Raw genomic sequence first — 121,896 nt, 5'->3', positions numbered from 1 at the left:
TTTGGTGGTGTTCGTTGGGAAATCATTGAAGAAACGTTCTTCAAAGATAATTTTTCCCCTGTGTTTTTCCTTCTTTGCAAATTGATTTTGTTTCCCAAATATCACGAACAACGGTTCACTTCCGCTCCGAGATTCACATCCCTTCAAGAGGTATACAAAAACACCCTATTCTCTACACTCGACTACTCTGAAGCATCGGAGCCCGTATTTGTCTAGATCCCAGGAGGTCAAATTTCTGCATCTAACATCATGCAACATTATGTTAATCGGAACCTAATTCAATTGGCTAAGACTTTTAGTAATTTCACTTAAAAATTATAAATTCAAATCTCCAAAATCAGGTAGCATTTACCTTACTTTTAAGAAAAAAAAATAAAAAAAAGTGTAGCAAGATTGTACTAATCGACTCTTTTTATACACGAGGGGTCGAGTTATAAAGGGAAAATTGAATACAAAACAGTAATTACAATTTAATAACGTAATTAAATGGGGAGGGGGGTTATACTTGATTTTTTTCTTTTTCAAATTTATAATAAAAAATTTAATTATAATAATAACATATATGTTATTATTATAATTAAATTTATACTTGTTTCTCAACCACAACAAGTATTTTATGTCCATGATCTCCAGTTGGGTAATGGATGGAAAGTAGTTCAGAGAATTCAACATAGACATTTATGGGATGTGCATGAAGTAGGAGAGATTGATTTATGCGAAGTCAATATTAATCCATGTGTAGTGGATGAAGTGGATCTTGAAACACAAACATTTCATAGAGCAGATGTAGACCCAAGTGTAATATCTGACAATAACGGTACGTTTGAGATAGTATTAGATTTTAATGAAGTTGAAAACGAAATTGAGGATGAGGATGAAGATGAAGATGAATATGAAAATACAACATCGTCGGATGAAATTGATGACTCTGATATTGACGAGTACTCCGATATGGTATATTATATTTTTTGTATGCTTATAATTTATGATTCATACTAATCCTAAAAATTTGTTTTGTTTCTTGTTCTATCTTTGCAGTCATAATGTCATCGGACAGTGAAGGTGATGAAATCATTGCCAGACTCACGCGAGGTCGTGCGGAAACTCGTGATATAGTTCTTAACAAGAGTTGTCGAGCGCGCTGGAAAAATCAAACTCGAATGGACAAAAGAACATGGGAGACCTGTTGCAATTGGATCAGCTTTATTCAATAGTGAAATTGGTTACCTAACCCATAACATGATCGATGTAAAATACATAAAAAAGAAAGATATACCGAGGAATGATTTTCACATGATCATTGAAACATTATTGGTAACTATTTTTTCTTATTTTATATTTGTTGTGTTTCATTAATCGAATATGATGTTAATTAGTATTATTTGATATGTTTGCATAATCATTTTAATATTGATATATCTCAGCACCATGTTTATCAATATATCGTATATGAGATTGGAACTCGATTTAAAGACTATCGAGCAAGGTTACATCAATATTATATGAAATTTAGGGATCCAGCACGTTTTTGCTAAAAACCCTATCGAGACATTAAACCCAAGGACTGGAATGTTTTATGCGATAGATGGGAATCTCCAGCATGGAAGATAATTACAATATGATGTTGATTCGAAGTTACAATTTTTATAAATAAAATTTTGAAACTAAATATTCATCTTTGTAGGAGAAGTCTACAAAAAATAAATTAGCACGTAGTAAATTGAGATTCAACCATCGAGGTGGACCGAAGCCATTTCAGTGTCATCGAGAAGATAAGGTATGAACATATCATTTATTTGAATTATCATGGTTCTATATTTCAAGTTCTTATTTTTCTTACCATGATTTAATAATCTCTTGGAATAGAAAAGAAAAGATGGGACATATTTAAGTCTCATTGAAATATTTTACGAGACACATTATTCCCTGACGACACCATTGTTTTTTCAGGAAGCGTTTGGGAGGGGGGTGTAGTATGGTTTAAAGGGTGTTCTCCGTGTTCTTTCTTATGATTTATGTATGTCATGATTAACTTATGTCTTCTCAATTATGCGTATGTGGAGTTATATCATGATGAAGAACGAGAGGTAGTTCATGACCGGGGGAGTAAGCGCATGAGTTCTTGAATAGTTCTTGATAGATTTTGTGATAGTTGCTTAATGTCATTTGTTTTTTATTATTCTCGGGTTTGAATGAGGAAAACATAAATATTTTTGTGGTTCAATTTTATGAAATTAGTTGAATTTTTTAGTTTTTATTCTATATATGTTTATTTGACAAATGAGGTGTGTTTGTGAAATTGGTTTAGTATATTGGTTTAATTTTGTCTAGTAGTGTAGGCTTTAAGTACAAGATTGATGCAACGATATATGGTGGAAACATATTTTGTAACCTTGGCTCGATTGGAGGGAGAATGTTATTTTTAAATTTAGGTAGAGATTTTGTTGTTTTAATTTTCAAAAATTTCATTCTATAGGTAGGTACTCTAATTGAATTGTTTTTATTTGCAAAAATTTGTATATGTTTTCAATGACATATATTGTTTAATAAAATTCGTATTATTATCTAAGTAATTTTGCAAGTTGAATATTTTAAATTTAGGGACGAATTTTAATGTCGACTAAACATTTGTGTTTACTTTGCATAATAAGGAGAATTAAAATGAAAAAACAAGGAAAACTTGCAAATAAGAAAAACTGTAATGAAAATATGGTCAGAAACAAAATTTTATTATTTTCGTCGCAGAAGGGCAAATGCGACGCAAAAATTTACGTCGCATATGCAACGAAAAGTACATTTTCGTCGCCAATATGCGACGAACACGCATTTTTGTCGCTTTACCTCTTCAGCAACTCAGTTTTGGCGACGAAAAACTTTTCGACGCTGAAACCCCTCATTGTTGTAGTGATATTACAAATTTGATCAATAAACCATGTCGCTTTACCTCTTCAGCGACTCGGTTTTGGCGACGAAAAACTTTTCGTCGTTGAAACCCCTCATTGTTGTAGTGATATTACAAATTTGATCAATAAACCATGTCGCTTTACGTCTTCAGCGACTCGGTTTTGGCGACGAAAAACTTTTCGACGCTGAAACCCCTCATGTAGTGATATTACAAATTTGATCAATAAACCATGTCGCTTTACCTCTTCAACGACTCGATTTTGGCGACGAAAAACTTTTCGTCGTTGAAACCCCTCACTGTTGTAGTGATATTACAAATTTGATCAATAAACCAACCTAAACATCATAGTTAAAGTAACTTTTCTGGTAGGTTAAAGATTCAAATTTTCATCCGCGTGGACAAATTCAAGGAAACGAAGACGCTAAACCTAAATTTTTTTTTATCATTGTTCCCGTAGATTGCTTGGGCCGAAGCTTGTCATCAGGGATATAAAAATCCCAGTAACAATACGTACTATAATAATTTTTCTTTATCCCCATGAAAGTTTTGCGTGGGGAAAATATTTAATTTTTCCAACATTTTTCTACGTCGGCAAAAAAGTTATTTATCTTTTATATAATTCTTTATATAATTATTAATATACAAGATTATATAATATAGAATATATTATATTTTACATGTTTTAATTTTAACAAACATAAAATGGGTTTATAATATGAAATAATATATTTATCAAAGTTCTTATTTTTTTAATGTAATTTTGCGGTTAAAAATTTCAAATTCTGAATATAAAAACACTGAATTTCTACTGTTTTGATCCCGGAATCCGAAAATAGTTTTAAAAAAATCTTCAAAATCCTCCCAAACGCGTATTTTATTTAGTGAATTTGAAAACAAAAAACAGAATCCGAGTTTCCGATCAAATAGCCCATAAATCTTCAAATCAATTCAATTTTAACTAAACCTAAGGTTTATGTTAAACGTGAATTACATTAAGATTAAATCTATCGGAACAAATAGAAAGTTACTTAGCTCAAAAGTCAAACACTCTACGAAAGATCGAATGATAGAGAGTAAAATGTTCTTAACATATATGCAACTCAAATCATGACAAAAATTCAAGAAGGAAGTTTTCACGACACATCCAATATTGATTATAGATTATGAATTTAAAATTACATAAAAGTTCATAATAATCTTGAGATATTGTTTTTTGGTAGGAGATTAATGGGATTTTAAATATTAGAGACTATTATAAAAATTTTAATGCTAACTCTAAGCTGGTGGGACAATAACCTGAAAGTCTATTATATTGATTAACAACATCTATGTCAATTGGTCACCTAACCTAAAACATAAAATACCATAGCAACTAATAATATTATAAGTCCTTTTTGTCTTGTGGAGTGAAAACAATCAAGGATTATTCAATGCAAATTGTCCCTACATAATAACTGTGTACATATACACATTATTAATATTTCACCAATAAATTAATGAAAAGTGTCTTACCTAAATTAGGTTAAGGTTATATATGATGAAAGATTAATTAACAAATTAAAAATATTTTTAATACACTTAATTCAAACTACAAATAACTCCCAATATCTAAAAGATTACCTTTTATCAATTGGTCCTCATAGTTTGAGCTTAATTTTAATTTGATCTCGATGATTTGAACTATTTTTTCAATTTGATTCGTATGATAGTTTTAAGATTTTTAATTTTGTCTTCATGATCCCAAATAGTCAATAAATTCTTCTTTTACCTATCCAAAACCACATTCTTTTACTATTTCTTACTAAATCGTAAAATTCTATTATAGTAAGAAAAAACGAAAATATCAACTCGATATTATTAAATAAAAGAACATGTCACGTATATATACATATGTATAGTAATAATTTGTAGCCATTTGGATGATTTGTGAGAGATTTAATTATGTAGAGTAAAGGTATTTTAAGGTTAAAAGTGAATTTTCTCTATGAAATGTATGATTTTATTTCCCAAACTTTTTACAGAGGAAATTATTGTGTCATGTAATAATTTCATATTATACTGTGGTGGAGTAAGCTTGTTACCAGGGCTGGCTTAAGCTATAGGCAAGCAAGGCGACCCCCTAAACTCCCGTTCTAGGAAGATCTCATATTTTTTCTATAATATATAATATTTGTATTTATTTAATTTAATTTTTAATTATAAATTAATTTTAATATATAAAATAATTTATTAATTACTTTTCATAATTTTTTTTCGGAGGAATTCATAATTTTTTTTATAATATTGAAAATACACCCTACCAAAAAAAATACACAATTAATAGGCTCATAAATTTCTTTCGAGTTTTATTAGCTTACATTTCAAATTTGTGAATCCTAATCTTTTTATTCATCTTCATTTCATATTTCCTTAAAAATCTCAACCTATTAAAATAAGCTCCTCAAAATTTTCCCAAGTTGGAAATGTGGTGACGTTGCATATTTTTTCATCTTTTTATTTATTTTTTTAACCAAAACTTTTCAAATACTATAAAAAAAACTTCATAAATGTATTACTTAGGCTACACTAATTTTTGGATGAATTCTCTCCTGGTCAGTACTCTCCCCCTCTCACTCTCAATTTCTCTCAAATATCAAATTTTCATCTTCATATGGTCTTATAATATTATCAATTGCTAGAGTAGAAATCGAAACTTCTTATCTCCTCAACTCAACCTAGCGGCTTCAAAGTTTCAAGTTTTTTGTTCAAAATTTTTTACATTTTTTTTTATAAATTATTCATATCGTTGATTGCTCAAAACTTAATATAAGAGATTTACTTACTTATAATATCAAAGATATGAAAATATAAAAGAAAAGTAGAAAAACTTTTAATCTTAAAAAGGTGCTCTCGATAAATTTGTTATTGGAAGTAAAAGTAATAAAAATGATGAAATTATAGAATAAATGATAAATATAGACAAATCAAAAGATGAAATAAAAATAGTAAATAATGATATGGTTGTTGAATAAATGAAACATCTAATCATGAAAAACAAACTAGAGCGAAAAAGTATAGAGAAAAAGGATTGCTTTGAAAATTGCAAATGATAAGAAAATACAACCAATATTTCACGAAAAAATAACGATTTGAAAAATAAATAACAATTGGATGAAAATGTTGATATTTAAGAAACATGATCACCGCGAGATTCAATTTCATGTATATAGAAATATCCTTTAACTTCTTATTTGATATGAAATTTTTTAAGTCATTAGAGGATGATAATCTAAAAAGATATTGTAGTAATTTTGAAAATATATTAAAACATGACACATTTACTTAAATTAGCTGTTTAGATTAATTTTTTTAATTAAAAATATTAAGAGAAGTCTTGTAAAATTAAGTTGACTGCTCTATTAAAATATTAAATTATATAAAAAAGGTAAATGCATATATTGCTTATAAAATATTATTAACAATAGCAGTAATAGTTGTTTCTGCTGAAAGAAGCTTTTTAAAATTAAAATTAATCATATTTAAGGTCAACTATATCACAAGAAATTAAATGGATTGGTCATATTATTCATTCGAATGAACTTAGATTATCAAAATTTGATACATAATTTTGCATCTAAATTTTAGATTATATTTTCTATATTAAGGCCTTTAAATCAAAGTTTTGCCTAAACTCCTATATCATCTTGAGCAGCCCCTGTTAATCAGTAATTTTCAATTTTACATAAAGAAAAAGAATGAAAATCAACCTTTAGAAAGATTTCTTGCTTTATGCATAATTTATCAAGAGATCCAAGGGCATGTTTTATATATGCATGCTCTGCAAATTCATGGATGAAGACAGTGTTTGGTTGATAAAAAAAAAAAAAAGAAATTAGAATTTGAAGATTAAGAATACATGAATAGCATAATTATTTTACATGTTTTTACTATTTTAAAATGGGTTTAGTAACAGACTTAGAATTTGAAAACATATAAAATCTACACTGCTTTAAAAAATTTCCCTTTCTGGATCGTAAAATCGCTGCTATAGAACCTTATTTTTGTACTGAAGGTTCAACTAACATCGACAATATATTGTCAACTTAAATATAGTTCAATTGATTAAAATATATCCTCGATTAAAAAGTCAGAAGTTTGAATCTTTATCCAATTCAAAATAAAAAATTTTGTACTCGATAGGAAATAGTGAAGCATGGATGAACATGCAGTGCACAAGCAAAACTTTGAAATGTATTTTGAATGCTTTACTCATGAAGCAATTTCTTGTAACAAATGAAGAATTATCTAATATAAGAGTCATGATAGCGAACGTGTTACATTTAGCTGATCAAAACTACTTTGTCGAGCCAAAAAGGTTATCGATTGTAAAGTCCAAAACATGCTTCCACGTTAGGATTAAGGAGAGTACACAATTTAAGATATATACTAAATAGAGGGTGTGGTGTGGCCAGGTTACCTATTAAATTTTTGTCAACATGTTGGTATTTCCATCAATATTTTGATATGTTTATGAGTTTGACATCAACATAAAGGAACGAATTGTCATTTCTATATCTTAAGTGATAAATTTCGACTCATCACACATTATTATTTTAATTGAATGACAAAATTATACTTAAGATTTTGATATATGTTCATTTAATTAAATTAAAAGACATAAAATTTAGTCAATCAAATAATTCACTTTAACTGATTTAACCGCCATATAAAATGGTCTACCTGATCCAAGTTCACTAAAATAAATTTGGGTCAATCCAAATAAAGTCCAAATCTATTAAAGAAATAATTAGATAGATCCAAGCCTAAGGTGAACCGCAGGTTTAAGTTAACACAAGTTTAAGAGTTAAGGCCAAGCCCCATATCAGGCCCATAAAAGATTCTATTAAGTCAGCCTTCATCGGAGGGGAAGAAGATTTCCAGAAAGTTATGGCCAAAGTTCAAAATGCATGGACATATCGATGTCGATGGATATTTCCAGAAAAATCATGAAAGTTGTAGATATTAATGCAAATTTTATGAATTAGTAAATAAAACTTTACTTGGAACTTAATTAGCCCATAATTGATCACTTTTAACCATCATTTTTAAATATATAAGTAATATACGTTAAAACAAAATCATATATACCTACATGAAAATTATTTGAATTAGTAAATTAAAGTTCATTGTTGTTTGATTATATTTTATTGATAGTTTCTAATCTAATCTAATTTTAGTTAGATAATCGAACAAAATATATATATATATAATTTTTAATGAATGAAGTAGAATAAGTAACTTAATTGTTAGTAAAAAGATGATATTGTATGGGAGAAATAAAAGTAGATGATAAAAAAAAATACTTAATATAATTAAAATAAATTATAAAAATAAAACAAATATCAGTAAGAAAGTGAGAATAATAATAATAAGAAATCTTTATAATATCTATCATATATTAAAGAAAAATATTTTTTTTTAGTAAAATACACTTTTGATCCCTAAGTTTGAGGACAGGTTTTTAAATCCCTAAATTTCAAAAAGTGATAGTTTTTTCTCCGACCTTTAGAAAATAGTTCTAGAAGGTCCCTAACGTCAATTCCGTTAGTGTCACTGACGGAATGCTGACGTGGCATGAGTTGGATATTTTATATTATTTTTAATTATATGTAATTATTTTATTCATTTCCTCCACCCTCTCTCTTCCTTCCTTCTTTCTCTCCCTTCCCCTCTTTCTCCCCTTCCTTTTCCCTCCCCTGTCCCTCCCCTATCCCTCCTTATATGGTGAGGAGAGAAACAGGGGAGAGGGAAAAAATATTAGCAGAAAGATCCCATGTGGTCAACTAAGAAGCCAAAATCGCAAATAAAAAAGAAAGAAAAATGATTTAAGAAAAAAAAAGGAAAAAATTGGTTCAGTAAGAACCCAAAAGTTCCTCCAAATTCCCTGTGTCTAAATCTTACAAAACCGCCACATTTTGGATCTTCACATGGCAATAACCAGAAGTCATGGAAAGATTTTTTCATACATAGAGAAAGAAAGATAGAGGGAAGGGAAACGAAACGGAGGCGAGAGGGGAAGAGGGAAAGAAGAGAGATGATGAAAATATAAAAGATTACACAATTAAAAATAATATAAAATTTCCAACTTACTATTTTCAACGGAAAGTTTAACTTTAGAGACCTTTTAAAACTATTTTCTAAAAGTCGAGATCAAACTATCACTTTTTAAAACTTAAAAACGTACCTTCGTACTCCCCTCCTGCATTCAACACCCCACCACGCACTAAAAGCTGAGACCCCATCAATATTTGGGCTTGGCTGGGCCAATTTAAGGGCTAAGCCTTACTGAGTCAAAAAAATTATTTTTAATAGTCTCAATGTTTTCGACAGGAGGTTGAAAATTTTCTGATATTTCTGTTAAATTTTGACATGCGTCGATAAATGGGAAAAAAACGATTTTTCTCTCTTATTTACATGTCGAAGGAGTCGACATATCAACATATCGACCGACATATTGATGTGTTGATCGAAATTTACGACACTGGTATGTCAGAAAATTGACAAAGACTTATGTTGAAACTTGATTAAAGGAGAATTCAATAGAGACTTTTTGTTGAAACTTATCCAAGCTTCAGAGAGAAATAATAAGAGAATACATTTCGAAGAATGTATTTTTTATGCGAAATTAATACGAATCATATTTAGTCTACAAATTATGATATATTAAAAAATTGTGCACCTATTGTAAAAAAAGGGTAAAATATAAAAAATATTAATAAAATGTCACTAATATATAGACCTATTAATAATAATGTTTAACTTATCTAAAATATAAACTATTTTATTGATCTTTCTATCTATAAAATTGACATCTCAATATTTCTATCCGTATCAATAATTTAAGTTTTTAAGTGTGACCCAAAAAAATAATACTAACGATTTTTCTATTTTTTTAATTCAATATGTGGAGATAAAGATTTAAACTCACATCATTTTAGTTCAAACATATGTAGTTTAATTAGTTGAATAATACTTAAGTTGATATATATAAAAATAAACGATTAAGTACTTAAGCACGTGTGATTTAAACTCACATCATTTTGGTCAAACATACGTAGCACGTGTATTTCGTCCCTATATAGTAAGTGAATATTTTTGTCTACCATCGACCCAAAGAAAATTTCCTTTAATATGTTGCGGATTGTCAACATTGGACACCTTTTGTTCCTTTTCTTTTTGTTTTTTTGTTCTTTTTATTTTCAAGATGCCGTTTGTTCCTTAAATATGAATTTCTTGCCCAAATTTTCCACGTTTTCTATATTTTTCTCATGACACAGATAAGATTTTAATAGCCCTAACAATAATTGTAGTTTTGAAAGTTTTGGTCAAAGTATTAATATCATTTTTTAGAGTTTTAGAAGTATTATTGAAACAATTAATAAAATTAAATCCTTCATTTTTATTATAACCATGTTTTTTCATTAGAAGATAGCTCAATTATTTTCTATTTTCCTTGATGCCTGAGTTTCAATCCCAATATTAAGAAAATAACATTTCTTTTTTTTCCTCCTAATAATTTATTATTTTTCGTATGATATCGTGAGAAATTCTAAAATCTCTGAGATTTGAATTTGGGACAAATAATTGAAATAAAAATGAAGTAAGGATTTCAAAAGGAAAAAAAAAATAACATTAGCGCAAAAATTTAATCTGTGAGGCAAATTTACTTTTTTTTTTTTTTTTATCAAGGCAAATTTACAATTAATTAATTATAGAGAGGTCAAAGATATGTTTCATGTGAGCTAAATTTAATTAATAATCTCATTCTTCCGATAGCATGGACGGTACAGGTACGTTGAATCCTGTCCAGTTTCCCTCCGCTTCCACACATCACAAATAAATGCCTTTAGACCGCATAAATTTTCCATCTCGTCCGATTTTTCACAGTGATGCTCCGGTGCCGGAGGGATCACTGGGAGGGTGATGTTCCGGCGAATATTGATTCAGCGGTCAGATTAGTCTAGATACTGTTTAATTCTTAGCTGCGATTAACGTCTTCCGTAGGTAGCTTTGTTGATTTAATATTCCCATTCCAGTAATTAGATCGTGGTTTTGGTCATTGCATTTTCTACTTACTTTGTTGAATAATTTGACTGTGATTGGTACTGCTGCTCAATTTCTGTTGGTCTTATCTTCGCTTACACGGTTGATTATTTGATTTAAGTAATTTTCCTTCCCCTTGATTTTTCATCTGGTTGTCGAAGATCTTTTCGCTTTGTTCTGATGGGCTTCGCAACACGACAAGTTATGTTGCTTTGCTTGAGAACCAGATAGAACAACTTCTCACTGTTGGTTTGTTCTATGATTAGAATTACTACTTGTTACTTAGAATGTGTTTGGGAATGATGGTTGGATGAGTGATTCTCGAAAAAGAGATATAAGTATAATTGTTTTTCAAAATCACCCTCTAAGTGGTACCTTAAAAATCAATTAAAAGTAACTTAAGACTTTTCTAAAATCAATTTTTTAATTTGCCAAACATGATCAATGGAGAGAGAAGTGTCAAAATCACTCCCAAACACACCCTTAATATCTGTCAATATGAGTTGATTAGTTGTTATTTGGTGTAATTGCTGTTATTCATTTGTTATTTCTGTTCTAAATATTACTAAGTCTTTAAATAAACTCGTTCTGTTCATAATTATAATAATGAGAAGAATACTCCCAATATAATTTCTGAGAGAATATTACACTACTTTCCAATTTTTACTTCTTCTAAACTATTATTATATCTTTCCAATTTTAAATGATGCAGTTCTGTACATAAGAACGATGTCATGTATAAATTTTTAGTTACCTGTACGAATGGGACAGTTGTTGGACTCAGGAAAAAGAAAAATGACCGGATTGTTTCTTATTAGGGGAAAAGAACTTCAACTGATCATTTTTCTTCATACAATTGACACTATTAAAGTCATTTATATGTATATATTTTTTTCAAGAGACAACGTTTCTTGTGACCTGTAAATTTATTTTACAGGCCCTCGCTACCGGTGTTTTACAATGTCATCAAAGAGAACTAGGAAAAACTTTACAAAGACAGCGAAAAAATTTGTGGTTCAACATTAACTATAATGTAGCTACTAGCTAGAGCATGTGTGAGCTCGGATGGTACGACAAGAAACTTGAGTTGGAAAAGTAGTCTTCCGTGTGTCATTTTTGGTTTCAAAAACCTCATGGAACCTAAACTTGAGAACTAACTTGGAAAAAATGGTTGATCCATTGAGCTCATCAACCAATTCATCTATTACTGGTATGTTACACTTGTCTGGAATTGTTAAGGTCATGGTGATCTTCTACATAAAAAGACTGAACTTTCTGCATTGATTGAAAAATGGGCAATTACTTGGGAATGTTATTTCAGTAGCCAACATTTTTCCCTCTAGGTGTTTGATTTAATTTTCTAGGCATCTGGATATGATTTGCTTATGCTAGGTGAAAGTTGCGTGAGCTAAGTCATGTGAATAGTTTTCGTGAGGTGTGAGTTAATTCAGGAGTCTACAAATCACACGTGTTGGTTCATCTTCGTAAGGGCTTTAGCATGATAGGTGGGGCACTCTTCTGTAGTACTGTCAGTATTAAACTTTAAAGTACATGGGTATGTAAGTGAAAGGCGATGAAGTTATGTGTACTATGGGGAGAGACTAAAGCCTCTCAAAGGCTTGAAAAATTATTTGGTTCATCTCTTTACTTCTATACTATTGGTATATTAAAACTGTGTTATTATCAATTAATATCTTAGCACTGTTCAAAGCATGTTAATAGGGAAGAACATGGGCAACTGTTTGGGAATCACAAATCAGTAAAGTAATGATTGGGGTAGACGAGTGTTTCAAGATGAGCTTGCTTGACATAGAGCAAGATGTTACAATTACAAGTGAGCTCGACTGGGCTGGGAGCCCAGCACACCTTTGAGTGTAGGGCTTGGATGTCTAACTGTTGGTTATTTTAGCACTAAATTATAATAGTTCATGCATTGAACGTCTTCCAAGTAAACAAATAAAATTTGAAATATTGTGGGACACATCACATAGTTTTAGACAGAAGGAAGTTTTTTAAAGGTTTTGACATTCCTGAGGCTGTTATAGACTTTAGTAAATGGTTTTTTCTTAATTAATGTTGCATTCTTTTGTTTAATGTTTAAAAGGAGTGTTGAATTATGGTCACATTACATGAAAGGTCTTTATAGTAATTTACGTCCTCATTGATGTCTTACAAGAAAAATTAGTCTGTTGATCACAATCTTGACTAGCAATTTCTATTCTCTTGGTTTAATTTGTGGTCTTTTTACATGAAAGGATGCTACTCTTTTCTTATCAGGCCCATTGATGTTCTGCAAGAAAAATCGATCCCCCTTGATTGGACTTGTGACTCAAAGTTGATTAAAATGGCATCATTAGCTAAAGAAAGTGGACAACAAATTTCTAGTAGTATTGAGATCGGCAAATGTGAGAGCTACTTAGTTTTTAGTGGCGAAACTTCCCTTGGGGAGTCATTTCGGATATTCCTATATTTTATGGGCCTTGCTTATTGTTTCATTGGATTGTCTGCTATTACTGCTCGATTTTTCCGGTCCATGGAGAATGTTGTGAAGCACTCAAGGAAGGTGGTAGAGATAGATCCATACACCAATACTGAAATTATTCGATATGAGAAGGTCTGGAATTTTACCATTGCAGATATCAGCTTACTGGCATTTGGCACTAGCTTTCCTCAAATATCATTAGCTACTATTGATGCTATTCGAAATATTGGCAACCTGTATGCTGGAGGTTTTTTCACTTTCTTCCTTTCCTCGCATAAGTTCTGAAATAGGTCTTTCAATTGAATGGACTTGCTGAACTCTGTTTTTCGTTTATTTAAAATTTAAAACTTACTTCATTCATCAATGATATCTGGTTATTCAGTTCAGGTCCATAAGCTTGTGCACGCTTCTGGCTAACACATGAAATTAACTTTGTAGTACAATTCATCAGTTTTTCCTTTTTTGCCAGGAAGGGCAAAAGGCATTGGATTATGACTAAAAACTATGAACTTTTTTCCCCTTCTAGAATACTGGTTGTGTGTGATGGTAGATTATTTCCATACAATAATTTTCTTTTTATTGTTTGATATCATGTAATTTAGGTCTGGGACCTGGAACACTAGTTGGTTCTGCTGCTTTCGACCTTTTTCCCATTCATGCTGTTTGCGTTGTTGTGCCCAAGGCAGGAGAGTTGAAAAAGATATCTGACCTAGGAGTTTGGCTAGTTGAGCTCCTTTGGTCATTCTGGGCCTATATTTGGTTATACATTATTTTGGAGGTAATACTTTGCATTTTCTCTTTGGCAGAATGTTCTAATTCCTTTCTTGTCCTTTAGTATTTCATCAAGTGTATTTTATTTTCTCTTTAATCTCAACTTTTACTGTTGAAATAACTCTAACTACATTATATCAACGTATCATTGCTGACATATATTGAACTCTTAGGTATGGACTCCAAATGTAATAACTCTTTGGGAAGCTTTGTTGACTGTGCTACAGTATGGATTACTGCTGACACATGCTTATGCTCAAGATAAGCGGTGGCCCTACTTGTCTCTTCCCTTGTATGCTTGCTCTCTTTCTTTTTTATTTCCTTTCCATGGTGGAGGTTCTTTTGGATGAACCACCAGACAGTGAACTTGCTTCTTGACTTCCAATAGAATTTTGGAAATATGCCTCTAATGTACATTCTGACTTGCTAGTGCAAGAACTGAGAGGCCAGAGGAGTGGGTACCACCTGAGACTGCTACATGCAGACGGGAGAATATCTATGGAGAGATATTTCAAGCCCATGAGAATGAGATTATTGACATTTTCTCTGTTCATGATAAAAATGAAAGAGGTAATACCGTAATAGTTTAAATTGATTCATTTTTCAATATGTTGTTGGTCTTGTCCTAATGAAAGCTTATGATGGTGAGAATGCAACTTTTTGTTAGTTTCTAGGGACCAGAAATTTCTCACTCCTATCTGTAGACTTTGCTAGGATGTGGACATGAGCATTATGGAAGTTCTGTTGGTACAGATTTATAGAATAACCAAAATGCGAGGGAAAGTGAAAATGTACCATCCCTGAATTATGCTTGGTTGGTCAAGAAATAGTATGACGATGACATTAAGATATAAACATGTATTTTAATGATCCACCTACATTATACAGATGGTTTTTGTTGTTCTACCAACTGCAAAATGCTCATGAGTGGGATTGATGGGAGATTAATTCATTCATGTTAGGATTCAGGAAGATGATGAAACTTTTTCAGTTCAAAGAACGTTTCTCAGTTTTCTTATTGACGTATTGGAAGTTATACACTTTTGTTATGCAATGATAAGGTTTCAAATTGTTATAGTCTGTTTATTCATCTCAACCAAAAAGTTTAAGCTGATGGGTTGGGTAAATTTAATTCATTTATGGATATCTAATACTTCCACTCACTTGTGGGCTTGGATAATTGCACAAAGGTCCAACAAGTGGAAATCATAATAAATAAGGAGGAAACAACAATGTAGGGGTTCGAACACAGGACTTCCCGCTCTGATACCATGTTAAGGATGAATAAACTACCACTCAATCCAAAAGTTTAAGTTGATGGGTTGGGTAAATTTAATTCATTTATGGATATCTAACATAGTCCATGCCTATTTCTAGATGTTCATACACATCATGTATTATACCTTACTTTTCCTTTATGAAACGTTAGTTTCTTATGAAAATAAGTTGTACCATTCAAGTTTATTGCAATCTGTAATAAACTCGCCTATTAATACCTCTAATTTCTAGTGTATCATGAAGTTCCTGGACATGATGTTGCTGAATCCTCCTGTAGTAAATTTCCGGAGGAGACGGATGAGAATATAGACCACCCACATGTGCTTACAGTTTGGAAACAACAATTTGCGGATGCACTCTCGGTAATTATGAAACTTAGTTTCTTCAATGTCATTGTTATCTTCTCTTTCACATGTAACAACACGGGTTCTGATTGCCTGTGAATACCTTTCCTTTACTCAGCTGTTAATATAAAAACTTGAGGAAGTTAAAATGTTATAATTACATTAGTCAGCCTGAAAACAAAGTTAAAATACTACTGGTCGTGCATGTGTGGCATCACATTGATTCTTGTAAGCTGAACTAATGTGACGAATGTACATTTCATGATTGATTGTCGGATAACCACTATGGTCGGCCTTATAGTCAAAGTTGCAAGTAGTAAACCTTGATGCCTGCCATGGGTTTAAATTTTAGTTGCCATCTACATAAAATATTAGCATATTCTATGAGTTTCTCTTGTACCAAGTTTCATAGGATGGCAATTATCTCGTGAGTTGAGTCGAACTGTGTAAGCAATACAAACACTAATTGTTATTTAGAAGAAATTGTCGAAATGTTCTGCAGACTTATTTATTTCTTACTCGTCCATGTTATAGGTGAATGGGCACTGTTCTTCCCCTACAGCTTAACAATTGGTAACCAGTTTTTATATTCTATTTGGTGATTCCTTTTGGCAGTTGGAAACTTTGGAATCAAGAAAGCTGAACAACATCCACTTACGACTTGCGAGAATATGCTGGCAGCTGCTTCTCGCTCCGTGGAGACTTCTGTTTGCAATTGTGCCTCCTTATCACATTGCTCATGGATGGCTTGCCTTTATTTGCTCTCTTATTTTCATCAGTGGGATAGCTTACATCGTCACTAAGCTCACAGATCTGATAAGCTGTGTCTCAGGTTCTCCTTATTGCCAAATATAAATGTCAAATTTCCTCTACTTTCAGTGAATGTTATTATGTCCTCAATAGTGTTGGAAATAATACCCACCTCTCGCTTGTGTCAAATTGTTTTTCTTAGTACTCTTATTTTGGTTTTGTTTTCTGTATGTTACGCAGGAATAAATCCTTATGTCATAGCATTTACGGCCTTGGCAAGTGGAACTTCATGGCCAGATTTAGTGGCTAGTAAGATTGCTGCTGAGCGTCAGACAACTGCAGACTCGGCCATTGCAAACATTACATGCAGGTAGGTTCTCTCTGGTCTGAACGCCATTACATAACCTTGTCTTCTTTTATATATCTAAGAGACATACAGACAGCGAAATTCTATAGGTTATAAGATTTTAGGTTAAATACCACTATGATCTTTGTACTTTTGGCCATATTCTATTTTAGTTCTTATGCTTTCAAAGGTTCAAATTTAGTCCCTAAACTTCCTATACAACTTTAAAATAGTCTCTATCGTTAATTTAAGATTAATTTTATTTTAAGTCCCGTAGGCGGAAACATATTCACTTTGTGCCCTTTTTTGAACGGAGGTTATTGTGTTTCTTTTTGCCAAATCAAATGAAAATTAACCTCAAAGTTCAAACTAATCATACAAAAGCTAAAATAGAATTAAGTTCCAAGGTACTGAACCAAAACGGTGCTCCTTCCAGTTTGTTGACTATTTCTCTCAAGACCTTAAACATAGAAAAACCCAACCTGTTGAAGATGCAATGAACAAATACTGGCTGCACACCTCTCTGCAAATCCTCATCTTATTTTCAAGGGAAAATGGAAGATTAGAAAGCAGTTTCCGGATTAAACTTTAATTCCATTCTATCCTTTGACGATTTTGCAGCAACTCAGTGAACATATACGTGGGAATTGGAGTTCCATGGCTGATTAGCACTGCCTACAATTTCGCAGCGTATCGAGAGCCCCTGAGGATAAAGGATGCAGCAGGCCTCAGCTTTTCTCTGCTGGTATTTTTCTCAACTTCTGTGGGTTGCATTGCTGTTCTTGTATTCAGGCGTGTGACATTAGGTGCAGAACTTGGAGGGCCAAGGCTGTGGGCTTGGGTTACGTGCATATTCTTCATGTTGCTTTGGCTTATTTTCATTGTGCTGTCTTCCCTCAAGGTTTCTCACATCATATGAAACTCATTACTTAATACTTATAGTTACACCTCTCCCACCCCTCTCTTTTCACATCCTAGTTCAAGTTAGTCTTAAGTTTAAGTTTTACGATCCTATTTATTTATGGTGCGATTGGTTGGTGTTTTAGAGAAACAGAAATATGGAAACAAGTGATTTAATGAAAAACATAGTTATATTTTATGTTTCTATCTTAGAATATGTGTTTGGTAGCAAATTTAAAAATTAAATCTCTATTTAAAATTGTTCGAGTGTGTTTAGTAGTATATTTATAAACTAGTGTAGTTATCAACTAAATATTCCGTTCACTCTAGAATATTATATATCATAAAGTTTTTATAGGGTAAATTGCACAAACAATTATGGTATTTATAATTATACTTCTGGTAAAAATTAAACCCTTAAACATTTATAAGTGAAAAAATTGAACCTCGAACATTCAATAGTCAAATTTAAACCCTAAAACTAATGTCAGATCAATTTTCAACTCTTTCAGTTTGAATCTCTAAGAATTGGTAATGAACACACAAAGAAAAAACCCTTAGCATTATACAATGCGGCTAACTTACAAGAATGGCAGAATCTGGAAAGTCTTTGGCTGTAAATTACCAAAAAAGATGATGCAGTAGTCCTAAATAACACGAACCCCAATGGAAAGCCCACATCAGAAATGAATCGCAGCCAGGGGAAAGCATGAACAAATTGCAGATCAAACGAACCCAAATCGATGGCTAGAGAAAATAGACAAGGAGATGTGGAGAGAAATAGTTAATAGATCTAATTTTTTAAAACTTTGAGGTTTGATTTTTACACATGTTGCAATTTGAGAGTTTAATTCCACGTACGTGCAATTTATTCTATTTTATAATTATTATTTTGTAATATTATATTATTTATATTATATTATAAAATTTAATCCATACTGTTAAAATATTTAATTTGTACACGTAGACAAGTCACATCATACCTCTATTAAATTTAACATAATTTTTAATTGTAGGAACTAAATTGTAACCAATTTTCAAGTACGTGGATTAAATTGTTACTAGGAACCAAATCTATTTTTTAACCTTTAATTTTTTACAAAAATGAAATGAGTTTATTAACATAAAACAATATATTTATCTAAGTTTTTATCTTCTTTAATGTTTCTACATTTTTAAATTCAAATTAAAAATTTGTAAACATTGAAAACATTAAAAAAAAATGTTGTTTTTCAGAATTTCCGATATTTGAATTACAAAATCCAAAATCAATTTTTTAAAATAAATTTGTCAAATATATATTTGTTGCATATTAACATACCCTTGGACTTTGAACTTAGCTTAAACTGCATTTTTTAATTTCGATTCTTGTAATTTATTGATATTACATGATGCAACACATTTTTGACATAATATCATGTAACACATTTTTTTTTATACAATAATTTAGGAGTATCAAAAATGGATTTGACCTAAAGTTTCAGGGTATGTCCGGATTGACAGCTTGCATCAGTGTTTAAGCTTGTTCCCTGGAGTTTGATCCCCAAGAAAGAGGGAAAGTTCTAGAATCATCTTTGGACCTTAATCAAGAAAATGGAGTATCGAATTTTAAGGGAGAAGTATATACAAATTATCACTAAACTAACTTGATGCAGCATATTCATTGCTGACTGGACAAATAGATAATAGATAATAATTTGATTTGACCCATGGCTAGTAGAATAAAATAAAGGTAAGCGGATGAATTTTTTTTATTTCAAATGTATTTAATCCATTTGCTTCCAAATTTTTGTTGGCAATCTCGTAATCAAAATTGTCATTAATAATTTAATTAATGTGTCACTTACAAGAAAAAAAAAATGTAGGAATAATACTACAGTTCAAGATTGAATAAATATTAAATGACTAAATTTTATCATTTAACATTTTTTTAATATTAGATTAACCCAATACAACATTTTTGTGTAATTACTCTTTAAACCACACTGTATAAAGTATTTTTTATTTTTTATTTTTTATTTTACCTCTAACCTCAAAACAAGTAGATATCAATATGAGGACTTGCGGACTTGTTGTAGCAACATATGTAAGTAAATCTTCATCCTCGATGTCTTACTTATAGGAGATTCTTTTGTCTCGCACATAGGCTGTTCTCCCCCGATCTTAATATTTTCTGTTTCTTATTAATATATACATATATATGAGCTTAATATTGTCGAAGAATATAGATGTTTTCCATGGTTGAACGTGTAAAAATATATCAAATTATAAATTACAAGAGAAAAATTTCCATCTCCATTTAAAACCCCATTCCCTACAAATTTTGTATTGAAAATACTCACTCCCATTTCCAATTTCATCAACAGAGATGTTCCAAAAAAAAAAAGAGAGAGAGAGAGAAAGTGATTCGAACTCACCTAGCAAGATTAATTTTACAGAAATGAGCATTTGAGAACATCAGAATTGCAAGAGAAGCAGTGGTGCTATTGTTGATTTAGGACTGGGAGAGCTGCCGGACGAGCTCTGACAACGTTTAGCACCCCTCTTGCAGTCGCCTGTTTGTAAAATAAACATTCAACAAAACACTATTAAAGTTTTCAAGTACCTTTTTCTTTTAATATATAAGGTATTGGAGGCCCATTTCTCGAGCTTTCGAGTTTTCAAGGCTAAATTACAAATTTAGTCTTAAATCTTCAAAGTTATGTCTGATATACATTGGGTCTAATAAGTCATAAACTTTCGTTAGTGTGTTTACTAGATCCCTAAATTCTGAAAAATATTCAACAAGTCTCTCATCTTTGAATTTTGTGTCTAATAGAACAATGACATATTAAGCAAAACATTCTAAGGTCATGACCCTATTAGACATAATATTGAAAATTTTTAAATTTATGTAATTTAGACACTTTTGTAGTTTAAAGGCTTGTTAGACACTTTTTAAAGTTCGACCGATTAGATAACCTCAAAAGTTTAGGTACAAACTCGTAATTTAATCAAGTTTTAGATTATTAAGATCTCGTTTGATAACTATTTTGTTTTTAGTTTTCTGTTTTTAAAAACTACACTTGATTTACCACAATTTCTTTGGTATTTTTTTTCATCTTCCTTAAAAACACATTTGAATTCTCGGTCAAATTCCAAAAACAAAACAAGTTTAAAAAAAAAAAATATATATATATATAATTTCAGTTTTCAAAATTTGGCTTAGAGTTCGAAAACATCTTTAAAAAGTATATAACAAAACAATGAAACACATAGTGGAAGTAGTATTTCTAAGTTTAATTTTTAAAAATAAAAAACGTAAAACGAATGGGTTATCAAACGGAAGCAAACTCGACACTTGAATCCAATAGCTAGGGGAAAGGATATCTCCAAACATCTCTAAGTTGTTGCTACTGAAGCACTCTTTGGGGTTATAAAAAATGCATCCACAAGATTTTACCTCAAAAAAGGAATTGAAGTTCAAACGCATCAAGAACCGTCTCAAGAATGGGGCCCTCTGACTCCCAACCAGCCTGCTACTTCGCAATATTGTGTATAAGGAGTTGGATTTCTTATTGAATTCCTAAAATCAAGTGTAATAATGTCACACAATCAGACCCCCATACCATTTTAATAATTGATCAACAGCTATGAACTATTAACTTTTTCTGAGATATGTAAACCATGTGTTACCTCAGTTAGGTGCTCCAGTTCAGAAGGGTTTGAACTACTGTCTTGATTTTCTATACTCCAACAAAACTGCAGGCAAAGCTTCATTATGCCATCCAGTATCCTCGATACAGAACCGATATCCAAGAATGACTGTGAAATTAAAGCAGATAAATACCTGCACCAGATTCTTAAATGCATTAGCACAAGTTTTCGATTTATTATTATTCTTTATTTCTGTGAGTGTCCGGGTAGTTTAACACCATGACTAATCTCACAGGAGGACTGCCGGACCCTACTAAATTAATTGCCAAAGAAACTGATAGGATATTAAATCTTAAACAGGTGCCCGTCATCATGATTTGAACTCATTCCTTTTGAACCTTTTTACTTTTTCCTATGGGATCTAATAACTATTAGGCAAATCAGTTATTAGTTTTCAATTTATAGTTTATCTTGAAGCTAGCAAAGATCAACTTCTCAAAACCGAACTGGATCAAAAGGAAAAAATAGGAAATATGCATGCTACATTAATCACTAATGGTACATAGTCATTGTGAAGACGAGTTGTTAGAGAAGAATTATTGAGAAAATCCATGTGATTTACGCCAAAACTATATCAAGTTAGTTAACAATACGTACTCTTGATGATACCCCACGAGATCGGTAAAATCATGAGAATCTTGGATATGGTCTTGCAAAATATTCCATTGAGATTCAATTACATCAACCTAGTGGATAAAAAACAAATTTAATTAAGAAGCATTAACGATGGGTGATATTTGAAGTATATTATATTGGTCAATATAAGGTATTGAATCTGACCTGGATATAAAACTGAAGATTTCTGATCAAGAATGCCATATGTTCTCTAACACGCCACATCCGTCTAAATCGCTGCCTTTGATGTGAAGATACTGATCCATCACGTTGAGCTCTGCGGTTTTGGGCAAAATCAGCATGATCTTGGTGCATTAGAGACGCCCACGACTTCTCCAATTCCATTTGTGTTCGTTTCAGCCGCAGTAAATACTGGAAGACCCTGCAATACCTGGAGCATTCATATAGTTAATAGTTGAAGGGTGCAGAAGTCTATGTGGATAAAAATTTATCCAGTCTATGCTTTTTGTTTAAAGGAAAATGGGACAGCTAACAAGAGTCATGATTAATAACTTAAAACCATGGTCTCACGAAGCTGGCTTAGAGTGGGCAAAGTCACTAGGATTAGTGAGAGTGGGCCATATGTTCACAATGTAAGGAGTGAGGCCCCGACACGGTATTACCAGGAAAAAGTAACAGCCAATGCTTACTTAGAGAGCACTTCTTGAGTAAAGAATAACTGCAGGGGCCAATCAATATAGTATTCAAGTGCAACACCATCCCAGCCATCAAGAGACATATCAGAAGATAAATTTGATAGTGCGGCACCAGGGTTTCCATCAGTGTAAGTTTTTTCCTGGGTAGACTTCACTCTGACTCCGAATGAAGGCATCCTAGTAGAAGCAAAAAGGATTACCAAGGACGTGTTAGAACTTAAAATGACGTAATAAGCAATATGAAACCAACCTAGGAAGCACAAACACGGATATGAAAGGACATAGACAGTAAACACAGACACAATGACACATCAATATCTAAAAAGTAGGAATATTAAAAGAAAAACTGTACATATTGATATATTGAGTACTTCAAAATAGATAAAACGTGTATATTTAATATTAAAGAAAAAAACAAAATGTGATTGTAGCAGATCAGTGAGCAGCGTGGACCTCCCCTCAAGAGTTTTTTCTTCTTTCAGATGGGATTTCAGGGTTGGGTTAAATTTCACCTTCCAGTCAAACATCATCCTAGTATTAACTTCATTCGACTTAAATGAAAGCTGGTTCTCCATTAAAAATATTATAAAAGAAAAAAGAAACAAACTATCAATGTGACAACAACTAACCGCAATGATACTCTTGAAAAGTATTTGTCTTCCTCACTTGTAGTCTTTGTCGCAGCCTGCATGGTATGTAAATTGTGTTGACAAATTTATTCAATCACATAAATTTAATAATAAAATTTGCATGCCAAATACATAATTTAGAATCAGAGAAGAAATCATTGTGTACAAAAAAGAATAATAAAATAGAGTACCAACTGAAATGGGATCATAAGATCGGCTTCAGCGGTCGACTGGCGAGGGGGCAAACGCATCAAATGGCGACTTTCCTCGAGAAAACACTAGCATAACAAATCATGGTATTAGCAGAATATGGAGTAATAATAATGAATGCTCTAACCAGTAAGTTCATGGCAACAAAATATTTTGATCTTCTAGAATATTGTATAAAGCTAGAATTATGAGGTGCATAAGAATGGAAGCAAGATAATATCATCCCAGATTCCATTTCAAAGCAAAATTTTGAAAATGCAATAGTAAGAAAGCTTCACAGTTACCAAATTCTAACACCCAGAACAGAATTCCCACGAGAAGAATTGGATTCACAGAGCTCAAACAAATGGTAGAAGTTGGTTGTGAAAATTTAGCATATCATGTGCTGAAAGAAACTTTAAATTCTCATAAAATGAACTTAATAACATTCCATATAACTGATGGCAGAAAATGAATAATTCCACATTAGAAAGCATCAACTTAGTGCCCAAAGAACTTTACATTAATTTTTCTCTGAAGACTACAAAGATTCCTCTTCTAGGAAGCACCATCAAAAGATTTCGACACATCAAGATAACTAAGCCTTGGAAACAAATTTGAAGTACAGTGCATTTTAGTAAAAGTTTCTTCTTGAGGACCACAGAAACTGGGAAGCAGTCTTCCTCAACAAACAGACGAACAATTAGATTTTTATGTCGCATGTAAAAAATCCTCAGTTAAAATATATACAAAAGAAGAAAGTAGATTCAGATTAGTCCTTTTACCTGGAAGAAATCACCTTTTGCTAAAAGGAAGTAGTCTTTTAGGGCCTTGAGGTGTCCATTGAGGTCAGCGCGTACAACTACAAGCTGCAGAGATATGTATTAGATTATAATACATGGATGAGATAAAACGTAGAACTCAATGTTCAACAATCAAAACCTGCCAAAGGTGACTAGCTGCGATAGCCCTAATTGAATCAACAGCAGACTCAAATGATCTCTTGTGAAACTCAGATGCCTCCTGCACATAATTAAAGCACATTTTCTCTAAAGAAGTCATTGGGTTGTTTTAGAGAAGAGGAAAATGAACTATTTTTAAGGATGTTATCATAAGCAGAAACAGCAAACAAATTTAAGTTAAGCCATGTTCCAGTGGTAATCTAATCGATGCTATTGTATAGACCTTGAGATCTAAGAGCATGGCTTCTATCTTATCTGCTTCAGACTGTAGAAGCAATTCTTCTCCAGTTAGCTTTGTGGCAATAAAAGGTTCCTTTTGAAGGGGAAAGTTTCTTGTATTTCCTTTAATATTTAGAGGTACTCTAGATATATTTGAATGTGATTGATATCCAGCACCCTGACACCAAAAGGCATTGCTTGGATTCCGAAGAACCCTAATGGCTTTACCAGCAAAAAGAATTGACTCTGCAACCCACATATGGATATAATCAGGAAGCATATCCTGAAAGCAAAGTAGCAATTAAGTTCAGAACAGACTTCCAGCTCACATGATAAATTATATGCAAACAAATTCATATATACTACATAGATCTTGCTATCATGTTTGCTCGTCAGTCTACTTTGAAAATCTGGAACCCAATTTATGGGGGTGAAAATTGCAAGAAAGGGCTCCAACCAAATAAGTTTTTAAGTCTAAGAATCTGGAACCCAATTTGTGGGGGGAAAATTGCAAATCTATTTTGGAAAAGTAAATGCATGAGAAACCGATGAGTATCAACAACCAACAGTACAATTGAAGAGAATTTAGAAGCGCCAAACAGAAGCATTTAAGAAATACACCATAATATGGTTTATGTTTCATATAGAATGAAAACAAAATTCATTAAAAAGGTAACAAGGGAGTAGATCCTCTGACCAAAACGTGGAAGCAACCACAAGACCACAAAGGAGTATTGTCATCTCTTAAAAAGGGGAGAGAAACCACCTTGGCTGTGTGGCAATAAAACGTGACAAAAGTAAAGAAATTGTGGGGGTAATGATTTCAAGCCCCATGGTGACCCCCTACTTTGGATAATGAAATCCTATGAATTTTCTAACAATTAAATGTTCTAGGGTCCAATAGTTGCCTTATGAAATTAGTCAAGATGAGCAAAATAGCTTTTGGACGCCCACAGATATAATAAAAAAATTAAAAAAGAAAAAAAAAGAGAGAGAGAGAGAGAAGAAACAACAAATAGAATAGCTATTACGAGAAAAATGGAGATATAAAAACAAGACAAGATGGGCAAGTCCGAAACGACACCAAAAATCTGTGTCAACAGAAGAACTAAAGCAGTGATCATTCAAAATAGAATGGCAATATTGGTAGAGGACATGGTAATGAACATACCAGGTAAATGTGAAATCCCAAATGCCAATCAGTCAAAGAATCATCAGTTGATAAGCGTCCTAACTTCTCTGACATGTCTTGTACAGATGAGCCTTGTTCTGTCTCCCTGTCATCCTGCCTGAGCAATTTGATAGTCATAAAATGACTCGTGCATTCCCATGTTGTAAAAATCATCAAATGCATACAAACGAATATAAACAAGAAAAATTAAACCCCACAGAGTTACTTCAAGATTAACTATATGGTATCTATCATTCCTGTTTTCTACACAACCTTTTCTTTGTTTCCTTTCTTTCTAGGCTCTCTCTACTTATCTTGCTTGTTATATTTTATTCTTATATTTATGGAACTTGTTATATACTATTTTGACTCAAATGCAAATGTATATTTTTTTATATGTGTGTATATATGTATATATAATTGCTACCATAGTCAGGACAAAAGACAAAGATATGTGTCAGAGACAAGATACATCTTTCCTGAAAAATAGTACAACATATGAAAGAGGACAAGATCTAAGATCTTGCATGATGGCCCATGGAAACAATAGCAAACAAAAACCCCATTTGGTTCGTGATTCGAGAACAAATGTTTTCCCTCATGGGATACAATAGATAACAAGATTTTATTTATTGTATTTCCTAAATTAGCAAATGTGTTTGGCTCCCTTTTGTTGGGCTATTTTTTGTCTGCTCTCTGTTTTTTGTTTCATTATTCTCAATGAAAGTTCGGTTTTCTCTTAAACGAAAGAAGTTAGCAAATGTGATAGCGGAATTTGAAAATTCCTCCAAATCAACTTCACAGCTTTATCACTTAACAAGATTTCAATTACTTATCATAGTTTATCCATTCAGAAAATTATTTTTAAAGCAAAATACATCTGTAACGCCACCAAAGAACTTTTCTGCATGATTGAGACCTTAAACAATTTTCTCAAACACAAAGTGGGTCAAACTATAATCAACCAACAGTCTAACACAAGATATTTAAAATCCTACCGATATTTGCTATAAGATATAATAGTTGTTACCTTCTGATGAAAAATTCTCCATGATTATCTTGAAGGATCCCGTAAACCATCCATGATGCGAGTTGATTGTACATTACTTGATGACCATGCCAAAGCAGCCTATTTGGCAGAGGTTAAAAAGGGAGAGGCAGGTGGGGTGGCAGGGGGAGGACGTAAAGTAAGAGTTAGTGGATTGTGTGAAAATCGAAAAACAAGTAGACCAATTTATTTTAAACCAAAGATGAACAGTGCAATTCCCAAACAATGCACATAGGATACGTTTGGTAAAGTATGAGAACATGAACCCAATTCAAAAAAAAAAAAAAAAACTTCACAACTAAATACAACAAATGATCATATGATACATTTAGCAAGGCCATAAAAACTGAAATTCCTTTCTTCCCTATTCTTCTTCTCATTTTACTATTCTCGTTAAATATGTTAGGTACTTGTTAGTCTTAGATTCAAACATCTTCAACTATGATATGCTATACTAATGGGAAAGCTCATTACTTGTAGGAGTGTATAGCCCAGTACCATCTTAATTATGTTTATACCCTTAAGGGAGATCACTGGCATCAAGTTTTTTGTGTGCGCTTTTTTTTTTCATACAAGAAACAGTTGCACACAGAGTAGGAAGGGACTTAAATACCTTTGAATACAAGTCTGCAATTCAGGCACACCACAGTGACAGCGTTTGTGCAGAAGATTAAGTAGTTGACCGCCACGAATATCGTCGCGCTCAATCTCTAAGACCAGTTGATGCAGAGGTGGGAAAAGAACAAAGAACTAGAAAAGACAATCAACAAACAAGTGAGATTCATGGCATAAACTTTACAGTAAAAAACCATTCACCTATACAGTAAAAGCCAGGACAACAAAATTACCTACAGAGCAAAGGGCATCATCTTAGAACCAACCTTATCGAGGCCCTGCGTGACAATTGCCAGAATCGGCACGGTTTCAGACAACAGTTTCTGCTCGACATGGAGAACAGCAGATCTATAAATGGACAGTATCTCTACAATGCCATTAGCTATGGCCCTCCTATACACACTCGGGTTTTCTGTTTTAGCTTTAGACGACTCCGCAGACTTGGCTAACGAAGACCCATTACCAGAACGAATCCAACTCAAGTTCCGAGACTTAGTAGCAAAGCGGTCGAGCTCTCTATAGTAAAATCCTAATACAATGATCCTCTGAATAAGATCCCTGAATCCGAAAGTAGAAAACCCATCATCGACGTTACATAGAAAGAAATTTCTGTAAATGGGTTTTGGCCGTACCTTTCGCTCGGCTCGAGAAAGGAGATGTCGGATGCGAGCTTGAAGGTGGATTCGCCGGAAATGGGGGCATCGGGAGGTAAGTGGTTTAAGCCTAGAGAGTTGTAGTGCTCTCTTTCGTCGATTATCAGGTCGCCGGTGTAACCCAGTAGAGCCAGTAGAAGCTCATGTAACATTTTTTTCTGTTTCTCTTAGTGATTACGGAATTCTGAGAGACAAGAACTGAATTAGGAAAAGGGAATGGCGAGAGTATCAGAGAGAGGCGTAGGAAGAGGTCGGAAAGATTCTTGATGGGTAATGGAATGTCAAATTGGGGTGTTCTTGGAGGTGGGTAATGGAGGAGACGGGAGAAAGTTTATTGGAATTTCAGTAAGCGTTCGAACATGGTGAAATTTCAGAATGGAATTGAGGAGTAGCGGAGGTTCTAGGAAAAATTGTTCTAAATGCCTTTGCAAAAAAAATAAATAAATAAATAATTTGTTCTAAATGTCCCTAACCCCCGTTTATCATTTCCAGTGTTTGAATATTAAAAAAACAAAAATTTTAAATTTCAAACGATTCCAAATCATAATTTTAAAAAATGGTTTTAAATGAATTTAAAATGAATGGTACATTATTTTTCATTCCAAATAGTTGAGAAAGGTGAGAATTTAGTTTTAAATGTAACGAATCTCTATTTTTCATTCCAAATAGTTGAGAAAGGTGAGAATTTAGTTTTAAATATAACGAATCTCTATTTTTCATTCCAAATAGTTGAGAAATGTGAGAATTTAGTTTTAAATGTAACGAATCGCTATAGTAGTAGCCTTCCACTCCCCATCTGACCGTCATAGCAAAATTGTTGAAAAGTGGTGGATTTTACATTTATATTTTTATTTATTTAGTTATTTATTTATTTATATCTAATTTAATAAATAAATTAAAATAATTAAAATCTAATTTAATTTAATTAAATCACATTTAATTATTAATATTTGAATGATATTCAAATATACATATCCCTCCTAACCTAGTATTTAATATGAATCTAATTCACATTAAACTTTAACCTAAAGTATTTAATATGAATCTAATTCACATCAAACTTTAGCCTAAAGTATTTATTATGAATCTAATTCACATCAAACTTTAGCCTAAAGTATTTAATATGAATCTAATTCACATCAAACTTTAGCCTAAAGTATTTAATATGAATCTAATTCACATTAAACTTTAGCCTATAGTTTTAATATGAATCCAATTCATATTATTCTCTCATAATATATATTTTTATAATGTATCATCATACATTATATTAAATTGTGTCATACACAATTAACTACAAAAAATTCCTTTTAATTAAATTTGAACAATTCAAATTCCTCCAAAAAATTAATGTCCTTAATTACCCGAGCTAGCAAAGGGACCTAATGGACCTATATATCAGAAGCTCCAACATAACGAAATTAACTGGTTAAACTCATTAACCATATTAATCAACATACGTTAACTGCAGGTCACTCCACTAGAAACTTGCAGCTGTACTCTTCTCACTATAGAATATTTTTGTGTCCACGAATATCGACCATTAACAACCAGTCATTCCTTCACGAGTGTTCGTAACCACAGATGGATCAAATTACCGTGTTACCCCTGTGTTACATCTTGTACCTTAAGTACCATTGATCTTTTAAGGAACAACCCGGTTATGGTCCGACCAATAACCGGAAGTCCCTCTCGAGCCAGTGAAAGGGTGGGACCCCTTGTTCAAATCTCGGAGTCAGCATTAAAAGGAACACTCATCTACTCCCCTAAATTTTTACTCAACCCGTGAACCGAACTGAATTTTCGATTCTTTCGTAAATCAACCCAACCCAACTCTTGGGGTTGGGTTCTTCGAGTTGTCGATCTTTTTTAACACACTTATTCAAAACTATTGACAAAAATAGGTTAGGTCAAAGTGGAAGTCGTACAATGCCTACGATTTCCATGCAAACATATATTTGACATGGCAGGTGACTAAGCGAATGTACGCGACTATGGCCTGTATGGAAGTTACGTACGCACCTTTTTTATTTTTTTTATTATCAACTACAACCTTTTTATTTTTTTTATTTCTATTTTAAATTTTTTATATTGTTATTTTATTAATATGTGATTAAATTTTTTATTTTTTGTTATTTGTTTTAAATTTTGATTAAAATGTCATTTAAGGTATGAAAGTTTAAAATTAGATTAAAACCAATTTGATGATTAAAATGTCATTCAGCTTCTTGTGCTTCATCTTGATATGTTATATAAAACAACATTTAAATCTAATATAAACTAAATTGATAAAAAATTATTAAATTAATTAAAACATAAAAGTCAAGGTATAAATTACATGAATATACATAATAATTTTGTTAAGAACAAATATATAATTTTCGAGCATCGTACAAAGTCAATAACATATCTATTTAAATATTCCTCAACATCATTATAAATTTACCTACAAAACAAACATGATTATTATCTAAACCTGTCGAACATCACAACTAAAATTTCAGACATCTAACCAATATTAACTTTCACGTACCCTAAATTATTTCACTAGAAGAGTATTCTAATGAAAAAGAACATTATTTTTCTATGGTAGAAAACTCTGCCTTAATTAAATATTAAAGCTAGAAGAAGGAAAATCCCAATTTAACTTTGACTAATGCATGACATATTTTCCAAATACGGAGAAAATTAAAATTAAACAATTGAGTATTTTTCTTAAATTCGGGTTTTTTAAAATAAAATAAAAAGAAAAGAGAACAAAAGGAGTTTAGTGGAATGATTGCAACTTCCATCCGATATGCTGTATGCAAAGATGGAATGGCTGCGACTCCGTTAGCAGAGACGTGGCTCCAGGTAGGGCCACGTCAAGGAAGAGTCGTGACTTCCATTAGCAATGACCGCGATTTCGACATGAATCGAGAGTGATGACTATAATTTACTATGAAATTGTAGTCCACGCTTGTGACTTTGGTCAAATCACAGTCCACCCCACGATTTATCTACCCTATTTTTTATAATTACTTTTAAAAATACACTCGTTTTGTCATTTGTTTTTTTTTAAATCCCTTTTACGACTTTTTTTTCTATTTTTATATATTTTCCTAAAATATCTATCAATATTTAAAGCCCTGCTTGGCTCCACAATGGCCCTGCAATCCTGTTTTACAAGAAACTGAAACACTTGGGGCCGTTGATATCTACGTTTGACACGTGGTCGTCCTACCTGCATTGCAAAGCCGACGGAAACTGTAGAGAACCTCGAAAATCACGACGCCGGCCATTGACATCGAATCCATCCTCAGCAACAATGATAAACTCGCAGTTGCAGAGATTATCGTGAGAGAGAACGAGAGAAGCTGCCATGGACGCGATTGAGCACACCACCGTCAACACCAATGGCATCAAAATGCACATCGCCTCCATCGGCACAGGCCCCGTCGTCCTTCTCCTCCACGGCTTCCCGGAGCTCTGGTACTCATGGCGCCACCAGCTTCTGTACCTTTCCTCCGTCGGATACCGCGCCATCGCGCCCGATCTCCGCGGCTACGGCGACACGGACTCGCCGGAATCGCATACGTCATACTCTGCGCTCCACATCGTCGGCGATTTGGTTGGGGCTCTGGACGGGCTCGGGATCGACAAGGTGTTCCTGGTAGGGCACGATTGGGGGGCGATAATCGCCTGGTACTTCTGCTTGTTCAGGCCAGATCGGATCAAGGCGCTGGTGAATCTCAGCGTCCATTTCTTACCTAGGAACCCTGCGATTTCGTTTGTCGAGGGTTTCAGAGCTGCGTATGGCGATGACTTCTACATTTGCAGGTTTCAGGTGAATTTGTGAATTTTGTTGTGCTTTTCTTCAATTCGTAAGAAGTAATTGAAATTTGAGCTGCTAATTAAACTGTGGTATTCTGCTGTCCTGCTCTTTCTTGGTAAGTAGATTGAAAAGTTTCCTGAGTTAGGAGTTGCGCGTTAGAAGTTGCAAATGAGTGTAGCAACGTTGCTAATTAGAGTCCTATTTGGCTGATTCTCAAAGTCTTTGCAATGAACTGAAAGTTTCATATAAACACAGAAAACAAAAATGAATTGATTGTGACATAATAGATGGCTCATTGGTCTAGGGAAGAGAAAATGAGTTTAAATTCTATGATGTTCACTTAATTGACGAATTGTCACGGATTTCAAAAAAAAAATCTATATGGGATTAATTTTCAAGTTTCTAACAGGCTCCAGGAGAGGCAGAGCAACATTTTACCTCGGTTGACACAGCTCTGGTTTTGAAGGCATTGTTAAGTAATAGAAGTACAGATCCTCCAAAGTTGCCTAAAGAAGTTGGATTCCGTGGGAGACCACCTCCAGAAAACCTTCCTTCTTGGCTGACAGAAGAAGACATCAACTATTTTGCTGCCAAATTTAAGCACACAGGCTTTACTGGAGGATTGAACTACTATCGAGCTTTCGACCTGTAAGCCGTAGTTGCATCTGATTGACTCTGATCGAACACGTCCCGCATTTGAAGTTAGAAAAAAAATGGCTCCATATTTTCAAACTCAGAACATGTTTTGTTGATTCAAATGGTTGTTTGTATATATGAAAGTGAGTTGACGTTTGTTTCAGAACTTGGGAGCTGACCGCGCCATGGACGGGAGCACAGATCCAGGTGCCGGTGAAGTTCGTCGTCGGGGATTTGGATATGACCTATCATTTTGCAGGAGCCAAGGAATACATCCACAACGGCGGATTCAAAAAGGATGTGCCGTTTCTGGAGGAAGTGGTGGTAATGAAAGATACTGCTCACTTCATCAACCAAGAAAGGCCACAGGAAATCAGTACTCACATCCATGACTTCATCAAGAAATTCTGAACTCCATTCTCCATTCACAGACTTTGAATTCAATAAAGTAAAATCCTTCTTTGCATATTTGAACAGTCATTGATTACGATGTCTGTTGCCACTTTTCCTTTGGGATACAAAAAACAGGAATTTGTTTATCGCAATTTGCACATCTTCTTTCAATTTTTGTTTTGTTTCAACAGGTTATGTTTGATAACCATTTCTGGTTTGGTTTTGTTTTTAAAAAACAGAAAGTCAATTATGATTGATAACTTTTATTGGTTTTCTATTTTTAAAAAGTTAGAAAATTAGAAATATATATTAGAGATAAAATTCTATTTAGAGTCGAGATGACAATATTGTTGGGTGAGACTGAAGATGCGCTCCCCTATTCTCGTGCTCGTGAAAGTTTTTAGTCTACCATTTTAACCTCGTTATTTGGTTCGAGAGTCCAGAACCATGTTAAATAATCGTTATTTTGGAACGTCGATATGCGCAAAAAAATTATTGATTTTGTAATTAATTTTGATTATTCTTAGGATTTTATAGAAAGTGTAATAGATATATATATGAATTGTTTTTAGAATTATTATTTACTATTATAAATAATTATTTTTAAAAAATATTTAATGTTTTATTCACAATTTAGTAAATATGTTAATAAAAAATATATTACTTATTTAAAAAATAGAATCGGGACGGGTTTGGGACATTCATTATTAGGGACTCGACCCTAGGGAATTTTTGTATCCCTAATGTAGAAACACAAATATAATTTTAGAAGGATGGAAATAAATTTTTTAAAGAGAAATTTTGGAGAGAAAAAAATTAGTGAAAGAAAATTTAAAGACAAAAAGATACCAATTTTAAAGAAAAAATTAAAGTTGAGAAGAAAATATATATTAAAGAAAAAAATGAATAAGAAAGAAAAAAAAACTGTAGTGAGAAAAAATTTAAAGATAAAAACAATATTCAAAATATAATTTTTAGAAAAAATAAATAAATAAAAATTATAGTGAAAAATAATTGAACGAAAAAATAAGATATAATTTTTTAGAGAAAAGATAGATTAAGAAGAAAAAAAATGTTTTAAAAAACAAAATTATATAGAGACAAAATTCAAGAAAATATTAACTTTTTAGAGAGAAATGAGAGTGATCTAAAACTAACACTAAATATTTAAAATATAAATATTTTAGTGAGAGAAAAATAACTTTTGTAGAGAGAAAGGTAGGATGGAAAAAATTTTAGAGTGAGAAAATTTTTTGTTAGAAATAAATATGAGAAAGAAAAAACAAGTTGAGCAAGAAAAAAATTAGATTTTGAAAAACGTAAATAAAGAAAACTACTCCTTTTTGTTTTTTAAATTTACCTACGATTTCAAAATTGCTTTTGAAAAATCAAAACAAATAACTGGATTGGTTACCAAACAAACCTATTTTCTAAAAACTAAAAACCAAAACTAGAAAACGAAATAGTTATTAAACGGACCTTTCGTTTTTAGTATATAAAACAATTATGGACTCTGGAGTCCGTGAACAAAATAAATGTTCACTCCAAAATTTTCATCTCTATGTATTTTTTTCTAACAGATGAGTTTTTAAAAAATTAATATTTTGACGAATTTTTTTTCTTTCTAAAATTTTGTCTTTTATAACCATTTTTTTCAATTCCTAATTTATTTTTCCTCTGAAAATTATATATTATTTTCTCGTTCAAGTTTGTAACTTTTATTTATCTTTGTATTTATTTATTTTCTCTAAAAATTATATTTTGAATTTGGTTTTTATTTATAAATTTTCCACTATAATTTTTCTCTTTATTTCTAATTTCTTTTTTTTAATATATATTTTCCTGTTCGACTTTACTTTTTTTCTCTAAAATTTTTTCTCTTTTTTATTTAACTTTACTTTCACTAATTTTTTTTCTAAATCTTTTTATTACCTCTCTAAAATTTATCTTCCAAAATATTATTTACATCTCTCTAAACTTTGTATTTTCATATTTCTACATAATGGATGACAAAAATTAGGGTCGGGCCCTAAAAATAGGAAATGCATATCCCAACCTCGTTCTCGTTCTATTTTTTAATTACATTTTTTATTTTTTAAATTCTAAAATAATTATAAAATCGATAATTTTTCTCAAGAACATCTCTTAAACCGAAGAACGAGGTAGAGATGGGGATTAAAAATTTTCATGAGCATGAGAATGGGGGAGAGCATCTTCACTCGCACCAACACTAGTGTCATCCCTACTTTACATAAAATTTTCTCTCTCTAATATGTATTTTCAATTTTCTAATATGTATTTTCAATTTTCTAACTTTTTAAAAGCATAAAACTAAAAATGGTTATCAAACATGTTTGGTTTTCTGTTCTTTAAAAACAAAAAAACAAAAAACGGTTATCAAACTGGTTTTTAGAAAAACTAAACACCAAAGATTATCAAATGGGCCCTAAATTTATAGAATCTCATATCTATTACGTCTCAATTTGCTCTATACTTCCAAATCCCTTGGATTTTATGTTGGAATTTCAAATGGGGAAATATGGAAATTTCAAGGCCTTAACAAAGGTAATACATATCAAATGGTGAGATAAATTCTAGTATGACCACCTTCAGGAAGAAAACATGAAGGTATAGTTCGAGGCAAACGTCCACCTTCAAGACATGAAGAGAAAAGAGCATGAAGAACACGCTCTTTTGAGAAACGATATCATTTTTGTCCTTGCAGGAATTAGTTCAACGGCAGAGTTCACCTCTCTCATACAGCGCGTGGCGAATCGTTTTCAGATGATGATGCAAGCGAACGCATCACCATTTCATCTTCATCTTCATCAGTCGGCGATGTACCTGATCCTCTCGTCGATATAGATGTCAACGACCCTTTCCTAGATACACAACCTTACTAAGGTGTGATCTTCGGGTCAATATTAAAAAATAAAGTGTGTTTTTCAACGACCACTTGGTAGATGTTTTTACTTATGTATTATCTCGTTGATTATGTGAATCATCGATAAGGTGGGGGCATGACAGAGATAACTTCGAACAGGGCAGTAGTTGACCAAGATTGCAGATTTCGCAGTGCTTTCACAAATAGTCACGACTGTCAAGATAAGTCTAGAGAAACTCCGATGGATGCTTCGGCGGTGGGATGTATGCCGGTAGCCTTAGGCGTGGATAGCCGTTTGTAAGTTTGCAGTTATTCATCCTTAATCTCGGAGGAGTGACTCCTAGAAATTCTTGTCTCACGACTATGCGAAATACCTGAAAGAAGTTGGGTGATGTCATCAAACTGTTTTATCGAAGATGAGTCAGAAAGATGCTTGAAGATGATTCAGAATCTATCTTTACTTTGCTTTTGTAAAATCGTTTGTAATTATTTTCGCTGCTTTTCTAGCTTTAGCTTCACTTTATTTCTTTTCCTACTTTTTCAAAGATAAGATTTCTTGTCGGCCACGCTTGTGAGCTAATCTTATCTTTACTTTTCAAAAAATAGATTCCAAAGAGATAAGATCTAATTAGAGACATGTCCTGTCGGCCATAATTCTTATCATCTTTGTTTGTATTCATTTGTCTCGTAAATATTTTCGACATTGATTCATATGCATGTAGTGTTTGCCAAAAATATTTCAACGAGATTATCACATATATATATATATATATATATATATATATACAAGCATCTTATGCAAGGCATGGTCTTGAGTTGGACAACGCCACGTGCTTTGACTTTTAACAAAGTCAAATCGTATCCCGCACTCTTGGTAGTAATCCAGTGCGGCAACATGCTTCAACGCACAACAACGTTAAAGCGTTGGTTGGGGCAGTGCCCAAATACAGATGGTAGCACGTGGCACGTACTGATTGGATCGTATGATCAGCTCATAGTTTTTTTTGTTTGCAGACAATAATTACTCCATTTCCGAACGTAACGAATAAAACAGCTTTTTCAATGTCTTGCTCCACAAGCCATAGACCTTTTCCCGCCACTTCAATTTCTTCCTTCATTTTCTTCAATTCCCACATCCTTAAAAGTTAAAACCCCCCTCTCTCTCTCACAAATTCATCTCAAACAAATTCAAAAACCCCCCTCAAGAAACCACTTTAGTAATTCTCTTAAAAGCCTTTTTTTTTCTCTTTCAAAAATCATTTCAAACTCATCTTTATGTCGTCCAACGGGTCTGAAGAGAGTCAAATGAGGACGGCGAAGGGTGCATCGACTAGCCGGAAGCACGGTCGAAGGGGCTCAACGGTTGGCGGGACTGATTCTGCAAAGAAAATGAAAAGAATAGAAGAGAAACCTATTGGGTAGGAAGAGAAATTTGAAGAAGATAAACTTTTATTTTTATCTTTTATTTTAACCTTCATTAACAAATGGACAACTTAGCTTCGATTATATATACCCACTTACCAACGTGGAGGTGTATTGGGAACTACATAGGTTAGCTAAATTTCGTATTGGGAGCAAAACAATAACAAATATATTAAATTTGTTAATTTTGATTTTGAGATGGAAACTTATGGATATTAATATAAACTAATTTGGTTAATTAAAAGAGTACTTCAAAATAATAATTTAATTTATGATTGAATAATGTGCCAATGAACTTTTGTTGGGTAATGTGTTATATTGTTACTCTTGATTTTAGCCCTTCAAACTTGCATCATAAAACTTTTAAGTTTTTCATACTCATTTTGTCAACAACTTAGAGTTGGATCGATTCTATTTTCCGATGCAGGACGAAGAGTTTTACGATGCCACTTTGAATCAAACCAATGTTGGAGACAACAATAACAAATTCTACATAATCCAAGTTCTTGGTACAAATTTGTGATTCTCTTTAGCAACTTCTTAGCTTCTAAGTTCATTGCATTGAACATCTCTCTCTATGGTAGAATCAAAGTGATGGAGGGAACTTCATGGTTTACAATAGATGGGGAAGAGTTGGAATCAAAGGCCAAGACAAATTACAAGGTCCTTACAGTTCAAAGGAGAGTTCTATCAAATTAAGAGTTCACCACAAAGCTTTTCACAAAGACCAAGAACCATTGGACAACCGCAAAGAATTTGTCACTCGTCCAAAGTTCTATACCTGGTTGGAAATGGATTACAGCAGAACCAAAGACCCGAAATCAGTAAGTTTTCTGCCATCACGACTTTTCTTCACCGCAAAAGATTCGAACATGAGACCTCTTACTTTCGTACCATGTTTAAATGCACCACTGAATCCAGAAGTTTAAGTTGTTATCTATGGTTGTTTCCAGGTTCAAGATGGATCTTGTTCTGCTACAGAGGATCAACTAAAGCTCACTGAATCCAGAAGTTTAAGTTGTTATCTATGGTTGTTTCCAGGTTCAAGATGGATCTTGTTCTGCTACAGAGGATCAACTAAAGCTCATGAAGCTCGATCCTCGAATTGCCAAGTTTATCTCGCTCATTTGCAATACCCAGATGATGGAACAACGAATGATGGCCTTGGGTATTCTTTTTTTTCTCTCTCTCTTTTCATCAAACAAAACTTTATCAGAGTTTTTTACGGTCGAAAAATGTTAAAGTATACTATATAGTAAAATGATAAACAGGGTGTGGAACGATCTAAAAGTTTGATCATTTTGCTCCCAGGCTATAATGCTAAGAAGTTGCCCCTTGACAAGCTTAGTAAATCCACAGTTTCAAAGGTCAATGCTCTTAGTCAACTCTGATATTGCTAGTGTTCTAGAATTACTTGTTTCTTTAACTAAAACCAAATTTCACAACATATTTAGGTGTATGATGCATTGAGGAGGATTGCTAACGCTATTGACCAATCTGATAAGAAAATGCTAGAGCAACTAACCGGGTACGTGCTCGTCTTTCTTCGATTCAACTCGAGCCTTCCTCATGTCACTTTGTGAGCATATAAGGGGGCGTGTCGTGTGCAAAGCAACAATGAAATTGCACATTTCAATGGTTTCATGGATCTCCTTCCACATGCAGAGAATTTTACAACATTCTTCCTCATGACTTTGGCTTTAAAAGGATGTGTAAGTTCCCTTTTATCTCTCAATGAAACCATGTAGCTCTGGTTGAGAAAATAAATATACTTGTTCAAATAATGACAGGCAATTGCGTTATTGACAATCCGTACGAGTTAAGGAGCAAACTCGAAATGGTAACCCGGTATTGGTTCTTCTCTTCTATTTTGCCTTTTCTTCTCCATTTGTATGCATATGATTTCTCTCTATTTTGGATGTCTAGTTCAGCTTGGTTTATGTTTTCAATAGGTTGAATCTCTTGGTGAAATAGAGATAGCATCTTCACTTTTCAATGATGGCATCTACAGGAAATTGGCATTCTTAAAATTTCCCTCCAATTGCCTCCAAATTTTGAACTATTCGAGTCTTTTGACACTAAGAGCGATAACACAAATGAACTTTGAACTACACGGAACGTGAACGAAGGACTCTAAGAGTGATAACACAAATCTCTAATCAGGAAAAGAGTAGAAAAGTTTCTAGAGGCCCAAACCTATATTTAAAGTTTTCAAATTCTTTTCATTCATCAACTTCAAGGGGAGGTTTTTCTATTCTTTTGATTCAACAAATCTATGAAACAAAACACAAGTCATAGGAGCTAACAAGAGCTTTGCAAATCACCACCTTGTTTTGTATTTTAATTTGTTCTACTCTGAAATATTTTGACTTGAAATAATGTTTTAGGATGATCCACTTCTGTCCAAGTATCAATGCCTTCAATGTGAATTGACACCTCTTGAAGTTGATTCTGCAGACTTTTATATGGTATTCTCCACTGTCATATTCTTAAATTGATCCAAATCAACAATTTTAATCTCTCTCTAACTTTTATCCATGTCTACCAGATCAAGCAGTACATACAGAACACCGCAACAGCTCACAAGGTGGATATCGTTGAGATATTCAAGACTTCTAGAGAAGGTGAAAGTAAACGCTTCAAAGAGGTGAAGCTTTGTTCTATCTCAAACAAAGATTGAGTTTAGAATGACTTTTAGTTGTTTAAGAAAGTGAATGATTTGAAGTTCGAATTATTTCATCCGGTCGAGCTGCTTGAGGTCGATGGTGCATTCGATAAGATCTTTTAGTATTCATCTCCAGGTTGTAGTCGGTTCAGAATGCCTCTGTTCTATACTAAAATACTACTGGGGTCTTTGCAAAGCTTCGTCTGTGACGACTCCTGAGATATAGTGGAAACATTAATCTCCCCGCTTTTTCTCTTAAATGAAATACTGAATGAGTGCTTTACTTAAAAAAGTATTCTTCTCAAAAGTCATTCCAAACTCAATATTAACTCCGAGCTTCAACATCCCACCCCATGCTAATAATAGATCTTATTAGTTTACGCAGACGAAAAACAGAATGCTACTGTGGCATGGATCTCCATTGACAAACTGGGCTGGAATACTATCCCAAGGTTTGAAGTTTGAACTCACGCTCTTGTAATAATTGGTTAAGTTTGTTGAGTTGTTCTGAATCTTCTTTGATCAGGTTTGAGAATTGTGCCTCCAGAAGCACCTGCACATGCCTACAATTTTGGGAATTTTGGGACAAGTCTTTATTTTGCAGACATGTTTGCCAAAAGCGCTTTCTACTGTAGGCCAAGTCGTGAAGCCACAGATGGAGTATTAGTTCCATGTGAGGTAAAGTTTTGATTTTTTTTTATTTTCTCTCAATTCACCAATTTGCTTTCTTTGAATGATCCTCCTACTTTTTTCACTTGTAATAATTGTAGGTTGCATTGGGTGACATTTACGACAATATATGTTGGGATCGGGCTAATAAGTTGCCAACTAGGAAATTAAGGTGATAATCTAGCTTCAACCTCCTTTTTTTTCTTTCTCTAAGTCTCGTGTTTGACTCACCGATCAAATTGAATCTTAAACTTGAATTATTGGTAAAATTGATACTCCGAATCAAAGTCCTTTGAATTTTATAAAAAAATTCTAATAGATCTCTAACTTTTCGATGCTGTGTTTAATAGGATATGAACTTAAAAAGTGTCGAATGGGTATTGAATTACTAACCACCTATTTGATAGATCAACTATTAGACACTTTTTGAAGTTTAAAGATTTATCAGATAAAAAATTAAAAATTCAATAATCTATACCTATTAGACATAAAATAAAAAATTTAAGAATCTATTAGATATTTTTTAAGATTAAATTTAAGAATCTATTAGAAGCTTTTTAAGGTTAAAAGGCGTATTAGATGCAACCCTAGAAGAACAAAACTGTGGTTTAACATTCCTTAATAGATTGGTTGCTTGCTATGAATACATTTTGCACCTGGAGGAAACTAATTATGTGAGTGTTTGATTTGAACATTTATGTACGTTGATATTAAGAACTTTATTGATTGAATCTTGTGTTCATTTGTTGATTCATGAAATTTCACCACTCATGAAATTGAAATTTTAAGATTAAGCAAAATATAGGGTTAAATATAAATTATTTAGCTGATCTTAAACTTGGTATCCCTTCACTTCACTAGACACTTAATTCATACTCCAATGTCCAAAATGTTTGCTTTTAAAAACACAGTTATAAAGTTGTTGGTAGAATGGCACCAAATCCCCTTGAAGCTCAGGTTCTTGAAGATGGTGTAGTTGTTCCGCTAGGGAAGCCCCAAGAACAGCCTCCGCTACGTTTTTTGAACTATTGTTCAAACTCATGACATCAAAACTAACTAATTGGAAACAATTTTTTTTTCCTCCAGCCAACCCGTGGTCTCGGATATAACGAATATATAATCTACAACATCAACCAGACTCGAATTTGCTACGTTGTACAAGTAAAATTCTGCTACACCTAATGACAAAATTCAGTTCAATAATTTAAGCTCTGTACTTACTGGATATCTCCATGAGACACTTCAGCTGCAGCTCCTTTTGCTGTGGAATTGTTGTATCCTGTAGAACTTGCTGTCCAGTGAAATAGAGTTTCAAGCAAATTAGATTTCAACATCATAAGCTCTTAAATATCTTATAAAAGCTTTTAGTCTATTTTTATAGTATAACTAGTAGGAAATACTTCTATGAAAATGAGAACAAAATGTAACGATGAAAATCAAACTTTACTACGACTATGAGAGTTCGAGGCAAATCATAGCAACCGCTGCGTGGATCTGAGATCAGTGATATGATTATAACAATTAGGATACGCAGGGTAAAATTTCTGTCTAGTATGAGATGACAGTATTTTACAAACAATCTCCTGTACTGAGCATCGAATGACAGCAGGTGGCATTCCAAGATCTGTTTTTCTATTTCTTCGCATAGGTTATCAACATCGAATTTTGCGGGTTCATCTTAAAACCTTGTAGTGCTTGCATGGCAACTGTTGATTGTACCTCATCGCTGTACTCGACAAATGCGATGCCTGGCTTTGCTTCAACCATTCGAACCTCCTTAAAACCAGGATACTGACAGAAAAGCATCTGTAGCATCATCGGAGTCGTCTCGTGAGGAAGATTCTGTACAAACAAAATGCTATTTGGTGGGGCAGGAGCCTCTGGCACCATAACTCCGCCTGTATAAGATACTTGAGAGTGCTGCACCATTTTCAGAAGAGGGAAAGGAAAGAGTGTTCTTTAGGTAACATATAATTTTAAGAATTCAGTACAAAAGTTACTAATATGATAACAGCCGACCAAGTTTTGATGCCTTAAAATCCTATATTCAATTGGTAACAGCATACAAGAGTACATACACTCGACAAAAAGCTACCCACTAAGTCCGACCAATTAGAGCATTGAATCAATTGGCAAAGGGTTTGTTAACAATCACGATGTATGAAATGCCAAAGCAATAAATGGAAATAAACACCCAATATATATTCCTTCATTTCTATCGCACTCTGGGTATAAGGAAATAAAAGGTGGATAAAGTTCAAAACAATAACGAAAACTGAAAATCGACTCTCCCAACTCAGCAGGGAGTAAAAGAATGAAATGCTTCCTATTTTCATGGTATAACAAACAAATTATGTATCGTTCTTCTTGCAATGAAAAGAGTGGGAAATGAAATAGGATGAGAAAGCACTATTTTTAAAAAGTAAAATTCTGACTCTAAAAGTGAAATTCTACCTCTTATTTCTTTATGATCTTATATTTTGCCATCATGCCAACCAAGCCCTTAGAATACATTTATTAGTGGCAGATGAAAAATATGATACTTAATTGACCACGTTGGAGAATCTAAATATGGTATCCCAAAGAAGCATGAACACTCTGTTTTGTGGACACGCATCAAACACAGATTCATTCAGACACGTGTATGATACGCCAAACAAATTTCGAATTTCGAATACACCTGCGAGGCCTCCAATAATTAATACTTATGTTATGTTAGGTAGGGTAAAGAAGAAAATTCACCCCCTTAAAGTTAGTTAGCTGGTCCTTATATACTTTAAGATCTTGTTGTGTAAGTTTATGTTTTGTTTGTTTTGGGAAGTCCTGGATAGAGAGAGAACCAACACTCTCTAAGCGGCTGGAGGAGACTTCCGTTAAGCCACTCTTTCTCTGAATATCAGTATTTAGTAGGAGTTATATTACAATGCCTCAGACATGTCTAATGTATCAGATGCTTTTTAGGGAGTCGGAGCTTTGCTTTCCTAAACTGCGTTTTTTTCTTTCTTTTTTTTTTCCCCCTTTTAATACAACAATTGGAGATGTGGAGATTCAAACTCATGACCTCACGACCTCTTGATTACCGCTGAGTTAAGCTCATGTTGGTAGAAAATGCGTTTTTGTCTTAAAACAAAAAAGTACTTTCTAGCTTTCTATTAGACAAAGCAAAAACTTGAACTTCCAGAGAGAGAGACCCAAACTTACTAAGAAATAACCAATTAAGGAAGAAAGAAGGTACTTGTCTTCTTCGGTTGAAGGAGTTCTCTTGTCCAAATTGTTTGAAATCAATTAGGTTTATAATAGAGAAGCCCTCCTTTTAAACGGGATTGCATCCATATTGAGAAAGTGGCAGGTCGCCAAATCGCACTACAGAAAGCACCTTCAGGTTTTTGTTTTTGTTTTTTTTAATATTTTTCTAAACAAAGGCATAACAAAACAAGCTACAAGTTACAACTAACAGATATTTTTTCTTTTCCTTCAGCAGAATTCTTTTATTCCTGATTATTTGATATTTACTTAACTTGTGTTCTAAGTGAAGTACATTTTACCTAACTTTTTGAGTCTTAATTGACCCTTCTATTTTTTTTTATATCCTTGACAGTCCGGGCCAGTTTACGCACACCTCGGACTAATCTCCCAGGACAACTGTCTGACCTTACAACATTTGGTACCAGAAAATACGTAGAAATTACTAATTCCAAAGGTAGGTAGCCATCATAGAGTTTGAACCCATTCCCTCTTAATTAACCCTAGCCCTTTGGACTAATGGGCCACCCATGATGGTTCTTAATTGACCCTTCTATTTATTTTTAATTATTAAATATAACAGTATACATACATTTTAAAATATACAGAATGTGTCCTCAACGTGTCTGTTTCATATTTTTTAAGAAATTATCATGTTAACATGTCTGTGTTGTGTCTTATCCATGTCTCATGTCTGTGTCTGTGCTTTTTAGATTGTATCTAAGGCTCAAGACTGAAGTTAGAAAGGGATATATTGTGAAAAACCATTATGCAATGAAAAATAAAAAATAAATGAATTTATATAAAACTAAAGTTTAGAGATTAAATAGAGATACTAACCGCAGTTGCACCATATGCTCCAGAAAAGGCAGGATTGAGACCCATCCCAGCTTGATTAGCATCATGCTGCTCTTTTTTCTTCCTCCCTAAGATAAAGTAAAGATCTTGATCAAAACACTGCTACATAAAATAATAGGGCAACATTTTCCTCCATTTTCTGAAAAAGTTACTTTCCCCAAGACCTGGATCTTGCTCAAATAGCTTTGAATAAAATACATGCATTACATTACAACTGCTTATTATTCCACATAACTAGTAGATTTCTTGCGCAAGTATGCTGTTTTTTAACGTTTTCCTTTACTGTAATTGAACATTAGTCATATGCGGTATCCAAAGTACAAATAGAAATAAGAGAATAATATAGCAGAGCATTTCGCATTGACAAAGATAACACAAAATGAAATAAGTATAAAAGTTGCAACGACACTCAAATATAGTATCAGATGCTCAAGTAAATCTTCATACACCAAGCTATTCAAACCTGTTTGAATTTAAATTTGTAAAATATAAAATAAAGAAAATAGTACCCTTCTCTTCATGTCTCTTTCGTTTCTCCCGGGGAACAAATGTACCATCAGACTTTGCTACTACATCTGACTTCGTCTTTGCATATTGTATCCTCTACATGATTGCAAAGCAACAACATTTAGCTTAGTATTGCACTATACCCCCAAAAACTTTGTCAAGGTAACAAAAGACGAATAGTTGACCAGAGCAACAAATGATATGAAAAATTGCTGGCACTTAATACTAACTGTAAAAGATATAAAACCTAGGTAGACAAACAAGACATACAGAGCTTTCAATAGATATGCAGAAGACAAGTTTGACAACTATCTGATTTGTGTCAAAATATTATCAATGTCATAAAGCTCAGGTGAAGAAAATATAAACGTCTGCAATGTGATATATTTAGGAAGTAAGCACTTCAGGATTGCCTGGTAAGGGCATATTGTGTTTCATGCTTGATCATCCAAGCAATGAATTGTCCTTTAACCTTACCGACATGAAATCAGCAAAGAATTATCAACAAAACCACATTATTTACCAGCCATGTTTGAGTACGTCTCAACTGTCTAAGACGCAATATGATCCAAACACAATTCCCATTTCGTTTCTCAGAAGAATGTATCAGTACTCTATTATTCACAACCATGACTCGAATTAGTGCTCATACGAACGAAGCGATAACCATCTTTTTACAGCGAGACCTAATAACTCTAATCTTCATCTCAAGTGCTTAACCTGCAATTCAACGAACAAAATTAAATTCTCGCGATCGGAAAGGCTAGTAAGCACATTACCATAGGCTTATCATAGAAAGGAAAGCCCTGCATTTGTCTAAGCGCATTAGTGGCGGAAGAGACTTCGTCGAACACAACCCAAGCCTGTCCTTTGTGCTTCAAGGTCTTGAAAGCCAATACTTCCAGAATCTTCCCGAACTGTGAGAAAACCGCGTTCAGCGACTTCTTCAATTCTGCTCTCACCAAGGAGTAAAACAATAAAAAATCACATCACATTTCAAACCATTAAAGAAGCTACTCCCCTAAGAATACCTTCCAGCTTGATTTTCTCGTTGAGATTGTTAATGTAGATGGTCATGTTCGGAGGAATTTCATTGACAGTGTTGTTGACCTCCGCCATTTCTTTTACCTCCGTCGGCCGAAAAGAATGGCTCCAATGGCAAGGAAACGAAGGCAGAAACGAAGGAACGGCGGTCGATTTCGGATAACGACGGCTCGGTCCGGTACATGCAACGCCACTCCGCTCGCAGAGGTCTGGTCGGTCCGGCAGTGACTGGAAACGGAAGCCCTAACTGCGGAAGAAGAAGAAGCAATGGGCTGCCAATGATTGTGGGCTTGGTCCCTTCAAGCTTGCCCTTCTTGGGCTCTACAGTAAATCTGCCCACCCGATTTCAAGATATCTGCTAATAAGTAATAGGGGTAACTACGGGAATAATATTGTTTGAAAAATGACATTCAATTTTGTCGAGGCACCTCCTTTTCGATAACTCAAATTTTAGGGACTAAATAGACGGATTTTTTTAAATAATATTTTTATTTAAATTTATTTTTAAAATAATACGACATTAAATCAAATTAGATAAAAAATGTGTACGTAAATTTTAAAAATTTGGAATGGGTTGTTGCTAAGGAGAGACCTATTTAACACAAAATTAAAAGTTCAGGAATTTATTAAACATTTTCTAAAGTTCATGAATCTATTAGTCATAAAATTGAAGATAATTTTTAATTTATAAATTTGATTCATAAATTTGTAAGTTCGTGTTTAATAAGATTATAAACTTTCAATTTTGTCGATCACATTAATAAAATCATAAATTTTTTAATTTTGTGTCTAACACGTTTATGAATTTTAAAAATTATAAATAGGTCGATAAATTACTAAATACAAAATTGGAAGTTAAAAAATTTATTTAACATAAGATTTAAATATTTTATAAAATTTATTATTAACCTATTAATTATAAAGTTGAAAATCACACTCCCCTCTAGAAGGAAAAGTTTGACCCGTTTGACTTGTCTCCACTGTTTTCCGCCACCTACGACCCGTTCGCCGCCTCCCAATTATAAGGAAACCTCCGCCGTCAATTTCTTCAACACGTGGCCCGCTTTGATTAGACCTCTATTTAATAATTTCATTTGTGTTAAATTGTAAATTTACTTACTCAATTTAATATATATAATTTTTTTTCACCCTTATTAAAACTGACTAAATTAGATGGATTCAATTAAAATTTTTAAAATTATAAATACCAAATTAAAATTATATCTAAATTAAAAGACTAAATTTGTTATTTAACTTTTTTTTATTTAAATCAAAATTGAACTCCAAATTCTAGAATCTATTTATTCATCATTTTATTGTTGTTACAAGATTATATACAATCAGGGGCGTACACGTGTACGTTCGAACCCGCCTCCAGTCCGCTTTGACTGCTTCCACTTTCCACGTCACTTCCTATTTCCTACTTCTCTCTGGTTTCTTAATTCTTCCTCTCTATATAAATAAAATCCCCACGGTTTCTTCCCTTCCACAACACAGCACTTTCCATTTTCCTTCTCTTTCTCTTTCGAAAATTTTCCCGAGAAACAAACGGAAAATAAGAAATTGGTATTCTATGGCTCCCTCTTTCTCCATCCTCAAGAACATGTCCGCTCTCCTCTCCAACGCTCTCTTCAGGTATTTCAAAATTATAAAAACTCCTTTTTTTTTCTATATTTCAATAGAGTCTTTAGAATTGTCATATTGAAAAATTGATAGTATATTTTAATTTTATATTATTTTTTCCAGTGATAATCAAGAAAAGATATATAGGTTCTCACTTATCAAGATTTAAGATTTCTACCCTATAATACAATATCTCCGTTTGGAGTAATCTTTTTAACCAAATATGCGTTTAAGTTACATAGACTCTTCCTTTCCATTAAAATAGTTTTATTCAAATTATTTTGCAAAAAATTAAAAACGTTTCCTTACATTTGGAGGAGGAATTTACCAAAATTATTGAGTTTGTGAAAGGAATTAAAATTTTCTCTTTCCAATAAATACCATATCATGCGGATTCCAAATTATAGATTTGGACTACTCTATGATTTTAAAATTTTAATTTGTATTAATAAAAAGATTTGTGAATCTTTTTATAATTCTACAAAATTGAAACTATACCCCGAAAATAGGAACTAAATTAAGCCAAATTTATATTTTATTTTTAAAAATTGTAAAATATAATTATTCTAGAAGGATTTTTGTGAATCAGCTTATTAATTCCGAGTTTCTAACGCCGTGTGGGGATTGGCAGGCGTGAATATTCAGCGGCGGCGGCGGCGTCACAAGGAGTGGCGTCCAGCGCGGCGGCGGGAAGATTTCCGGCAAGAGGCGGCGGCGTGATGAAGAAGGAAGAAGCAGTAAGAAGTAGTAGAGAGAAGGTGGCGTGGGTCCCTGACCCGGTCACCGGCTTCTACCGGCCGGAGAACTGCTCCGACGAGATAGATGCCGCCGACCTCCGGGCTTTGCTCCTCAAGCCCAGAAGAAACATAATCAATTGAAGAAAGGAGAAAAAAAAAACAAAACGAAAAGAAGTTAGAGAATTTGGCTATGGCGGCTGCTGCTGATTATATGATTCTTTCAGTCTTCGATGTAATACTGTATGAAACGAAACGATTAAACTGGAATCTTTTATGATTTTTTGTTTTATACTTTAATGAAGATTATTGGTTTTTAGATTTCAATTTCTCAATTTGTTTAGCTAAACTTTCAACCATTTTCCGTTTACTAATATCTGATGAGGGCAAAAAATCCCATGAGGCGATGTGCATGAGTTGTACTCGTAGTTGTGGAGTAAGCATATAAACTATAAAGAGGTGCTTTTTTTTTAGTCGGAATTTTGTGATTTTTGTCCATAGTTTACAATCAGCTCTCTAAATAGAGCTTGAGTGAAGATTGGGACAAGTGGAACCAAACCAATTTTGACAATTTTGGGAGAAGCTTTAAGAGAAGTTGTTCACACGCTCTCTCTACTCGAACACTTAGTAGTTTGATTGAACCAAATTTATTATTGGTAGCTAGTAATTAGATGAAGGACAAAAATTCTATTCATTGAGCACATGAAAGAAGGATTTTCTTAACAAATGTAGGTTTGTCAAAGGTTGGTCGGATATGATAAAATTTGTTAAAGCATAATTTAACGTAGACAATAATGTAGTGGATTCTTGAGAGGTGGAACTTATGTTGGATTCTTGGTAAAATAGAAGAGGAAAAATCTCACATTTAAAAGGTTAAATGATGTGGTGTGATAAGTGCCATAAGGGATAGTTACTTGATTGACATAAAATTTTGAAATAGTGTTTTATTTTCTTTGAGTCGTGATTTGTGTTTTTTTTATTGTTGTTATTTTAAAATAATTTCTCAGTTATCTTTTACTGAGTTTTTTTTTAATTTTTTATATATATTATCTTAAAGAAGTAATAAATTATTAACAAAAGTCAGAGTATTATGCAAAAAAATTGTAAAAAAAAGTATTATGCAAATTTTAATTATATATATATTTTTTGTAAAACAAAATAGAGTGGGAGAATTAAACTTATGACCCTCGATCAGAGTATGGTATCGAGCTAAGTTGATGTTGGCAATAATCACAATAATTTAATTTTAATTTGTTAAATAGGGGAGGGAAAATATCACCTAATAAATTTAATTTATTAAAGTAATAAATTTTAAGCCACATCATTCGAATAATACATATCCGAAAGCTTAGTCAGAAAATTACCACACCAATTTTCTTTTCAAAGTTGTTTAATGTTAATTTCTGAATCTCACCAAAATTGTCATTTGCCTAAAAAACAATACGATCTTTAGATTTCAGAAATATAAGGAACAAAATAAGAACAGTACAAAATATAAGTGGCAAAATGATACTTGAAATTTATCAATAGCAACATTATCAAAACGATAATTATTTACTATTAAAAAAATAAATAAACCAAAAAAAACTAAAATGAGTAAATAGAAAGTTTCAATTATAATAAATGAATTGAAAAAAAGGACAAAATGAGTGTAGTAAATTTATTTTTCCTCATCGGTTCAGTTCGAGAGGGAGTTCCAATCTCTATTAAAAAGAAAAAAAATCTCTAATAACTCTTTTATCCCTTTTATATTATAGTTTTTGTTTTTATTATTAAAAAAACAAAATATTCTTAGAAATCCTCCTTTTTTTTTTTAAATAATAAACTGTGATGTTATTCATTTAAAAATCGTTAAGAATTTTATCAACTAATTTTTTGAATGACAGAATTATCAACAAATTCGCTCTTCATTTTCTCTCATGTTTAACTGATCACCGGGGATTGTGGACAATTTCTTTAAAGAAGATAAAAGTAAAATTTAAGAATGAAACTAAAAATTTCAAAAGTAAATTTTTTATTAAAACAAAACCTAAATTTACCTTACGCTTGCGGAAAATTCGGAACCAAACCTAAAATAAACTCTAAACCTTGAATCTTAAATCCTTAACGAAAATTTAAACTTAAAAATCCTATACCTAGTTAATTTCTAAAAGCACTCCATTAATTAGGGTTAAATACTATTTTAGCATGTCAACTTTCTTTTGGTTTCCTTATCTTGAAAATGTTCATTTTGATCCCTTTAAACTTTGGTTGATTTTAGTTTCTGTAATTTGAAAATATTTATTTTGATCCCTGTATTCTAAAAAATTACCATTTTGGAAAATTTTAACACAATTTTTACACATAATGAAAACTCTTTAGTATAAAGTAATGTTTACATTTAAAATATATTGATTTTAGTGTCGTTTTGAAATTATGATAAAAATGAGATTAAAAATAAAATTAAGGAACCAAATTGAACATTTTGAATGTAACAGGGACGAAAATGAACATTTTTAAAGTATAGGGACCAAAATGAACCAAGTATTTTAATCATTAATTAACTTTAAATTTTAAACAAAACCTTAGGTCCATTAAATAATCATTTTGTATTTCTTTGTTATCTATCCTTTGAAAATATTTTCAAAAACCATGGACTTCTGTATTCTAAAGAAATGTTGAAATAAAAGAAGTTGACTGGTTTTGTAGATTCAGACTATGCAGCTGATTGTGACAGGAGGAGGTCAGTAACCGGTTTGGTTTTCATGCTATTTGAAAACACCATAATCTGAAAATCCTCGTTACAAACAGTTGTAGCCTTATCAACAACTGAGTCCGAATATATGACAGTGACAGAAGTTGGAGTATATATCATATGTTTAATGTAGCTATCAAGGTGGAGAAATGTTAAAATTGATAGCTCATTGATGGTCAAAGCAGGGTTGACTTGCTGACATGGCTCATCAAACATGGCTCTCTCATCAGCTTTCATTTCTCAATATTGTTTTATATTACCCAGTGTTATTGGGAAATAGAACCTAGGCAGAAGAAAAATGAGGTGGTTGAGAGAAAATTCCAGAAGAGTGATTACTCTGTTTTCGGACGAAGAGGAATTTTGCATATAGCCGTGATAGCTGGGTTTCTTGTTTGCTCTGCCTTGTAGAGATTTTGTTCTCTGATTATTGATTTTTGATACCGTTTAATGAATGGCCTGAGTGGATGTACATCTAATTTTTGATCCAACCACTATAAGTATTAGTGCTCATCTTCCTGTTCATCTTATTCTTTAATCTATTTCCAGATTGCTTTGTTGGTTAATTTCTGATTAATTGATTATAAGATATTGAGTTAGTTCCGTGTTTATAGCTCAATTGTTACAACATAACCCATATAATAATTAGATCAACTTTATTTATTTTTAGTTCAACGTGAAAATTTGAACCAACAACTTTAAAATGACATAATATATGCGGTCTCTTTGCCTATCATGAAAATAATTTGAATCAAAAAAATTTATCAATAAATCAACGTATAAAAATTGAGTTTCACTGCTGAAAAGAAGATCGAGATTTATTCGGATAACCGGATAAAGAAATAATATAAAAAATAAATTAAAAAGGCAAAATTCAATCCCCTAAATCCTAATCATATTCAAACTAAACTAGGAGTCCAGGAACGATTAGGAAAAAAAGAAAAGTAGAAAAAAAATAAAAATAAATATTTGGAAATATTTTTTAATTCCTACTTCCTTCTGGTTTCTACTCTCTTGGTCGTCTACATAAAATCCTCGCGGGTTCTTATTCGAACAACCAAAGCTTTCCTTTTAATTTTCTCTTCCCTCTTCGATTCTCTGGAAGATTTTCTCGAGAAACAAACAGAAAATTATTTAATTAATTTCTGTGCAAAAGCGAGATTCTACAAATATATACAATGGCTCGCTCTTTCTCCGCCGTCAAGATCATGTCCGCCCTCGTCTCCGATGGATTCCGTAACGCTCTCTTCATCAGGTATTTGAATATCTCGCTTTAGATTTATTTATTTATACTTTTGAAATTATATTTTTATAATAATTATTTATGAACTTTCAAAAAAAGTTTCTTTTGAAATCAGCCAAAAGGTAAGACTTAATTTAGATTAATTGTTTAACTTATATAGCTCATCCACTAAAAAAACATGAATTCGAATTTTCTACCACAATTGGTAAGAATTTTGTCCCTAAAAGAAGCTACAATTTAGTTTGAAGGTATGTTTAAAATTTGTAATATCCCTGCCATTGAAAAATTATGACAGAACTAAATAGATTGCAAATTGCCAATTCAGAGTTTAGCCATTGTCATTCTAAAAGATATTTAAATTCTCGCATGTGCCAATTTATGAGTCAATTATCGAGTTAGCCAATTTGTTGAAAAAAATTTAATAAAATTTTTAACGCTCCATGTGGACCGGGTAGGCGAGGATATGCGGCGGTGGCGGCGGATAGAGTTGTGGCAAAAAGTGGCAGCAAAACGAAGAAGGAAGAAGCAGAAAGAAGTACAGAAGAGAAGATGGCGTGGGTCCCTGATCCGGTGACCGGTTACTACCGGCCGGAGAACTGCGCCGACGAGATCGATCCCGTCGACCTCCGTGCTATGCTTCTGAAGCCGAGAAGAAAAATAGTCAATTAAAGAAAGGATTAAAAATGAAAAAAAAAAAGTTGGATTTTGAAACCCTAGATCCTGTTTGCTGAATTGATGCTTTATTTTCATTTTCTCTAGGACTGAATGGAGAAACCCTACAATACTGTCAAACAATTGAAATTGAATTATTTTGAATTTTTATTTTGTTTGATACTTCATAATTTTAATAACATTACCCGTTTTTGAGTTCAATTTCTCTCTCTCTGCTGCCTAACTGCATTCATTTTAAAACATTTTGCCGGTTTGATAATCTTTTTTTTAGTTCAAATAGTTTTATTCTTTTTTTAATACTAGTGTATTACCACATGCATAATTCTTTTTTTCACGGACACAAGATTAAAAAAAAATATCACAATTCATAAAAAATTATCGTAATAAAAAATGACTATAAATCAATAGATACGTAATTCAATTACGTCGGTGAAATTAGAAAGTTACAAAAATTTTTGAAATTTAATTTTAAATAAAGCTTTATAATTAATAATATAAGTAAAAATAAAATATTATAAATTTCAAACTTTTATATCGATTTGGTGCATTTAAAATTTTATTGGTCAAGGTTAAGTTTCCAAAAACATTTTACTTAATAAAAATTTCATTGCCTTTTTTTCTCTCTCTAATTTTTAGCATTTTGAAATCATAACTTTTTTAAAAATAAAATACTCATAATTTTACTTTTTAAAATTTAGTTTTACTTATTTGAATCATATTTATTCTTGTAATTAATTAATAAAATATAATAATTATTATAAATAAAATAATATATTATACTGCTTCTATAATATTTATTTGTAATCCACTTTTTATTTATTATATTAATTTTAACGAGTTATAAAAATTTATAATTGATGAGAAAAAACAGACATTATTAGACTTCAAATTAAACATGTTATTATCTAATTATTAGTAATATTTGAAATAGTTAGCTCAAGTGGTTTTTTTATTATTTTAAACAAAATATTTCTATAGAGATAAAAAAAATCTTTTTAGCTAGCTATTTTAAAATATGTCATTTTATTAAAAAATAAACTCAAAAAATAAAGAGTGCATTATTTCTCAATGTTAGTAGAGAATAATATTTATGTATAATTCATATTACATATATATAAATTTAAAAACTTAGTAATAATTTAATTTCAAAATTATAACCATTTATAAACTTCTATAATAAAAATAATAACAATACTTATTGTAAAATAAGTTCTAGACGTTTATAGAGAAGATTCATACTTGTTTTTCAAAAGATAGTTCTCAAAGATTGGTCTACCTTTGATTAATGTATGAGACCAAACTATAAACAACATTACCTTCAAACTCCTATAAATTGAGATATCCAAGGTGTTAGGTCAATGTGGATCTTACTAAATCTGTAAAATTTCGAAGAAATCAAGAAATGAAAAGAAGCAAATTAAGAGAGAGTTAAATTGTCGTATAAAAAAATAGATATTAACTTCATATATATATACATGCAGGAGCTTGGAAAATTTTTGAAATTTCAGCACCTTTCTAATTATATTATTAATTCCAATTAAAGTAAAATCATAAATGGTTTGAAATAAATAAACAAAACTTTTTGTATTCAAACTCTTCACATTCATAACCTTCATATTTTTATTAATTAAAATTATTAAAATAAAAAATGGTATGCTTAGTAAATATAAAATTTGATAAAGAATAAAATGGTCTAAAAATGTTTTTCTACGATCCTCCCTTTTTAATATAGTATAGATATAGATTAAAAAAATTATTAAAATATAAATATTAAATCAATCAAATAATAATAAAATAAATTAGAAATTATTATTGTTTCAATTTAAAATAATGTTAACGTTCGCACATTAATCAAATATAATTCTAGTCGGTAGACACAAGAAAATGATGCATTCTAGTAATAGTAATTGTTTTATGTTTGATATTCTTATTTCAATTCTTTAGCAAATGCTGTCATGTATTTGAGTCTTTTTAGTTTGATTTTTCTTAATTTGGGCCTAATTGGGCTTTTCTGTAATTTGGCCCACTTTTATTATTATTATTATTTTGAGAAAATCTCTCTCCTGGTTTGCCTTTTGGCTGTTTGTGATCAAATAGACGATGGAGCGATGGATGTAGAGGCGTGGGTTTGAGAGGTAGACTGGAAAAGTAACGAGACACTTAATTGTGAGTCTCTGCTGGAAGTTGATCAATGGATAAGGCAACCAGAGCTGTGTGAATTTTGGATGTTGGTGTTGGGACTCGTGGACCTAATTGAATTTGACGTCGAAACGAGTTAGGGGCAAGTCGAGACGCGTCGAGATGAAGAAGGATGAAAAACAGGTGGAGGGACACTTGTAGGACCATTCTGGCCGAGAGCATGGCGCCACAGTGTTGCAATGAAAACTCAAAAAAAAAAAAAAGGAGTGCGCGATTTTTGTTGGGACACTGCTATGTCGGTAGCGTCTCAACGCTACGCCTAACATCTCAACGATACGTCGTTTTATAAAAGGGGCGCCTTTCTTCTCTAGGTTGAGCCTTATATTTAATTTACAAATCAAAAGGCCAGCCGTGGGTATTATCTTTAGCCGTTTTGGGAGTATTCTTGTGGCGTTTTAGAGGCAGCGGTTCGAGTATTGGCAGTACAAAAACGGTCAAATCGAGATCGTTGAAGTTATGAGACTTCTGTTGAAAACTCTAGAGAGTGAATATCTGTGGGGAGATATATTTGAGTGTTTGTATCCAATCTCATTTTAACGTAACTCACATTTGAGTAGAAGACTAGACGTAACCCATAAACTATGGGAGTGAACCAGTATAAAATTATTCTGTCCTTATTGCTTTCCTTGTTGTGTGATTGACTTAGATAACTGGATAGAGGAAATTGTTTTGAGCACTTAATTTTCCAACAGTTGGAATGAACCCTCCGTCGAGTGGAAATAGTTGTTGGAACTGGTTTTCCAATTCGATCTAGAACCGGGAGTTCTCATCTTCAATGGAGGCCAATTTACGAGCGAGGAATTTCAGATCCCCACCCATTCCACCAAGAAAAGTATATCTATTGCACGACTCATGTCCTCTGGCTCGTGCACTGGAATCTTTCTAGTCCGCACAAGTTGGATCTCTCTTTTCTCATTTTGACCCTGCGGTCGAACTCCTCCAAGATTCCCTCTGTGACGCAAAATTGTCTCGAGGTCATGAGATCGCGCTCTTCCTCTCTTTGTTTCGAGTCTATGTCTCGAGAGGCGATGAAAAGATGAATATTAGAATAAGGATATTTCTTCCATTTACAGCATGTCACTATCTTATCTAAAAATAATATGAGATCTACCTATATTAAAAAGAAATTATTTATAAAGATAAAATAATAGGGGAAATTTGAGGGAATAGGCATTCTGTCGAGCCTTTTAAGTTTTCTAGTTCCTCTTTCAAAACATAAGTTTTCTAAGCATTTGATGATGTAAAATTATGTATTTACCCTTCTTTCACTTTTCTCTTTTTATGTCCTTTTTCCCACTCTATTTCCCTCCCTCTCTTTACTGTATTTTTTTTTTCTTCTATCATTTTTCATTAACCCATTCTTTCTCTCTTCAGCTGTGGGTTTTTTTCTCTCATCCTCTCTCAAATTTTCTTTGGGTTTCTCGTTCCCTTCTTCTTTACTCTAAAAGAACCCTAAATCTCTCAACCTTCTCTCTTTTTTTCTTTTCTTTTTAACGAGCAGCCTCCATGATTCCGGTGACGCCAGCGACGGGTGCATCAAAATCGACGAAGGAGGTCGTTTGTCGAAGAAGAAAGCTCCGGAAGAAGAAAGTTTAGCTTAACTTTGGGGATGTGGATGGGGAAGGAGATAAAGAGAGAGAGAAAGTTGAGCGAGAGAGAGCGAGAGAGAGAAAGTTGAGCGAGAGAGAGGGAGAAAAGTGAGGGAGAGAGAGAAAGTTGAGCGAGAGAGAGCTAGAAAAGTGAGGGAGTGAGAGAAAGTTGAGCTAGAGAGAGCGAGAAAAGTGAGGGAGTGAGAGAAAGTTGAGATAAAACGTTATCTAAATTGGAATCTCAATCTCCTTAATTTTACTAATTTGGTATTCAAATTTAAAATTTAATCTAAATTTGTTTCCTTCAATTTCTCCTCAATCTTTTCTTAAATCTCATTTATTTTATCGTAATTTAAGTTTTATTTCATTTTCAAATTTCAAATTTAATTATTTTCTCCCCATCATTAGGTGGGTTTTTTTATTTTCTCTTCCTACCTGATGTGGTTAATCAAATTGAGGGAAATTAATTAAAATTGAAGATTGTGCGATAGTGAAATTTTTGAAATTTAGAAAATTTAATTATTAAACGTAATTTTAAGATGTGATGTTAGTTTTGATTTTGAGTTTGCTTGAGTTTTATTAATTTAGAAGATTAAAGGAGAGATTTTAAGGAAGAAAAAAAAATATTAAACAAATTTGATTTAAATTTCAAATTTGAATATCAATACACTAATCTCATTGAGATTCTATTTTCTTTAATTCTAATTTTCAAATTTTTAATTAAAAAATCTTTAATCTCTTAAATTATTTGATAATAATTTTGAATTTGAATTTTACCCAACATTTTATTTATTTACATTTAATTTTGTTTATGATTTCATTTAAATTAACCAAATTTTATTAATAATTATTTAGATTAATAATTAATTCAATAATTTATGAAATTTATTCCATAATTATTCATTCTATAAATATATTTTTAAGTAATTAAATTAAATTAGAAATTCAATTCTCTCTCTTCCCTCTCCCCTGTTCTTCTCTCTCTCGTTCTCCCTCGTTCTCGTTCTTCCCTCTCTCCCTCATCTCTCGCTCTCCCTCGTTCTTCCCTCACTCCCTCATCTCTCGCTCTCTCTCGTTCTTTCCTCTCCCCCTCCAGGCGTTTTCCGGTGATATTCTTCTTTGACGGTGGGTCTCACGTTTGTGCCAGCAACATCTCCTCCCTCGTCATCGTCTTCTATGAGATTTGCTAAATATTTTGAAAAATCTAAACTTCCCTTAGCTTTTCTCAACTGGGATTTTGAGAAAAAGATAACAGAAAAAAATCAAGGAAGTGGGAGGGAAGAAGAAAATTATGGAAAAAGAGGGAGGGAACAAGAAAGTGGCAGTTTCTGTATAACTTTAGAAAAATAAAAGAGATGATGGAGAGAAAAAATGGGAAAGAAAGAAAGATAGGTAGAGAAGAAGTTGAACAATGAGAAAGAGAAATAATAATGAAAAGAGAGAAAATTGAAAAAGAAGATAGAGAAATAGTGAATGAAGGGTAAATATGTAATTTCATATTATGAAATGACTAGAAAACTTTTGTTTTCAAGAGAGTGCTTAAAAAACAAAAAAAGTCCTACAGAATGTCTATTGAGTCAAATTTCACAAATAGTGAACAAAGGGAGCATAGTACTCTCAAATAAAAATGGATGACTAGAGATCCTAATTATTAAAAATATGTTGACAATTCCTTTTCTTTCTCCCACAGGACCAACACGAATAACTCGATAACCCAACATTCTAACCCAAATATTTTAGGTTGAGTTTGGTTTGGTTTTACCCCAACCCAGGAAAAAAAACCTAACTCAACTCTGACTCGTAAAGTGATTAGTATTTAATGACAAATATCCATTTGATCTTTTCCAACCGTTTTGTAATTTTTCCTTACCGTTTTACCCTTTTTAGTAAGTTATCATTTCAAAATTAAAATAATTTTTTTCTCCACTCTCTCCCATCATGATACTAACAAAATTTGAATTTGGTTATCAACCGTAATTTTGGTGACACACAACCATACCTGTATATATCTTCAATCAAGAGACACTGTGAGTTGGATTTCGACTCCTAAAAAAGAAACTCCCCTCTTTTATTGTTTATTAAGAATTAGATTTTTTTTAGTTCTTTCCTCCTTTTAATTTAGAAAAATGGCATTATTTTCCATTTCTCTCTCTCCTAATATTGCCTATTTTAACTTTTGTACCGTAGTCAATGGGATGAAAAGAACGTTTACACTAATTTCAAAGATATTGATATTTCTATGAATTCTTTCAATCGCTCACTTTAGTGCATTTCACAACAACTTCGTTTTGGTCCCAGGCAAAAATAGTGGAATTTCTTTGAAGAATCCTATGCTTTGCTAGCCGAATTTCGAAGAATCTAGGTGCTCTATAATTTGTTTAACATTGATATTGTAATTTATTTGCAAAAATACAATACGTTTTAGAAACATATATTGATGATTTGATCAACACTATGAAATTACATAACTTAATATTAACAGAAATCAGAGTTCATAGCAAGCGGAGGAACAAATAAAGAGAAATCAGAACTTCTTAATAAAGTCATAGATGAGGGAGCTTATTTCATCTGGCTTTTCTTGGTTGATAAAGTGAGCTGCTCCCTCAATCACCACCACTTCTTCCAGAAGCGGCACGTCCTCCTTGAATCCGCCGCCGTGAATATACTCCTTCGCATCTGGCAAATGGTACACCATATCCAGATCCCCCACTATGAATTTCGCCGGAACTTTGATTTTCGATCCAGTCCATGGTGCCGTGAGTTCCCAGGTTCTGCACCACAACACAAACAAGAACAGAGATTGGTTTTTAGGAAGCAGAATCGTCAGAAATTAAGCTTCGATTCAGTAGAAATCCACACCGGCCAATAGCGCGGTAGTAGTTGAAGCCACCGGTGAAGCCAGTTTTGGCGAATTTCGCGGCGAAATAATCGATGTCCTCCTCCGTTAACCACGGAGGCAGGGCTTGTGGAGTCTCCAGCGATCGGAATCCGTTCGGAATGATCGGAGGGCGTGGATCTCTCATTGTGAGGAATTTCTTCATCATCGTAGCCGTATCAACAGATCCGAAATCGGCTTCAGCCGCTCCCGGTTCCTGTGCGGAAAATCCACAATCCGACAATCAGAGATTCAGTTAACCTAACGCAAGCGAACAATTTCGATTCTCTGAGATTTTAGGGCTGAAATTGAATGCGACTTCACCTGAAATCTACACACGTAGAAATCATCGCCGAGCAATAACCGCATTCCATCGAGAGGCGACATCGCCGGATTCCGAGGCATAAAATGTACACTCAAATTGACCAAAGCCTTGACTCGATCGGGCCTGAGCAAGCAGAAGTGCCAGGCCATCATCGCGCCCCAATCGTGGCCTACCAAGAAAACTAGATCGATTCCGAGATGGTCGAGGAGGGCGACGAGGTCGCCGACGATGTGGAGAGGAGTATAGGAGGAGGGAGACGGCGGCGCGTCGGAGTCGCCGAAGCCGCGGAGATCGGGGGCGATGGCGCGGTAGCCCTTGGAGGCGAGGAAGAGGAGCTGGTGGCGCCATGAGTACCATAGCTCCGGGAAACCGTGGAGAAGGAGAACCGCCGGGCCGGAGCCGACGGAAGCGACGTGGATGGTAATGCCATTGGCGGCGATGGTGGAGTGCTCGATCTTCTCCATTGAAGATTTATCGTTTATCTCTTCAGCGCCTCCTCTCTCCGTCTCTGCTTTCGGTCATATAGGGCTTTACCATTTTTCTTTTATTTTTCCAAATTTTTTTATAAATCTAAGTATTTTGCAATCAACTTATATTTTATTTCTCAAAAAACATTTTTCGTTTCCATCTTCAATTTGTTTCAAAACATAAATAAAAAGATTATTTTATCACTCTTGAATGAATATTGGAGTCATGCAAAACGAGTCCATAGTAAAAAGCTTTTTGGTTCGTACCGTCCATAGATCTACTTTAATCCTTTAGTTTGAATTTTTTAGTAAAACATGAAACTCTCAACTTCATAGTTGTATACATATACCTTAATTTAACTTGTTGAGCTATGTTCTGATTGACGTCATTGAATTTAATTAATGTTCATATTTCTAGTGCTTGAAATTTTAAAAAAATTACATAAAATTATTACATTTTTCAATCATTTTCCTCCTTATTTTTCTCTCTTTTTTTCTTCTCTATCTTTCCCTTTTCGTTTTCCCTCCTCAAATCTCTCCTTCTCTCCTTACAAAATATCTTTCCATGAAAACAACTTATAAGAGATGTGTATTGCTTGAAAACGAACTTCTTTTCTTTCTTCTCCAGTCTCTATACGACCTCTAAATATTCAATAATCAAACTATACTCGGAAACTTCTCTTTCATTCAACTTACTCATAATTTTTTTATGGCCTAGGAAGGGATGGGTTATCTTGGAAAGGATTTTAGGGTAGATGACAATAAATTAGTAATGAATCATTTTGTCATTTTCTAAGTTATTATATGCAAGTGAATCAATACGAATTGAAATCAACTTAAAATTTACATGAGGGAAACAATAGGGGAGAAGGAGGGGGAAGAGAGAGAAAGAGGAAAAGAAGAGAGAGAGGGGAGGAAATTACTCAATAAAAAAAATTTATATAAATAAAAGTAATATAAAATTTATAAAATATCCAACTAATAGTTGCCACGTCAATATTTCGTTAGTTCACTGACGAAATTTAACCACATGGACCTTTTAGAACTATTTTCTAAAAGTCATTGACCAAATTGTCACTTTTTGAAATTTAGGGACCAAATTGAAACCTATCATCAAACCCAGGAACCAAAAGTGTATTTTGCCCCAAAAAAAATATGTTTAACAGACATTGAATCCATTTAATTACTAAACCTGAATAAACAAAATCAAGATTGCATATAAAATAGGTCGTAACTTATTCCCAAGGCATTATTTAGGATGAAATTTCCTACTTTATGGTATTGATAAGCTCCACCTATCAATGCAATAGCATTAGAGTTAGCTATGTGCTTGCACACCAGAAAAAAAAAAAAGGTTTTTAAACGTTTGGTTGCTACTAGAAATGAAGTAGTAGTCGCTAAACGGCCAACCTATTTGATTTTTCTTTGATGGCTCCTAAAGTACTAGTAAGAGTTAATAGCAAAAGCAAAGTAAGTTAGGCAACCACTCTTATCTATTTTTATATAGCACGGCTTCCAAATTGCGAACTATAAAACTTCCACCTTCCCTACACTAAATCAAGCAAAAGAGCTACTAGAAGAGCTAAGGTAAAAAAGTTTCTTGACCGGTGATTCGTTAAGAGATTTAGAGAGATATTATGAGTCTAATTTCTATCCACCTTACGTAGTTCAAAAGAGCTACTTTAAGTTTCTATTAATATTATTTTCAAGCATATGTAACCCAGCAAACTTCAAATCCAACAATCTTTTGGCTTCTATTAATATTATTTTCAAGCATATATAATCCAACAAACTTCAAACAAAATGATTCCTCATAAATATTTAAAATATGTTTTATTTTGTCAATCAAACCTAGCTCAATCTAAAAAATATTTATTAACATTGCTAAAAATTAATAGTCGGATATTCCCAAGATCAAATTTTTTAACTTTAGAAAAATTATGTTGATTCATTTTGATATGATTTGACAATTAAAAAAACGAAAACCCCTTTATTTAGGAAAAGACATGTGATGTGCCCCGAATTTTTGGAGACACCTTTGTTTTGTCTTATCTTTTTTTTTTCGAAAGGTGTTTTGTCTTATCTTTTGTTCGACTCAATTGGACCATTGTTTTGTTTCGTCTATTGATTTTGTTTATTATTTTGTTTATTTTCCTTTTTTTTTTCTTTTTCTAATACAACACTGCGTCAGATAATTCAAACTCACCATAACACAAATACTTTATACTTTTAATCTGTTGAATTATATTAAACTTGATTTTTTTTCTCTTTTATTTCTTTCTTGAGAAAATTAAACCACAATTAATTGGGTGTAACTTGTAAGGGAATGGTTCTAAGAATACAAGAATTAAAGTAGAGAACTAGAATAGGTCTAAAAAGTATAATGAAAAAAGTAAAGTTCCATCTTAATACTAAAAAGTCAACAGCTGACAGCTTGAGTCTGTGGTAACGTTTCCGTTTTATCTAAGTTTTTATTTATATTTTAGAATAAATTAGAAAGAAAATCCTTGTGATGAACGAATTAATTTCTACAATTCTTTGGGTTTCCGACATCAAATGTTCAACTAGAAACGATAAATTAAAACAATCTGGAACATGCATAAATCGCAGTGGTTATCAAAAGAAAGCCATCACACAGAAACGAAAAGATACATGGAAATCAACATCCATTTCCAACAGATCAATGCTCTTAAAGATTTCTTTAGAAACAAAAAAAACAAAAACAAAAAAATGCTCTTAAAGATGCCGCCATGAAAAGATAAAAGAAATTTGGAAGGAGCAGAGGAGGAGGATTCAGAACTTGTTGATGAAGTCATAGATATGGGAGTTTATTTCGTCTGCCCTTTCCTGGTTGATGAAGTGAGCTGCTCCTTCAATCACCACCACTTCTTCCAGCAGCGGCACGTCTTTCTTGAACCCGCCGCCGTGGATGTACTCCTTCGCGCCGGGGAAATGGTACACCAGATCAAGATCCCCAACTATCAATTTTGCAGGAACTTTGATCTGCGCTCCACTCCATGGCGCTGTCAATTCCCAAGATCTGCACAAACCAAAAAGATTAAAACCCAAGTTTGTCGTACTAATGTTGAAAAAGGCAAAGGGTGGTTCTAGGAGTGAGTTCATACAAATTAAAAGCTCGATAGTAGTTGAATCCTCCGGTGAAGCCTGTTCTCGCGAATTTGGATGCGTAATAATCGATATCCTCCTCCGTTAACCAATCGGGCAGAGGATCTGGAGTTTCCAGCGATCTGAATCCCTTCTCCTTTGGGATGATCGGAGGCCGAGGATCTGTCATTGTGAGAAATTTCTTCATCATTGTCGCTGTATCAACAGAACCGAAATCCGCTTCCGCAACGCCCGGTTCCTGCGCCAAATTTCAATCTCAATCAGTTAAATCCGAAGTTCTAAAGTAACTAATCGCAGCAAAATTCTTCCGATTCCTTCTCGGTTTTGCTTAATTTCATCTAATTCGAAGGGGATTTGTGAAATTGGACCTGAAATTGACAGAAGTAGAAATCATCGCCGAGAACAGCCCTAAATCCGTCGACGAATTTGATGGATGGATGGCGGTGAAGATAATGCACGCTCAAGTTCACTAAAGCCCTGACTCTGTCGGGTCTGAACAAGCAGAAGTACCAGGCCATCATCGCGCCCCAATCGTGCCCTACCAAGAAAACTTGATCGATTCCGAGGTGGTCGAGGAGGCCGACCAGGTCGCCGACGATGTGGTGGGCGGAGTAGGAGGAGGGAGACGGCGGCGCGTCGGTGTCGCCGAAGCCGCGGAGATCGGGGGCTATGGCGCGGTAGCCCTTGGAGGCGAGGAAGAGGAGCTGGTGGCGCCATGAGTACCACAGCTCCGGGAAACCGTGGAGGAGGAGAACCGCCGGTCCGGCGCCGATCGAAGCAAAATGCATGTTGATGCCATTAGTGGAAACTGTTGAGTGCTCAATCTTCTCCATTGCTCTGTTTTTCTCTTCTGAATGTTGTTCTTCGATTCTGCCGGGTGATTTATAAAAGATTAAATTATAAATTTGTTCATTTATTTTTTAATTTAGTCGCAGAAGCTGTTGGAATAGGAATGCGAATGAAACGAAATAAAAATCAATCTTAGAATACCATTGGAATCGGAGCATTACTATGCTAATTTCTTAATTACAATAATAATAATAAATTTGAATTTATTTTATTAGTACGATCGACAGTAAATATTTTTTTATTATAGCAATTTATTTAACATTAATAATAATGAATAATTAAAATAAAATTACATAAACTAAAATACTTTTTTTATTAAAACAATTATCATTTAATATTAAATTTTGTTAAATTTCATTATTCTAATATTTAATAACAATAAATTCTATTTTAAAAATTTTATTTATATTAATTAATAATAACAAAGTAAAAAAAAAATAAATACTTAAATATAAATTTATAATATTTTATAACAAAATCATACCAACCAATAATAGTTGTATAAATTTTTATTAAAAGAAAAATATTAGTAATAGAAATTAAAAAGAAATAATTTATAAATAATAATTAAGAAAAGTTATGAATCTCGTTAATAAAGATAGAGAAAGGGTAAAAGTAGTAAAATAATTGGTGGGGCACAAAATAAGGAATGAGAATAAGATTGATGAGTGTGTACAAGAGAAATGAATCTGCGTTGGGAATGAGATTCCCAAATTTGAGGCGGGTCCTATAAATTTCATTCCTTGAAGTAAATATGACGTTAAAAGTTTCAATTTAATTTTTATTATTTAGACTTAAATCTGATTTAAAATTACTAATTGCGTAACATTATTTGGTTAAATCTCACAATATCGTGATTTATGTATGAGCAGGAAAAAAAAAGAAAAAAAAAGTAAAAATGAGCAAAAATGAGCAGATTTTTTATTTGGTAAAAATAAATAAATATATAAATACACAAACCATTTATATACTAAATTAAAAATTTTAAAACTAAATAACTAAATTAAAATTAACCTCAGGGACTAGATTAGTAATTTAATTTTTTATAAACATGCTTACACTCTAATTTACAACTTAACAAGAGGAGTCTATTTTTATCCAATGGTTTCAATTTTATACATCTTAAATTTACGTAAGCCAGTTTACTTAACTGCAATCGTAATGGAGAGCAGTCGTAATGAAAATCAATCCTAATGAAATCAATCGGAATCGTAATGTTATTCTATTAATGTTGTTTACTAGAAATTTTCTGGAATCGTAATCAGAATTCGTTTGATGTTGTTTACTAAAACTGTCTGGAATCAGAATCGGAATCAAATATATGACAATTACTAATATACCCTTTTTTCTTTTTACAAATATATTATTGTAATCTTCTCTAAATTACAATAATAATAAATTTTAATTTAATTTATTACTATATTATTGATAGTAAATATTTCTTATTATAACAATTTATCTAATATTAATACATATGAATAATTAAAATAAAAGTAAATTAATCAGACAAATTTTTTCTGTCCACGGAAAATTGGAAGAACTTTACAAGTGATTTCTAATTGACATTTTGGGGGGAAAGACAACGCGAGGAAATCACATACAATGTATGCGGTCTTTATATAAAATCGCATACAATTATGTGTGATTTCTATGTGCTGACTCAACTTCCACTCCACGTATGATTTTACGTGCCAATAGCCCTACCTTATTTTTGTCATTAGTTATGATGCTGACCTTAATTTCAATATTTCTTATTTATTTAATATTTCTTTTGATATTATCTTCAAATCAACATTATTTTTATAATTTGTTTTTAAAATTAGTCCCATGAAAATCCCACTTGAATAACATTTGACATATAAAAACTCAATCTATTCTCTAAAAAATCCAACTCGTTAAATAACAAAATAGATTTTTTTTTGAGTGACATGTTTGTGAATAAAACAATGATTGAATGACACGTTAATTTTATCTCAACAAATTTTTTTAGTTAAAGAATTTAATTAAAAATTTTAAAAAATTAAATACTATTAGTAAATTATAAAAATTAGGATGATTTCATATACTTGACCTAAACCCAAATAATCCCCCACGATTATTTGCACCAATTTGAGCAAACAGTTAGCACCATGGAAATATCGAGAAGCAGTTACCACTTACCAATTTTGTTTTTGTTCCGTTTTTTTGTTTTTCTTGATTTTTTTTTTTGTCGCAAATGATAAAATTACTTTTCTATTTAATTAATCTTGTCTAGTTTTTGTCTTAAATGAAAAAATCATGATAATAAAAATCTTGTCTAGTTTTTCATTTCCAACTACATTTTTTCGCCAAACCGAGCGTAGCTCAAGTAGTTAAAGTACATATTATGACTAAAAGGTCATGAGTTTGAATCCCTATCCCATATTTAATAGCTCTACTAATTTTTAAAAATGTGAATAGGTCAAGAATTTATTAAATATAAAATTAAAGATTTAAAAATTTATTAGACATTTTTTTTTAATTCTAAGACTTATTAAACATAAATTTTAAATGCATGTACTAAAATATAATTCAACCTAAAGGTCAATAAAAATAGGCTTCCTCTTTTACATTTTGTCGTATATAATAGTTGGATTTTTCAAAGTCAGAAAAATAAACATATTTTAGGGTAATTGGAAATAATGGATTTTAAAAAAAAATTACTTGAGTTAAGTTGGTTGATTTTCACTTTTCACTTTTAACTTTACTAAATTAAAATTTAAACATAAGTATATAAAAATAATAATAAACTTTTTAAAATTTATTAATTTTAATGTCTTTTAACCATGCACAAAATTGATCATTGAAAATATTTACGTGGGAAGTAGATTTCAGCTCACACTTGGTACATCTTGATTGGATAATGAAACTTACATGTGGTTGTGATTGATAAACCCCAAATCTTGCTACTTCGGTCTCGTCTTCTTCGACCGAGTCGATCTCTTGTGTGGCTGAGCCGACCAAGCTTACTTAGAATCTCATTCCCATTTATTGGTTGAATCGATTGGCTTCACTTCGACTCAGCCCCAGTCTTTAATAAACTCCACGACAACACGCTGCAATACACGATTACCTTAAAAGAGTTGTTGAGGTCCTGTCGGGAAAATTGTCGAAGGAGTCGCCTATAAATAGAATCCATTCACCTCATTTTCAGGTACGTGAACATCCTTTTTCTCTCTTATCCGAGCCGAGATTCACAGCTTGGTCAAATTCGTGATCAAACAATTTATAAATTTATCATTTAAAAAGATCAACTATAATGTCATTTTCTTTTTAAAATCTTTTTAATTTTGTATTAGGTCACTTTTTATTCTCTTGGAAGCATGTCTTCTAGTACAACATGTGGGATGGGGATGAAGATTCAAACTCAAGACATGTGTATTGATTTATTAGTAGGACTTATTCGAGAGATTGTTACTCTATTTCTATTTTGTTGAAGTTAATGGGTGATTTTTTTTTCAAAAATCAAATGGTAAAAATTGTTGACATTTATTAAGTCGCCTATAATTCAATAATGATAAATTAAAAGTGTGGGTCAAAATCCAATAAAACTTGTCATAGTTCATTATTTTAGTTAAAAAAATAGTAAGGAGATATGATAAATCTTGTCTATAATACATCATGATTAAAAAAACAGTTAAATTGAGTCTAATTCAACTAATTAAAATATATATTATTAACTAAAATTCTAAAGGTTTATATTTCGAGTTTAACATATTGAACTAAAAGAATTAGAAAATCAAAAGTTTTGAAAACAACAAAACGAGCCAATATTATTGACTATGTTTTCTTTTTTTTTTCCTCTTGAGATAAATGAACTATGATCATTAGATTATGATACAATACAAAATTTCAATTATAGTATACGTTAACAAGTCATAATAAATTCTTCCTGCAGAAAAGAAAAGTAATATAAACACCAGGAAATCATGACAATATTTTTTTTTCCTATGGGAGAAGTCAAAAAATCATCATGCATAATAAAATTAGGTTGCATAATCTAATTACTATCAATGATATAGTAATAAAATTAAATGTCAAAACGAGCCTAACTCAACAATAATTGGCATATAACTCGAATCCAACATGTTATACAAAAAGAATAAATTAAATAAAAAAAAACAACCATTGGAATGGGAGATCAATAAAATTAAAAAATCTATTTTTAAAAGATGCATGTAGCTTGGGTAACCTAACTACCAATTAACTTTATTTTTTTTAATACAACATGTTGGGGAGGGGATTCGAACTCATAATCTTTTGGTTTGAGGTATATGTTAATTACCACCGAGCTATACTCACTTTGGCCTAACTACCAATTAACTTACTGACAAAAAAGTTATATATATGTCCAATCAATAAGAACGACATCAAACTAAGGGAAAAGTTGAATTGATCTTTTTTCTTTTTTGTCAAAGCGAGTCTAACTCAACGATAATTGACATATATCTCAAATCAAGAAGTTGTGAGTTGGATGTCTGACCTTGACATGTTGATCTCAATTAAACTTTAGATTTATATAAATGTCCAAAAAAAAAAATTAATAAAGATGTTCTGAAATCTACTAATTTTTAACATAAATAAGTCTTAGCGATTTTGCTACAATATTAACAATTAATTAAATATTTCAAAACACATCAATTTCAAAAAGGAAAAAATAATATCAACCATAATGTTCTTTTTCTTTTAAATGGTGGTAAGACTACACTTTTGAATTTGATAATAATTGAATCTTTCCTTGTATTTAATTAGCCATAATGAAATGTTTTAGAATTAAACCACACAACATGACAAGGCCGATGGATCAAACTCCCGAGATCAAACAAGAAATTAAGTGAAAAATATATTTGTACTAATATTTTTAGACATTTATTTGGAAGTAGATTTGGAAAATAAATTTCATTTGAAAATTGTAAATAAGTGTATGAAGTGAATAAAGTGACAAGTGGTGATGGTTCAAATCTTATATTTACATTGGCAGTGGCTGCATTGCAACCTTGTTGAAAAGCCACATAACTCTTATATATGAATGTTCGAGAGTCGGGAAATCCAACGACATTAAAAAAATATCCAAGGTACAGAGATTTTAATCTCTGATTTTATTTTTTTTAAATATATATTTCAAATTTGATATGTATTTCCAAAAACGTAGCTTGAGATTTTACATTTGAATTCAAATTTGACTTTTAAGTTATACTATTTTTTTTTATTTCAAATATCTTTTTTCTTTTGAAAAATTAAATTTTAAATTTCTCACTCTATTTCAAAATACATATTTATTTTATAATTTTAAATTTCTCACTCTATTTCAAAATACATATTTATTTTATAATCTATATATGTCCAACCTCAAAAGAAACTGCAAATTTCATTTGCCATGAAAATAATGATAAATGTCTCAATTTCTAATGTCTTGACAAACAAGTATTCATTAATATATATTTTAATTAATACAACCAAATACAAGAGTTTTTTAATACAACAAAAATACGAAAGTGGTATTCGAACCCGCGATATTTTAATTAATATATATCAAGCAAATTTGGGCCGAAGTACTTTATTCCCTTTCTCGATCCTTATTGTAGAAAAGTTGGAGAGAATCCATCACCAATGAAAACACACAAAAACAGAGACGCATGATATGATTTAACAAAATTTCTTGAAGAAATTATGGATGTGGGAGTTGATTTCATGGGGCTTTTCTTGGTTAATGAAGTGGGAAGCGTCTTCAATTACAACCACTTCTTCCAAACCAGGGACGTCGTTTTTGAAGGCGGCGCCATTGATGTACTCCCGAGCTCCTGGAAAATGGTAGGTCAGATCCAAATCCCCCACTATGAACTTCACCGGAACGCGAATCTTCGCCGCCGTCCACGGCGCCGTCAGCTCCCAAGTTCTGCACCAAATTACCATATCCACTTTCAACCATTAACCAACTGCATTAAAATTTTTAAACCATTTGGAGTAACTGTAAGTAAACTGAGAGGGTTGTCGTTAGAAGTTAGAGTTACCGACCGGTCAAAAGCTCGGTAGTAATTGAGGCCGCCGGTGAAGCCAGTCTGGGCGAACTTGGCGGCGTAAACGTCGATATCCTCCGGCGTTAGCCACGGGGCAAGCGACGGCGGCGGGACCCCTTCGAACAAGACCTCATTGGGCAAATATGGAGCACGTGGGTCCCTATTGGAGAGGACGTTCTTAAAAAACTCTCTTATGTCCACCGTCGCAAACTCTGCCTCTGCCTTTCCAGGTTCCTATGAAACAACACGCCCACCACCATGAATTTTACGATGGAATTGATTTCAAATTAACTCTGATTTTGAAATTCCCTACCAATCCGAGATTCCAAACGGAGGGTTAACGTTGATTTACCTGAAATCTGACCATATATAACTGATCCCCAAGAGCAGCTTTGAAGCCTTGAATAAACGGCGTGGTGGGATCTCTGGGGAAGAACTGGACGCTCAAATTCACCAGCGCCTTGATCCGATCGGGTCTGAAGAGACAAAAATACCATGCAATTAAAGCCCCCCAATCGTGGCCCACCAACAGCACCTTCTCGATGCCCAGGTCGTCCAGAACCCCGATCAAATCGCCCACTATGTGCAGCGCCGTGTACGCGCCGGCCGACGGCGGCGCGTCCGAGTCCCCGTACCCGCGGAGGTCCGGGGCGATCGCGCGGTACCCGGCGGAGGCCAGGTACACCATCTGGTGCCGCCACGAGTACCACAGCTCCGGGAACCCGTGGAGGAGGAGCACCGGCGGCCCGCTTCCCACGGCGGCCACGTGGATCTTCACGCCGTTGGTTTTGACGGTGGTGTGCTCGATGGTCTCCATTCTGTTCTGGTTGTGGATTCGATTTAACGATGAGTTTAAACTTTAAATAGAAGGGGAAGCTGATTTTGAAACGGTGGCGGTGGGGTAGTTAAAATTACCCGGTGTCCGCGGCCGCCGACAAGATCAAATCGCCGCGGACAAGATCTGATTACTGTTCACGCCCATACGCAAGAATTATTGAATAAGACAACCCATCACATGATAAAATATTGGCGTTTTCGAGAGGACAAAAATTTGGATATTTTTTGCGTGGCGAAATAATATGTAGACACGTGTCTGTTCTTTTAATTCTGTTATTGCTTTCTTCAAATTGAATGTAATTTGGAATACTTTTGTTAGGTGGAAACAGATATAGGAAAATTAAACTTCTTACCATAGACATCAATTATTACTTCTACGGGCGTTTTCTTTGTCCTCTATTGTTGAGGAAAGAAGTATTTTCTTCATTGTTGAGAGGGCGGGTAAGTCTTTTCCTTTTTCGTGGGTTCACGAATTTTGTATCATATTCTTCTCTTTCTTCTTTTCAATTATTTACTTTATTTCATTATAATTAATAATTTAGAATAATTTACTTTATATATTTTTTAATTAAATTAATTGTTATGTTTTTTGACAGCTAATTTATTTTATTTAGTGCAAGTGTTGCAGAGTCGGCAAGCCTTTATTCTTTTCCTTCTTATTTTTATTCATTTGTCACGAGTTCAAACTATTGGATCGGGTCATATGCTCTTGGGCCACCCAAGAGTTAGTTACTGCTGTAACAGTTTGTTACAAATAAATTGGTGAGGAAAGCAGAAATACATGATACTGAGGCTGCAAGGAGAGAAAGTCAATTGTGAGAGAGAAGTTCTTATTCCTTCTCTCGGGTTATTCTGATTATTAAGAATGGGGGAGTTTTGAGTGTTAGGGCAAAAATAGTTTGGGTTTTGTTATTAAACCGTAACGATCGTGGGTCTTTTGTTTTTCGTGAGAAGAGTTTGGATCGTCGATGAGCTGTTGTATTCCTTTACTGATTGATTAGTTGATGGCTTGAAAAGTAGATGTAGATCGTATTTGATCGAACCATTATATCTTTGTGTGTGATAACACACTTTATGAACTATATTTCATGAGATTTGTATTGAAATTATTTGTTAGTTTTCGTTTCTTCAGGACAAATTTAAGCACATAAGATATATTTTGGAGGAATAAAGCATCGGGAGGAAACGAGACATATTTGGATCAAAATGAGAGAAATCGGAATCAAAGTGACCAAGATGGAATAACAACAAGATTTGGAGCTAAAAACCCGAGGAGATAGTGCCGCGGCGCGTTGTGCAGCCGCCGAAAGGGGGAGTTTTGACGAGGTTTTATGGCAGTTTGCCTTTTTGGCCAATTTGGAGGGCAAGGAGACCATTAGAGAGCTTAGAAAAGTGATTTTCAAGGCTCGGGATCGTGGAGGTCGCTTCGGGGACGGACAATTGACATGTCGAACATAGTTTCTTCTCCTTTCCCTTGATTTTTTCTAGTTTTATTATGGACTTCTCATTGTGATTTTATTGTTTTTCATTGAATATGAGAAGCTAAACCTCTCATCTTGGGGATTGATGTAGCCATTGAAATTTATGCATTGATTGTTTAGTTTTCTTGGTTGAATGTTTATGAATGTTCTATTTATGCTTCTCTATGCTTAATGCCTTGAATCTACTGGCTATAGATTGATTGATTTTATACTTGAAATCTTACGCTCGGGAGAGGTGGTTTAGAGTTAGAACTGTGATGCATAACTAAAGGAGTTTTAAGATCGGGAGATTTAGAAGTCCTTTAGAGGTCGTTAAAAGACTTGTTCAATAAAGCCTTTACTTGTTATAGAAACTAGATAGATATATTGGTTTCTTAATTGGTAAGGAGAATTAGCTTGTGCTCGGGAGAGGCAGTTGAGATTTGAGAGTTCTTGGCCTATAGAATTAATAATTCGTTCAATCTTGATTAATTAAGTAGTTAGTTCATAGATTCAATAAGTAAAATCAATTCCTAGGACCTTTCTCCCCCATTGTTTTTATGTTTATTATTGCATGTTTATTTTCTTTGATTATATTCTCCCATTTGATTTTGATTCTCTAAATAAAATTGAGCAATTGTATCTGTGGTACTTGAGTGATCTAGAAACCCAATCCAGAGGACGATATCGGTATTGACTTACCACTTTATTAAAGCTTGACCCGTACACTTGCGGTAAGCAATTTCTGCTACAGTGTGTCCATCTCTCTTCTCTACTATTTTATTCTTATGCTGTTTTTTATCGATTTAGCTCTATGTTATTAGATTTTGGTTGGAGTGTTGCTAATTGTCTGTGATATCTGAGTTTAATAAATGGTTACTTTCTCCTATCGATGAGTTTCGGATTTACATTAATCAGTATTAGAGCGATATAAAATTCATATATCTTCAGTCACACAAAATAAACATATATATAATTTAGGGTAAAATATAATTTTAATCACTGACTTGAAAGATAAGTTTCTATTTGGTCTTTATGTTTCAAAAAGTGACAGTTTGGTACCTAATCTTTGAAAGATGATTCTAAAAGGTATTTGACGTTAAAGTTGTGTTAGTATACTAATGAATAATGACATGAATCAGGGGAGTTGTATATTTATTATTTTTAAATTATATTAGATTTTTATTTTCCATTTTTCTTTCCTCTTCCTCTCCCTTCCTCTTCTTTCCCCCTTTCTTCCTCACTCTTTCCCCTCCTTCTCCAGAACTTTGCTCGTTCTCGGTCCTGATTTGGCCCACCTGAACCGTCAGATTTTCGAGCTGTTTATGCTTTCGCATCCTCGACCGGTGGGTCGATTTTCGATTCAATATCATTCTTTTCCTCTTCCTCTTACCCACGTTTTGCCATAGATCTTCATCGTAGCTCGGAGATCCCAATGAACTTCCTACCGGAGAAGCCATGAAATCCAGCTGTGCCTTAGCGGCCAGAGAGAAACCGAACAATATTTTCTGTGAAAAAGGGGTTGGAATTCGATATGGGGTTTGCTCGAAATGTCACACGAATTGAGACGCCGACTGGAAATGGATAGAATAATCAGGAAAGTGAAGGAAGCTGCTGTTGCATCTCAAAAGATTAAACAAATGAAAGAAATTGTTGAATGGATAGCTTTGTATTTTATTCTACAATATTTGTAAATAGTTTTGTATTTTATTCTACAATATTCCTTCTGCAGAAGAACGAGAGGGAAGGGTGAAGAAGGGTGGGAAAGAAGTGGAGGAGAGAGAAATAAAAATAAAAATGTCATATAATTTAAAAATAATATAAAAATAATAAATATATAACTCGCTAATGCCATGTCAGCATTCCGATAATGTAATTGTACAACCATAAATTTTGAGTCAATCATAAACGACCACGTCATTATCTATATATTTTATTTAGGGATTAATTATATATTAACCTTAAATTAAAATTAAAGATAATTTGACCATTAAAATATGTAATTGGGTCTATTAGACTTTGAATCAATTTGGTTCATAAACTTGGTCCAAAATCCAATTTACTATGAAATAAAGTAGATTAATATTAAAATTTAAATAAATCCATTAATTGGGTTTGACCCAAAATTATTCAAGTCCAATGGCTCATCAAAGCATGTGAAAACCTCTATAAATAGAGGAGACCTCCTACATTTTCAGGACTCAGAATTTCAAAATTGAGAGAATTCACACCAAATTGAAGAAGCTCTGAAGACTTGATTCAAAGACCAACTTGAAGACTTTTAAATAACATATAATTTTGATCCAGATTCAAGAACAAACATCTCAATTTTCACATCAAATTCGAGAGAAAGAATAAGAAGATAAATATTAGAGATTGAATCCACTATACAACACATACAAACAATATAAAAATTCAACTCCCCGAAATATAATTTCTCCGGAAATCTCGTGTGAACAGAAACTTTTAACATTAGAGATTTTTTAGAACTATTTTCAAAGGTCAGAGACCAAAACTGTCAATTTTTGAAACATAGGAACAAAATAGAGACCTACCTTCAAACTCACGGACTAAAAGTATTTTACATATAATTTATTTTTAATTATCTTAATTTCAGTCATCTTAATCCAAAACATATATAGAACCAACACAATTATTTTTTATTCTTAGATATCTTATTTCTAGGCATCTTAATTTCAGACTACTTTTTAAAATCTCCAATCAACCCATATATTTTAATGAGTTTGTCCAACCCCTATCAAAACCCCGATCAACAACCAGGGACAGCTCAAGAGACGCTGTCGAAGGCGCCAGCACCGGCAAAAGTTCCGCACCCCGATCCCCTGAGGCACTTCGAAGGGAAATTCACACGTTAGTAGCGTAGCAACTACGTTAAGAGTGTGAAGAGGGCGAGTGCGGCCCTAACTTTCCAGAAATGAGAAATATGTATTCAGAAATAGCCAATAAAACAAGTGAGAGAGGCAGGATTCAAACCTACGTAGAAAAACTTCAACAGATTTATAGTCGGTCGCATGTCATAATTCTCTCTCTTCTTTTCAATAAATTTTTTTTCTTTTAATGTAATTATTTACTTTATTTTATTAAAATTAATAAATTAAAACTAGGGAAAATCTTTAAATTAAATTTATAATTAATTAAAAAACATTAAAATTTTAATAATGATGAACTTAATTAATTAATTAATTTATATATTTAATTTTTTTAATATAAAAATATAAGAAATTGATGCAATTAATTAGATGAAAATGATTAATTTTTGTTAAACACATTTCTTTTATAATAATTATTAAGATGAATGGCTAAATAAAGTCAACAACATAATTTAGATAAATTATTTACAATATATTTAGTAATTAGTGAAACTAAAATTAAAACATAATTGCTTAAAATAACTTTAATATTTTAACTTAATAAATATAAATTAACTCATGTAAATTAATTATTAGAAGTTAATTAGATTAATTTAAAATCTTATACACATATATCATTTTGTTAAGTATGCATATATTAAATTTCAGGTAAATATCATTGTGTTAAATTGACAGATTGAAATTTAGAATATTAATATAAAATAATTAATAACTTTAAATAATTTACTTTTTAATTAAATTTGATTAGTTATTAATCAATGTGGTGCGCTAATTTTCAAAAGATTTATTTTAAAGTTTATGTATATTTCAAAAAATTTGGTGTGATTTTTCTTTTCTTTTTTTTTCCATTTTTTTTAATCGGTAAATTTAAGTTAGACTTAAATGATGCTGCTTTAAATACAACAAATATAAGGCATGAGTCAAAACGAACATAGTTCATAATTGATATATATCTCCAACCAAATCAAATTGTGAGTTCAATTCTCCACTCCTACATGTTATACTCTCACACATATATATATAATTTACGGGGTGTCATACTAATTCTAACGATATTGTGGGGCAAAAGCAAAGCATTAAACATTAAAAGTGTGAGAGAATGCAACCAAGAAAACACACATGAAATCGAACATGTTTAAGGGGAAAACAGAGAGAAGAGAACAGAAAACAGAGATGAATGATCTAACAGAATTTGTTGAAGAAGTCATGGATGTGGGAGTTGATTTCATGGGGCCTTTCTTGGTTGATGAAATGGGAAGCGCCTTCAATTACAACCACTTCTTCCAAACCAGGGACGTCGTTTTTGAAGGCGGCGCCATTGAGGTACTCCCGAGCTCCTGGAAAATGGTAGGTCAGATCCAAATCTCCAATTATGAACTTCACTGGAACGTGGATCTTTGCACCCGTCCATGGCCCCGTCAGCTCCCAAGTTCTGCACCAAATTACCATATCCATTTTCAACCGCGTGCGAGTAAATTATGATTTTTCTCTATACGTCCCATTTTACATATGACAAATACCTTTTGTATAAATTAATTGTTATATTTTAAGAAATATATCGAGTACAAATTGCAATAGAAACATGAGATTAAAAATAAAGTCTCGGGACCAAAATGAAGATTTCGAAGTACATGGACTAAAATGAACTAAATATATAGAGCAAAACAAACATGATCGGTGAACCAAAATAAACTAAAGCCTAAAATAGTATTTTTACCTTAAAATATCATTTATTAATTCGAACAATTTCCATCAATTTTCATGATTTTCATTATTTTCCTCTAAATTTTCGTCAACATCAACGTTTACATTTCTAACTTATGCATGATATTTAGTTTGATTTACACTGTTGGATTCTATAATTATTTATAGTTAGTTACGTTATAATTTATTTGCTAATGTTGCACAACATATAGAAACATACAGCGTAATCTTACATTTACCCAAAAGAAAATTAGTTTTACTCATGGGAGTAACGGTAAGTAAAAGTAAAGGGATCGTTAGAGTTACCGACCGATCAAAAGCTCTGTAGTAGTTGAGGCCGCCGGTGAAGCCTGTCTCGGCGAACTTGGCGGCGTAAACGTCGATGTCTTCAGGCGTGAGCCACGTGGCAAGTGGCGGCGGTGGGACCCCCTCGAATTTGATTTCATTGGGCACGCGTAAAGCACGTGGGTCCCGATTCAACAGCAAGTTCTTGAGAAAAAGTCTCTTATGTCAACTGTGGCAAAGTCTTTCTCGGCCTTCCCTGGTTCCTATAACGCACCAAATCAAACCTTCAATTAATCCACTTTCTTTTACTAAACGCTTCCATCTTTTGGCTTAAATCATGTCTTTCACTTTTAAATATTGCAATTAATGCTCGGACAAAACCAAAACTTCCAGAAACTCTATCAAACCGATCGAACAGACGTAGGTCAGCCAATATGATTAATGATTTGGTTCATATCCATTTTTAAAAACTCAAAACTAACTAATGCTTTAGTCTCATTCGAAAAATATTTTCAACTGACTGGCCGATATTTAGCTATTTTCTCAAGGTGGTGAAATAATTTTTTTTTTTTTTTTTTTATCTCTCCTCGTCCTCCCTTCATTTCTTCTTTCTTCCCTTCTTCTCTTCCCCCTTCACCATATTTGTCTTTATTTTCTCTCTTATTTCGCCTTTTTCATCTCTCTGTCTTTTATTATGTTCTTCTTATTCCATTGTAGTTTTATTTGGGCTTTTATGGGCCTTCTCTCAAGGTTTTTCTTTTGCTGTTGATATTTCAAACTCAATCATGTGTAAGTTTCAACCGAAGGCACTCGATTGTCGGTTAGTATTGCAAAGTCTTTCAAAATCATTGAATTTCAACTGATAAAAACTAATCTGTTAGTTGTCGTCATGGTTTGAGCCTAAAACTGGCAGGTCGATTGTCTGTATCCATTTGAGTCCAAAATTGATTGATCGATTAAAAGTCATTTAAAAATAAATAAAAGAAAGAAATAAAAAGACTCAACCCAATCACAAATGAATTTAGCCCCAAAATCAAACATAGTATTAGAATAATGCACAGATATAATTAATTAAAACACCCAAAATCATGTAAAAATAAATAACCCAACCTCCAATTACTCGAATTTGCCATAAAATTAATAAGATAAAAAAAAAAACATTTAAACTTAATAACAAAGGCCCTGAATTCAACCCTTTAAAAACAATCCACACAACTAGAAAAAATGAGTAAAACATACATTTTGAACTTGAGATTTAAGTTGACCGTTTAGTCCCTCCCATCTAATAAATGATTCTAAATGATATCTAAATTCATTTGACTTTTAGTTTGACTAAGGAAAATGTGAAGTGAGACCCTTTAGAACCAAATGACTAAAAGGGCACATTTAGAAATTTCACAACCAAATAAACACCCATAGTTCAAGTCTAAGGAACTATAACACTTTATTACCTCAGATTTTTTTTTTTTTTTTTGGAAAACGAAACTAAATAACTCAACTATTTAGTTAAAACATTATACAACTCAACTAAAAAAACTAACTGAATTTGACTTTTGTTGATTTACCTGAAATCTGACGATATAGAAGTGATCCCCAAGAGCAGCTCTGAAGGCTTGAAGGAAGGGCGTGGTGGGATCTCTGGGGAAGAACTGGACGCTCAAATTCACCAGCGCCGTGACCCGATCGGGTCTGAAGAGGCAAAAATACCAAGCAATTACAGCCCCCCAATCGTGGCCCACCAACAGCACCTTCTCAATCCCCAGCTCCTCCAAAACTCCTACCAAATCGCCCACTATATGGACCGTCGTGTAAGCGCCGGCCGACGGCGGCGCCTCCGAGTCGCCGTACCCACGGAGGTCCGGGGCGATCGCGCGGTACCCGGCGGAGGCCAGGTACACCATCTGGTGCCGCCACGAGTACCACAGCTCCGGGAACCAGTGGAGGAGGAGCACCGGCGGCCCGCTTCCCACGGCGGCCACGTGGATCTTCACGCCGTTGGTTTCTATGGTGGTGTGCTCGATCGCCTCCATTATTCTGGGAGTGGATTCGAGTTCATAAATACAACGGGAAGCGGATTTCGAATTATCACGGAGACCAAAATTCAAATCCGCGCCCCCACAAGATGTGATAGGGATAAATTATTGAATACGTGATTAAATTGTTGGATTTCGAAACGATAAGACTTGGGTGTTCTGCTGGAGATAGCGACGTGGCCCAATAACGTGTAACATGTGTCTATTGTTTAATTTTGGTAGGAAAAAAAAAGTAATAATTCCTTTTTGTTATACTAACAAAAAGAAGTAGACGTCTGTTACTGCTGGCTGGCCTATATTTATGTTAGCTACGATCAAAACATAATAAACATATCTACCTCTCCACAATCTAAATGTTGCTTTTTATTTTTCTTTATTATTTATAGTTTTTTCTTCTCTTTTAAATGAAATACTACCCTAACATTTGTTTTCAGTAGTTTAACTAAATTAAGAGGTCATTAAAAAACATGAGAAAGATTCATAATCAATAATAAACAACTAATGTGAAACAAGAGAGTTTATTTTTAGAGTGAAAGAAATGATATAGTTATATCTAGTCACAATATATTTTCTTGAATGGTATAGGATTTTTTTTAAGAATGCTATTTTCGAAAGTAATTAGAAAAATATGCCACTCCCCAAAAATAATGTTTTGGAAATAGCAGGTCGTAGACGACCTGCGAAGTGGCAAACGCGAGACAACCAGCTGTAAGCACCACGTTAATTTTTTTTAAAAAAAAGATAAGGCTTGGTGAGAGACAGATATGTTTGGCGGGATTTCAAAAAATCCCACTGAAGAGACGATAATATTATTCTAGACAAAACCAAAAGAACTATTATATATATATAACACAACACTTCAAAACATAATGAATAGTGTGGTGCAGTGGACAAGGGACTGTTTAGGGGAGTTAAAGGCATGGGTTCGAGTGTTTTTCATATTATGTTTTTATTATTATTAATGTTTTAATCATTTAATAATAATAACGTTACCAACAAAAAAAAACACCAATATCACCACTATATATTTTTATTATTAATATTATTGTTTTAATCATTTAATAATAATAACATTATCAAAAAAAAAAAAAACCCAATATCACACCACCAATATCACCACTGAACCCATTATTATTTTTATGAACTCATTATTATTTTTATTATTATTGTTTTAATCATTTAATAATCATAACATTACCAAAAAAAAACACCAATATCACCACTCAAACCCATTATTATTTTTATTATTATTATTTTAATCATTTAATAATAATTACATTACAAAAAAATAACTACATACCTCACTCGAACCCATGCCCTTTAAGTTCCTTATCTACTACGACACAATATTCATTTTCTTTTAAAATGTTGTGTTTTATATATATATAATAATTGTTTTGTTTTTGCTTAGAATAATATTGTCGTCTCTTGAAGAAACGATCAAGCGTGGTTTTCGAAATCCGACCAAACATGTCATCTCTTGGAGAGACGACCAAACCTTATTTTTTTTAAAAAAAAATTAATGTGGCTCTTTATTAACGTGGCGCTTAGAGCTGGTCATCTCTGGAAGAGACAACTTGCTATTTTCAAAATATTATTTTTAAAATAATTTTGAAAGTGTCATATTTTTGTAATTATTTTCAAAAATAGCATTATTAAAAGAAATCCAAATTATAAATATCGGGTGTTTTTAATAATTCAATTTTGATTTCTCTTTTGCTCTTAATTAATAAGAGTTGAATTTTATTATTCTGGTGTTGCATAAATCACAAAAGTGCATTATTATTTTATGATTTTAGGGAAAAGAATACAATATTCCAAAATAGAGTTTTTTTCTTTTGGAGGATTAGATGTTCTCTGACTTTAACCTATTAAATTAGTTGAAGAGGCCAAAATGAGCATAGGTTAACTGGCATATATATTCGATCCTCACCTCCATATGTGTACTAAAAAAATTAATTGAGGAAAGTAGATATGGTATTATATATTTTAAAATATGAAGGGAAAAAAGATAAATAAAAAGACCAAAAAAGAAAAAAAAAGTAACTTTTTAAAAGTTAGTAACAAATTAAATGGAATCAGTTTTTTTTTTTTTCCCATAAATATATGATATTGAAAAGATATGGTACATTCCCTTTTAAGTTGTATTTTTGTTCAATCTTTGACTACAAATAAAGAGTTTGGAAAAGTCAAGAGGTCTTTGAAATATTTCATTACTTATGGTAGAGTTTGTAAGGATCTGTTTTATAATATCTTTTGTTTCTAATTAATTCTAGTAATTGAGAAACATATATGTCATCGATGAGCCAGAAGGTGCTTGAAATATTTAATTGCTTACGGTAATTAGTTATAATATGTTTGATAATATTTTTTGTTTCTAATTTTCAGTTATGGAGAAGAATACGTGTGTTTCTATTTTCACATTTTATCGTGGGATTAATACAAATAAATTTGTTAATAAGTTGGAGTATTTTCATAGTTCAACTAGATTATTAGTTTGTGGGTTGAATCTCAACTGCTTTTCCATTGGTTCAATTTTGTTTGATTTACTACATTGTCCTCGAGGCCATTTCTTAATTCAATTATCCCAACCTGAGGAATCCCCACACACCTCCATTTTCAAGTCCCTAGATTAGATTAGGTTAAACTCCAAAATATTGCCAAATTTAACAAAATTGATCCTCAAAAAAAAGAAATCTTTTGAGTTCGTTCATTAAACAAGACTTGGTAATTAATGTTTCTATTATTAGAAGTGCAATCTGAATAATAATCGGTAAAAACAAACAAACAAACAAACCCATCTATTTTTAGCTTCAATCCCATCCTTTATTTACATGCTCTCCTCCAAATCCAATAGCTTCCACCACCTCTCCCTCCAAAAAAAAAAAACAAAACAAAACCCCAAACAAAATAAATAAAAGGCATCCATGAAGGCGAATATTTCAGGTGCGATGTTGGTGGTGGTTTGGCTGAGCGTGGCGGCGGCGGCGGAGGCGATCAGGCCGGGGAAGCCGGACATGGGCCTAATCGAACAAACGTGCAGCCAAACGCAGCACCCGGGGCTGTGCCTGAGCTCGCTGAAGTCGGACCCGAACAGCTTCCCGGCGGACAAGACGGGGCTGGCGCTGGTGGCGCTGCGGCTGGTGTCGTCCAACGCGTCCGACATATCGGAAGGGATCAAGGTGATGCTGAACGACACTCGGCTGGCGGACCAGCCCGGGGTCCAGCAGGGCCTCTACGATTGCCTCGACGAGTACCTGGACGCGTCACAGCAGCTCGACGACTCCATCGCCGCCCTCCTCGTCAAGGCCTACGGTGACGTGGACAAGTGGGTCAACGCCGCCGTCGCCGCCGTCCGCACGTGCGAGGCCTCCTTCAGCGTCAAGCCCTCCGTCCTCACCCCGAGGAACGACAACTTCATTAAGCTCTGTCAGAACGCCTTGACCATCGCCCACATTGCTGAAACTGAAAATTAAATTCATCTCATCGATCGTCGTCATCTGTTTGGGGATTTTTCTTTTTTTTTTTAATAATTTTTTTCTTTTTTCTTTTGGTTTGAGTTGAGATCTTCGAGTCCTCGGTCGCTGGGTTTAGGAGAGGGAGATGTGTTTGGGGTTGGGTGAACAGAACTAGAAACAACAAAAAAAAAAAAAAGGCTATGTTTTGTGTTATGTCATCTCAGATATTCTTTCGTTTTTAATTATGTGTTGTTACGAAAGCTGCAATGATCCATGCGTACTATGCCCATCTCCACTTTATTGTAAATAAAAAGCCTGCAGACTCTATAATCTCATCTTTTTGTTTATTAGCGTCTCATTTTTGTAATTGGATCCCAAAAATTATGTCCTCATCTCAAAAATTTTATAATTTTAGAGAGAAATTCAAAAACAAAATTTTATTTTAAAATATAATGAGTTGTCAAATATTTAATAGTATTAACAAATTCCTCCTTACTAGCGAGGAGTCAAGTTCTGCGAGAAGGTATTCGTATATTAATATTAATTAAATATAGTATTTGTACAAAAATGATGATTAAAGATTCAAAAACTAATAAATAATCTAATGAATCAATTTTATCTATTGCATGACAAAAATATATGTTTTATACATTATTTTATAATTTTTTTAGTACCACTGGAAGAAGAATGTTATAGTTTTGAAGAGAAGGATAATAGAATGGAGTTGAGAGAGTACTTCGTCCTCTATCTAATGTTTTAATCTGTACTCTACCAATATTTTCAATTGAAGTTGACAAGATATATATCAATATGGGCGTATTTCTATAAAATATTATAACTATTTTTAAGTTTAAAAATACTTAGTCCACGTGCTTTCATTGAACTAACAGCTCTACTTTAATTTACAATAATTTAGTCAATGTACTTTCAAATTGGTTGGTCCTTGAACCTTAATATATAACAATTTAGTTCATGTAGTTTAAAGTTTGTAACGAAATTAATTCCTTTCATAAAATCTTTTGTAAAGTTTTTTTATAACGAACATGTATGATGCACATAAAATTTCATAGTTTTATTAAAAAGCATTTAAAATATAAAATTTAATTAAATAGTTAAAATATTAAATACAATTTGGTCATTTTCTCTCTCCCTATTGACCTCATCAACATTTTTAAATTTTTTTTCTTTATATCTAACGCAAAAGTGACCTTGCAATAAATCTTAACACGTATCTATGATAGAAATGGACAAATCTTTTTTAAATTCAAAATTTTATCATATTAGACATTTGGAAGGTTATAAGTTTTAATTTAAATGAAAACAGCAGTATTAAATTTTTTAAGGTATGCACGCCTTAGTTATCTTATTAAATTTTACGGTTTTTTTGAGTTTTTTGAAATTTTAAAGTTAAATTAAAAGTAAATTTTACTTTGTTTTTTAGAAGAAGAGGTAAAATTTACTATTAAAAATAATGCAATACCCATTATACTTTTTATTGACAATATTTAATATGTTATTACTTTAATTTATAGTCTTATTTAGAGGAACATTTTATACTCTATTTATATAGAATGATCAAATTCAAACAATTTAGATAAATTTCACCAAGAAGAGATAAGATTTCGTAAGTTTTTTAAAAGATCAATGTTATAATTTTCAAGACCACAGTGTTGTTGGTTTTTCCCAATGTGACAGGAATAATATGATTTGTTATTATAAAAAGAAAACATAAATATTCTTTAAAAAAAAAAAAAAAAAAGCTCACCTCCACCCCTTTACAGAAATGGGGGAACGGTAAAGCTTCGAAATTATTGTTATTATTATTATTTTTTATAAAAAGCTCCAAAAAAATTTAATAAAATAAAAAATAAAAAATAAATTGATTTTAAAATTATAAATTTTAAAATAAAATATAGCAAAAATCTTTATAAACAAAATACAATATTAAAATGAATTTCAAATTTGACAAGCTGTCATCATGTGTGCAATAGAATGTAAAAATTGGAATTTTAGTAGCGTGAAATAACTAAGAATCCATAAATCACGAATTTCATTATACATGTTTTTGTCTATTTATATGCAACTTAAAAAAACTAAAATAACCCTAAATATAAAATGCTATCAAATACCAAGGAAAAATAAAATCATGGTTTAGACTCTAAACTCAACAACAACAACTTCAATGGCAGTACGCAGCCATAACCTTAAGGGTGACAAGCAAAATATCCTGCGAAATCGGAAGAAAAAATTCGAAATTTGAAGAAGAAACAATGTAAGGTACCTCCATTTTATCCGTTTGTACACATTTTGCTCCACCCACCTCTAACATTTGATGAAGATTTGAGCTTCGAAACTCCAAATCATTTTCGATTCCTGAAACTCTCCTTAAAAATGTTATTTCTCGGTGTCAATCTAGTTGGGGACCCTCTCCACATACACCTTCATCTCATACTTTCTAAGATTTTTTTTTCCTTTGCTTGTGTTATTATTTCGAGATCGGTTTATAGATTTATAGACCCTAAGAGGAAGATGAAAGGATTAGTGAGAGGAGGAGAACTTGGGGTAATTGGAGCATGAGAAATAATGAGAGTGCATGAATAAATTACCAAGAGAGAATAACGCAAGAACTAAGAGAGGTTGGAAAGTGAAGAGAATATAAGAATTTAGAGAGGTAGATGAGAGAATAATGAAGGAAGTTAGATCAGTGTGGCGAAAAGACCAATCTAATTACTTATTTTAATATATATTTTTATACTTTTACTTTTTAAATATTATTTAACGATTAAAACATTACGACTTTTGAAATTTCATTATTAATTATATAATTAAAGTTAAAAGTCATTAATTTTTGGAAATAAATTGAAAAAAATTTTGTGAAAAGAATAAAACTTTTCACATTATATTCCTTATATTTCTCTTCATTCTAACTTAAATAAAGGAACTAAAAAGAAAAAAAAAATAAGTAAATAAAAATATAAAAAGTAGAAGAAAGAGGGGTGGCATAAAGTGTAAGGGTGAGAGAAAGGAGGGAGTGAATGGGTGGGAATTTGAAGAGATTTGGGAGGGAAAGAGTCAGAATAACAAAAATGTCATCAAAATAATTAAAAAAAAACCTCTTTTAAGTGATAAGATAGGAAGAAAAAGTTTATCCTTTCGGCCATTCTATATATAGTATGGATTAATAGATGAATAAGAAGAATTTCACCATGGAACGAATACCAACAATACAAATTTCAAAATTGATCTGACCGCCTAATATAATAAAGATTTAGGTTGGGGTCGGTCATCGAATTTAGTATTTCAATAAAAATATATATAAATAATGTGCAGGTTGTCTACACAGAATGCTGTCACAGCCTTGAAACCAACCGTCATTGTGATGGTTGGTTTTCAATGTTTATTGTTTCTTTTCTTTTATGGTTTTAATAATTTTTAGGACAAATGTCACAAACCATCCTTAAACTATGCTCCTTGTTACGATTTCATCCCAAAACAATCTCATTTGTAAAAATGAAATACTCATGCCATTATAAAAAAAATAAAATAATAATAATAAAAAAGTAAAAAAAATTTACACCGCCTAAACTTTTTGACGATAAAAGTTAAACTTGCAAATTGTACCAATAAACTTGGAATTCTAAAAATTACACCCAGCAAACACATACCATTAAACAAGTTAAAGTAATATATGTTTTCTCCAATGGGCAAACTTTTAGCTTCACTTATTTTCTGCAATTAATTAATATGGTTGATTGGGAGATAAAAATATCAATATATAAACAAACACAACAATATAGCAATTATATAATAAAAAAATAAAAACAATAGTAACATGATCAATACACACATTTTTTTAGTACAACATGTGAGGTGGGGATCAAACTCACAACCTCTTGGTTGGAGATATATGTCAATTACTATTGATCTATACTCGCTTTGGCATCAATACACACATTCTTGAAGATAGGTTTATATTGTTAGACAAAAATAATTATTTAATTTTATTAAAGTAAAATTATAACTACACAAACTTAAGAATTACAACATAACTTTAATATATAAATTTTGTGCCGACTTGAACTTAACAGGTATGTTTTCACTCTTAAGTTTTTTTTTTTTAAAGCAAAAAATGATGGAGAACTCAAAATAAAGATAAAGTGTAACTCAAAGTATTGGTAAAAAAATTATAGAAGAAAATGCCTATTTATATTAGTAGAGGATGGAAAGTTACAAATATTTTAGAATTATAAAACTTTTAAAATTCTATTATCCATTATTACTCGTGAAAATAATAAAGCTATTCATAAATTAAATATAACCACCTTTTACGCACTCAAATTTTTTAGACTTCCTATTGTCCTAAAAAAATAAACTTTTTAAATTCCATGCAATTGTTAGGGTTGAGGTATACTATTTATAATTTATTAATTAATCTAGAATAAAATACCTATCTATACGAGTAAAAGATGAAAATTTACAAAACTCTTGAAATTTCTATTATTAGTTATTATTAATGAAATAATTAAGCCCCTCATAAATTAAACCACCTTTTACCTATTCTAATTTTTCAGATTACATTTTATCCTAAAAAATAAACTTTTTAGACTTCGTGCCATTGTTATATATAGTTGACACTTATTATTTAATATTTATTAATTAATTTACTATTTACCAGTCCTTTTCTACGACATGTTCTATACCTTTATAAATTTAAAAAATATTATAATAATCTAAATTTCTTATAAAATTGGAAGCTATAAGACATTTGGGTTACCAAATTAAAAATAAAATTTGCACAAAAGTTTTAAATAAAATAACATAATAATGCTAATTATAATAAATATTAACAAATATAAAATAATAATATAATATATAGTAATTATAAAATAACAGAAACCGAACAATAGTAACAAAACAAAAAAAAAGTTAAAAACTAAATCAATACACACGAGATAGATTGATCATATTAGACAAACATTGGTAAGTAACTTCATAAAAGTAAAAGTATAACCATACTAACTTATAAATCAAGATACAACGATTCGATATATAAATTTTCATTACAACTTGAACGTATCATGTATGTCTTGAATTGCTTTCAAGATTAGAGAGATTTTGAAAGCAAGAAAACGAGGGAGAACCAAAAAGAATGAAAAAAATGTAGCTTGAGTATTGGTGGACAATGGTGGAGGAAAATGCCTATTTATATAGGTATAAGATGAAAATGTTACAAATCTTTTGGAATTCTACAACTTTTGAAATTCTATTATTTATTATTATTAGTGCAAATAATTAAGCCTTCATAAATTAAATAACACACTTTTCCAATATTCCAACTTTTTCAATTTCATTTAATCATTATGATTAATAATTAAGTAAATATTTATTATTGATAATTTATTTATTTATAATTAATTTTCTATGGCATGTTTTGTAAATTTATAAATGAAATGAAGGGTATAATAGTCCAAAAATGTTTTTTCGAGATTCTCACTTTTTAATATAGTATATAGATGTAGATCGATAAATCAACGAGAGACCAAATGTATTTATTAAATTAAAAAATTAAATTGTTAAATGATAAAAATTGATACTTTATTTTATTTTGATAAGATTTTTTTAAGGTAAAGAATAAATAATTATAAATTTTAGTTTTGAATTTCTGATGCATTAAAAAAAATCATGAAAATGCTAACATGTCAAAGCATTTAAATTTCCTTTTTTAATTCACTCTAACCTCTCATATGCAAATTAAATTTTGAAGAAAAAAAATCCTTTCGTTACGTTATAAAAATAAATATTAAATCCAATAATAAAATATACGCATTAAATTCTCTAGTTGAACAGCAAACAAAATAATAAATAAATTATATTACGAAAAATCAAACAAAATGCAGGTTTGCCCGAGTGGTTAAGGGGGAAGACTTAAGATCTTCTGCACATAAGTGCGCGTGGGTTCGAACCCCACAGCCTGCATTTCTCTTTTAAAATGTTTTTAACAAATTGGATTATTTTCTTTTCTTCTTAAAAGGCATTTTTTACTATTTTCATAACTCCAGTTATATATAGTTTCTATTTTTTGGAACTTTTAATTTAATCTTTTATGCATTCAATTGTTTTCTTTCTTTATTTTAAAAAAAAAAAAATTTGTCTTCTTTCGTATAAATGGGTCATTTTTCCCTTTTTCCCCCTTAAAAGGCATTTTTTATTATTTTCATAGCTAGAGGTATATATAGTTTTTATTTTTTGAAAATTTTAATTTAATCTTTTATATATTGAATTATTTTCTTTTTTTACCATCACGATATATCAAAAGAGTAACGATACGTTAAAGTAATATTTTTAAGCTTAAATTTTAAAAACGAAAATTAAAAAAAATAAAATAGTTATCAAACGGGACTTTAGTTCTTCACTAAATATAAGTACAATTTTGCTCTTATTATTGTTTTACTAAAATATTGTAATTAATCCTTAATATTTGAATCTTTTTGTAATTTGGTCTCTAAATCATTTAAAAGCTTTGATTTAATCATTTGTATATTTAGTTATTCTTAATTAAATCTTTCCGATCACTATATACATATATATTAAAGAATGACAATATATGAATTTAGAAATGAAAATTTTTATAAACTTGTCAAGAACACTAAATTTTAATGCATCAATTTTTTATAACAAGTAATTTCAAATCAAGTTACTTTTTTTTTTTACAAAAAAAAAAGTTCCTATTTGTTAGGTCATATAAAATGAGTAATTTTTCTTTTTTTTATAGATGAATGGTGCCTCATTTCATGATCAAATTAAAACATGCATACTTTCAATTCAGTTAATAAAATATATTTGATACTACATCATCATTTTATCAATTAATTTTAATGTTTTATAACAATAAAAACTTCATGGAAAAAAATCAAGACGAAAAAAATAAAGGCCAAATTCTCCCTAGATTATATTAAGCATTAGGACTAGATTATATGTTTCTAAATATGGACTCATTAAGGCTTCATAAGTCTCTTAATTTATGAAGTCTAAAGACTTGAAATTAGGGGAAAAAATCTTAAGTTTGACTAATTATTTGTGATTGAAATTATATATATAAAAAAAAGGTAGGCTAATAAAAATTTAAATTTGTAAACCCTATATTTGGTTCTTAGTAAATATTAAATTATACAAATACCACTGAGCTTTAGAATAAATTTAATTATAGCGCTATTCTTTCAAAAGTTGCAATTCCTTAGGTCAACTTTTTCATTAAAAACGTGACATAAACCATAATGGTGAATTAGATGATAAATTGTCAAAATAGAGGCACTTGGAGTTATTTCAATTATATTCCTGAACTTTGGACTAAGGTGTGAGTGTACCCAAATGATCAAATTACAAAAATTAAAGCTGATAAAGAAATCCAAGACAACATCAAATCATTGCTCAACATGAAGCCCACTCTTCCACAAATTTTCTTTCAAGAAAATATTCTTCTTACAAAACTTACTTTCCAGATCCTACTGTTCTTCGAGATTTTTACTATGTGTGGGTTCTCCCTTTAAAGGATATAATTTTGACTAAAATTCAATCCCCCAGATCTACTTACATTCTTGACCAACACCATTTTGAATGTGATTAAAACCTTTCGAATGTTATTTGTACTCACATATAATTTTAGAGCTCCGTATTCATTTTGATAGAAAAGTTAGTACGAATGGTTGTTTTGAAACTTTAAAAGTTACAAATATTAAAATGGAACTTTTAAATAATAGGAGCAAGTTGTAAGAAATAATTGAAACTATTTCCCATGTCACATCTCCCACATCTCCATTTTCTTTTTAAAGGGTATTTTTGAAACAAATTTAATGGTCAAGAGTAACTGCAGACTATTTTGTAACCTAAAAAAAAAAACCCTCAAAAGCGATTTTTAATACTGCAAACTTAAAACCATGTTCTGAGCAATGCTGGAAAGCAGTTTTTCCCCCAAAGTTGCTAAGCAGTCAATGTCACAGACTTGCAACAAATAGATAAAAGCTCTAGGCTTCCAGTTACCTGTCTCAAGACTTTAAATTAAAATATATACATAAAACACAACTTTATTTTTACACAACCATACCCCATCACCATGGAAACTCAGAAACATGCCACATTTGTAAAGCAGTTCCTTGACCACCAGAAGCTCAATGATCATCACTTGCCAAAGGAACAGATTTTGCCTAATGCAACAAAAGCAGAGGATATTTCATTAACCCATCCACTAATCAGATTGTTAGAAGGGAAACCAAGAAGAAAAAAGTTCGTATTTACTTGGTTTGCTCAGACGTGAAGTTTATGTTAACCAAACTTTGAGGAGAAAATAAATTCGACCAACATCAAGCACAGATGCTAAAGTACTCACCAGATCACGGAACTTCAGAATGTAGAGCATCTCCAGGTAACGACGCGTCTCGCGCCTTTCGAGTTTCGAAACATACTTCCAGAAACTATAGACTCCAGCCAGAGTCATCAGTCGTTCGGAGTAAATTTTCCATGTATACCTACAACCACGTTATATTGAGAATTATCATCCATGTCACAGTGCAATGTGGTAAGATCTAGATTTCAGAAAACATTACTTTTCGTGAATTCTTCGGAGCCCGGCTTCCGAGATTCGAGTCCAATGGCTTGGATCCTCCTTGCACTTCTCAAAGAAATCTACTAAAAGAGTACTAGCCTGGTCTGGATGATAGGGATCAATGTGAAACCCAGATATGCCATGCTCAATGATTTCAGCAGGGCCACCATGGCAGGTAGCAAATGTTGGTAGCCCACAAGTCATGGCCTCCACAACAGTAAGTCCAAAAGCTTCATAAATTGCTGGCTGCAAATTTCAGATTTTGAAGTCAGGATAATGCTTCAAAAAAAAAAAAAAAATGAAACAGAGGAAGTCCATAATCACCAACCTGGAAAAAAACACCCCTTGTGTCTGCAATATAGCGGTACAACTCACCGTTACGCGCTCGATTTGTTTGAGCCGATATCCAACGCAACTGACCGTGCAAGTTGTACTTTTTCATAAGATCGTGCATTTTCTCAATTTCTCCCATTTCTTCTCTGTCTTTGGAATTCTTCACATCCACATAACCACCAACAACAACGAGGTTTGCTAACTCCCTTAATCTGGCATTCTTGCCATACAGCTCAACTAATCCAGTAATGTTTTTTACTTTATCTAATCTTGCCATAGTAAAGATCAAAGGTTTCGACCTATCATTTATCGCACCACTGCATACGTGCAAAGTGAAGATTAGACCTTCCCATTTGATATGGTTTAGTTCCTTATTTTGAAAATAAATCAACCTCCCAAATAATAGAACTTAAAGCTTTTCGCCATGTAGAATTAATAATGAATACTGATTTTCTTTAAGTGATTTGTGCACAAAACTTATGAGATGTAAGGCCAGAACGTAAAAAGTTGAGCGAAGAGACTTACACATGTTCGTCATTTTGTTCCGGATCATACAATAACTTCTCCAGTGACTCATGTAAAGCTGTAAGCCTTAACTGCTTTTCAGAGTATGGAAAATAAATTGTCATGTCTGCTCCAGGAGAAACTATATTGAACTTCGGGTCAAAGACATCAATTCCGTGGACAACTCTATAGAGCCCAGGAAGCGTAAAAGCAGTGTGGCTCTCATATTGACCAACCGTGTTCTTCCTGCAAGATCAAGATGGTATTAATTCAGCAAATTGTGTAATTAAGTTCATTAAAACTTACATCTAGGCATAATGATAAAAATAATGGAAGCACATTTAGTATCTCCACGCTTGAGAAAATTGGGTCAATCCACTGCAATAGGCTGATTTTTATGGAAAAAAAATAAACTAATTGCATACACAGTAATCTTGTGGATGTGACATCTCTCTTCTTACAACTAACTTCTTTCAACCATTTCTTATCTCAAATCTCAAAATCTTCTAACCAAGTTGTCGACTAATGTCCTTCTACAAGAACAAAGTTTACTACAGAAGTTAACAGAAGGCAATATGGATATTCAATCAGAGATGAAGGACTAAATTAAAGGAATTGAAGGTTCAAAGACTGAAATAGAAAATGAGTCTATGTTAAGGGATTTAAAATAAGATTTTAAGTGATCTTTCTTGTACATCATTAAAAGGTATAATAATAAAAAACCAAGTGCATGACACTTTTATGACAGGACGCTATCGATAAAGTTGGTCTGACACAACACAAGGTTTCAACCAGCATAAGAATATTAAGAAGACATACGTTCCAGCAATCTCCTGGTATGTACTGGTGATGATAAAATCTGCATTATTCATGGCTATTAAGTCGGCAGTGAATTGACATGAGAAGTGATATTTCTCCTCAAAGTTTTTCCAATATATGTCTGACTCAGGATATTTCGTCTTCTCCAACGCATGAGCTATAGTGCACTGCAGAGTGCAAAAAACCAGTGTCAATGAAAGACAACAGTTGAAATACCAAAAGCTTCTGCCTCCTAGCCTAAAGTACCTGAGTAACTCCCATTTTATATGCCAATAAAGATGCGACGAGATTTCCATCACTGTAGTTTCCAATAATAAAATCTGGAATACCCTGCAACTCAGCTATAATTTCACTTGCCACATCCTGTCCCAAGTAACAAAATGGTGTATCAGAAGTCCGATTCATACATAAGAACTGTTAAATCGATAGTACAAATATTTGATGACTTGTGAGTATATAGACACAGGAAAGAATGAAAGAAGTGGTAATGAAATTCAAAAAGGCATTTAAATTGTACAAATTATGGATTCGATCAGGTTGATAAAAGAAGGGAATTTACATATGTTTATAATAGACATGGCTCCTCCACTTATTGCCAATTGGTTTTGAGATGGAACCCCAGGAATATTGATATAGTCAGAGCCCAAAAGTTCAAACAAGCATCCGATCAAGATCAATGAGCCAAAAGAGCCACGATCTTGAGGGACATGTTAAGGATCACACATCCCACATTGATAAAATAAGGAACCTTACATAGACATAGACTACTCTGCCAATTGATTTTGAGATGAAACCTCATGAGTATTAATATAATTGACAACATCGTAAGACTAAATGAGTGCAAAGAACACATTGTACTGAAGATCAAAACAATGAAGCATTGACAAGAAAATTAGTTCCACAGTTTCACTTAGGCAGTAGGGTTTGTAAAATTTGGATAGATATCAGTGAATTGTATAATCAGCAAACGATGATCGTTGCATCTAATGATTATATGGCAGTTTACAAAAAAAAAATCAGTTACGAATAAAAATTGTATTTGGAGAACAATGGTACAAATTTACCTCAGCAAAGGTCTCTAGATACGGCCATACATCAAACCTTGAAATCCATTTACGTAGAATTCCTTTTTCTGACCTAAAAGGAACACGCAAAATGTGTGAATGCTCAGTTCCGCTGACTTTTTCCAGATGCTGATTGCATGTAGTTCCCTTGGCATCAGGTATTAACCTGGTAACCTATAATAATATCACACTACATGATTAGATAACAGAGAAACTTTGGAGAAAAATCACCTAAACCAAGTTTTACTCATCCAAGTTGCTGCAAAAGGCACACTTACAATTAAAATTCTAGGAGTTATATCTAACCCCTGCTTCTTGATTCTAAGAATCATTTCCTCCTCCAGAGCACGCACTTGGTCTAAAATATAAACTACCTGCAATTTGAAATTACAAAAGAAAAAGGATTATATTTTTTCAGCATTTTCTGACGAGTCTTGGTGCTAGAGAGAGAGAGATCCAGATCAGAAGGAACAAAGGCATAAAAATTCCAAAAGGAAAAAAACGTATTATTTGCTGATATCCTTTAGTTTTGTTCAAAAGATAACTAATTTTCTATACCTGGCCACCAGTGTCAGGTAGACCTAAAACATTGGCCTGACCAAAGTAACCATGTGGAGATAAAATAACAACATTAAACACCATTGGAATTCTCCCCAGAAATGTTTCTAATGCAGAGGGATCAGGAGCTTGAAGGATATCCAAGAGAAGATGCATTGTCTCTAGCACTCGCCCTGCGGTATCACCCCAACCCCTATCAAAACCCATTCCTTGTAATCTGCATGATAACAAATGAAAATAGTAAATATCAGCTACTGACACGATCATTCTAATAAATAAATTCCCACCATATTCAGTTTCCTAGTAATACCAAAATCAAGTACAACATGAGCAAAGGCAAGACTCTTACACATATTCAAAGTCGGAATGTGGCGAATCAGGTGGTAACTTAGAAAGGTAATCCTCAGCCTTTGATAATGCAGACTGTAGTTGGGATAGGCTTTGTATTCGATCATTCAACATTAACCCCTGCACAAAACGTTGATTGGACCACATTCGAGTATAATTTATGACTGCCTTTTAATATTTCTCATTCTATACATTCATCGTGAACTTAGAAATCGAGGTCATACTCATTCAGCAAGCACAACATAAGTTAATATGATAAGACAATGTTCATCCTGTAATTAAAGTTATTCTAGAGCACGAAAAAAGCTGCTTTGCTTAGAATCTGAAAAGCAGGCAAACATCAATTTAAGCAATAACCGTATTCAGTGAACTTACACTCCCTTTATATTTGTGGGCTCGAAGGAAATCAAGCAATGGCTCCAAAGAGTCCCTGTTGCGGAACATAATCGACGACAGATGACGGTTAAGGAACTGAACACCATTCCCGATGGATGAGGATCGGATGGGGCGAGGAAAGTTTGCATTAAACGGCTCAAAGTCAAGCTCGAGTACAAAATTTTCATTAAACCTGATGTTCACATGCAGAGACAACAAAAAAAAAAAAGATAAGTTTGATAGAATATATTAATCAGATTATAAGCCAAAAGGATCCCTAAAATGTCTCCTTCAGAAAACATTGAAGCTTCAATTAAGAAAAATCACTTACTGTCCCTGCACAAGCTCTTCCTTAAAGTGAAGATACTCGGACACACTTAATTGCTCGACACTGAGTTCGTGGACATTGACTCGCACATACTCCCAGACACCAGGTCTGGGGCGAACAGCAATTGCAACAAATGGCGGCAGAATAATAGCTTCCTACGATTAAATGACACATTATATATAAACGATCAAAAATTAGAATAACAAGTAACATTACAACATTAGAAACGCGTAGCAGATCCAAACCCCATTGTACAAAAGTCAAAATAAAAAATAACTAGTGTATAATCCATCACCTGAGCAGATTTGAGGATCTCGCCGAATGGTCCAGTGGAGAGATGCAGTTTACCTTCATCGTCTCCAATGATGTTCTCGAGTTCATCGATCAAATGATGAGGTTGTAAAATCCCTTTTCCCTGATCAACGTACCTCCGAAGTCAAAAATTAAAGCGTCAGTAAATTAGCCAGTTTAATCCCCTGTCTGAAATGTCAACGAAAAAATGGTGGGAGAGGAGGAACAGGAAGAAACTCGGTAGTATTCCACACACGCACACGAACAAATGAACCCAACCATAAGAGCATAAAATCGATTGAAAGAAAAAACCGCAGACCTCGAGAGGAGAGAAACAAGTTCGTTACGGTGAGCGGAGAGAGTGTCCTCCACGCGCTCTCTAACGCTGGGGATGCGGGCAAATTTCTTCGGAGTCGCCATGACGAAAGCTTCAGAACTCGAGCAATGTACAGAAATCTCCAAATGATAACATCAAACAAAAGTGAAAGAATCGCTGAAAAAGAAGAGGAAAATAGAGAATACAGAAATGATTGGATGAATGGTTACAGAATGATGATCAATCAAGAAATAGTGTTATACAATGACGAAACGTGATTGGAGAAAAGATGTTGATCGAGAAAAACCGGCACCTGTCCTTGATTTCGCACTGGTTTTTGCTCTTCAACTGCTCTGAATAGTACGTACTTTTTATAAAAATTTTATCTCTTTGCAGAGTTATTGGAAAGAGTCCAGAGGGTAAGAAAGAAAACCGAATCGAGACAAAAATATTAAAAAAAAAATAATAATAATAGAATTCTGGAACTTCGAGCTTCTTCTTTCTGCACATGGTTTTTCAGACTTGTTATTATGTCACTTCGTATCCACTAGCTTAAAATAAATCACGTAAAATATTTGATGGCTAACGACCGAATCTTACCTTTGCCACTGTTGACGAATTAATCACTCGTTAATCTTTATAAAAAATATATATTTTTGTATCTCTCGTACCTGTCGGTCATTGATGGTAAGGAGAAAATTACTATTATCAACTAGGTATTTTCTAACCATTATGTCACTAAATATTATGACTATTTTTTTTCGTCTTTTTTGAATTCATGTGTGTGGTCCAGTAACATATAAACAAATGGACGATGTAGGAATTATGCAATATTAAAAAAAAATACATTTCTATATATTATTGGATCACGCAGGAATTTAGGAGGGGCTTCCTCCTGAACTAAAATTTTTTCCTTTTTCTCTAATCAGCCTTTTTCTTTGTTTAGCAAAGGGAGTTTAAAGACATTTTTGTTTGATTTGCTTTCTTAAGCATATTGATTCGAGTACTTGCCTAAACCCTTTGTATACGTTTCTAGCTTTATATGGACTCAAACCTGAAATTCTCATAAATTGTTTTGCAAAAATCGATTTTGTGGTAGTTTCCGAAAAATGTAAAAGCAATCTTTTTTTAATAATGAGTTCTCAAATATTTAATTGTGGCAAAGAAGAAGTAGATACTTACTCTTAAGAGCAAGTATTTTCTTTATTTCGTGTGAGATTTATTTAAATAAAATAATATTTTATTTAACGATGAGTATTAAGAAAATGTATTAGAAATTTTTCCACTCACTCTAATACTAGACAGGTGTGACATATGACATGTGGCTTGAGTGTACTACCACACCAACCCAACGTATTAACACACATTTTTTAAACCACATTATCCATTTGGTAACTAGGGATGTTCAAGAAAACCGACAATTCGATAAACCCGACCAACCCAACCCAAACCGTCAAAGGTTCAGGTTGGGTTGGGTTAAATTTTCTGTGAACCGATCAGTTCGGTTCGGTTCGCGGGTTCGACTAAGGAAAAAAATCGGTTCGAATCGAACCGAATCGAAATCATTATTTTAATATTATATATATATATATATATTTAAGTTTCAAGGTTTCTCTTCTCATTATGTGCCTCCATCTTCCATCCCCTCGATTTCCCTTCCATCTCACATCTTTCATCTCCACAGATTTCTTCTTCATCTCACCTCTTTAATCTCTGATTTCATTTCTCAATTTATCACTCATCCCTCAAACTCGATTTCACTTCTCTCATCTATCACGATTTTATCTTGTTCATCGTCGTTATCTATCTGTCGCAGGCCTCTATCGCAGTCTTTCGTTGTCGCAAGCTCGTCGCCTCGTCCGTTGCTGAAGGCCCATCGCCATCGTCCATTGCTGCAAGCCGTCTTCCTTCACTTGTCACGCCGTTTGTTTCCCATTGCATCCATCTCCATATCTATTGTGTGACTGTGTGAATTTTATAAGTTGGGTATTTTTTGTTCCTTTTAATGTGAGTGAATTTTCTCTATTATTTCCTTCACTTGATTTGTTTAGATCTGGAATTTGAAACTACGATGATTTGTTTGGATCTACTAAAGTGATGTGTTTGGATCTGGAATCTGAAACTAAGAGTGGTTTGGATCTGGAACTTGAAACTAAAAACAACCCGGTGACCCAACCTGATCCAACCTGAAAATTTTGGGTTGGGTTGGCGATCATATTCGGTTCCACCAGTTTTGTGATCTGATCAACTCGAAAAATCGGGTTGGTCCAAAAAATCCCCTAACCCGACCCAACCCAATCCGTGAACACCTCTATTGGTAACCATAAATTTGAAGGGCACTTGCAAATACGGCAAAAAAATTTTAACAACTAAATTTAGTTTTTTCAAATATAGATCCAATTGTAAAATTACAAATTCACCCTTTAATATATATGATAATATATTAAATATATGACCAGTGATATATATCTATGATATACCACTCATATAATAATGATCTACAATTGATTTACTTATGATATAACTGTGATATCTACTGAATTTTTAACACGTTTTATCACTGATATACATATGATAACCATTGATTCACCATGCTTATACAATACATATATATGTGATAGCATATCAAATTTACCATTGATATACAAATGATATACCACTGATAAATTTACCATTGATATACAAATTATATACCACTGATATAACTATAGTATCTACTGATATAACTTCTTATATGATTATATGATTTACTACTAATATAACACTAATGTATACTTAATATGCTTCTAATTTACCATTTATATAACTCTGATATAACCATTATATGTACTAATATAACTATGATATATGTGTGTTGATATCATACTATTATATCCAATGTTTTTTTCAGATGAAAACAATGATGCAATGTTTTTTTTTTTTTGAAATATAAAGTTATTATATAAAAGGTTTATGTGAATCATAAGTTAAAATTTTGATATACTTTATAAATTTAAACAGTTGATATCCTATATTTAGTATATAATTAATATTAATATTGAATAAATAGTAGTGATACAGTAATTAATTTATTGATAATATTAGCGTATTAATCAACCAATTGAAATGATAAACTAGAATTTAAACAGCTGATATACCACTAAAAATTAAACATTTGATATATCTTATATTTAGTATATCAGTTGCAAATATATTTAATATATTAATTGGAAATATATTTAGTATATCATAAATTAGAAGTACATCAGATATATATATCATATGTATAATACGTACATTTGATGTATATCAGTGGTCTATATGATAATGTATATCATGGTACATCTAATACTGTATATTAGAGGTACATCGAGTGTATATCGGAAGTATATCAAAGTTACATCGAATGTACATTAGATATAAATTTGATGTATATATCATATACAAATTTACATAAGATTTATATCAGATATAGATTTGATGTATATAGCTATACATTGGATGTATATAAGATATAGATATACATCATATATATATCAGGTAAGAGTAAAATTAGAATAATAAAAATTCCGAAAATAAAAATTCAAATATTTTGATATATTTGAAATTTTGAAAAGCTGGTGACATTTTTTAAAATACATAAAATATTTTTGCTACCCACTACAATTACCCTAATTTTATTTTTTAAATTTAATTGTTAAAATAGATTTTTAAAATTTTAAAAGTGAAGATTAAAATGAAATAAACCTAAACTTTTTATAGACTAAAATCTATATTTTGAAGATTCATAAAATAATATATATATATATATATATATATATATTAAGATATCTTGAACGTACTTAAATTGACAAAACATTTGAAAATATCTCTTAAGTGTTGTAAGTTTGAATCTCTCATCTCTCCATTAAATTGTAGAAATTGTAGGCTCTCAAAAGAAATATATCTCGTAATAATAATAACAAATATAACCATCATGCGTGGCTCATTTGGTCCAAATGTGCTAAGATAATTAATAAAAAATGGGTTTAAATCCCGTGATGGCTACCTACCTTAGGAATTAGTAATTCTTCGTAAATATGACAATTTTTTCATACATCTTTTTAAACATTTTATGTAATAATCTTTTTACCGTCGAATATCGCTCATTAACATTTATCAAGCTATCGATGATAAACTATATTATTGAATCATTGATAGACGTGTATGTAAATACCTCTATTTCCACCTTCTTCAAAGTTAAAAGGGTAATCAAAATTGTCAATTATGTTCTTTAAATATGTATGTTTCATTCATCCTTAACACTTAATTTGACATATGAGACATAAATATTTATTTTGTAAAATACTAGTACGAAAAAAACATTGAAATCTTGAATGAAGATACTTGGTGAGAAAATTCAGTAACAATGAAACTTTTCGCTTACAATTAATGTTAATGTAGTTGAATCTTTTTCTTACCTATCTAAGTTAAGGTACCTATCTCGAGTGGTTAAAGTACCTATTTCTTATTAAAAAGTATTTATGAATTTTAAATTTTTTTCGAATAATACGTTTATCTTCATTTATGACATTTATATTTATTATAATTTTTAAGTGAAGCACCTCGGTCCATAAGTGGAAAGAGCAAATTATTAATTAAATGCTTATCTTAAAAAGCACTTTAAAATTTTTAAAATCGCTTTAAAACTCTACTTTTTCATCTTTCAAGATTCATCATAAACACATTTTTAAACCCATAAAAAAAACACATTTTTAAGAAGACAAACCATAACTTAAACATGTTTCCAATTATTTTCTCAAATTTTAAAACATTATTTTGACAAAATGATGGAAGACCACATAAATATTGAAAAACACTTAATCGATTAAAAGAATATTCTACCGTTTCAGAAGTTATTCCAAAAAAAAAAAAACTTTATGTACTTATAATTGTTGTTTTAGAAACCACTCCAACCTCAAAGTTTAAGATCTTTCCTAACCCAACAATTATTTAAAAGAAATTTGGAAAAAAAAATAGAAACGTGATTGATTTGAATTATGCTTCTCATCTTTTAATTTATTCAAAACTAATTCACACGCCCGTGATTTTCCACAATGAACTGGCCCAATAATCATATTACACGTATGCACATAGTTGGGCCTTGACTTTACTTGAAACGTGGAAGGCAGTAGTAGACCATCTTCCAAAAAGATCTCCAAATATTTTTCTCAACCTCGAATTAATTATTTCGTTTCCTATATTGTACTAAAGTTCCGATATGTATAAAAGAAATACACTCAAAATTACTAAGAATATATTATGATTAAATTTTTTAAATCGTCTTTGGAATTGTCATATGTAAATAGTTTTCTTTGCGTGAGACCTATCTTTTTTAGACGTGATAGAAAGAAGTGATGAGTTATTAATGTGCTATAGTTTAAAGTTAATTTACTTGATTGTATCAGATTGGCTATGTTAATATTTAAATTGGGTAAAAGAGAAAATTATGTGATTTTTTTCAAGTAAACGAACTCATTCGTAGAAAAGATATGTATATTACTAGAAAAGCATATATTTTATCAAACATCTTAAGATAATCCCATGAGTTAAAACCAATTCAACTCTTATCATGTATGTATGTATCTATATATATATGCTCACTCTCTAAACGTCGGAGGTTCAAGCTTCATCCCACACTTGTGATAAACTAAAAAATAAATAAATAAGAAAGTGTCACACATTAGAAAGTACACATTTGATAATGGTAAGATGTTTTGTAAGAATCGGATCTATTATCAACTTAAAAATTGATGATTCGCTCCACTGCCCCACAATTGTTGAATTAGAAAAAAAAAAAGCGTAAGATGTAATCAAATCATATGAACTATAATAATAAAACTTCTAAAATTACATGGATCATTTGTAATGAAATAATAATTTTAACCGTTATTATTTGACAATGATTGACCTAAAATAAAGTTGAGTTCTTAATCAATAAAATGTGTACTGAAAAAGAAACTAACTTGAAAAATATTTTTAGGATGGTGTATTTAAGGGCCAGGAAAGTAACTATATTATAATATAATGGTTAGGTTGACTAACTTCTCACATTCCTTCACGGTTTTATTGCAATCATGCAAGAGAGTCATAAGTGTCATTAACATTTCTAACACAATCTTACTATAATTTACAAAGTCTTGTAGAAACGAAGATTTTTATTTTCTTTATATATATATATATATAACATTATAGATGTAGGGTAGGAATTAGAATATTAGCTTATTAAGGCGGTATATTAGTTGTTTCAATTATTTTACTAACTATATTAGAATTGAAATGAGGACTAAGAGTACCAATATTCTCATTGATTAAAAAAATAATACAAATCCTCTTTCTTTAAATAAACAAGAGTCATTAATAAACCGTGACGAACAAAATACTAACTAATTGGCTAACTTGTGGTTAGTAAAATAACTTAAACAACTAATATACCCTAATAAACCTTACAAGAATATTTTTTTTAATTAAAATAAAGAGAATTTCATTAACTTAGAAGCTGATAAGATCACGTGGGTTACAAGAGTTGAATCTTTCCTCAATTATAGCATAGAGAGAAATAGTGGAAAAGCCAAAAGCAAGAAGGATGCGAAATTACTTTATTAACTAAACAATTTGGTGATTGACGTGTATATATTCTCTTTGGTTGTAAATTCGATCCCGCACTTCATATATGTTGTACTAAAAAAACTAAACTAAACAATTGGTTGTCTTATTGAGAGATTTACTAATAATATGCATAAAGGAGGTTCAGACGAAGAAACTTGAAATTTAAAAAATTTGCTCACTCCAGTGAAAGAGATTGAATTGCTAATAAAGAATCAGACTCCACAAATAAGGTGAGGCTTTAGATTCTAAGGGTGAACAAATAACTTTGAAAAATCGATTGAATCGACGTCTGTCGGTCGGTTTGATGGAAAAATTGGTCGAAATCAGTTTTTAGATTTCAAAACCGAATTTTGGTCTGTCGGTTTGGCGTGAAAAGTAATTTCTGACCGAACCGACCGACTATATTCCATTTATTAAAAAAAATTAAAATAAGGAACAAATCACATGACGTGCTGCTCCAGTTACAACTTACAGCAGCTTTGAAAACTAGCAGCCATGAATGGCGGCTGCTTTTCAAGACTTTTCTTTTAATTTTTTATGTTTTTACCTTTTTAATTTTTTTTTTAAACATTTAATGCATCCATCCCTTCGTCTCTATCCTTCGAAATTTCTCTTCTCCTAGAATCTTGATTCTTCTGTTGCCCATTTATACTTCACGTTAATGTCAAAACTATAGATACATGAAAATTTCGTTGTGAAAATTTAATACCTATTTAAATTGAGAAAACCAAAACTACTCGCTATAATAATGTAAAAACCAAGGACAGAAAGAAAGTAAATAAATGGAAGAGATAAAATTAGGTCAACAGGCATAGTCTTCCAACGTTTATTTAGTTTAATTTTCCAACTTTTGGACTTTTTACTTTTTTTTTTTTTTAACTCTTGGACATCTTTCGTATGTGCTTTTTGGCCTTATCTAAAATCACATTAAATGAAGAAAAACGAAAAAAAAAAAAAAAAAAACTTGAAGATGGAGAATGAATTGATAGGGCGTTGAGGCTTCGAAAAAAACTGGCAAATTTTTTAATTACATTTCTACCCTTTGCCTTTTATATCAATTTCTTTTTCTATAATTAAAACATGTCAGTTTTAAAAATTGACCTATATAGTAATTTTTTAAAATTGATACATGTATAGATATATTTTCTAATAACAACCTACCATTATCCGCCAAAATTGAATAAGCTTTTAGGTGTAATTTGGGTGTATTTTAAAAATATATGGCTTTTTAAGATTAAAAGATATTGTTTTCTAGACTTTTTAAGTATCATTTGCCTGCAAATGCAAGAACTCATATATCAATAATATTCTTTATCAAACACTAAAAAATGATATATAAGTGATAAATTTTATATTGGTACATCAGTGATATATTTTATCAAATACACAAAATTATGTCAGCAATAATATGAGCGAAAATTTTGTCATCTTTACAAATTATTTTTCAGTATAACAAATTTGTAAATAGGACAATTAGTTTTACCACCTATTACAATCTCTTCTACTTTACTACATGTAGTTGAAATATAAAAAATATATATATACGTACCTAAATACGGTAAATATCATGAAAAATAGAAAACAAAATATATATGTTGCACTCAACAAACCAGTTATTTTTTTTTTGCAAATGGAAAAACAAAATAATTATTATACAAACTTTTTTCTTTCTGTTCAACAACAAGTAGGAGTTAAGAGTGGAACATTCTACTTTTTTGTATATATTATTTACAAAACTATGTTTAAGTGGGCAAATAAACTCATTTATTGTAATTTGATTGGTCAGTCTACTTTTATTTATTATTAATATTTTTTTTTTAGAAAAGTTTACTTTATTCATTAATGTATAAATTGTGTTGGTTGGGAGTAGCAAGAAAGGTATGACTTTATAAACCCTTCAAAAGTTCAAATTCGTAAATGAAGGACTTTCTGGAAAAATATATTTATACGCAAATTACTTTAAGAATAGAAGGAAATGTTTAAAAAAGAAAAACAATAAGTAAAATAGAATAGAAGCCAAGTTGATGTAGAAAAACCTTGTTATGTGGTAATCTTATCACCTCAATGGAATTTATTCATAATGTTCTTATTCTCTGGAAGATAAAAATAAAAAATTCAAAGTGATTTAACATTAATAAAATATTTTATTCTATACTTAAAGTAGTCAAAATTTTACCATTTGTTAGCTATAAATGTATGGATGTATTTTATTTCAACAAATGTGAGAGATTTGAAATAAACGAGTTATATGCTTTCACTGTCAAGTTATGTTCATATTACATGTTGACTATTGTTATTTTTTTAAAAATATTTTATAGAATACTCTGTTAAAAGTGTGTGTGATTTTTATATTGAAAAAATAATTTTGATGCGAAGTTCTTGTTTTATAATTAATTTAAAATAAAACTAATTGGAAATGTATTTGACATGTCTTTTGAAAAAAGTATTTTAAGCCACCTACTTAAGCACCTCAGAAATAAGATATTTAAATATAATTAAATTTGTTGGCGAGGCGATAATCAAATTTGTCTCTCATCATTCTAGTTTCAATTTTTATTTCTTTGTGAAATTTTTTGATTTAATATAAACTTAATGACATCAACTAGTCGTAATTACAAGAGTTTAACGGAAAAAAAAGGTTCATGTAACTCAAGTAATTAATACAATATTATTTATGTAGTTGAAATCTTTACTCCATAGTTTAACTTCAAAAAATAAAGCTAGTATATTGAATAGAAAATTACAAATTTTAAATTTTAAAATAAACATAGCTCTTTGAAAAATGTATATTATATTGTAAATATATTTAGACAAGTGAAAAATAGCTTAATTTGAATGGGTAGGTTAATATTTTAAAGATTAATTACAGATATGATATAATATATATTTCTAAATATTCTTTAATAAATATATATTTTTTTATAAAATTATTAATCATAGATTGCCTTTTTGTTATTTAGTGCAGTAGAGATGAAAATTCAAATTTCCCGACTAATTGAATTATACTCATATTGACAATGAGAGATTTTTAGTTGGAGATATATGCCAATTAACGCTTAGTTTTGTTGGCTTTGACATCTATATATATTTGTTTGATGTGATTGATTGGCATAAATTTATTAATTTCTTAAAAAGGTAGTCATTGATTTTTTTAGTTGAATATAATTGTTGATTTTATAGATTTATGAAGGATTGATTTTTACATTAATGAACTATAATTATAGTATAATTAAATTTTTTTAGTACAATAATTAATTATAGTAATAGTTGGTTGTCAATACATAATTTTGTACTACAAAAACTCTATAAACGTAATTTAAAATGGTTATTGTATTATTTTATTTTTTCTAATATTACACTCTGGAGTGATATCATACTGCTACTAGAGCTATAATCTTGGATAAATAATTATTTGACAAGCAGCAAGTTCTAAAATTATTTTTCACTTTTGTTATATTTCATCTCATTCACACTAAATTTATGATAACATAACAAAACAATTGACGTATATGTTATTAAAACCATAAAATCAGAACTCATCAAAGCTCAAAGAGATTGACGGTCTTCAAAAGTATGAGAGAAACTAGATATCGTGCAGTAAGTCGATTGATTTTGTTATGTTGTACAATAAATTCACAGGAGTATGAATATTTATTTTATTTATTATTTTATAAAAATGATGTGGAATTATCGATATTAAATAATTATTTACAAAAATAAAATTATAGTACGAGTAAATAAAGAGAAAGTAGGTACTCACCTAGTGCCGAAAATTTTCACCCCAATTAACACCTTAAAAATCCAACTCAAATTAAAGAGAAAAAAAGAAAATAAAAGAAAACACTCATATTAAATTAAAAAACAAAATTATAAAAGGGGGAAAATGGGGGAAAAATCATAAAAATAAAATCATTATCGAACGGCATTTGTGTGGCCTTGGCTGAGCTCAACATCTCTCTCTCTTCCTCACTATTATCTCTTGGCCTTCTTCGCTCAATCCCCTTTGCTCAATTCTCTATCACCGATGCGTTTCTGTGTTCGAAGATTCACAGCTACAGCCGCTTCTTCTCCCTCTGCGTTATGATTGTTGCCGTGAATGAGATTTCGCCGGTGGTCTTGATTTTGAGTGTTTTCTTTCATCTTCGGCTCTCTTTCGACGGGAGTGGTTGTTATTTAATGCTAGTTGGATTCAATGAGATTTCTCTCTTCGACTAGAGATGGCATCCGCTCCTTCGATGTCAGGTATGGTACGACTTGTGAATTTATTTTGTGTTTGCTAGCTTCAGAAATGACGCGAGATGAATGAATTTGAGGATTTGCGGCAGGGGCAGGGGTTTTCGTGATTTTGAGCGCGAGCGAACTGGATTGTTTGTCTTACTTGAGATAATATTTGGTCTGTTGTGGAGACTTTGTTGACTATATTTTGATATAGTTTTTTCAGTGGGGGGGAGGGGGGGGGGTGGGTAAGTAGTAGGGAAATTTAGCCTATTGGCTGTAGAGATTTTGAGATTGTGACGCGTAATTTTCTGAATTTGTAGTTTCTTTAGAATGCGTGAATATTTGTAAATTCTCGAAAGGCGATGGAAGTGGTCGATATGATTGCAGTATTCTCTCGTGTGCATGGAAGGCTCCGAGGGCGTTGACGGGTTTTCTTGCAAGCACGACCCATTCTCTTCCGTGTTCATCTTTCTTTTATCCGAAAAATGGCAAAAGAGGCAGAATAAATTCTGTAAGTGGCCTGTAATGCTTGAATTATACGAATTTTGACCATTATGTTACTTTTTATCTCGTGCTTAAGTAGATTCTCTTATGTTGGAATTCTCTCACAAGGTACTGAATTGTGTATTTCGTTCACTCTTGGACAATTCGTGGAAGTCATCCACTTGTCTCGTTATCATGTTTAGTTCACCTTTTTCCTTCCCCATTTTACATTTTGATTAGCTATTTTTAGAACATTTGCTGAAATAGTGAATAGTGCAACGATTTATATTTAGTTGAAGGGTGTCCATAGTTTCTCTAAGCCATCTTGTTGAAGTACGGTAATTTAGACATTGGTATAGCTTTTCTCTCCCAAATCCTCTTCCAAGGAAGGGGGAGAAAAACCGTCATGCCGAAAAGTATCATTGCAAATCTTCAGGTACCAATCAAGCATTTCTTTGAAGTAAAATAAGTCTCGTTCAAGTTTCAAGTGACAATGATTTAGTTTGACACTACTTACTTCCAACTCTATTGCACGGAAGTTACTGGAAAACAACGTACTAAATACTAATGCAATACTAATGCCAAATTATTACAGCATCTGATCCTGTATTGTATGCCTTGATAGAGATCTTTCAGAGCAATTCCCTTTTCTATAACAATGGTTGTAAACTGTTTTGTACGTTTCAGAGATTTGATTCCATCAATGTAAGGGGATGGTATTCCAATGAAGTTACCAACCATGTACATCATGTAAGGTTACTTAAATCGAGCCTACTTAATGATATTTGTAGAAGGAAGAAATTCTGTTGCTCTTCATTCTTGTCTTCAGATGCCTTTGATGAGATTTCTCCCGAAGGTTTGTGGGAGGTACATATTATCAATAGCCGAGTGTGGTGACTCTATAATTTACTCATCAAGATGGAATATCCCTTTAGCTTTATGTTTAGCTAACTTTTTGCTCCCCAACCTCAGGACCTTAAGCCCACTGTCTCTTATCTCTCACCCAAGGAACTGGAACTGGTGCATAATGCTCTAAAGGTGAGCTATCGTACTAGCCAAATTTATTATAATTTTTTATATGTACAAGTTCTAAGGTGCATGAGCCCCACGTTCTCCCCTCCTATGGTTGGGTATAGCTTGCTTTTGAGGCTCATGATGGTCAAAAAAGACGTAGTGGAGAGCCATTCATTATTCATCCAGTTGAGGTTGCCCGAATTCTTGGGGAACTCGTAAGTTTTTCATATCTTTCTTTTCTTTTCTGGTAGAAAAAAAATATTTGCAGACTTGCAGTCCAGGATCAAATATAGTTTTTTATTTTTAATATTAGGAATTAGATTGGGAGACTATAGCTGCTGGATTGCTGCATGACACAGTTGAAGACACAGATGTTGTTACCTTTGAAAAAATAGAAGAGGAATTCGGTGCTACAGTTCGTCACATTGTTGAAGGGGAGACTAAGGTTGCTTAGTTTTTTTTGTCTTACTATTTATGTTTCTCCCTCTTAGCATGTTATGCTCAATGACCTTCCCAGTTGATTTTCACCTTCTTTTCCAATTAGGTGTCTAAACTTGGCAAGTTGAAGTGCAAGAATGAAGGCAATTCAGTACAAGATGTAAAAGCTGATGATCTGCGACAGATGTTTTTAGCCATGACAGAAGAGGTGATATTTTTGTAATTACTATTGTCAATGTCATCATTTTTTCATGAAGCTTTAGGGAAACTAAGGGGAGCTTTTGTTGCAGGTCCGTGTGATCATTGTCAAATTAGCAGACCGCTTACATAATATGCGCACTCTTTCACACATGCCCCCACATAAGCAGGTTGCATATTATCTTTTAAGCGTATATGGCCGTTGACCTTGTATTTGGTACTAGATTTAACACTTTTGCTTCATGTCCAGTCCAGCATTGCAAGGGAAACATTGCAGGTCTTTGCTCCTCTTGCTAAGTTGCTGGGTATGTACCAGATAAAGGTATGACCATTATTTCTCTCTTTCATTTTTCTGTTTGTGCTTTGCTAGATATTCTACTGAACTAGAAGTTGTTAATGTTGGTTCCTAAACAGACGGAAAAGAATGCATAATTTGGCATTCATCTCTTTTACCTGATTTGTAATACAGAACATACCCATACTTCTCTTATCATATAATTCATGACTCTTTCTTTTCAAAGTATTCTTATATCATTACACCATTTTTTATTGATGATGATTGCAGTCGGAACTAGAAAACCTTTCTTTCATGTATACCAATCCTGAAGATTATTCCAAGGTCAAAAGAAGAGTTGCAGATCTTTATAAAGAACACGAGAAAGAAGTGATAGAGGTACTGCTGCTATCTTTTTCATTAAATTCTCTCGTGACTTTAAAAGGGTATCTTATCATGGTTTATGGGAACCTCTTTTTAGATTTAGTTACAAACTAATGAATGTTCTATACTACGTAAGTAACTTAACATTACTTTTCAAATAACCAATATTTCAACCTTCTTGTTTTTATTATGAATGCTGTTTTTAATGGGAATGTAAATGAGGCAAAATGAGAATGAAAATTTATCATGATGAAAAATTGTGGAATCGAAATAAAATTTCTAATATTAAGTTTAATAAAACTGTTTTGAAATGGGAATTAAAACCAGGCATATTCCAATTTGTTTACCAATAGTTAGAATGAGAATCAATTTAAATCAAATGCGAGAACCATTACAGAAGTAGAGGTACAAAGAAGATATAAGACGAATAAAACATATCGGGTTCCACAAATTTATGAATCAAAATGGGATACCTTACCTTTGGGGTACTTAGATTTGATGTTTGCCAAAAGTCATTTTTGACTGGTGGTGAATACCAATAATTGAAAGGAGAAACATTGATTTTTGTTCTCTTGTCCAATTCCTTACAAGTAAATGTAGCCATATATGGTAATGGAAGTTCTGTCAGCATATAGGGATTGCATGGAATCTGGTTCATGTGGGTATACTATTTAGTTTTATTTTCTTTGTATTTTCTAGATGTAGGAAATAAGTAATTTTTTGTTTCTGGCTCTCCCACAACTGTGGAAGTAACAATTATTCTTCATTGAGTAGATATTTAAATTTGTTCTAAAATGTAATATTCGTTATACCTATCTATGAGGTTTACATTTAACATCATTCTTGTAGGCAAAGAAAATTTTGACTCAGAAGATTCAGGAAGATCAGTTCCTAGACCTTATGACTCTGAGAACTGAAGTCCGATCTGTATGTAAGGAGCCTTACAGGTACAGCTTTGAATGCCTTCTTTCCAGTTTCCACTTTTTTCACTCAATACTGCACTCAGAGCAAAGGTTGGGTTATGCATATGGATAAGAGATGGTTTCTTTTGCTCAGAAGAGTAGGTGCACAGCTCTGCTTCGTTAGATCTGCTAGGGTAGTTGTGTCCATAGATACAATAGGCATTTAAGTTTCTGCTTGAAATGTATTACTTCACCTCTCTGCAAAGTGCAATCTTATGTCCTGAATGGAAATGCAGAATTCTTATGGTGTTTAATAAATACATTGGCAATCATTTTGCAGCATCTATAAAGCTGTTATCAAGTCTCAAGGTTCAATCAGTGAGGTTAACCAGATTGCACAGGTTTGTTTTAATATCCAATATGTCACATAAGATTTGATGAAGATGTCACATTTCTTGTTGTTAGTGACAAGCCTTTTTAAAACCAGCTCCGCATTATCATACAACCAAAGCCATGCATTGGTGTTGGACCATTATGTAGCCCACAGCAGGTAGTTTCTGTTTGTAGCGGTTGAATTTAATGATGTTGTCTATTCTGTAATTACTGTAAGACTACAACATTCATCATTTTTGCATCATTGTATTTTATGTAGATTTGTTACCATGTTCTTGGGTTGGTACATGGAATATGGACGCCTATTCCTAGAGCTGTGAGTTAACTGCAACTTCTCTTAATTCAATATAAAATTGATTGTATTTTGGTGAACATTGACATACTCTTTGTTACAGATGAAAGATTATATAGCAACTCCAAAACCTAATGGTTACCAAAGTCTTCACACAACTGTAATCCCCTTCCTTTATGAGAGTATGTTTCGGCTAGAAGTTCAGGTATTTAAAAATATTCTAGTTTTAGCATGTTTACTTGACTGGTTTTTCTCATCTGACTTGCATTGAGGGCATTTCCTTTCAGCTTACCTCTCTTTGCTTAAACTTTTAGTTTCACAAACATTCGATTTCTTAATGTATCATTTCTTACTTGTTGGTTGCATCTTGAAGTTCATAAAAATAATGCTTATTTTGGCAGATCAGAACTGAGGAGATGGACTTAATAGCTGAGAGAGGTATTGCTGCTCACTATTGTGGGGGTGGGCTTGTAACTAGTCCAGTTAGACATTCTATGCCCAATACCAGAAGTTCAAGAGGGAAAGCTGTCTGTCTTAGTGATGCAAACATTGCACTCAGGGTATTTTTTTTTTTACCTTTTCCTGGTAGTAGGCTTTCAACGTGTTAAGCTACACCTTTTGAGGGATTAGTCTGGAGTTGATAATTTCATGTATGAAGTCCTTGATTTCTTCCAGATTGGCTGGCTCAATGCTATAAGAGAATGGCAAGAGGAGTTCGTTGGTAACATGAGCTCAAGAGAATTTGTGGACACTGTAACCAGAGATTTATTAGGCAGTCGAGTCTTTGTTTTTACACCAAGGGGAGAGGTACAAATCCCTAACTTCAAAACCTTTCTATGTCATGCTCATTAAGTTTTTATAACTGGTTCAATACATATGCAGATTAAAAACCTACCTAAAGGTGCAACTGTAATTGATTATGCATACATGATACACACTGAAGTTGGTAACAAGATGGTAGCTGCAAAGGTAATTTTTTAACTATTGACTGGAAGATTACCTTTCCACTGACACAATACATATGTCTCAGGACAGATGGACTATGCCTGTGTTTCTTGATAGACTGGATCTTATTTTTTCATGCGTGATATCTGCATTGCAGGTGAATGGTAACCTTGTTTCTCCAATGCACGTTCTTGCTAATGCAGAAGTTGTTGAGATAATCACATATAATGTAAGTTGCAAATTTGAATTATCTTTATATTATTAATAAGAATTGCAGGTTCTTGCCATATCTTTTAGCTTTTGGGAATCTCTTGCCCCTAATGTGGATTGTATGGTATTATTTTTAATAAATTCTCTTGTTTATATCCACAGAAAAGGAAAAGTAAAAACATAAATAGAAGTAAAGATATATACAAGATCGGTGCTTAAAACGGTTGCTTTGCTATTTTTGTGTTTCTGCATATGCCTTGAATATGCTGATATTTGACATCCTTACGTATAGCAATTGCTTGCTGAAGAATATATAATATTATTTAATCTCTCCCAGAGCACGAATAAGAAACCAAAAGTAAAATATGAAAAAGTCAGTTGCACATAGTTGCAATGTCAAAGTAGACTCTGTTTGGCTTTCTGGGATTGTAGTATGATGTCAGATGTGCATGTGCTTACCTTTGAAAGCTAAATTTTGTCATCTCTTGTGTCCACGATCACTGCATGAAATCTTCTAATTATTCTACAGAAACTGATACGATAGTTTAGAAGAGTACTGAGCATTTTCAAATTTGTGTTTTGGAAAGATGACACGCACATACATGTCCTGAAAAGAAATATGATTTTATTAATTTAGTGCTGTCATGCTCATGCATTGAGCTTCCTTCAAGTGGTATGATGTGTTCTGTAAATTGGGCATTTCATCCTCTGCTTTTTTTTCCGGATGTAGTTGAGTTTGATGGGTCAGGCAGTATTTTTAAATATTTTAGTTTTACTTCTTAATTTGATACGTCATTTGTTTCATGACTGGTGAAGTTGTAATGTCGTAACATCAAGGTCAGGTATTGGATATTTGAACAAATAGGTGGTTTTCTGGATATTCACCAAAAGTAAACAAAAAGTGGTGGGGAGGAAGGTACTAATGCAAGATGCCCAGGAGTACGGAGAAATTGACTTGAAAGTGGTGTTTCGTTCCATTTTCTGGAACTCATGGAGTTTGCATGGAGCTTTAGGATCATTTCAAATTTGTAATTAGTTTTCGAGCTTGCCTTAGTATACTATGTGTGTGGTATATGCACCAACCCTTGATAAGATACTATATGGGCATTTTCAAAACCTAATCCTTCCGTTTTCAACTTCACTATTTCAGTTTTGAATTTCTGATGGACAATTGTCATCATTGGGCATTTACCAACATAACTTGTAGGGGGCAAAAAGGAAGAAATAAACATAAAGAGAAGATGAAAAAGAAATCATAGTTCTTGAAATTAGTTAACTTACCAATTTACTCTTCCTTAGCCGGTTCTAGAAGTTTCATTTTTCTTTATTTGCAGGCACTTTCTGGAAAATCAGCTTATCAGCGGCATAAACAGTGGTTGCAACATGCAAAAACACGAAGTGCTAGACACAAGATTATGAAGGTATGATTTGTCATAACTCATGAGGAATATACCATATGGATATATTGCTTTTGTTTTTATTTTCTTTTGCCAATATAATCTCATTTCTTTGCAGTTTTTAAGGGAACAAGCTTCGCTGTCAGCTGCTGAAATAACAGCAGATACAATTACTGACTTCACTGCTGATTCTGAAGAGGAAAGTGAGACAGAAGACATCCCAGTTGTCTCCACTAAAAACAAACCTCTCTGGGAGAAAATTTTGGATATGGTGGATATTTCATCCACTCGGAAAAATAGTAAAGACAAGTTTCAGTCGAAAAACAGCAAGGTTTCTGTTCCCAGAGTGAATGGCAAACATAACCACTATGTAAATGTAAGCTTGAAGGCAGAAGGAGATATTTTATCAATGGGAAATGGGGTCGCGAAGATTATACAACCGTTATACAAGGACGTTTTGCCTGGTTTGGATAGTTGGCAAATCAGCAAGGTTACCTCTTGGCACAGTCTTGAAGGGCACTCTATCCAATGGCTTTGTGTTGTTTGCATAGATCGAAGAGGTAAGTCCCGCTCTCTACTGTATCATAAGGTATAGATAGTATGTGATTCACCCATAATGCTTTGAAAAATATTGCTTTTTTGGAGTTTATGCTTTTTTGTTGGAGATTAGAACAGAACAAAACTACTTTCTGTTAATCTAGCTAGTTTAATTAATAAATATGGTAGAGCTATAATTTCAGGCATAATGGCTGATGTTACAACAGAGTTGGCAGCAGCAGGCATCACTATTTGTTCCTGCGTGGTGAGTATTAAATTATTGTTCCGACATGTTTGGTTGAACATCTCCTCGTTCTTAACTCTGTATCTATCTAAGTAGCTCCTTCATTATGAATGAAATGATCAGGCCGAGATGGATAGAGGAAGGGGATTGGCCGTCATGTTGTTTCACGTTGAAGGGAACCTGGACAGTGTGGTAATGCATAACATTTGCTTTCTCTCAGTGTACAAGTTCGTGCGCCCATGCATCTGTTTATGGCCAGATTGTTTTTATCTTTGGAACCCTGATAATGTAACCAACGATCTCAGGTCAACGCTTGCACAAGGGTCGACACAATCTTGGGCGTCTTGGGATGGTCAACAGGTTGCAGCTGGCCAAGCACAGTGGAAAACCAAAACTTTCTCGAGTGCTAAACGATTTGGGACTTCATCGAAAGGGAGGAACCGGTAAGTCCCCAAAAAAAAAGAAACCTTTGAGGAGGTAACTACTTCACCTGAGAAATGCATGGATTGAGTTTTGAAGTTTTGTTCCCTGAGGAAAAGAAAATTCCATAATATTTTTTATGGTAGATTTTTGGTAGTTAGTCCCATTATGTTTATGGAAAAACCAAATAAAGTTGGTAGTGAATTGAGTTTTAGTATGTGGATTCAGGGCAGTGTGTATACAAAAAAGGAGTGAATAGGTAAAGGCATTATACTTTGTAAAGATACTATTGAGGAGGATAGAGTTACAATTTTACCCACAATTTGTTCAGCTCTCATTTCTAAGCGTTTATATACATTGGCTTTGAACTTTGGATGGCAAAACATAGAAATAAAAAAGAATCATAGTTGGATTGATTTTGATAGCAAAATGGAAAGAAAATGTACAGTATCTTGGTAAAAAGTACTAGATTTGTACATTTCTTTTTTCCAATGGGTTCATTATTTATTATTATTACTTTTTTAATACAACTTGTGGGGGTAGGGAATCGAACTTACAATCTCATGATTGGAAGTATATGTCAATTACCGTTGAGCTATGCTCATTTTGGCAACGATGAGTTCATTTTTAAAGATGATAAATAATAAATAAATATATATAGTTCTAAGTTGAATTATCGGACAAGCATGAAAGTGAGGACAAAGTAATGTTAAAAAGACCAATGTTAATTTGTTAGAACAATATTTATTGAATCGAAATCCAAATCCAAATTGGGCTGGGTCGGTTCAGTTTTGACCGGAATCGATTACATCCCTAATCATAATCAAAATAGTCGGAAATGACTAACCGTAATAAATACATGACAAGTTTAAAATTTTGCTTGTGAAAACTGAAAACGATGATAGAAAAATGTGCGTCTCGGACGGTTGGTTCTAGAAATTTATACAAAAGATGACAGTCAAAGACCGTCACTGTTGAAGATATCAAACTTGGACAAATCTCATAATATTGTGTGGTTGAAGACGAACCAAATGCAATGCAAGTTAATAGTAACGGTGATTGGACTGATGAAGTTGATAGAGGAACTGGAAAGAATAAATTATAAACTCCAACATATCTAGTACTATAGACGATTACATTATCAATAAAATCATTACATGTTCATTACATGTCGTTATTTCATGAGCGACCATTTGTAATCTCCTAATTATCAATCCATCAATAGAGTGGGGGCATAAAAGAAAACGAGAGAATTTCATATGATGGAGAGTTCCCAACTTTCTAAGTTATTTATTAAGTATGTGTGTTTAGATTATGCAAAATAGGTCTAATTTGTTAAATGTGAGTTTGGAGAGTTTGGATGTTATTTTGTTAAACCTGAAATGTGTTTGGCGGGTAGATTTGGAATTTATAATAATAATAATAATAATAGATATTTCATATATTAATTATTTGATTGAAACTATTAAAGTTATATTAAAAGTTTTGTTTTCTTATGAAATTTGGAAGTATAATTTTCGGTGTAAATAAAAAAGGTAAATATATTTGTTCATCCAATTTTTTCAATAATTATTTTATACAAATTTATCCAATATGTAATTTATCATAAAAAAAAAATTATCAATTTTTATTAAATTATTTGTTCATCTTTTACTATGTTCATATTAATATTCATGGTTCCATCTCAAAACTAATTGACGATGAGAGAAGTAGTACATGTCTAATATAAACAAGTTCATTTTCTTTTCAATGTGGGATTCTTAACCATTCATAGATCAACAATTTGACATTAGAGGTCACCTACTTAATATAGCTCAACGAAAGTTATTCTACCTAAATGGGTCGTGGCCTGACCATGTGAGGCTAGAAGTCATGACCAAATAGGTCATAGTTCGATTAGGTGAAGGCAAAAACCACCTATCTCAAGTGAGTTATACCTCGTACAAACACTTTAATTAAACAAATACGATGGTGTAAAATTAAAAGTCTTAGCACATTAAACAACATAAGACCAGTAACGTGTTAGGCGACCTATCACATCCAGCTACAACATTGGCCTATTTTACATGGTAGCAACATTATTGCAACTATACTCATAATGTACACGACAACTTAATTTAAGACGGTACTAATTTAACTAAGCCTAGGACTAGTTGACCACTCAAAAGTGAGCGGTATGCATGCCTAATGCAATCGTACCAGCAACTATCAAAATTAAGACTCCATTTTTTTTAGTACAACATGTGAGGATGAGAAATCGACCTCATAACTTCTTGGTTGGAGGTATATGCCAATTAGAGCTATGTCCGCTTAGATATGAAAGTCTGTTGGTAAGTGGAGAAGATACTACCATCCTACAACATCAATTTTAAAAAATGATCACTATATTTGATCTTATATTATCCAAATATCGTATTGATGAAAATGTTTTTTTTGGATAGAAATATGAATTAAAAAAATTTTTCATTGGAAAAAATTCTCATTGAATATATTCTAGATTTTCATACCATTGGTTAATGTTGGAATTCGCCTCCTGGGATCTCGCCAAATTCGCACCAATAAAGGGATCGATGAGATCTGCAAAACAGAATAACGCTAAGACTGTTGTGGCTTTTACCACACGGACTCCGATGGTTAAGTTAGTATCGGAGTAGTCGAGTATAGAGTCGGATTTTTAGGCATACCTCTAGAGTTTAGCTTACTCTCCTATTTATAGAGGTCGAATCATAATCCCTCAGTATTTACATAAGTTGAATCATATTCCCTTTTAGGATTTATATAAGTTGAATCCTAATGCACTCAGGAGATCAAGACGGAGTGAGGCTCATGTTGCATTCAGGGCCGACACCAAGTTAACTCGGATCGGGTTGCACGAGGGTTGGGGATAACATATGAAATTCTGGACCATTGGGCCGAGAACTCCTCGACCCCGATCTGGCCTGGATTGTTGGGCCCCGACCCACTTACCTTGTTTCGGGTCCACTCCTTTGGCTTCATTCCTTCTTTTCGATTGTTTAGTCCAATCTCTATTTTCTTCCTATAACACTATTTATCCAATTAGTTTGTAAGATCAAAATTACCAAACTAAGTAAGACAATATACTTGAAGGGAGTGATGATAAAAAATCTCTTACTTGTACCGTAGGAATAAGCGTAAAAGAACTGAGAAATTTAAAGAAAGCAATAAAATAAAGAAACACAAGAATTAACGTGGAAAAACTCCAAATCGGAAAAAAAACCACCACCCTCGAGGAAAAATCCAGTATGTGAAAAATTATTATAATCACACAGATTTCTCTCTCCCAATTATAAAAAACATTCTTTCAAAGTAAATACCGCTTAGTTAACTAGAGCTAGTATACCAAAACACACTTCCTCCCTATACCCGATGTGAGACAACTCTACTACTTGGTTTGGTGAGCACATTCTCTTCTTGTATCTTTCCAACATGGGACAAACTTCAATTCTAATATTTTGTCAAAATCGAACGGAAAAAAATAAAATCACCAATATAAATATAGCTCATGGGTCAGTATATCTCACTCCTTTTCTAAAAGTTAGAAATAAGAGTTTCAATCTCCCATCCTCCTCGTACTTATTATTCTAAAAAATGAAGAAATAAAATAAGTTTTCACATTGATTACGACTACTAAGTCCTACTCTTCAAAAAGAAAAAGGGAGCTAAGTGGCAACTTGGAGAAATTTAAAAAATTTTAAAAAGTTCACGTCCAAGCCTTTGACATTAAACTTTACGAACTTGTGGCGGCTAAACATCAAATTAATTTTAAAATATTAAAGGTTAATTATCCTCTAATTTATAACAAAAGCATTATCTTTAGGTTATTATATATAACTTTAATTTCAATTACTGTAACAAACTTGAGTAGAACACAATTGATTAGAATCGACCAAAAAAACTCAATCACTTTATTAATTAATTTAATAAATTAAAGAAAAAAATTAGAATCTTCCCTAGCCAGCTTGAGTCTTAGAACTAGAAGATGTGAAATCAATGACTCACAAATATCTTATTGATTCTAAAAATCTAGAAAGATTTGATGCTGACCACTGCACGTTTTCAAGGGGAAGATGGTGTGAATTTCTTGAGATTAAATTAACATTACATTTAAAATTTTTATTGGCATTTATCAATATCAATATTACATCACAAATAAAAGTGGTAGTGATTTGAATTTACGATTATTAATAAGAAGATATGTGTACGTTTAATCACTCAAATATGCTCTATGTTAGCAGTTACATTTACGTCTTTATCATTAACCATAATATTAAAAGCCTCCTTGATCCTAATAAAAATTGTTTTTGTCTCTCCTACTTTTCAATGGTATATTTCTACTCACAATGACCACGTATTTTCTAATCTTTTAGGTCCAAAAATTCAAAAAGAGGTAAATTACAAAGAATTAACATTTTACAGTTTCCTCTAATAACTGAAAACTCAAATCTTCTAATTTCCCTCACTGTGTGATGTAATATTATTGAAAAAAAAGGTAAAATTATACTTTTAATTAATTTTTTTTAATAGCAATGATAATTGATATGAACTGTTTTTTTAAGTCGAAAGTTTTTTATTCTACAGTATTTTTAAATTGTTGTACTAAAAAGGGAAATAATAATTTTTTTAATAGACAAATTAAAGCGGCTGGTCCAAGTTGATTAATTAGAGTAAAAAATTTACAAAGCAATGGATATAATCATATTTAAGCTTCTTCCACCAACTCTTAGACTTTACGACTTGTCGACAAACTCAGTCAACCAAAGTGGATTTGGAATGTAATGTCGCCCACCATTTCCAAAATACCAACGGCCTCCCTGGTTTTACTTCTATAACTATCACTTATCTTTGGATATATTCGTCTTTTTAAGTAGTTTAATTCATTCATTTAGCATTACTAATCATTATACATACTGTAATTAAAATAATAATTATAAACATTATTCTAAAAATTGAACTAATAGATAACTAATATGTACACCCAACTGATTATGACATATGTATAAAAAAGTTGAAGAATATTTTAATATCTACCTCTACACATATTATTGAACTTAAAAAAAAATCAATGCACGTGATTATTAAGATGGTAGTTTATTCCTCCCCTGATGTCTCAATCTCACTAAAAGACGTTTATTAGTTTATCAACATCTATCTTGCACCCATTAAAATTTCTCTAATCAATATTAAAGTAGATTATCAATTTTATAAATTAAAGATGATCACAAATACAAAAGTATAACGACTATCATCATTAAAGTCGACGAATGCACAATATAATTTTTTGAGAAAAACTGTTGGGTTTGTAATTACATTTCAAAATTTTTTTTAGTATCTTTATAAACTGCTCTTTAATGTTGTTGGACTCCACATTATTTCTAGATAATCATGACGTGCGTAACAATAAATGTGATTATCATTCGTTTTTCTATAGTACTCGAAATTTTCTGCAAATTAAGGTTAAATGTAATGAGATGGAGTAAATAGAACTTCTCAACCAAACTCAAGGGCTAAGTTTTAGGTTTTGAAAATTCAAGAAGTGACACAAACATGAAAAGTCAAGAAGGTAATTTACCCTGGTTTTTAACTACAGTGAAAAATCATGATTCTCCATAGTTTATGCATACATAAAAACGTATATTTACTGAACCAATAAACAAAAGTATCACATTCGTTTTTATATATTTCTTAGAAACTATTAAAAAATATTAATATGTACATATTTGATGCAAGTAACTCAACTCTGTCTAGAAAAGAATACAGGGTGCTGAAATAAATTAGAATTTTT

General features: G+C 32.3%; 11 protein-coding genes, 1 non-coding gene and 3 pseudogenes across 26 annotated transcripts; 8 read left to right on the top strand and 7 right to left on the bottom strand.

The window, feature by feature from the left end:
- Window positions 1-10,740: 10,740 nt before the first annotated feature.
- Window positions 10,741-18,057, top strand: MHX (magnesium/proton exchanger). Of its 6 annotated transcripts, none has more exons than XM_022299606.2 (10): window positions 10,743-10,948; window positions 11,925-12,197; window positions 13,265-13,716; window positions 14,072-14,247; window positions 14,414-14,532; window positions 14,671-14,810; window positions 15,750-15,880; window positions 16,478-16,694; window positions 16,853-16,982; window positions 17,580-18,057. In XM_022299606.2, the coding sequence occupies exons 3-10, from the start codon at window positions 13,332-13,334 to the stop codon at window positions 17,875-17,877; spliced, it is 1,596 nt and encodes a 531-aa protein (XP_022155298.1). In that variant the 5' UTR covers window positions 10,743-10,948; window positions 11,925-12,197; window positions 13,265-13,331; the 3' UTR covers window positions 17,878-18,057. The 6 variants fall into 6 exon arrangements, with proteins under 6 accessions (XP_022155296.1, XP_022155295.1, XP_022155298.1 ...); XM_022299608.2 differs by having other exon boundaries at window positions 10,747-10,893; XM_022299604.2 differs by lacking the exon at window positions 11,925-12,197 and having other exon boundaries at window positions 10,741-10,893; window positions 15,762-15,880.
- Window positions 18,058-20,099: 2,042 nt separating this feature from the next.
- GCP4 (GAMMA-TUBULIN COMPLEX PROTEIN 4) lies at window positions 20,100-28,730 on the bottom strand. Of its 2 annotated transcripts, none has more exons than XM_022299620.2 (16): window positions 28,291-28,730; window positions 27,925-28,216; window positions 27,657-27,793; window positions 27,026-27,124; window positions 25,996-26,113; window positions 24,829-25,107; window positions 24,586-24,666; window positions 24,429-24,512; window positions 23,646-23,732; window positions 23,455-23,510; window positions 22,820-23,002; window positions 22,335-22,560; window positions 22,152-22,240; window positions 21,534-21,687; window positions 21,301-21,423; window positions 20,100-20,413 (listed from the first exon to the last, which is right to left on the bottom strand). In XM_022299620.2, the coding sequence occupies exons 1-16, from the start codon at window positions 28,461-28,463 to the stop codon at window positions 20,342-20,344; spliced, it is 2,253 nt and encodes a 750-aa protein (XP_022155312.1). In that variant the 5' UTR covers window positions 28,464-28,730; the 3' UTR covers window positions 20,100-20,341. The 2 variants fall into 2 exon arrangements, with proteins under 2 accessions (XP_022155312.1, XP_022155313.1); XM_022299621.2 differs by having other exon boundaries at window positions 27,925-28,187.
- A 2,736-nt stretch (window positions 28,731-31,466) lies between these two features.
- LOC111022450 (epoxide hydrolase 3) lies at window positions 31,467-33,325 on the top strand. Its single transcript, XM_022299626.2, has 3 exons — window positions 31,467-32,137; window positions 32,535-32,773; window positions 32,926-33,325. Exons 1-3 carry the CDS (start codon window positions 31,673-31,675, stop codon window positions 33,170-33,172), a joined length of 951 nt encoding a protein of 316 aa, XP_022155318.1. The 5' UTR covers window positions 31,467-31,672; the 3' UTR covers window positions 33,173-33,325.
- A 3,750-nt stretch (window positions 33,326-37,075) lies between these two features.
- LOC111022427 (poly [ADP-ribose] polymerase 2-like) lies at window positions 37,076-39,240 on the top strand (annotated as a pseudogene). Its single transcript, XR_015792959.1, has 6 exons — window positions 37,076-37,456; window positions 37,888-37,969; window positions 38,045-38,284; window positions 38,502-38,628; window positions 38,772-38,827; window positions 38,915-39,240. The product of XR_015792959.1 is annotated as a poly [ADP-ribose] polymerase 2-like (transcript).
- A 682-nt stretch (window positions 39,241-39,922) lies between these two features.
- LOC148209858 (poly [ADP-ribose] polymerase 2-like) lies at window positions 39,923-42,018 on the top strand. Its single transcript, XM_088127902.1, has 4 exons — window positions 39,923-40,577; window positions 40,652-40,803; window positions 40,896-40,966; window positions 41,881-42,018. Exons 1-4 carry the CDS (start codon window positions 40,523-40,525, stop codon window positions 41,912-41,914), a joined length of 312 nt encoding a protein of 103 aa, XP_087984028.1. The 5' UTR covers window positions 39,923-40,522; the 3' UTR covers window positions 41,915-42,018.
- A 200-nt stretch (window positions 42,019-42,218) lies between these two features.
- On the bottom strand, window positions 42,219-46,754 carry U1A (spliceosomal protein U1A). The gene is made up of 5 exons (XM_022299615.2): window positions 46,434-46,754; window positions 46,182-46,354; window positions 45,405-45,498; window positions 44,878-44,963; window positions 42,219-42,714 (listed from the first exon to the last, which is right to left on the bottom strand). The coding sequence occupies exons 1-5, from the start codon at window positions 46,519-46,521 to the stop codon at window positions 42,427-42,429; spliced, it is 729 nt and encodes a 242-aa protein (XP_022155307.1). The 5' UTR covers window positions 46,522-46,754; the 3' UTR covers window positions 42,219-42,426.
- A 1,169-nt stretch (window positions 46,755-47,923) lies between these two features.
- On the top strand, window positions 47,924-53,446 carry LOC111022451 (protein SENESCENCE-ASSOCIATED GENE 21, mitochondrial pseudogene; annotated as a pseudogene). The gene is made up of 3 exons (XR_015792605.1): window positions 47,924-48,081; window positions 48,701-48,940; window positions 53,233-53,446. The product of XR_015792605.1 is annotated as a protein SENESCENCE-ASSOCIATED GENE 21, mitochondrial pseudogene (transcript).
- A 6,206-nt stretch (window positions 53,447-59,652) lies between these two features.
- On the bottom strand, window positions 59,653-60,980 carry LOC111022400 (epoxide hydrolase 1). Its single transcript, XM_022299567.2, has 3 exons — window positions 60,437-60,980; window positions 60,097-60,329; window positions 59,653-60,008 (listed from the first exon to the last, which is right to left on the bottom strand). Exons 1-3 carry the CDS (start codon window positions 60,899-60,901, stop codon window positions 59,762-59,764), a joined length of 945 nt encoding a protein of 314 aa, XP_022155259.1. The 5' UTR covers window positions 60,902-60,980; the 3' UTR covers window positions 59,653-59,761.
- A 2,573-nt stretch (window positions 60,981-63,553) lies between these two features.
- Window positions 63,554-64,940, bottom strand: LOC111022402 (epoxide hydrolase 2). Its single transcript, XM_022299569.2, has 3 exons — window positions 64,399-64,940; window positions 64,030-64,268; window positions 63,554-63,944 (listed from the first exon to the last, which is right to left on the bottom strand). Exons 1-3 carry the CDS (start codon window positions 64,861-64,863, stop codon window positions 63,698-63,700), a joined length of 951 nt encoding a protein of 316 aa, XP_022155261.1. The 5' UTR covers window positions 64,864-64,940; the 3' UTR covers window positions 63,554-63,697.
- Window positions 64,941-70,310: 5,370 nt separating this feature from the next.
- Window positions 70,311-71,848, bottom strand: LOC111022455 (epoxide hydrolase 3). The gene is made up of 3 exons (XM_022299630.2): window positions 71,267-71,848; window positions 70,913-71,148; window positions 70,311-70,793 (listed from the first exon to the last, which is right to left on the bottom strand). Exons 1-3 carry the CDS (start codon window positions 71,729-71,731, stop codon window positions 70,544-70,546), a joined length of 951 nt encoding a protein of 316 aa, XP_022155322.2. The 5' UTR covers window positions 71,732-71,848; the 3' UTR covers window positions 70,311-70,543.
- A 5,170-nt stretch (window positions 71,849-77,018) lies between these two features.
- Window positions 77,019-80,211, bottom strand: LOC148209857 (epoxide hydrolase 3-like; annotated as a pseudogene). The gene is made up of 3 exons (XR_015793282.1): window positions 79,657-80,211; window positions 78,117-78,354; window positions 77,019-77,534 (listed from the first exon to the last, which is right to left on the bottom strand). The product of XR_015793282.1 is annotated as an epoxide hydrolase 3-like (transcript).
- A 2,758-nt stretch (window positions 80,212-82,969) lies between these two features.
- On the top strand, window positions 82,970-83,915 carry LOC111022446 (putative invertase inhibitor). The gene has a single exon (XM_022299622.2). The coding sequence runs from the start codon at window positions 83,052-83,054 to the stop codon at window positions 83,598-83,600; it is 549 nt and encodes a 182-aa protein (XP_022155314.1). The 5' UTR covers window positions 82,970-83,051; the 3' UTR covers window positions 83,601-83,915.
- Window positions 83,916-89,475: 5,560 nt separating this feature from the next.
- Window positions 89,476-89,558, top strand: TRNAL-UAA (transfer RNA leucine (anticodon UAA)). The gene has a single exon. It is a non-coding gene; the product is annotated as a tRNA-Leu (tRNA).
- Window positions 89,559-91,519: 1,961 nt separating this feature from the next.
- Window positions 91,520-97,344, bottom strand: SUS3 (sucrose synthase 3). 2 transcript variants are annotated; one of them, XM_022299618.2, is made up of 15 exons: window positions 97,121-97,344; window positions 96,806-96,938; window positions 96,514-96,665; window positions 96,183-96,375; window positions 95,809-95,927; window positions 95,460-95,676; window positions 95,180-95,275; window positions 94,902-95,075; window positions 94,084-94,200; window positions 93,838-94,004; window positions 93,040-93,264; window positions 92,510-92,831; window positions 92,183-92,427; window positions 91,966-92,104; window positions 91,520-91,783 (listed from the first exon to the last, which is right to left on the bottom strand). In XM_022299618.2, the coding sequence occupies exons 1-15, from the start codon at window positions 97,219-97,221 to the stop codon at window positions 91,748-91,750; spliced, it is 2,436 nt and encodes an 811-aa protein (XP_022155310.1). In that variant the 5' UTR covers window positions 97,222-97,344; the 3' UTR covers window positions 91,520-91,747. The 2 variants fall into 2 exon arrangements, with proteins under 2 accessions (XP_022155310.1, XP_087983389.1); XM_088127263.1 differs by lacking the exons at window positions 95,460-95,676; window positions 95,809-95,927.
- A 10,304-nt stretch (window positions 97,345-107,648) lies between these two features.
- RSH1 (RELA/SPOT homolog 1) lies at window positions 107,649-116,430 on the top strand. Of its 5 annotated transcripts, none has more exons than XR_015792872.1 (24): window positions 107,649-107,986; window positions 108,283-108,473; window positions 109,133-109,312; window positions 109,418-109,483; window positions 109,582-109,674; window positions 109,773-109,904; window positions 110,004-110,105; window positions 110,188-110,265; window positions 110,346-110,417; window positions 110,661-110,768; window positions 111,603-111,700; window positions 111,996-112,056; window positions 112,143-112,205; window positions 112,308-112,364; window positions 112,444-112,545; window positions 112,742-112,900; window positions 113,016-113,147; window positions 113,223-113,309; window positions 113,443-113,514; window positions 114,830-114,916; window positions 115,011-115,452; window positions 115,633-115,694; window positions 115,770-115,865; window positions 115,979-116,067. XR_015792872.1 is itself a non-coding variant. In XM_022299582.2 (24 exons), exons 1-24 carry the CDS (start codon window positions 107,937-107,939, stop codon window positions 116,118-116,120), a joined length of 2,673 nt encoding a protein of 890 aa, XP_022155274.1. In that variant the 5' UTR covers window positions 107,649-107,936; the 3' UTR covers window positions 116,121-116,430. The 5 variants fall into 5 exon arrangements, 4 of the variants coding, with proteins under 4 accessions (XP_022155274.1, XP_022155275.1, XP_022155273.1 ...); XM_022299582.2 differs by having other exon boundaries at window positions 108,350-108,473; window positions 115,797-115,900; window positions 115,979-116,430; XM_022299583.2 differs by having other exon boundaries at window positions 115,797-115,865; window positions 115,979-116,430.
- The last annotated feature ends 5,466 nt before the right edge of the window (window positions 116,431-121,896 follow it).

Source organism: Momordica charantia (assembly GCF_013281855.1).
Source record: "Momordica charantia cultivar OHB3-1 chromosome 8 unlocalized genomic scaffold, Mcharantia_2.0 BLBB01000008.1, whole genome shotgun sequence".
Taxonomy (NCBI): Eukaryota; Viridiplantae; Streptophyta; class Magnoliopsida; order Cucurbitales; family Cucurbitaceae; genus Momordica; species Momordica charantia.
This window is presented reverse-complemented; position numbering and strand designations above follow the sequence as displayed.

Bases quoted from the DNA above. Each gene is read 5' to 3' on its own strand.
- LOC111022400 (XM_022299567.2), bottom strand. From the start codon at position 60,901: ATGGAGAAGATCGAGCACTCCACCATCGCCGCCAATGGCATTACCATC. The intron at 60,330-60,436 runs GTGAAGTCGCAT...TTTTCCGCACAG, and splicing joins TCTACGTGTGTAGATTTCAG to GAACCGGGAGCGGCTGAAGC. The intron at 60,009-60,096 runs GTGTGGATTTCT...GTTGTGGTGCAG, and splicing joins TACTACCGCGCTATTGGCCG to AACCTGGGAACTCACGGCAC.
- LOC111022450 (XM_022299626.2), top strand. From the start codon at position 31,673: ATGGACGCGATTGAGCACACCACCGTCAACACCAATGGCATCAAAATG. The intron at 32,138-32,534 runs GTGAATTTGTGA...AGTTTCTAACAG, and splicing joins TCTACATTTGCAGGTTTCAG to GCTCCAGGAGAGGCAGAGCA. The intron at 32,774-32,925 runs GTAAGCCGTAGT...CGTTTGTTTCAG, and splicing joins TACTATCGAGCTTTCGACCT to AACTTGGGAGCTGACCGCGC.
- MHX (XM_022299603.2), top strand. From the start codon at position 10,868: ATGTTCCGGCGAATATTGATTCAGCG. The intron at 14,811-15,749 runs GTAATACCGTAA...TCTAATTTCTAG, and splicing joins TCATGATAAAAATGAAAGAG to TGTATCATGAAGTTCCTGGA. The intron at 15,881-16,477 runs GTAATTATGAAA...TCCTTTTGGCAG, and splicing joins AATTTGCGGATGCACTCTCG to TTGGAAACTTTGGAATCAAG.
- LOC111022402 (XM_022299569.2), bottom strand. From the start codon at position 64,863: ATGGAGAAGATTGAGCACTCAACAGTTTCCACTAATGGCATCAACATG. The intron at 64,269-64,398 runs GTCCAATTTCAC...AATTTGGCGCAG, and splicing joins TCTACTTCTGTCAATTTCAG to GAACCGGGCGTTGCGGAAGC. The intron at 63,945-64,029 runs GTATGAACTCAC...TGGTTTGTGCAG, and splicing joins TACTATCGAGCTTTTAATTT to ATCTTGGGAATTGACAGCGC.
- RSH1 (XM_022299581.2), top strand. From the start codon at position 107,962: ATGGCATCCGCTCCTTCGATGTCAG. The intron at 109,905-110,003 runs GTTGCTTAGTTT...TTTTCCAATTAG, and splicing joins TTGTTGAAGGGGAGACTAAG to GTGTCTAAACTTGGCAAGTT. The intron at 113,310-113,442 runs GTAATTTTTTAA...TCTGCATTGCAG, and splicing joins ACAAGATGGTAGCTGCAAAG to GTGAATGGTAACCTTGTTTC.
- LOC111022446 (XM_022299622.2), top strand. From the start codon at position 83,052: ATGAAGGCGAATATTTCAGGTGCGATGTTGGTGGTGGTTTGGCTGAGC.
- SUS3 (XM_022299618.2), bottom strand. From the start codon at position 97,221: ATGGCGACTCCGAAGAAATTTGCCCGCATCCCCAGCGTTAGAGAGCGC. The intron at 95,276-95,459 runs GTATAGAAAATT...TTCAAATTGCAG, and splicing joins TACCTGACACTGGTGGCCAG to GTAGTTTATATTTTAGACCA. The intron at 91,784-91,965 runs GTGAGTACTTTA...TTGTTGCATTAG, and splicing joins TTCTGAAGTTCCGTGATCTG to GCAAAATCTGTTCCTTTGGC.
- GCP4 (XM_022299620.2), bottom strand. From the start codon at position 28,463: ATGTTACATGAGCTTCTACTGGCTCTACTGGGTTACACCGGCGACCTG. The intron at 24,667-24,828 runs GTCTATACAATA...AATTATGTGCAG, and splicing joins CCATGCTCTTAGATCTCAAG to GAGGCATCTGAGTTTCACAA. The intron at 22,561-22,819 runs GTAAGCATTGGC...TGAATGCTCCAG, and splicing joins ACTCAAGAAGTGCTCTCTAA to GTATTGCAGGGTCTTCCAGT.
- LOC111022455 (XM_022299630.2), bottom strand. From the start codon at position 71,731: ATGGAGACCATCGAGCACACCACCGTCAAAACCAACGGCGTGAAGATC. The intron at 71,149-71,266 runs GTAAATCAACGT...GTTGTTTCATAG, and splicing joins TATATATGGTCAGATTTCAG to GAACCTGGAAAGGCAGAGGC. The intron at 70,794-70,912 runs GTCGGTAACTCT...AATTTGGTGCAG, and splicing joins TACTACCGAGCTTTTGACCG to AACTTGGGAGCTGACGGCGC.
- LOC148209858 (XM_088127902.1), top strand. From the start codon at position 40,523: ATGCTACTGTGGCATGGATCTCCATTGACAAACTGGGCTGGAATACTA. The intron at 40,804-40,895 runs GTAAAGTTTTGA...TAATAATTGTAG, and splicing joins GAGTATTAGTTCCATGTGAG to GTTGCATTGGGTGACATTTA. The intron at 40,967-41,880 runs GTGATAATCTAG...TTTTTCCTCCAG, and splicing joins TTGCCAACTAGGAAATTAAG to CCAACCCGTGGTCTCGGATA.
- U1A (XM_022299615.2), bottom strand. From the start codon at position 46,521: ATGGCGGAGGTCAACAACACTGTCAATGAAATTCCTCCGAACATGACC. The intron at 45,499-46,181 runs GTAATGTGCTTA...GCAATCATGTAG, and splicing joins CTTTCTATGATAAGCCTATG to AGGATACAATATGCAAAGAC. The intron at 42,715-44,877 runs GTTAGTATCTCT...AAAATGGTGCAG, and splicing joins GAGCATATGGTGCAACTGCG to CACTCTCAAGTATCTTATAC.